General features: G+C 41.8%; 5 protein-coding genes and 1 long non-coding RNA gene across 13 annotated transcripts in view; 4 read left to right on the plus strand and 2 right to left on the minus strand.

The window, feature by feature from the left end:
* Positions 1-5,995, plus strand: part of CCNC (cyclin C) — a 17,504-nt gene extending 11,509 nt beyond the window's left edge. For both annotated transcript variants that reach the window (XM_051613950.1, XM_051613951.1), the window contains 5 exons: positions 308-399; positions 1,103-1,170; positions 1,440-1,519; positions 3,508-3,626; positions 4,270-5,995. In XM_051613950.1, coding sequence (XP_051469910.1) covers positions 308-399; positions 1,103-1,170; positions 1,440-1,519; positions 3,508-3,626; positions 4,270-4,324 — 414 coding nt within the window. In that variant the 3' untranslated portion in view covers positions 4,325-5,995. The remainder of the gene's footprint in view (positions 1-307; positions 400-1,102; positions 1,171-1,439; positions 1,520-3,507; positions 3,627-4,269) is intronic.
* A 2,843-nt stretch (positions 5,996-8,838) lies between these two features.
* TSTD3 (thiosulfate sulfurtransferase like domain containing 3) lies at positions 8,839-11,312 on the minus strand. The gene is made up of 4 exons (XM_051613952.1): positions 11,180-11,312; positions 10,893-11,063; positions 10,517-10,676; positions 8,839-9,226 (listed from the first exon to the last, which is right to left on the minus strand). Exons 1-4 carry the CDS (start codon positions 11,256-11,258, stop codon positions 9,163-9,165), a joined length of 474 nt encoding a protein of 157 aa, XP_051469912.1. The 5' UTR covers positions 11,259-11,312; the 3' UTR covers positions 8,839-9,162.
* An 867-nt stretch (positions 11,313-12,179) lies between these two features.
* On the plus strand, positions 12,180-72,272 carry USP45 (ubiquitin specific peptidase 45). 6 transcript variants are annotated; one of them, XM_051613947.1, is made up of 18 exons: positions 12,180-12,199; positions 24,025-24,134; positions 26,047-26,216; positions 27,868-27,971; positions 28,481-28,581; positions 39,997-40,142; positions 41,456-41,551; positions 43,570-43,700; positions 57,503-57,590; positions 60,300-60,381; positions 61,362-61,453; positions 63,512-63,580; positions 65,310-65,453; positions 66,653-67,310; positions 68,939-69,036; positions 69,398-69,484; positions 69,942-70,095; positions 71,099-72,272. In XM_051613947.1, exons 2-18 carry the CDS (start codon positions 24,035-24,037, stop codon positions 71,230-71,232), a joined length of 2,454 nt encoding a protein of 817 aa, XP_051469907.1. In that variant the 5' UTR covers positions 12,180-12,199; positions 24,025-24,034; the 3' UTR covers positions 71,233-72,272. The 6 variants fall into 6 exon arrangements, with proteins under 6 accessions (XP_051469907.1, XP_051469909.1, XP_051469905.1 ...); XM_051613949.1 differs by lacking the exon at positions 12,180-12,199 and adding an exon at positions 14,303-14,383 and having other exon boundaries at positions 63,512-63,568; XM_051613945.1 differs by lacking the exon at positions 12,180-12,199 and adding an exon at positions 14,313-14,383.
* On the minus strand, positions 65,949-73,735 carry LOC127382391 (uncharacterized). Of its 2 annotated transcripts, none has more exons than XR_007888940.1 (3): positions 73,377-73,735; positions 67,355-69,242; positions 65,949-67,263 (listed from the first exon to the last, which is right to left on the minus strand). It is a non-coding gene; the product is annotated as an uncharacterized LOC127382391 (long non-coding RNA). The 2 variants fall into 2 exon arrangements; XR_007888941.1 differs by having other exon boundaries at positions 67,355-69,583.
* A 91-nt stretch (positions 73,736-73,826) lies between these two features.
* On the plus strand, positions 73,827-102,112 carry PNISR (PNN interacting serine and arginine rich protein). Its single transcript, XM_051613942.1, has 12 exons — positions 73,827-73,978; positions 86,489-86,607; positions 87,804-87,992; positions 90,983-91,206; positions 93,038-93,224; positions 93,471-93,661; positions 94,248-94,385; positions 95,482-95,581; positions 96,294-96,347; positions 97,622-97,792; positions 100,397-101,498; positions 101,763-102,112. The coding sequence occupies exons 2-12, from the start codon at positions 86,520-86,522 to the stop codon at positions 101,791-101,793; spliced, it is 2,475 nt and encodes an 824-aa protein (XP_051469902.1). The 5' UTR covers positions 73,827-73,978; positions 86,489-86,519; the 3' UTR covers positions 101,794-102,112.
* Positions 102,113-106,215: 4,103 nt separating this feature from the next.
* On the plus strand, positions 106,216-113,936 carry COQ3 (coenzyme Q3, methyltransferase). Its single transcript, XM_051614781.1, has 7 exons — positions 106,216-106,326; positions 107,356-107,479; positions 107,874-108,026; positions 108,191-108,290; positions 109,826-110,068; positions 111,274-111,433; positions 112,857-113,936. The coding sequence occupies exons 1-7, from the start codon at positions 106,245-106,247 to the stop codon at positions 113,051-113,053; spliced, it is 1,059 nt and encodes a 352-aa protein (XP_051470741.1). The 5' UTR covers positions 106,216-106,244; the 3' UTR covers positions 113,054-113,936.
* The last annotated feature ends 4,852 nt before the right edge of the window (positions 113,937-118,788 follow it).

The raw sequence follows: 118,788 nt of genomic DNA on the forward strand, positions 1-118,788 counted from the left end.
GACTGTTTTCTGGCAGTGTTTTGTATTTCCAAGTGGGAATTATGGGTTTGTAAGCAAATGAGGTTTCAGTGTGCTGCAGATGTGGCTTTCTATGTCTCTTAGGAGAAGGACATTGACAGACTGGCAACCATGCAATGTAATGGTATTCTAGAGAGAGCACTGCCCTCATTAGAGCAGGGCTAGGTGTCAGAATGCTACTTAAAAAAAAATAATCAGTAATTGACTTGTAAACCAAATGCTTTTAACATGAAGTGACATGACATTCTGCATTTTAATCTAACTTTTGTCCTGCTGACATTTTTCCTAGGACTGCTGTTTGATAGTATATCATCCTTATAGACCTTTGCTTCAATATGTGCAAGATATGGGCCAAGAAGACATGCTGCTACCTCTTGCATGGTAATAAAGACAATGATTAACAGCAAGAAAGCCAGTGTTTAACAGTCATGCTTCAAAGTTGGTTAAGGCATGCTTAGCCATATTTGAATACAAAGGGTGCCCTAGCTAACCTGTCCCTGACTTAGCTTATTCTCAATTTAACCCTGTAATTATATTACTTTGCAGTGATGTATTTTTTATTTTTAGACTAGCTGTAATGGCACAGGTTTTACACTACTGGATGGTGACTATGAGTAGAAGTAATCTTTTTGTATTAATATCAGCTTTCTGTTGTATCTAGTGATAGGAGGTAGCTAAAAATCCCTATCTATTGCTTCTGTGTTAGCAGAGATCTTATTCTTTTAACTATTTCTCAAATACAAAAAGCCAATACAAATATTACCTTTCTGCTTGCCCTTACTTACCTGTGAAACAGGGACAATTATTTTATGGTATGTGTCAACACCCTCTGCAGAATGATATTTATGAGGCCATAATACAGTGCTTCCAAATCAACTTCTGCTATGACTACAAGGGAAAAAACTAAAGGCTTGAATAGAATTTTTACATGGGAAGAGATTTCTACCCTTGCTGTTTTGCCCTGCAGCCTCACTGTTTCTACCATCTGGAAGACTGACAAACTATTTATAAACTGACAGCAGTTTTTGAAGTCGTATAGTCTGAAGGCGAATAGGACGATACTCACAAGTTCTTTTTTGCACAGGAGGATAGTGAATGACACATATAGAACTGATCTTTGTCTGCTGTACCCTCCTTTCATGATAGCTCTAGGTAAGTAACACAAGTAATGCCACTTGTTTAAATTATTCTGTGTACTGTCCCAGCAACAAGCATTCCTTTGAGTGCCCTCTTAAGATGCTTCAGTACTTTCGTACAGCTGACAGTTGTAGCCTTGCAACTTAAAAAGTCTTGGAGAAAAATCAGATCATTAGGCCTGAGTTTTCTCTGTTGAACTGTGCAGTGCTGATAAAAACCAGAATGTTTCTAACTTTGTTCAGAATTGATCTTTATTCACTATCCATGTCACCTGGTCTTTGCAGCTTGCCTACACGTGGCCTGTGTTGTCCAGCAGAAGGATGCAAGGCAGTGGTTTGCTGAGCTCTCTGTTGATATGGAAAAGGTAACTAGTTTTTTTCCTCCTGCCACCTGTTATGGACAGACCAGAAGTGGTAGTCATGGTTATAAAACTACTGCCTTACCTGTCTGCAGTACTGGTTTGAACTTGATTCAGTGATCATGTTAGGCACTGTTGGAATTAGGTAGATTTCTCAGGGAGGGAGACAATATCAGGTCATTCAGTTGTAAAATCACAGTCATTTTGGTTGGAAAAGACCTTTTAAGATCATTGTGTCCAACCATTTTCACCCTACTCTGAAAGTCAAGACAGAACCATTGTATAACAGCAGAGTGTTGCTGGTGTTGCCATTTTTCAGGTGGAAATATAAAACCAATATCTTCTGCATTTTTTTCCAGAAAAAGAATTCTGAGTGTTCTTCCTCGTTCAAGATTGCCAGCATGAGTTTGACTTTTAAATTCTGCTTCATGTGATTCTCTGATTTGCCTTTCAGCATCATGCCTACATACTGCTCTCATTTTCTCCCTGTATGTAGTATAGCAGAGTGTAAAACATGCTTGACACTTTCAGGGTGATCAGAGACACCAAGGTCATTCACTTGAGCTCCCTGCTGTTGCAAATCCCATGCCAAATTATCTCCTTCATGAATTTATCAGGTTTCAGGGTGCAGTTGTTACCATTCATGTTCTTCATTCTCACTGGTTTATTTTACTTTTTTTTTTTTTTCCCTTTTTTTAGGTTGACTTCTTTCCCTTTTTTTAGCTTCAGCAAGCAAGCCAAGCCAAACTAGTACTCAGGATACTCCTTGTCACACAGTTTCACTCTGCTCATGTTTTTCAGCCTTATCTTTTTTGAAACTGAGTGTCCAGAATTGAACAGTGTGTTACAGAGGAGACCTGCCATAGCCCTCTGTGCCCTCCGTGTTGCCATTTATCCCACTGATGGTATCCTGCCATTGTATTTGTATTCCAAGATTCAACTTCACATTTAAGCACAGTGTGGGTGCTCTGCTTCATCAAGAGTTCTGGGACTTATGCTGTCATGCATGTAAAAGCAGGGGATAATAAATTTGCAACTGAGGAGAACCAACCTGTATTTGACAGATAAGCTTGATACCAAACGTGTTGGGATGTTGTCATGTCCTGGTTCTCATACCAGTGATATAATTTAAGCTTGATTTTTTTAACATAAGCACCATGGATCTCTTAGCCAACTATGACTTAAATTTCAAGTATATATGTTGGTCTAGCACTTAATCAAAATTCATATATTAAAAAGAAAAAAGAAGTCTACCTTTTGAATTTAGTGAATGGTGAAACAAATTACAAACCAAACACTATCCACATTTTATGCAGGATATTGCAATAGAAATTGAATAGGAGATGAAGGTAGCTGAGGTGCAGGAGATAGAAAACATCCAAACTGGTAGAGACTGCTTACGCTTCCAGAAGTGGAATATGAAACTTCAACAATTCTTATTATATTTATGTAATAAGAATATAATATATTATAATGTATTATATTTATATAGTAAGAAGAACAAGAATGATACAAAAAGTATTTAGACACTTAATGGTTATTTATTTCTTGGAGGAAAGGGATTCAGACCAGTGTTTTGTGGTTTGGGGCCTTTTTTTCTTACACTGTGCCTCTGATGTGTACAGAACACTGATAATCATCAGTTACTGTATTTCTAATCCATGGTGATCTAGCTGCAGTCGTGCTGGCAGGAGTTCATGCTTTCCCAGTAACATGGGTAGAAGCTAATAAAAAGCTACTGAGCTTACAGAGAAGTGGTACATACAGTTGAATGGGAAAGAAAGGCTTTCATTAGCAATTAAATAAAAAAACAAATTATAGATGTGGTTGATTGCCAGACCAGATAAAATGTGACACAGCTCTGTTTATGATACGAAAACTGCTGCTTAATTTTGGTTCAGGACATGTTTAATTAATTACACACTTAAACCGACTGTGACGAAGATAAAATCACGATTGTGTCTGACCTTGGGATCTCTTTTCTTTCTAACCAGATTTTAGAAATAATCAGGGTTATTCTGAAGCTGTATGAGCAGTGGAAGAATTTTGACGAGAGGAAAGAGATGGCTACCATTCTCAGTAAAATGCCTAAACCAAAACCACCTCCAAACAGGTACTGTACTTCTTTAATACACTTTTCATATGGAAAAACTGGACTACTATCTTAAGAAGGAGTCAGTGTTTAATTTGAGATACAGCCTGTTTTTTCAGTGCAGACTTTTCTATTACCAGTGACTAGTCTGCTAATTCAGGAGCCAGTGAGAAGCAGAATGTTAATTGCTTTATGGAGAGCAGGAATGTGATGAGAATGTCATCAATACAGCTTAGCAAATGTGAGGAGCCATGGTGTGAGGCTGGGCCAGACTGGAACTGGGTCTGCTGGGTGTCCCATGTCACTCCTGTGGTTAAATATCACTGTTGAGAATCTGCACGTGCAAATTCTTGTGCACACACATCTGTAATAGGAACTTCAGAGGTAGATTCAAGACGCCAGTGCATGGGGATATATTGACATTATTATACAAATAAACACACTGAAGTTAGTTGTACATCCTGGAAAAAAAAAGACCTTTGCATTTTTGTGCAGCTGAGCAGAGCATCTTAACCTATTTATGTATATATTGAAGTGTTTTCCTTCAAAAGGTTATTACTTTTAAAATACCATATTTTTTAATAATCAAAAAAAGATAAAACTGTAATATGATGCTTCGTTTTGAAGACACATGCTTTTGTTTTTGTTTTTTTCTTCCAAACAGTGAAGGAGAACAGGGTCCAAATGGTAGCCAGAACTCTAGTTATAGCCAATCTTAAGACATTCCAAAGAATTTCTTTATGGACCACTCTGACTCAAGACATCCTGGGATCTTTCCTGTGTTCATGAAGTGGACAGAAGGTTTTCATACCATCTTTGACAAAGAACTTGAAGAATAAATAGCTTGTTTGTATCAAGCGTATGGAAAGCTTTTTCTTTCAAACTGCATCATTTTCTCTGACGCTGGAGCCAATGTACTAAGATTTTTCAGTGTAAGGAATCAAACATTAAACCAAGTTGCAAAAGATTAACACTATCCACTCAAAACAAATAGCTCATTATTGGTTTTTTGTTTGCTTGGAGAAAATTGTAACTTGCCATTGAAGTGAACTGTTTTTAAAGCAACAGTAACCTGAAGCCTAAGTGTAACTGTATTAGTGTTGTCTTCATTTTGGTTGTGACTGAAGGGAAATTGTGCACTGTATGTTCAGTCTATTCATTACCTTGAGTTCTGTTGATTTTCTAAAAATAAATAAGGGTTCTGCAACAAGTAACACAGCAATCCTTCAGAAACAAAGCCTAGAAGAGCCTGCAAAGAATATTCTTAGTTTTAATGAAAGCTGCAGGAAAGAAAGTGAGTTCCTCTTTTGGATTAGAAACATGCTGTTTTACTCAGTAGATGTACCTGGATGTTTTTTCCATGAAGCACAGTAGCCCAGCTTACCAGAGAAGTGCAATATATGTAATGATTCTGCAGTTTTTTTCAGCATTTCAAGTGTTAGGAATTAAAACCACTCAACATACTATGATTTTTTTCCAAGTAAATGTACTGTTTAGTACAACCAGAATATTTCACAATCAAAATACAAATCTGGATATTATTGCTATTTTTTATGGTGAATTTTATTTGTACAAAAGATAGACACTATTAGTGTGGATTTTTGTGGTTCATCAGAGAGTTTATGTAAGAGGATCAAGCTTTTGGTGAGCTTCATACTGGCTAATTGTGATGTTAGAAGCAACTCTGTAGAATAACTGAAATGGGATTCCTTGGTGCTGGAGAAAATGAGATTCCTTCCAACAGAAGGGCCATATCCTCTGTTCCTTACTCAAGCAGAGATCCCACTGAAGTCAGGAATTGGCCTAAACTGAACTGCTTGTTTTTTAGATTACTTTGTGCTAATTAAGTCTGCACAGCCTCATTTTGAAAGATAATGCCAACTTGCCCAAGAACAGAAATTGAATGATAAAATAAATGACGGTAACATGGTTCTTTTTTTTTTCCCCCCCCCATGAAGAAACACATTTCACTAGTCTGAAATATTAGAGGGAAATTGTTGAAAACCCTTGCTCAGTGATGTGTCTTGCTTAAAAAAACTGGTCCCTTAAAAAAAACCCCAACATTTTTGCAAATGCCCATCTTTGTAATTGGCTGGTCATTCAGTGAAATCCAACTGAAGTGTGTTTGTATGTAGCCCATTAGGCTACAAGCATTTAATTTCTGTTCAGGTTATTTTTGTAAAACATTAGGTAAACAAGCCCAAGCCACTTTGGTGAGACAGAAAGATACATTCTGGGTGTTTGCTACTTTTGTTGCCATATGATCCTTACCTTTTATGGCCACTTGATTGATGAAGTGGAATTTGGCTATTTGCCTTTGTTTCTTGAAGTCTAAAGTGTTCTCTTTGTAATGTGGACTTGGGGAGTAGAAATAAACTGGTGCAACTTGACCACTGTGTGGACTTCTTGAACAGGAACTGTTCTTCAGGAGAACATCAGTCTTCTCACATATACCACATCATCTTCTGAGGCAGTTAACCCATTGAAATTAAGGATTTCACTCTACTAATGAAGAACTCTGGACAGAGTGACTAGAAGTTTTCTTGCTGCTTAAGAGCCTTTGCAGACTTTATTTCACATGTAAATGACCTGTGGCTAAACCTCAGGGCACTAAATATCAGGCACTTCTTGATGGTAAATAGAAGTATCTGAAGTCATTTCCCTGCTGGGGAGGTGAGGGTTTTACCAGCTCTGATTCCAGTGTGAACAGTGAAAGGCAGTAAAGTGCAGTGGAAGGAACTGGATTCAGTGATGACAGTTACAAAAAGAGAGATGTAAATTGGAACAAGAAATGGAACATAATGTGAATTCAACAGCTTTGCTACCAACCAAACAGAAAGAAAAACAAATTACTGTGCTTCATTTCAAAGGAGAGAAAGGTATACAAAGGAGGTATGTCATGAGGAGAGGTAGCTGAAAGTCTTCACAGATGATGTGATTACAGGTGACAGCAGAGTGTCAAAGCAAACATGGACTATTTTTGCCAAAAATACTTTATGAAAAATCTAAAAGGAAGCAAACGGAACTGGATCAGATGAGTTCTTTAACTCAAAAAAGATCATTTGAAAAGCAAGTTAAGTCCACATCAGGAAGATACAGAGGAAGACACTGAAAGGATCAACTTCAACAGGCTACAAGTAGTTGGAGAAACACCTTGCAAAAAACCTACCAAGACTGATAAAAACAAATTAAAAGAGGCAGACAGTGGCTTTCCTATTAAAAATAAGTGCACAGATCTTCAGCTTGGAAAAGATGTCAGAGGTCTAGAAAGATAATGTGTGAAGACTGATGAAGTGAGAACTGTTCATCAGTTCTGGCAGAAGAAGTGGGAGCATCCAATGAAAACAATAGGTGGCAAGTTGAGAAGCAGCCAAGGGAAAGACTTCTTTCCACGACATGTTTTTGAACAGCAGCCTCCTGTGACTGCCAGTTTGTGTTGAAAATTTACAAATACCCAAATACACTGACATGATCTGGGGATTGTATCGCTTACTCTGTTTTATGCTCTTCCTCAGGTGTTTATTTGTGTCTGCTGCCAAACACAAAACAATGGGTTAGACAGATCTTGGTGTGACTCAATATAGCTGTTGTTTGTTTTTCCTGGCTATGTAGTTGTGATGTTCCCAACACACTTTACACTAGCTACAAAAGGCAGCATTGGCCACTTGTGACTAAGTTGATTCGATCTCCTTGCTTTGTTCACCTGTATACTGAAATTTGGTATCTTGGTTAATACAACTAGGCATGATTTATTACACATTTAGTGAAATATTTTCAGTGTTTCTCCAATTTTTCTATCCAATCTGACCATAATAATCTAGATCAAAAGGCATCATTAGTCCTGGAGAGGCCTGGCACAAGGCAGCGAACAGTGGGCCTCAGTTGCCCCTTTGACCATGTGCCCACAGTGCTATGAAACTGGTAGTCTAGGTCATGTTAAACTGGCAAAATTAATAGATCCCAGGATTTGGCTAAATCCAGCAGAAGTGTTGGTGTCTGTTACTCTTCCTGATCCAGTCTGAAAAAAACCTTTTAGGAGTAAGATACAACAAGGTAACACCCAGACTCACCCTGCCATTTTAATTTCATCTTAATCCCATTGATTCAGTTAAATGAAACCAGTAATTCAGAAATCAGTCTAAATTATGGTTGCTTGGGGTTTTTAAATGGATTGGAAATGAAGTATAGCAGTAGGAGCACTAAGAAGTCAGTGATATTTTGAAGAAAAGTGCACTCATTAGTCATTATTATGACAGTTACACTACAGGGTCTCTAACTGTTAGTGAAGACAGGAGAACAGAAATCCCCGTAAGACACACCACCAGGGCAGCTGTGCCAGCTAGGGGAGTTCTCCTCTGGAAACAAATGGCTGCAGAGAGACTGCAGAACTTTATTAGAAAGAAAATGGCAGTAAAATCAGTTACTTTTTCTTCTCTAAACTTGACAAGGCATATTTTTAGGTCCTTACCATGCAGACTGCACTGTTGGAATGGAAGAGCTGCAGGGTGAGTGCACCTTGCCTGTAACACTGATAAAAGCAAACCAGAAATTTTAACTGCTTTTTCATCCTGCAGAGTCCTGAACTTCTGTGCTAGGACTGAAATCTTTTGGAGGCCATAAAGCAATTAACCTTTTTTGTGTCCTAGAACTGCTAACAGCATTAAAAAGCAAACAAAAAAATCCTTAAAATCATGACTATGCAAATACATAGGTGGGGATGGGTGGGGTTGTTTTTTAAAATTTAAGACATGCAAATTAATGTACATAAAAGAAGGAAGGGAGTTTATAGTCATTTCCTTGGACACCTCAAATTTTCCAGCCTAAAATAATTACATCCCCATAATAGTAACTTCAAATACAGGCAAGTTCTCACTTGATACTGAGCTGCTCAGGGAACAGAAGTTGTTGACTGAATGTTACAGCATTTTGTGCTCAGAAACAGATCTGTGTATAAAAATGGATATACTTCTAAAATAAAGAACTGCACATCATTTTGCACAGTGAGTATTCTAGCATCAGGTCAGTTCCCTTTTGTATTTTCTGATCTGTAGCAGTTTTGGCCTTAAAATCAATTAATACAAACCTAAAAATGTGTACTCTGCTTGTACTCTTTGATAACACAGCAAGTGTTTTAAAACTCTAGGATAATAAATCTGTTCTCAGGGCAGTTACCCCAATTCCATTAGAGTATCTGCAGCTTAAATATTCTAAACAAACTACCCAACACAGCTACTTGAGAAAGAATAATTTTATTTGTCCTATCACCATTAATTTGAACAGTCATAAACTACATCATACAAAAATCTTAGTCAACATGAGCACTTAGGTTCCCTTCACATACTTTCACATAAAAACACAGACCAAAGTAAACGTTGAACAAATTTAATATCATCTGCTCACGTCATAGTCTTTAGATGTAATTTAAAACAAGCAGTTGATGTGCAGGGCAAAAGAGGAGCAGGCTGTGTTCAGGAAGTGGAATGCATGGGGTTTGAATGCTAAAAACCTACAAACCATCCTGAAGCCCTGATGAGGCAGGTGTTAGGGCAGTCATCTTTCATTTTTTCTCTGGAGGTTCATGTTTTACCCAATCCTCAAAGCCACCAGCATATTGCTGAACTCTGAAAATATGCAAAAGATACAATGTTAGGAAGGACTTTTCCTGAAAAAAGTATCTAAGAGGACTTGGGGAAAAAAAAACACAACCAACCACAAAAATCAGAGGGGAAAAAAAACATAAAGAATTTCTCTGCAAATACTCCTGTACCTAACTTAAATAAGCCAGGTCAACATGCCTTGGATTCTAACACTGCTTCCGTGCAGTGTGTTCTGTAACTCTTTTCTTCCAAATGACACAATGCTGGAGATCAAACACCAAGCAAGTAGCAGCAGCTGAAGCAATGGAACAGTGCTGCTGCTTTGTTTAAAAAGAGAAGGCCTCATTGCAGTCCGAGATTTAGATGTTATGTCTGACACTTCAGATGTCATCAAATAAATGCAGCACACTGATCCTTGCTTCCTTGCAAACCTACATGCTCCTAAGCCTACACAAAACTAAACTCTGGAACAAAAACCCACCATGCAAAACAATACTCACTCTTTCAATTAGCAGCATGAAAAACGGGTGATGGAGGATGTTTTGCACTTACTAAACCAATATATTTATAAACCAAAATTGTGGTTCCAAACTTTTGACTAGAATTAGCAAGGATAATCCAGTTCATCAACTGCAGCACAGCAAAAACATAAGTAAACAGCCAATTTAAAAAATTCTATCTGCAGTCCTCAAGCTTGCGAGGCACCTTCTGGCACGGGTGTAACAAAACTGCCAACCAAACACTGCTTTCACTTTCACTCTATCAATTTAAGGGTCTTTTTAGCTATTGCCTTCACTGCTTTACCCCTGGCAAACAATGTAACACTACTGAAAGCAAAGGCATACTTTGGGAACAGTGAACTGTACAGGGGGAACTGCAATTTAACAAAGGATTTGATTTCATCATTGAATCCAATGTAAGATTGTATTTCTACCAGAGCGAGCTGTTCTCCACTTCTCCAATCATCCTGCTCCTCAGGACTAGTGCTTATGAAGCTGTGTAAGGAAGCAGCATCTTGGAGAGGGAGCCCTCAGAGGCAGAAGCACCTTTCATAGCAGTGTGGTCTTGCAGCAGATTGTGTCACCTGCAGCACACGAGCAGAGCTGCCCAGGGTTTGTTTCACAGGGCAATACACCTCACTGCTGGAACACCCAGTGGCATCTTTCCAGGTTCACTGGATGTAACAAGAGGAGGTGTCTAACTCAAGTAGCAGTTGCTTTGTTCATGTTCCACATTTAAATTTTTACCCTTGCCAACAGAAGCTGTGAAGTTCTGCTTCCCAGGGGGAGGCCATTCCTACACACAGAAGCTTACCTGCTGAAACCCAAGGACGTGGCAAAACCCAGTGCTTGTTTACTTCTTGTTCCTGCCAAGCAGGAGAAAACCACAGGGTCTGACTTGGCTGGCATCTTTTGATTGTACTGCTCCTTGAACTCCGCTGGGTCCATTTGTAGAGCTTCCACCAGCTCACCCACTGGGAGATACACACACACACACACACAAAAAGGAAGTCTCATTTACTCTCCATCCACAGACAGACTTACACTGCAAGGCTTCCAGTTCCTCTGGAGGAAAAGCTGAGGTGCACAGCAGCAGCAGCTGTCCAGCACGGGTCCTCATGGCTCAGCTGCTGCCACTCCTGCAGGCCTGACCGCCCAAGCGAGAGGGAACAACCCAAGGTCGGACTTACAGGGGATGTTGATGGATGCCGGAATCTTCCCAAACCTCTCGATCTCCCACCTCTCCCGCACGTCTATGTGGAGGACGTTGGTCGACTTCAAGTCTTTGAGCTCCTGGTAGGAAAGGCCGGGCACCCCGCGGGAGCAGAGGCTGCGGCCGCCGGCACCCGCCGCCCCGGGGCCTGCCGGAGAGGCGCGGCCCGTCAGCCCCGCCGCGGCCCCTCGGGGAAGAACATCCCCCCCCCCTTAATAACAACATTCAACCCATTCACACGGGGCTGCCCCCGGCAAACCTCACCCCTCGCCTCCCCGGCTGCCGCCGCCCGCCTCCAGCCGCCGCTCGCCGCCCGCCACCAGCGCCGCGCCCCGGGGCCCATCGCCCGCCGCCCAAGATGGCGGCGCGGCCCGGCCCGGCCCGGCCCGGCCCTGCGCGGGAGGAGGCGGGTCCCGGGCGGCTCCGCCTTCGCCTCAGGGCCCTGCGGACTCCGCTTCGGCTTCTGCGCAGCCCGGGAGCTCGGGAAGCGTGGCCAGCCTGGGTTAAAAACAAGGAGTTTTGGGTGATATTACCCCCTCGCCCTGTGAATCCTTCCGATTTCTATTTCTGACACGATATCGATAAAACTCGTTCCCGCCCGGGCGCTGCGTGTACAGCCCGGGAGGGCATTGCCCTGGTTCAGGGAAGGCCTGGATCTCAGCAGAGCTGCGAGCGGCCTGGCGGGACAAGCAGCAGGAGATCTGCCCGCTGAGGCGGGGTCACGGAAGGGACCTTAAGGATCTCGTTTCTAACCCCCCCGTGGGACCCTTCGCACTGGGCCAGGCAGCTCAAAGCTCCGTTGTGACACGGTTCAGGCGGCAGCCGCTGCCTTCGGTTTCGGCACATCCAGCAAGTGCCGCTTTGCTGGGTCGGGGCAATTTCCACAGCTGAGACAAGGCCTGTTGCGAGGCCTTCAAGTACCAAAGGCTGGGAGACCGAACTGGGCAGAGACATTTTGATGCCAAATTAACTTTAAAGCCATTCTAGAACAACGCCTGTTTTAGATCTGAGGAGAAAAGGCCATTTTAGCATCGGCCTGCACTGCTTCCGTCCTTGCTGCTGTCCCTCTACAGCCACAGCAGCTGTGGTCCAAGGGCAACAACCACATCCCTAAGTGTCAACGCACTCTGGCTTTTAAAGCTGTTAGTCTTCCAACCCCAAGGACTGGTGGGCCAAAACATGTTGTGAGTGGAGAAATGAGGGTCCCTTTAAACCAGTACCCTGTGTTTACTGCGTACCATTGCAGATACACTGCGTACCAGCAGCTCCAGTCCTTAAAGGCAGGTATGCTGGATCTTTTCTTAGAAGATGCATTTTGAGGACTATGTTGTTGAACCTTTAAATACTGAGAGTTTCCCTTCTCAAAACGAGAACAAAATATTTCTCAGTACTGTAATGTGTGACAAATTGAACCTGGCACATATAACTGGTTCACTAGCTGCCCTTCTGCCAGCCTCTCCATATGGCTGCCTTAACAGGCATTTGCAAATTGTCTCTTTGAAGCAGCGTATCTGTATATGTTGAAGTTTTATGCATTTTCCATTTTCAACAAGGTGTGGGTAGAATCCACTACTTGAAATTCTCTCCAGTTATATTATATATTGCTATAAGTACGACGAAGTGTGAGAAATGGACTTGCAGCTGCATGTTCTTCATCTTCTCATGTGACTGAAGCTTTCATTGATCAGAGAAATGGTTCACAGACCTAGGTTTCCATCAAGTCTTACTGCCTTCCTGATTTCTTTGTACCTGCATCTTATTCTTCTCACTAACATCTGGGTTTTTTTCCCCCAAAATTTTTGGCCTTCCCATAATATTTTTTCACCATGCTTTACTATTTGCTTTTGGCCTTTCCTTTCTGCTTTCTCTTTGCTTTCTTTCATGCCTCTGATTGCTGATGCTCTTTCTGTTTCTTTCCTCTTTGCCCTTGACTCTCCATTTTCTCTCATTAACAAACCCCAGACATGATTCAAACTCAACATTTGCTTTCTTTGCCTCCAGTCTTGTGCTGTGGAATGCTTCTAGAGGAAAGCTGGAGACCTGGTTGAATCCTGTGACAAATGTGTTTTCCTAACATGCAACTCTAATCTATATCCCATTTTTCCCAACGAAACAGGAACCTATGCATAAAGCCTGATGTCATCACTCCCTGCACTGAATACACACCATTCCCTTTGGGAAACATTTTCTCACCTCATCTTTTCCACCTTATTTGCTTGCTTTCCCCATTTGCCCTGATGTTCTACCTCTTCCAGACATTTCTGTTCTCTCCTGTGCTAAAGGAATATATTGCCCTTCACATCACACTGCCCTCCTTTCACACATGTTCAGTTTTCCTTCTCTTTAACCCTTTTAGTGCAGTTACTGCTCTTGCAGTGCAAGAATTCTCTAATCTCTCCTTTACAGAGGAGGAAGAACCCACTTCTCAAATTTGTTTCAGATTATTGCCCCATATTCTTTCTCCCCATCACATACAGACTCCACGAACACAGCATTCCCAACCAGTTACATGGTCTGCAGTCTCCCTGCAAAACTTTGTGCTCAGTTGTCACCACTGCCACTGAAGTGCCTAAACAACTCCTCCTACCTACAACAAATCTTGCTTAATCTGTCAACCTCTTTCAACAATACTCTTCCTTGCTTCGTCCAATGACTTACACATACCTCTCACCACTCTTCCAGCTTGTTTCTCAGCAGATCCACCAGGGGCTCTCCCCAGTTGTTTTCTGAGGGGTTCCACAGCAACTTCACCCTTCTCCCCTTCCTTTCTCTAATGCTGTATTTCTGCACAATGGCGTTCCCATGAAACTAGTCTCTCAGTCCTTAACTCGGGTTTGCCTCCTGGCCAAATAAAGCCCCCCTTGCTGCCTAGGCACGTTGGATTTCACCTCAATCCCCAGCTTCTCCCTCGTGCCTGTCCCTCAGGTGGGATATGCACCTTTCATCCGTAACTCCCTCCAGTCCCTTCCGCCCCATCCCGCCAGGGTGGCTACCTTGAAAGCCTCTCTAGGTCCCAGACCCTTCTGCATCACGTCTGTGTATGTCCATCCAGACACAAACCTGCCCGCTTGCTCCCCACACGCACCAATCCAAGGCAGCATCTCCCGGCCTTGCAGCAGGACGTGAAGGTGACCCCTTTGCACCCTTCCCTTTGCACCCACCCCCTTCCCCTTGACTTCCTCAGCTTCCCGCAGCCAGACCTGCCGCTACCTGTTGCCTCTCAGCCGGCAGCCCCGCTTCCCCGCAGCGCTGCCTACCCCGGCAGACACACGCTGCCCTCGAACCGCCCTCCCCGCCCCAGGCCGCGCTCCCCTCGCCGAGCTCGCCCGGCCCCGGAGCCGCCCGGGATGGGGCGGGGAGCGCCGGGCCGGGGGCGGGCCGCGCCGGGCGGAGCGGAGCGGCTCTGGCTGCGGCCCAGCTTCCTCCGCCGCTTCCTGCCGCCGGCCCTGCCTGCCCGCCCGCCGCTCCGTGAGTGCGGGGGGAGCCCGCCGGCCCAGCTCGGGGGGCGGGGGGGGGCGGCGGGTCGCGGCGGGTTCTCCTGCCGAGCCGGGGGCCGCCGAGGCGCGGCGACAGCAGCTGGAGGGCCGGGCCGAGCCGAGCCGAGCCGAGCCAGGCCGGGCCCATCGGGCACGCCGGGCCCAGGCCTTGCGGTGCGCGTCCCGCGGGACCCCGCGCAGGTGCAGCCGGGCGGGGCGCGGGGAGGGGGCCGGGCTGGGGGCGGCGAAAGGGGGTTCTGCCCCGCGGCGGCTCCCGGGCGGGCCGGCAGCCCTGCCTTGCTGCCCGCGGGGCTTCTCCCGCCGTGTGCCGGGCAGGTGGCCGTGCTGCGCGGCCGGCCACGAGCGGCTGGTGCCGGCCTGGGAGAGGAGAAGGGCAGCTCCGGGCTGCCGAGACCCGCGGGCCGCCTCGCGGCGCAGTTAGCGGGCCGGGAGCGTCGCCTTCGGTCGGGTTGAAACGGGAGCGCCGCTCGCTCGGCGTTGAGCGCCTTGCCGAGCGGGCGCGGTTCCGGGCTGGCCGTGCGGGCTCCGCGCCCCGGGGCTGCCGCGGCCCCGCGCAGGCCGCAGGCTCCCGCCGCGGGTGTCGGGGCGGGCGGTGCGGGAGGCAGCGGCTCGGGGGCTGCGCTGCCCGACCTCCGGTTCTCGGCGAGGGCCGCCTCGGCCGTGCCCGGTGGAGGTGACAGCCCTCTCGAGGTGGTGTTTGAGACCCAGGGCTGCAACTTCGGCACGGTGTACTGGAGCTCGTGTTTTGATTCACTGGTTCCTGGAGTGTTTTTAGAGCTTCGTTTGGTCTTTTGCTGTTGATGTCCTTTGCTTTAGGACTTCATCGTGCTCTTGCTGTAGAGGCGTTGCTGCTCTCACGGTTAAACAGGGTACACATAGCATCATATTAAAGGAACTGGAGAAGAAGAATGACATCAAGAATGCAGAAGCAGGTTGCATTGACTTCATAGCACAGTGTTCTTGTTGCGTGTCATCTTTAGCCTCAAGTATTTCCCAATTCCATTAAATAATCCTCTCATACAAGCGATATAAATATGAAGCACAGTTGTGATTTAAACATTCTTTCTGCTCTCATTTTCTAGCTTTTTAAATGGAAGCATAGTAGTGGCCCAAGCACGTGCCAGATGGACAGCAGAACATGCCTTTGTGAAATTGCTCTGCAGTTTGCTATGGTTGTAAATATTTTCTCGGATTTCTTCACGAAATAGTGAAGAACTGGCGCTCTGTAGTTTTGTTTCTGTGAGGCTTGCAGAGGTGCAGCTGGTGTCTCATGGGTTCTGCTGCGATCATCAGTCAGGGACCAAGGACAAGTTGTTCCACTTTAACCGTGTTCAAAACTGGGGCAGTTTGTGTGGAGGAAGAAAATGGAATGAATTTTTTTGCTCTGGTTGGCAAGACTTTGACTTTCAAAGAACTCAAGCTAGTTTTCCGCAGTCCTTTCTGTTTTCTTATCTGGTTTATCCCTATTAATTAGCTAAACTCCCACAGTAGATGGGAAGTTATGCACCGCCATTGTCTTCCTTCATCTGCTCCTACTCAGTCCCTTAGGTAGGAGTACAGTGTGAGTTTCAGATTAATGTATTATCTTGTATGGGCTTCAGCCTGCTATCTCACACCCCTATGTGAGGCTGCAACCATAGTTTCATTTTTGTTTTAGACTTGACAGAATTAGCATTTCTCTGAAGTTCATCCTTGGCTCATACTGTCTTTCAAGTTCTCGTGTGACATCTTGAACTACTTTTTTCCCTGTTTTTTGTCCACATGGTTATCCTACCAAGATAATGTGAGTTTACTGGTTATTCTCCAGCTGTTTCTGTTGTTAGGCCCTCAGATACTCTGTGGTGATGGCATTGTTACATCAGTGGTCATATCACGTAAGTGCATAGCCTGTCAGCTCAGCCCTTGTGCCTTTTCACATACAAAGGTTTCACTTGCAGGCCAGCATCATTAATTATAAGCTGTGGCTCTTTTTATGGCACTTTGGTGTTTTGTTTTTTAAAGGGTGAATATGTAGGAAAATCTGTGATAGACCACAAATGTATCTACCCAGATGTTCTTCCCTCTTGGTGTATTCATATTTTTTTTCTTAAATACATTTAAGGTGGGATAGAGAGCATAAGTAAAAGTTGCAGTTTGTTTTATGAGGTTGGATATTGACAGGAATCCCTGAAATTTTCTGTAAGATCTTTGCCATAAGATACCAGCAAAAATATGTCTTCAAAATACTGCTCCTAATTGCCTGAAGTTGCAGCAGAGGAGGTTTAGATTGGATGTTAGGAAGAATTTCTGTACTGAAAGAGTGGTCAGGCACTGGAACAGCCTTGGAGGTATTAAAGAAACGTGTAGATGTGGTTGGCACTTCAGGGCATGCTCATGGCCGAGGTTGTGGGGATTTTTTGTGGGTATTTTTGGTGGAGTGTGTGTGGTTGTTTGTGTTCATATGGTTTGGTTTTTTTGTGTTGATGGTTGGACCCGGTGGTCTCAGGGGTCCTTTGCAACCATGATGATTCTGTGTGTGATTCCGTGTGTGATTCCTTTTACCCACTCAATCCTTTAGTTTACTTTAGTCATAGACACAGTTACAGGGTCTTTTCATTCTTTCTTTCTGAACACGTCTGGTTTCTGTTCATCCTTAGAAGTAATTTTTCTGTGGCAAGTGGGTTTCAATAGAAAATCTGAGAGGGACTGTGCAGAACACAGACATGAATGGTGGCAGACCATGTTTAGCATGGGTGGCTGGATAGCAAGGATGAATAAAAGTAAGAAAAGCTATGGGATTTTTACTGTCACTTGGGAAGTTGTATCTAGTGGTCTGAGGACTCCATCTCACTCCTTACAGAAAAAGTACATCAGTGTCTCACCCTTTCAGGACTGTAATATAATGTCGGGATTGGCATTGGAGCTCCAGTGATGGTGTAGGATGTGTGATGTGCCTTTGGGCTAGGAGATCTTGGAGATGACACTTTCAGAATTTCAGATGACATTTTCCAGGGGAAGAAGTGTTGCTGCCACTACCAGTCAGCAGTTCTGGTCCTTTTACTGCTATAGCAGGCAGCGGGGACTTGTTTGTCGCAAAGGTTTCGGTGGCTGTCAGAGCGCTGAGCCTCCTGGCCTGCTGATGGGTGACACTTCCCAGTTGCTCACTGTGATGGATACGGTTCTTGCCCTGATTGGGTGACATTTGATCTAGCAGCACGCAAGCCAAAATGCCACAGGTAACACTTGGAACAGATGTCCAAAATATATCAACTTGCAGCTTGCATCAAAACAGGCAGCAATTCTGCAGAGGATCTGGTATTACTGACCCTTGGGAGGCTCTTCTTTTCTGTCCTCTGGCAGTTACCTGGAAGCTCATAATAACCCTTCATGGATGTGCTGCAGAGCATCTTGGCCTTTGGACTTAACCTGCACATCTGTGCAATTCCTCAGCCCCTTATTTTTGTGCTAGGTTGCTGTTAGCAGTTCTGTTAAGTTAGATGAAAGTGCTGATTTTTCACTGTATCCAGTGCCTGCTGTGCCTTTTCAGTGTGGTGCAGGGTGGTGGTTTGGTTGGTTGGTTTGGTTTTTTTCTGCATTAGCAACACAAAATATTATCATTTTAACTTGAAAGTTTAACTACAAGTGGTGAGACAGCTGGAATTTAGGATACCTCCGATGAATTGCAAGACTGTGGTAAATGTATTTGCCTCAGTTTCTTTGAATTCAGGGCCTCACTGATGAAATAATTAACTGTACTGGTTTCCCAGTAATGACAGACCTACTGTGAGAGCCTTCCCCATATCCAAAACAGTACCAGGAGACTATCTGTAGACTCACTTTGCTGTGTTTCATAGGGTATGTATGCTTAGGTGACCTGGTGGCTGTTAGACCATTTTAATCTTGTTTGCATTCTAGTAATGCGAGTGTAATCGTCCTAGTTCATCAAGAATCAGGAAAAATGTTGTGATAGGTATTACACCAATAAGAACAAAAATGAGGCTTCTTCCCTGAGGAAAGGAAGAGTTGGACCTTTGCAGCTGGAAGCAGTGATATGGTAGCAGCATGGCAGGTTATTTCTCTAACGTACTGATGATCTGGTGTGGGTTTTTTAAAGCCTCATAGTGAAGGTACAGCATGGGAAAACTCAATAAAGTGGCACATTTCAAAATTTAGCAAGTGAGCTGTAGACATTGTAGGAGGAGGGTCTCTAAGTCAGGGCTGCAAGATGATAAAACGGGAATAGAGTTTGAGGAATCTAGATAAGGAAGATGTTGGTTTCTCTACCTCTCACATAAACTTTCTGTGAAGAGGAACAACCTGTTTGATTTTGTTTCAGCATTTTGTTTGTTGATTTTGATTTTGTTGTTGTTTTTTTCTTGTTATGTTTCATTATTGTTATTGTAACCCCCAAAAAAGAGAGGTTAATTCTAGTTAACACTAGCCTTTCTATTATATTGGTCTTAGTGCTACTGAATTCTGGTAAAATAGAAAATTTTAAAAAATAAAAATTACTTATTTTAGGAACTACATCCAGCCCTTTTTTGGTTTCTAAATATATACCTTATGAAGAAATGTTAATCCTGTTAAATACAGACTGTTTCAGGCATACATTTAAAATAATCTAGGCATCTCTTAGATTTAACTTAACAAATTTAACATGTTGATTTTTGGCACTTAGTCAAATGTTGAGCTTTTAAAATTATGTAGGGAGATCATTCTGTTGCTTTGAAGTGGTTTCATCTTTCTAGAAAGGTGGAAATGAGCAGTTGTAATGAGGAGCTTTTGATCTTAAGCAGCTTTTTGTAGGCAGTCTGGCATTAGGAGTCTTTTAAGAAGTAAAAAGTAAACCAAGAATAACAAGTGATGATTACATTTCAGATTCCTGTATGCTGAGCTCAAAGAATCTGAACATGTTTGACAAGGACTAGTTCTTAGTTTTGTATGAAATTATTGCTTAAAATGAAGAGATTTAGTGCTTTCTATTTTTATTTTTTCCCCATGAAACTGCATAATTTCCACTTAAAATTTTTGCTATGTGCCAAATGGAAATCAGAAGAGAACTAACATAGCCTCTGAAGTCAGTTTTTCTTACCACAAAGATCAGAGGTTTTTTATTTATCATCATTTGCACCATGACTTGGCTCTGTCTATGCAAAATGAAAAGTGTACCATATTTGTTTTTCCATCACAAAAAAGAAACTTCCAAGCAAGGTTTTATGGAGACTTCTATCTGAATGCAGAAACGGAGATGCATCTTTTAGGACGCTCCACATTTGATACCTGTGGCCAAAAAATTACTCACTGAACATATTAAAAAAAATAGGAGAATGGGTTGGAAAGAGGCAAATCATGGGTGTGTTGCCACAGTTTTTAATCTTCACTGTATCGAGTTCTTTTTGTGTAAATTGTTAATTTCTCCTATGTCTGCTTGACCTGAATGGCTTGTGCCTTTCAACAGAAACCTAGAGCATTTCTCTCTTGCTTTTTGCTTACCTCTATTTTATGCTTTCTTGGGTCCATGCTTGTTCAGGGTTTTCATTCCAACAAAATCCCAATCTTTTATTTCCCTTAAACTGAAATATTTCTGAGAAGTAGGTTCTGAAGCGCCTTAGGTTTCTTCCTTCTTTATCTCAATTAAATACAATAAGCAACTTCTTGGCATTTTGGCTTTTAAATGTTGATCATGTTTTTAATTGTTAAATGTGGTCTTGTCATGTTTTCTGTCCCCAGGTATGCTGGAGAAGGGCAGATAATACTGCATATAGACTGTGCTGCTTGCATCGTAGATGCATGCTGAGTAGCTAGTTGATTTTACCCTTTCATCCCACTTATATGCTTTTCAAAATCCGGCACAAACCCTGGCTGGCTAGTTCTTTAATATACTGTGGCTTTTCTGAGAGCTCACAGGTCAGTAAACATTGTCTGATGGATGCCTGCCTATCTGTGTGTTCACAAAAACTGATTAATCTAATGGTCCGTCTCACCTTTTGTTCTGCCTGCTCTTACTGAAAGAAGACTGAGAAGTCTCTGTGTTGCTTGGTGGGTTCCTAAACCTGCAGTATGAACACTGGCTTCTAATGTCAGTATTAGCTTCTAATGCCACATTGATTGTGTTGGGCTAGAAATGCCACATTTTCAGTTGCTGAGGATACCAGCTGACGCTGTCTTTTCCACGTGTCCTGAAGGACCCTAGAGAGTGGGTTCAGTGGTGGGCTGTGCCTGCCCTGATTCAGATTGCATCACCTGGCCTGTGGGACACAGGATTTCACAGGGGGTAAAGAAAGACTTGTTTGTATTTCAGCTGGTTGGGCCCATACTTGTTCCTTCATAAAGTTGTCTGAGCTCTCAAAATATACTGATATGAACCTGACTTTCATTTGGGTGAAATATGTGGTTTGGACAGTCTTACATAATCTGTCCAAAGAGATAAAAATTATTATGCTGAAATGAGCTCATAGACCTAAACACAACGATGTTCCTTTAGGGAGGACATTTTTGCTGTCTTTGCTATTGACTCTTTACATAATTTAGTGTAAAATCATGGGTTTTCTAGCAGCAACTTGTATCATCCTGACTGATGAATGTCTCAATGAATCTTGTGCTCAGTTAAGCAGCAGTAGGACAAGTGTTGATGGGTAGTTTCACATGAAGTTTGGGTATATATATGATAAGGTGCCAAGGCAGAAATACGCAGCTGAAGTTCTTTGGGTCTGAGTTGAATATACTATTTTACTTGAAATCGTCAAGAGCTGGACTATTCAGATCTCTTTTAGTGTATGAACATGGATGGTGAATCTACAAAACCAGCAAAGCTCATTTCAGTGGCATTGTTTACTTGCATGTCTAAGCATTTGGAGCTTTATACCCTCAAGTACAGGGAATGTTGAGATCTTAAGTTTAAGAACATCATGGTGTTTAATATGCTATAAATACATACATAGTATGATTGCTATGTAGCTGTAGAATTCTGCAAAAAATTCTGAAGAGCTGAGGAGACTTGAAGCTGTGGATGCAAAGAAGCAGAGGGTAGGGTTTCTTCCATACTTGACAGAAATTTGAGTTGTCCAAAATTAATCTCTAACTGATATGTGCATGCAGAAAACCTCCAGTCCTAACAGTATGTGTGGCAGATGCAAAGATGTCTGTCCAGATATATAGGAACCTGGAACATGAGCTCCAAGGTACGGATTCCCTGCTTTACTTCAGTGAAGGCTGTTCAGATACCAGTGATGGTGAAGCTCTAGTGTCAATCTCAGTGGATGTAGACCAGTGGATGTAGTCTACCTTGACCTAAGCAAGGCTTTTGACACTGTCTCCCATACCATCCTTGTGAGGAAGCTCAGGAAGTGTGAGATAGAAGAGTGGACAGTAAGATGGATTGAGAACTGGCTGAACAATATAGCTCAGAGGGTGGTGGTCAGTGGTGCTGGAGGCCCGTAACTAGCGGAGTCCCCAGGGATCATTGCTGGGTCCAGTCCTTTTCAACATCTTCATCAACGACCTGGGTGAGGGGACAGAGTGTGTCCTCAGCAAGTCTACTGGTGATACAAAACTGGGAGGATTGGCTGATGCACCAGAAGGCTGTGCAGCCATTCAGTGAGATCTGGACAGACTGGAGAGCTGGACAAAGAGGAACCTAATGAGGTTCAGCAAGAGTAAGTGTGGAGTCCTGCACCTGGGGAGGAATAACAACATGCACCAGTACAGAATAGGAGCTGACCTGCTAGAAAGCAGCTCTGTAGAGAAGGACCTTGGAGTCTTGCTGGGCAACAGGTTATCCGTGGGAAAGCAATGGGCCCTGGTGGCCAAAATGGCCAATGGTATCTTGGGGTGCATTAAGAAGAGTTTGTCCAGCAGGTCAAGGGAGGTTCTCCTCCCCCTCTACTCTGTCCTGGTGAGACCACATCTGGAGTATTGTGTCCAGTTTTGGGCTCCCCAGTTCAAGAGGGACAGGGATTTACTTGAGAGAGTCCAACAGAGGGCTGTGGGAATGATTAAGGAAATGGAACACCTGATTCATGAGGAAGGGCTGAGAGACCAGGGGCTGTTTACCCTGGAGGAGACTGAGAGGGGATCTTATTAGTGTATATTTATATCTGAAGGGTGGGTATCAAGGAGGGGCCAATCTCTTTTTAGTTGTGCCCTGTGATAGGACAAGGGGCAATGGTGGATGCAAACTGGAACACAGGAAATTCCATCTCCACATGAGGAAAAATTCCTTTACTGCAAGGGTTATGGAGCACTGGGGCAGGCTACCCAGAGAGGTTGTGGAGTCTCCTCTGGAGACTTTCAAGACCCATCTGAACACATTCCTGGGTGACCTGCCCTAGATTCAGTGGTGGTCCTACTCTGGCAGTGGGGTTGAATTTCATCATCTCCAGAGGTCCCTTCCAGGCTCTAACAGTCTGTGATCCTGTCATATCGGTGGCTGTTCTGCTGCGTGGCTTGGTGGATAAGAAAGGAGAAGGAATACTGAGATCATTATACAGGTCAATTCCTGTGTGTCTCAGACAAAAGTCTAAATGTGTATACAGAGAAGATTTGAAAACTTTGCTAGGCAAACGTTTTAAACTTTGGCAAATGTACGTACCTCATCTTTAGCAAGAATGTGTCTCTTGCTGTTCCCAAATGTAGGACATTTTAGAGGCTTCCTATAAAAAATGAGGGAGCATAGTTGAAAATGTTTGGTACTGGTGGCTCAGGTCACATTATTAACCTGTTTGTGTTACACAACAAGACCTCATTTTTTTTCTAAACAGAAGGGCTCGCAGGTCTGCAGTGTATTTGACTGTCTTACATTCATATGCTTTGTACATGAAAACATTTTTTATTTACGAAGCACATTGTTAAGAGACAACCTGTAAACTAAGTCTCAGACTTAGTTGTGTGTGAAGCACAGCTACACTTCTTCAGTGAATTCACATTTGGATTTTGACCAGTGTGCTGAAATTTCCGAGGTTTGGGTTTTTTTAAGTTTAATGGCAAATATTTATCCTTTAATTCTGTTTCTCATAGGACTCTTGATTAATGACCCAAAGTTCCTATGAGAGACTTCATCTTTATGGGTTCTCTGTTGTTTAATAGAGAGGTCAGCTTGCACTCCAGTCTGTCCTCACTTGTAGGAAAGGACACTTTTGTGAGATTTGGAAGACTTTTGCATTTTATTGAAGTGTCTGAAATTGCTCAAAAGCTTTTAGGGAATGTGCAAGAGTAAATGATGATTTGAAACCATGATGACTGAGGTATGCTAAGGAAGAGAAATTTTTATTTTGATCAAGTTTTTCTGATAAGGCAAGGCTGGAGCTCTCTATTAGTCTATTTTACAGTAATAAAAATAAAGAAAATCTTGGTATCTCAAATACATAACACTGCTGCCTGGAAGTGTGTGTCCCCTGTGGTTGGCAGATCCAATTCATTATGACATGTAGTGCAGCTAACTGATCTTGCGGCATTCCTAAGATTTCACTCGTGACACATTTGTGCTCCTTGTAACACAATAATAGCTGACATTAGGCAAGGCCTAAAACTGTTTGTGGGGTCTGAATGTGTGATCTGATCTCATGCTTTTAAAGTTCAAATTCCCTACATCTGATGAAGCGTTTAGCCAATAAAGCAACCTCTTCTCTTTTGTAGTAAGTAACAGATGCGGGTGAAAGATCCATCAAGAGCCAACCCTGAGAAAACAAAGAGAAGCAAAAGGCCTAACAGGCCACAGGATGAGGACTCTTCAGATGATATTTCAGGTAAATACAGGCTAATAACTTCTGTATTGGCTGATGGAAACCACAAATCAATGGTACCATGAAATACTTTTCTTTTTTGGATTTATGATGGAGATATCCCCAGTCAAGTGTTTATGACATGATTGGTTGTTACACTACGTGACTGCCCTGAAGGGCTGGAGAGTTGGTTGATCTTTGATGACAACCTCTTCAGAGCATGAGAATGGTCTTTTCCTGTGTGTGGAAGGTCAAGGATGTGTGGCAGGAGTCTGCTCGGTTGAATGGGGAGGTTCCAGCTGAGCTCAGAGGCAAAAAGGAAGGGCTGAGAGGGTTCAGGCAGGTTTGGGCTAGCCATTCAGGGGCCCTGAGTGAGATGGGATTAGGTAAATCAGCCTCAGTTAGAGTTGAATCTGATGGAACGGTGTGAAGAGTAAGATGCTGTGACAGTAAAATAAAGGCTAACTCAAGTGCAAACCTGCTGCTTAAGGGGGCAGGGGACCTACAGACATGGGTCATAGTAAAAGCCTGAGAAACTCAGTCCTTCCTGTGTCTGTCTTCACATGGAAACTCTGCACTTGCTTCTCTCTGGTCCCTGAACCTAGTGGCAGACTCTGGAATTTAAGCATTGTCCAGAGTAGAAGATTGAGAGCTGTGAAGCAAACTGGACGTGCCCAGGTCCGTGGAATCACATGGAATGTGTCTGAAGGTGCTGAGAGAGCAAGCTGATGTCATTGTGAGGTGATGCTCTGTCATCTTCATGACAACATGTTTGTGAGAGCATTTGATATGCTAGAGGGTAGGTCTGCCATTCAGAGTCACCTAGACCAGGTGGAGCAATGGGCTGGCAGAAACTTCCCAGAATTCAACAAAGGCAAGTGGAGAGTCTGGGTCTTGGCCAAAATGACCACATGCAATTACAGGGTGGGAATCAATGGCTTGAAAGCAGCTTTGCAGAAAAAGTCCTAGGGATCCTGGTGCACATGCTGAATAAAAGCAAGCTCTGTGGCTCATGCCTGCTGTGGGTCACCCCCTCTGTGTGGTCAAGGAGATGGACAACATGATGCATGAATAGGGGCTGAAGGGAATGGTTTTGTTTAGCCGCAGGAATGAAAGTATATCTTCTTTGCCTGATAGGTGGTTATAGAGAAGGTGGAGGCAGACTCTGCTAGGATATCCACCATGAAAGGACTAAAGACAAAACTTCAGGCAAGGAAAATTTGGATGGGTAGGAAGAAATGAGGATGGTCGAACAATGAACTGATTTTCTAGTGAGGTGTTGAAATCTCTGTCTTCGAAGACACAGCTGAACAAAGTTTCCAGCAATCAGATCTAAATTTGTATTTCACCCTGCTATGAATGAGGGTCTGTACAGGATGGCCTTCAGAGGTCCCTTCAAACTTAGGTTGTTCTGCCGTGTCATTGTGGAAGTTGTGCAAAAAATATGGCAGGGAAGAACAGTGGTTGTTGATCATGTTTGGAACAGGCAGTTGTAGTACAGACACATGGGTATTTGGAAATCTTTTTGATAGGAAAGGAGGAATGTGCCTGTGTTTTTAAGCAAAAATAGATTTATGTAGCATTTTACTATTGACATTTTAATGTTAACAAAAAAAAAACCCAACCAAGCAGCAAAAAAAACAGGGAAATGAATTTTGTACAGAAGTAGTCCTTGTACTTCTGTACAAAGGAGCTTGTATCTTTTTAAGAGGTGGCATTTCTTGAATTAAAAGGGATTTTCATTATAGAAAGACCAAAATAGATAATAACATTCAGTGCATGGGGAGCAGCTGGCTGATTTTTCCTATTTTAGTCCTTGGCTATTTTTTTCCTAACACTGAACTTGTTGAAGATTCTTCTCTCTTAATGTACGTGTGCTCCCTCTCATACTTTCAGTCATTAAAAATTATAGTTGAGCATGTGTCATTTTCTCCAGGCTTAACCTGCCAGCACGTGAGCCAGGCAGTGGACGTGCATCATGTGAAGAGAGCAGTAGCTCAGAGCATTTGGTCAATATGTGCAGAATGTCTGAAGGAGAGGAGGATGAGTGATGGGGAGCCTGTGGCACCTTCTGACATATGGCTGTGTCTCAAGTGTGGCTTTCAGGTGAGTATCCCTTGGGAATGTACCGAGGGGGATGGGTGCTGCTTTTCTAAAGCATCTAACTGGCATAGAGCCGTATTTGTTTGGTGATTCATTTCCTTCAGGGTGTGGGGAACGGTCTGTCTTCTCTCCCCCCACATAAAACACAGAGAAACAGTGTTAACAGTAGTACATAGTGGTCAGAGTCCCTGCTTGAGCTTCTTCTTCAGATGAGTGGGATGTGGCCTTTCCTTCTAGTCTGGTTTTTACTGGTGTTTTGGGTTTGCTTGGTGCGTTACAGTCCAGTTCCACCTCACAGGTAGTAGTGATGGTCCTGCCTTCTCTCTTCTTCAGCTGCATGCTCTTGCCACTGTAAGAACTGGCTCCAGGAATTGTGTGGTTGCAAAATGCATCTGTTCTGCTGGCTCATCTGGCAGAAGATCCCATGAATACAAATGAATGAAAAAATGGATATGTGTATTGCTGAATCAGCTTAGACTATAGACACTCAGTTGCTATATTTGATTGAAACCAGGGAGAAAAGACTGTGCTGGAGTGAGAATACTGCTTTTTGTGGCAGCTAGCCATTAGATTGGATCAGTTATAATGTCAAATAGTGGCCTTAGAGTCTAAAATGGCAGGTCCTAACCTCAAGGGCTTGCATGAGTTTCTCTCCTGTGAGTGGAGTGAAGCCTGATACAGAAAATTCAGTCTGCAGGCAGTGTCAATGCTTGGGTCACCTAATAGTTGCCTGGACACAACATTTCACAATTTTCTTAAGACTTTCAGTAGGTCTTGCTATAGTAAGGACAGAAGCCAGCTCCTACCAGTATTAGCAGAACAGATGTAATTTTGCAAAGAAAGATGCCATTAGCAGGCTTCAGAAGATAGCCAGCTAGATCTGGGGAAGACTCATATAGCTTGTCTATGAAATTTTGTTATTAAAGAAGGCTTTTAAAAGAAGTAAAATGGGTGTTCTTTTTTCATGTCTATGCTGTTAACAGCCTCCGAAACTCATACTTCATTCAGAGTGTAATCCTGAATCCTTTAAGTCCCACTCTGAAGATACTTGAAAAACTGCAGATGGTTTCTCTCCAAGTTGCTGCATATGAATAGTGTGTTCTGAGTAGCTTTTTATTACAAAACCAATTTATGTACCTTTTGCTTTCTGGAATGCATTTGGCATTCTTGAGCAGTGAGGTTACCTATGCAGTCCTCTCCTTGATATTCTGCAGACCAAATATGCTACACAGTAATTTAATTCAATTTTTTAGAGAATTCTTAATTTTATGAATGGTGTAGTTTGCTGTCTAGTGATATTGGTGCAAAAGCTACTAATTATTTCTATTAAGTTAGAAGAAATTGAGTCATTTTCTATACTTCTAAGTGATTTTTCCAACCATAAACGATGATATTTTGGTTTTGTGTTGCCATTTATTTTAATTTATTAGTAAAAAGAAAACATGTTTAAAAAAATAATAAATTGTTACCTTTATAATATCAGATTATAAAGAATCTTAAACTCCCTCGATCCTTGAGAGTATTTAATGAGTATTTAGGGCACTATAGCTTTCTGTCTTAATTTTTAAAAAGTTTTTGCAGTTTATTTACTAATAACATAGTATTTTCCTACTTCCCTTTTTTCCCCTCACTGTGTTGATGCTTCTGTTTTTAGGGATGTAGTAAGAACTCTGAAGGCCAACATTCCCTGAAACACTTCCAGACAGCACGTACAGAACCTCATTGCATTGTTATCAACCTCAGCACATGGATCATATGGTAAGAATGAGTGTGCAAGTGTTTGTGTATGCTTGTGTGTAAGGACTGCTTGTAACTTAAAGTGGTGTTTTCTCATGATAAAGAAAGATACTGACAGATAAAATGAATTCTTTATATAGAGGAAAGGCAGGCTTTCTAGAAAGGAAATTAGTTTGTGCTTAGTAATCTTAGAGGGGTCACAAATCAATACTAAGACAGAAATTTGAGGCTGTTGTGTTTTGTAGAGAGCTGGCTGGTTATAGGAGTTTGTCCTTCCTGCTTGTTTCTAGATGATTATTTGCTGGGCTACAAATGGAGATTATTTAAATCTCTTAAGTATTGCAGTGAATTTGGGCTGATCTACAGAAGAGCGTATGTGGGATGGGAGAATTCAATCCTGTTCCTCTTTTCAGTGTGAAAAAATGAAAGCTAGAGCTGAAGTAATTTGCAAAAGTTGTTTGAGATTTTTGTTAGAGCTGGGAGGTGCATCTAGACATCCTGAATTCCAATTAATTTATTCTTTTTTTTAGGTGTTATGAATGTGAGGAAGAGCTGTCAACACATTGCAACAAAAAGGTTTTGGCTCAGATTGTTGACTTTCTTCAAAAACATGGTTCCAGGGCTGAACCAAGTAAGTTTTCACAAATAGTTTTATCTGGAGGCATCTGTAAGGTACTGTCTCTAAAACTGAGCATTTCAGATTTTGAGTCATGTAAAATATGCAATTGAAAAATTATCTGTGATGTGAGCATAATGCAATTTGTAGTTGCCCAATTAGTTGGGCAAGTAATCTGTTGTGTGTAAGGCTTTCTGCTCATTTATGTTACTAGGTTTTAATTTCTAGAACACTCACTTCATAGAATCATAGAATGGTAAATTATTTTCTTATGTTAGGAGCCTACTGTATCTTCTTAATATATGTAATAGTAGACAGAACTTTGTGTGGCCCTCGGGTCTCTACTCTTGAAAATGTTGATGTTCTTCACCCCTACCATAGCACACTAATCAGTGTTTCTGGCTTCTGACTTAAGAGAGTGTCATATTCCAAATGTTATTCACCAAAACTAGCTGAAATTAACTTTTAAAGCAACTGGTTGCAGTTTTTAGCAAAGATAATCAAGTGGTTAGAAGTAAGAATGGAAAAGGCTTGCCTTACTGAATTAGACTAGGTATTTTTCTAGCTGCATGTGCAGAAATCCTACTGCTTTTAAGAGGTGTTAAATCGATTTTGAGGGCGAAAATGAAGGGCCACTCAGAAATACATATTTTGTACTTTGATCTAGTCACAAATTCTGTTAAATTATTACGTGGTAATAAATTGATTGATAAATTGCTACTTTTTGCATCTTTTCACTTGGAGTCATGAAAATTCAGTGTGTGATTTCAGTTTTGTTTCAACAGCTTGAGTTTCAAGTTACATGTAATAAATGGCTGTTGCAGCTTCCTTACAAATGAAAATGCTGTAGTGTTTGTTTCAGTTAATTTAATGGAAACATTTTCATTGTGGATTTGTACTGCTGGGTAAGACTTTCAGAGTGATACTACTGTGTTTTTCATGGTTTAGATTCTGAATTTGTGAAACTTTAAAATATCTGCTCTGTACTGGGCACTGGTGAGGCTGCACCTTCAGTTACTGTGTGCAGTTCTGGGCCACTCACCATAGGAAGGACACTGAGGTGCTGAAGCACCAGAGGAGAGCTACCAAGCTGGTGAAGGGTCTAGAGAACAAGTAATGAGGTAACTGGGGTTGTTTAGTGTGAAGAAAAGGAGGTTGAGGGGAGACCTCGTTGTCCTCAACAACTACCTGAAAGAAGCTTATAGGGAGGTGATGTTGGCCTCTTCTCCCAAGACAATAACAGTGGAACCAGAGGAAAGGGCTTGAAGTTGCAGCAGGGGAGGCTCAGATTGGATATTAGAAAGAATTTCTATACTGAGATTGGTCAGGCACTGGAACAGCCTGCCCAAGGAGGTGGTTGATTCACTGTCCCTGAAGATGTTAAAAATTTGCATAGATTTGGTACTTCAGGGCATGCTCTAGTGGCCGAGGTTGTGGGTGTTTTTTGTGTTGATGGTTGGACTCGGTGATCTTTGAGGTCCTTTCCAACCATGACCATTCTGTGATTCTGTGAGTTGGCCCTGCTTGCTTTGCTGCCTTGGAAAAAGAGGTCCATGGCAGTGATGTAAAGGTTAGAGTTGGGTACCAGTGGTGATGTTGGGTGAGCGGTGTGTTGGTGAGCAGGACGAGGGTCCTCCCACAAGGCGGTGGGAGATGCAGGGTAGTTTTAAATTGGTGACAGACTGAGGAGTTTGCTTTCCCAGTCATCTCAGGCTGTGTGTTACTGCAGGATTACACTTCATCCTTCAAATCCCCACATGTGCCTGGTTTTGAGTGAGCGGAGGGACACTCCAGCATCCTTCAAAGCTAAGGAGGTCCTGCGCAAGCCTTGTGGGTGGCCTCTGCAAGAACTAGAGGTCTTGGCATGGAGATTCCTCCTGCAGGGCAGTTGTTTATCCTGCTCCATGCTGGGAAGGGTCTAAGTCTCATGTGCAAGCCTGTTTACATGCGAAAAGCAAGCACGTGTGTACTTCCAGTAGTGTTTTAAAGCTGGAAATCAGCAACCCGTTCTGCTTGGCAGAGAGTATAGCTGTGTGGAGCAGTTTGGGAGCTCTGGGAATGTTGGCCCCAAAGGTCATAGAATCATAGGGTGGTTTGGGGTTGAAAGGGACCTTAAAGATCATCTAGTTTCAACCTCCCTGCATGGGCAGGGACACCTCTCACTAGATTAGGTTGCTCAGAGCCCCATCCAACCTGCCCTTGAACACTTCCAGGGAGAGGGCATCCACAGCCTCCCTGGGCAACCTGTCCTGGTGTCTCACCACTCTCACACTAAAGAATTTATTCCTCATGTCCAACCTAAATCTCCTCTCTTCCACTTTAAATCCATTACCCCTTGTCCTCTCACTAAAACCCCCTCCCTAACTTTCCTGTAGCCCCTTCAGGTACTGAGAGGTGCTATGAAGCTTCCCCCAAGCATTCTCTTCTCCAGGCTGAACAACCCCAACTCTCTCAGCCTGTCTTCATGGGAGAGGTGCTCCAGCCCTTGGATCATCTTCGTGCCCCTCCTTCAGGAGATCCATGTCCTTCTTATGTTGGGGGCTCCAGAATTAGACACAGTACTCATGATGGTTTTTTTTCAAGGTGTTTTGTTGGATTTTCCTAAGTAGCAAGGAAAAGAGGAAAAAGCACTTTCCCTGGCATGCTTTGTTGCTTTGGGCCAGGCTCCCTGCTGGAAGAGGCTGGGAAACAGCTATGTATTGATAAGTGATGGTTCCCTTTCTGCATGAGAGGGAATTCCCAGGCAGAGTTGGCCTTCTTGTTTCACTCTGATGAGTGTGAAACTGCTGTAAACAGGAATACCTTTTCTGTTTTATGTCAAGTACTTGGGCCGACACACTTGGTACTTGTAATTTAAGTAAGATTTTTTTATTACTATTTAAATCAGACTGCCTGTAATGATTTAAAAAAAAGAATCTGAAGTTGAAATGTAATTCCTGTAATTTACTGTTGACAACTTATCTTTTAGTTGTTTTAAGTGTAGCATTTTATTTTGTGTTACAGTGGTATTTTCAATGTAACTATAACCCTTTAAATTATTAGTTGGCTTTGATTTTTTTAAAATTAATATTGTATGTCAATGTGTCAGTTTATAAAAATAAGCTACTCTTAATTTTAGATGAAAAATAACTTGTGAGAAACAGGTGGTGTAAAACTGACAATTGGGAATTTGTATTTCCCACTTAAAAATAAATCTGCTTTTTTCCCCAGTGCTTTTCTGTTTCCTCCTAAAAAAGCAGTAGAAAAGACTTAATTTTCATATCAGAATGTGGCACTAGAACAACAATTCATCTTATGGCTGCCTTTCTTTCTGTTGTAACAACTGGTTGGCATGGTGCATCATTAAAATTCAGATAGCGTTGTGGAGAAATTTCTGCATAAATGCAAAATGTACATGGATATAAGTAACAGTGAGGGCTGCTGGGTTTGGTTTTGTGGTTCTCAAAAGTGCAGGAGTCATTTAGAGATAAAATAATCAGCTTAAACATGTAAGGCAGGGTTATATAGATTTCCCAATTAATGCATCTTGGAAAAGAAACAAAAGCAAAATGCTTGTCATTTGGTACTAATGTGGTGGAATAGAGTGGCAGCAGGATCCCTGCTTTTCACTCGGCCTCTCACAAAGATTCAACTTCACTTCAGCTGTAAAAATGTGCAAATTACATTACTACTACATGACTGACTTTTGTAATTACATTAAGCGATTGAGATAAATCCCAGTGCTGGGTTCCCAAAAGAATGCTTGCAGCTGTGTGATTTTCACATCTGATCCTATGGTTTGTTGTACCCAGAAATGCCTGCCTTTTTTTTTTTCTTTCCCCCCAAAGGAGTCTGTTTGGTTAAGAGGTCATGTTGGGCACAAGATGGAAGAATAAAGCAAGATTACTTGCTAGGGTGTACCACCCAGAACTGGGTTTTGTAGAAAAGGTTAGCGGGCCATGATGGTTTTCACAGGAAGGCAGGTGCAGTATTGTCTGTGTGGCACACTTGTGAGCTTCACATGGACATAATGCACATGTAGTACACAGAAACCATGCTGAGACATTGCAATCTGTGTGTCTGCTCATTTGCTGGAGAAAATAAATTGTTTTGCAGTCTTAAAAGTGAATATTATGCGTATTTTCCTTTACAAAAGCCAAATTGGGCGTTGGTGGAAACAGAGGCAATATAGGCCCACTGCTGAATGAGGTGGGTGCCCTGGTGACAGAGGATATGAAGAAGGCAGAGGTGCTGAATGCCTTCTTTGCCTCTGTCTTTACTCCTGCAGGCTTTTCCCATGAGCCCCAGATTCATATAACCCCAGAAGTAGTCAAGATAGGTGAGGACATAGTAGATGAGGATTGGGTTAGGGATCAGTTGCATAATCTGGACATCCATAAATCGATGGGTCCGGATGAAATGCATCCAAGGGTGCTGAGGGAGCTGGCGGAGGTCATTGCTAGTCCACTCTCCATCATCTTCGGTAAGTCATGGGTAACTGGAGAGGTGCCTGAGGACTGGAGGATAGCAAATGTCACTCCAGTCTACAAGAAGGGCAAGAAGGAGGACCCGGGTAACTATAGACCGGTCAGCCTCACCTCCATCCCTGGAAAGGTGATGGAACAACTTGTCCTTGGCACTATCTCTAGGCATATCAAGGAGATGGGGGTCATCAAGAGCAGTCAACATGGTTTTACCAAGGGTAAATCATGTTTGACTAACCTCATAGCCTTCTATGAGGAAATTACTAGGTGGATAGATGATGGTAGAGCGGTAGATGTGGTCTATCTTGATTTCAGTAAAGCATTTGACACCGTCTCCCACAGCATCCTTGTAGATAAGTTGATCAAGTATGGGTTTGATGATCAGGCAGTGAGGTGGATCAAGAACTGGTTGAAAGGAAGAAGTCAGAGAGTTGTAGTCAATGGGGCAGAATCTAGTTGGAGGCCTGTGACTAGTGGAGTCCCTCAGGGGTCGGTACTGGGACCGGTGTTGTTCAATATCTTCATCAACGACCTGGATGAGGGCACAGAATGTACCCTCAGCAAGTTTGCTGATGACACCAAGCTGGGAGGAGTGGCTGACACACCAGAAGGCTGTGCTGCCATTCAGAGAGACTTAGACAGGCTGGAGACTTGGGCGGGGAAAAACCTGATGAAGTTTAACAAGAGCAAGTGTAGAGTTTTGCATTTGGGGAAGAAAAATGCCATGCACCAGTACAGGTTGGGGGCTGACCTGCTGGAGAGCAGTGTAGGTGAAAGGGACCTGGGGGTCATGGTAGACAGGAGGATGACCATGAGTCAGCAGTGTGCCCTTGTGGCTAAGAAGGCCAATGGCATCCTGGGGTGTATTAGAAAGGGTGTGGTTAGTAGGTCAAGAGAGGTTCTCCTCCCCCTCTATTCTGCCTTGGTGAGGCCACATCTGGAATATTGTGTCCAGTTCTGGGCCCCTCAGTTCAAGAAGGACAGGGAAGTGCTTGAAAGAGTCCAGCGCAGAGCCACAAGGATGATTAAGGGAGTGGAACATCTCCCTTATGAGGAAAGGCTGAGGGAGCTGGGTCTCTTTAGTTTGGAGAAAAGGAGACTGAGGGGGGACCTCATCAATGTTTACAAATATGTAAAGGGTGAGTGTCAAGACGATGGAGTTAAGCTTTTTTCAGTGAAGACGAGTGATAGGACAAGGAGTAATGGATACAAGTTGGAGCATAGGAGGTTTAAGATGAATATCAGGAAAAATTTTTTTACTGTAAGAGTGACAGAGCACTGGAACAGGCTGCCCAGAAAGGTTGTGGAGTCTCCTTCGCTGGAGACATTCAAAACCCGCCTGGACGGCTTCCTGTGTGATGTACTCTAGGTGACCCTGCTCTGGCAGGGGGGTTGGACTAGAAGATCTTTCGAGGTCCCTTCCAACCCCTATGATTCTATGATTCTATGATTCTATGAGATTGCATACTCTGTTTTTTTAGACAGCAGTTAATGAAATTGGTTTGTGTGGCAATAGAATGTGAAGGAAGACATTTTATTCTCAGGTTTTGTGGTTCAATTTATTGTTGGGAAGGTCAAGCAGAGGAATGAGATTTTTGTGAGTAAGTTCAGCTGCCCATATTTGCCAATAGGTGAAAGTTAGAAACTTGAACTCTATTTTAATGGATATAACTGATGTAAAACAAACATTAAAAGGTAGGTAACTTTACAGTGCAGGTAATAGGAGTTGGAAAAATATATGGAAATAAAATAATTTGGAAAAACAAATAGCAGGAGGAATAGCTTTTCAGATTTGCATTCATCTGTGCATATTAGCAGCATACAAAGAATCACACTGAAAAAATTGTTATATTATTTCATATCTGATTTTCACTATGTGTAGTTTGGAGCTTGCAGTCATATAAGTCCATTTTATCTACTTAAAAAGAAAACTAGCAAAATAAACCAGAATAATTTGATTTTCCAAATCTGAGATATGCTTCAGCAAAAAGATATGTCAAGAGATATTTCAAGCTTACTTGTTAGGGGCTGCTGTTAATTATACACATTGCAAATAAATGAAATTGAATCATTGGCAAAATTTTTTTAGGCATTCTGTAATTTTTTTCCATCCATTCTTCCCTTTCCTGTCCATGTGCTTATTTTACTCGTGAGGTGCAGCACGAGTCATCTGAGCATAGAGGATCAAAACTGGTGCTTGGATAGCTTGCTCTTTCACACTGTGCAGATATGTTTTAAAGTTTATAACATTCTGGCAGAACCAGAGAAGTAAAATTGTAGTTTTAATATTTAATTTGGTAGGATTGTAGCACTGCAAGAGAAAATGGGGTTTAAAACATAAGGCTAGTGACCATTTCAGGAGAACTGTGCTGTTTTCCTAAGGTTAGATTCTCATTGTTGTCCAGTGTTGGGAAAAAAATCAGTATTTTTTTAAAATAAAAAAGGAGCATCAGACAATTTAGTAACATTTCATATGACAATATGATGAGAACTTGGTAAAAAAAAGGCAGTCTATTAACCTTGCCTTTAGTGTGAAGACCTTCAGCTGGAGTACCAGAGCTGTATTCAATAGAAGATTCTTGACCTTGGAATAAAGATGCATGTTCCCGGAACCCTCATTTTTAATTAAACAAAGGAAAATAAATGTTGCCCTGAAAAGTTGAGCAAAAATGCTTGCTCCCCTGGCTGAAAGAAAAATTGGATGTCATTTATCTTTTTGCTTGCACACCATCTGCACCCCCAGGTACAGCTCAGTTTCAGGAAGGGCGGTCGGTACAGAAATCCATGTGTGCTACAAATGTTTCAAACACTGGCAAAGGAAAAGCAACTTGATAGGGAGCCTGGGATTAGTTTCCTGAGCGTCTTTTGCAGAGTGTGTGTCAGCACCATGTGTGTTTGTGCACACAGTGACTTGCTCTGGTTCACAGGCTGAGTCATTGTCCATGTTAACGTTGGGAATCTCAGTCTCATGCCCGTGAGGCTGGGGGACAAAATGGTGTTCCCCGCCTCCAGGGAGCTTAGGAGATGCAACTACAGGTGACCAGGAGTAGGTTAGAAGTAGCTGAAGAAAAAAGTGGCAAGACAAGAGTGCGTTGCAAGCAGGAGCTGCTGCAGAGGAGCAGTCCCCGCTTGCTGTCTGCTTTCCTCTGGGGTCTGGTGGGAGAGGAGTTGCTGGCACTGGGGAGAGCAGGGTGACACTGGGAAGCTCTGCTGAACATGAAGGCTGTGCCTAAGCCCAAATGCAGCTGTGAGAGCCAAAGAAGTGAGTGCTGGAGGTGGATGTCATGGTGAGACCAGATGCAGGCACTGACCTGGTGCCAGGGAAGAGGTGGTCACTGGGGTGTCATGAGTTGGATGGGGAGCTGGGCAACAGGTCTTCACTCTGGTAGGACGTCTCTGCAGCCAGATACGCTTTGTTGAGGTTGTGGTGATCAAGGCAGAACGAGAGTTTTCCCTGTGTAACTTGAATTAGAAAGGCCACTTCTACAATAAAACTGCAGAAGTCTGACAGAGGGATGTAGCCTGAATGTGTGAGCCCCAAAACAGTCACAGCCAGATACACTGTCCCCCACTATGGAAGTACAGGCCTGCCTGAGGCTGGTGTCCACAGTGCTTGAGGAGAGCAGCTCTCTTAGAGATGTAGTAGTGAGCTAAAGACAGCAATCAATGTATTAATTATTTTTGTACTTTTGCTTGCCTTGCTCTTGTTAACATTATTGAGATCCTTTATAACAGGTATTACTGTGCACAGCTGGGATGGCTTAGGATACATTTTTTCAAAAAACACTACTTGGCCAGGAGCTGAAGGCTCTTGTGGGCAGCAGCAGCAGAGAGCCATTTCAGCTGAATCCTTCTGCTGGGGTCCTTGTGTCTATACTGGCATGTAAGTCACTTTTCATATCCAAAAGCATGCCTGTTAAAACATTACAGGATTGCAGGATTGTGTCAGCAAGAATCTGTGGAACAGTTCAGTGCAAGTTCACTTTAAAAAATTACATATTACTCTTCTGATTAATTACATGCTTGTAACCTTAGGTCAATCTTGCAGAAGGACCCTCCAGCCCCAATCTGTAGAAGTATTAACTATCACAGTCATTACCAGCATCTTCTATTAAGACTGACCAACTCTTCACATGTCAACTAAACATTCAGCTTCAGGCCTGTCTGTCATTTGTTGCTGAGCTGGGGACACTGAGCAGAGTTAAATTAAAAACTGCTGTCCCTCCTCTGGCGCTGTATATCCTTAAAAATATCTGCACGGAATAAGCAAGGCAGCAGATAATGTTTGTAATGGCAAAGCAACACTTTTCTGTGAAGTCTTCTTCACAGATACAAAAAGCTAGTAAAATACCACGTGGGTTGTGTTTCTAAAATCTATTAAAAAACAAGAGGCAGTCATTAAAACCATTGGAATTAAAGCAGGTTCCTAGACTTCAGTAACAACATACAGGCCTTTTCTTAATTTCCTCCTACTTCTCCTTATGCCAATACTAATTATCCAGCTTTGTGGCAATTGGATGTCTGGTTCTCATTTATTGTGTTTTATAATTGCGTATTCATCCAGCTCTTATCGCAAAGCTGGATGCTTCAGCTTTGTTTTCCTCCTTAAATAATTCATATGTAAGGTTCAGCAAATGGAACCTTGCTACTTGTGTGAAGCTGCCATTTAACCATGAAGTGAAATGCTTTTATTGAGTTTGCCCTGCAGATATGGTCCGCTGTGGCAGTGCTGTCCATATTTGGTGGCTGTGCAAGGAGAGCCAGGTGGTGCTGCAAAGCGTAGCACAGTGAAGCGTGGACAGATCTAGGTTTGACATTTGTCATCCTGTACTGCTAAAGGGAAGAGAAAAATCTGCTTTTCCATATGCTTATGCTTTAATTTTTGCCTGCAGTTTTGTCCAGATGGCCTTGTGAACATTGTTTACTTTAAGATGCTGTCCCAGATGTTTTTGAATGCCGATGGATAAATGCAACAACTGTGGTATACTAATACACAAATTATTTACACAATTTTGGCTTTTTTTTTTTCTTTTTTAACTGTCTCTTCTCCCCAGCATTTCTCTATATGGCACACTTTTCTGAGGGCAAGAAGTTTTCCCTTATATTATTAAATTTCTGAGAGCGAGCAATGCCCTTTGAGTTGCAGACACTTGGAGCTCCCATTTTCCTGCTAAGGTTCTTCTGGAGCTCTGTGTGGGTGGACAAGTCTCAGACACTGTAACATGCCCCTTGTAAGCATGTCAATTAAAAGGTGTCGTTGCACGTAGCCCATAAAACAGGGACTGTTTCAGGGTATGAGCAGCTCCCAGGTTGTTTGTCATTCATTGTGTTCCAGAACATGCTGTCTGCTTTTGCAAGGAGAACTTGATCTCTTACTTTGCCCTTGTACTGTCTTTAATTTTCCACACCAGTGGAAAGGAGAATATTTTAAAGCTGTGTAAGCAGTATGAGCTAGAACATTTAAACATGTTTTTAAACAGGAGAGCACCCCTTAACTGCATTTTGATAAACTCAGATACAATTTGGAAAAACAATTATGCCTTGATGGCACTACAGGGTGCTGACAAACTGCATCAGCAGCTCGTTGCCAGATACAATAGGTATTTTAATGACTTCTTTTTTATTTAATAATATTTTTTCAAGAAACTCCCTAGGAGTGTACATAAAGGAACCTTTTGGCATGAGCATTTCATTAACGTAAATAGGTCTGTTAGTTATTTCTTAAGAACACTTTAATGAGACTTCAATGTGAAACTCATTAGAACAAATATAGGAATTCATATGTCAAGACAGAGATTGCAGCATCACAGTCTTGGCATCTATTAAGTCCATAACTCGTTTACATTGACATGCATTGTTAATCAATATTTAAGACACTGCAGATGTCAGTAATGTTCATATTTAGTCCTGCAACCATGACAATATGAAAGTTGCTAGTAGAATTCGAGGCTAAATATTGTTATCTCAAATCTTTTCATTACCTCTAGGCTACAAGTTAATGACTGTCTAACTTTGCTGTCGCTCATCTATTTAAATAATAAGGGAAATAAGGAAGAACTCTGGTAGCATATTCCGTTGCAGTTTTATCAAAATTTAGTTGTATAAAATTAAAGCAGTGGCATTGTGTGCATTTGGGTTGTGTTAGCAGTTCCTCAGGCTGTGACAAAGAGGGGTGGATGGAGGAGGAAATGCAGTGTTTGGGGAAAGGGATGACAACTGCAAGTCAGCCCTAGGCTGTGTTGTATGGGGCAATGCAAACAGAGCCTGATCATTGATAAAGACTGGCAGCATTCAGGTGGTCACTTTTGGTTACCTCCAAATGCACCAAGAACAGCTTTTTTGGTGGTGTTTCTGGTATGTCTAATGAACTTACCTCTTAACTGTCAGTTAAACTAACGGAGTCCATTTTACTTTATTGCTTGGGTAACTGTAGAAGTTACAGTCTAATGGCATATTGGGATTATTGTGGAAGGTTTTGTTGGGTATATGTAGTTGTTGGGGGGGATTTTTTTTCTCAGGGGCTTCACTGCTGATGTATCTTTTTTTTTTTTAAAGATTATGTTAAGGAGCTTAGTACCGTTTTGGAGAGGGACTTTTTACTGGGGTGTGTAGTGACAGGATGAAGGGTAATGGTTTTAAACTGGGGGAGGGGAGATTTAGGTTAAATGTTAGGAAGAATTCTTTACTGTTAGGCTGGTAGTGAGACACTGGCACAGGTTGTCCAGGGAGGTTTGTGGAAGTGTTCAAGGCCAGGATGGACAGGGCTTTGTGCAACCTGGTCTAGTGGAAGGTGTCCCTGCCCATGGCAGAAGGATTTGAACTAGATGATCTTTAAGGTCCCTTCCAACCCAAACCATTCTATGATTCTATGATCAAGGTATGTTAAAAATTATGAGAGTAATCCACAGGACTGATTTGATTAAACTATGAAATGATGTAGTAATGCTAATCTATAGTTTAATTATAGGTTCATCGAAAATCATACGACTCCGTGAAGAAAACAGTGAAACCAGTGAAATACTGAAAGGAAAAAGTTCTGGTAATGGTGCATCTGTTCCAGTCAAAGGAATAAATAATTTAGGAAATACGTGCTTTTTTAATGCTGTCATGCAGGTAAGATGGAAATATCATACAGCTTTCTCTTCCTAGATTTTGGAAATAATTAATCTGTACAAACTGTGGACTTCAGAAAAGGTTCTGACTGTTGCCAGTCTTTGTTCTGCTTTTGAAAGTCCTTTTCAAATTATTTTGGGTCCTTGCTATTCAAGCAATATTTCCAGTTATAACAAAAAAGAATTCCTGGATCAGTAGATTTTTTCACAGTAATGAGACAAATAAAAATATCAAGTGTTTCACACACTGCATATGTGTGTGGGTTGTACTCTAGCATATGGTTTTACTTGTAGTTCAGCATTAGGCAGTTATGAGTAATGCAGAGTATTTGCCATCCTGGTGGGTGTGAGAAGTGGTACTTGGTGCATCATGTAAATGTCTGCACTGTGTGCTGGGATGATTTTTAAGCCCTTACAATGCATGCAGTTACAAAAGTACTTTTATTGATTATGAGTTTTTTTCTTCTGACCAGAATAAAAGGAATGAGCTATACCAATAGTCTTCTGTTGATGTTGAGTGTAAAACTAATCCAACATCCTAAAAAAAGCAGCAACCTTTGTGGGTTTTGTATTGGAGCATCTTATTGCTTGTAGGTTGAGCAGGGACATCTGTCTGTCTGCAAAGAGGAATGAGCAAATGAGAGAAAACTTCTGTGAAAGTTTTCTGAACTGGCACTTGTTACCTGGTGTTTATGGTGCTGATTACAAAACTCAGCCAACCAATAATGATTTTGTAAAGAGTAGAATTACTGCAGCTTGTTCTCTGTTGATACTTAGGGCCTTGTAGAAACCTAAGTGATCTTCAGTCAAAGTTAACCAAAAATAAAGAAACAAAGCTTAAGATGTGTTGAGTTTGTTTCTCTCTCAAACTCAGAGAGGTAATGCTTTTCACTCTGCCAAATCCCTTGTGTTTCTTGGGCTATGATGAGGGAGGCTGCAGAGTTTAAATAAGTGTTTTCTGATACTAATGTCCTCACTGTAAAAAAACAACCAACCAACCAAACCGAACAAAAAAAACACAACAAACAAAAACCCAAAGATCCAAACCAACAAAAAATCCAAAACAAAACCCAATCTTGTTGTTTAACCAAAATAACAGGAAATTATTTTGGATTTACAGGAAGAGAAGTATATATTATAAGAGTGATACCTCCTTTTTCTAGTGGTCTAAGTTAAACCTCAGCTGTACATTATGAATTAGATCTAGTTTTGTCTGTCTCTGAAGTTAGAATTTATAACAGAAGAAAAATGTACAGTTGAAAGATCAAAAGATCAGCACGTGTTTCTTTGGGTTTGTTTTTTTTTTTCTTTAAGAACTTGGCACAGACTCACATACTAAATGAACTGATGTATGATATGAAGGAGAAAGGAACCAAGTTAAAAATCTGTCATACTTCAGATGCCCAATTGGTAAGTATACAATGAGAAATACAAATTTGGGGAAATCTGGGAAGAAGCTGGAGAATGGGAAAGTGCATCTCCCTTAAATACACACTCTTACTCTCCCGTTTATTTTTGCTTTTTAACTGTTTAGCCAGTTTATGATATCTGTGAACTCACTCCTTTTACAACACTAATTATTCAGCCCTGGAGGAGGAGGAATAATCACTTCCTTTCACATTTTATGACTTTCAAGTAGCAAATAATGCCTGACATTAAGAAAGAGCGGCTGGTTTATTTTTGTATCCCATTTCATTTCTTCAAAATGAATGTATGATACAGGAAATAGTATATTTGGCTCTATAAGGCTTTTTATTATGTGTTTCACAGGCCAGAGGATTAAACTGAGAGAAGCAAAATTTCAGTGAGGACCAAATTTCTTGTCCTCGTGCTCATTGCACATACATAGAAAAGGCTCCTGTGGTTATTATCAAAAGAATATGCTGCTTTTCCTGGTCATGTGTTAGAGAGACTTAGGTTGGCAATAAAGATAATACCCCTTTCCCTCTGCTAGATAAAGAAAGCAGTTAACAGAGGATTTTTTATTATTATTATTATTTTCCCTTTTCTGCTGTTTGCTGCAAGGTTTCTGGTGGCAGGGAGGGTTTGAGGGGTAGGATTCTGTTTCAGAAACCTCTGAGAAGATGAAGATTTCTCTGTCTTACTGTCGGTGATGTTCAGAGCTTCTCCAGGCAAGAACAGTGTGAAATTCACTGCACTGATATCTCTATTACCTCCAGTGGCAGTTCCGAGGAGCAACATGTTTCACCAAGTTATCCTGAGCCACAACTGAGGTCTGGAGTTTGTTTGTGCCTGGAGGCTTAGAAAGCCAGTGAACGTTGGTTCATGCTTGATGTGAAACTTGCACAGCCATAAGGTTGAAATCTTTTTTATTGTTGTTGTTTAATGACAGTGCTTAAAATGTAAGATCTTTGGAGCAAAGACTGTGTTTTCTGGTTTTTGTATGTTAATGCAGGATTTGAGGGCTGCAGTAGTGTCACAAATAATGATGTGGAAACTCCCAGCTTCCTACTTGGTAAAGGGAATTTTTCCACTTTTTGTTGGTGTGTATAAAGCAAATAAATTTGTGTGTATCCATAGTGCTTACGGTTTGTGTGGATCCACTTTCTGGATGAGGCAGCCCCTTGAATTGTTTGTCTGGCATTTGTTACCTGGTTTTGTGGGAGTCAGGTCAGCTAGTAGGAAGCACTGTGGTCATGTAGGAACCTGGAAGTGTGTTAGGGGGAGAGCTGGTCATCTGTGGCTGTTGAGACACCTGTGGCATGTAAGCAGTACAGGAGTGTCTGCTGTTCAAAGGCTGGCTCGGGTGGCTGCTTGACCAGCTCATCCAGCCCAGGGACCTGCTGGCTGGGGCAAATATCACAGCAGGAGGGGCTGTGCAGGAGGCACCCTGTGCCTGTCCCCACCTGCCATGGCAGGGGGTCTGCTTGTTGCTTCTGATGTGAACCACTTCCTGGCACCTTGTTCCTGGAGGAACAGGGTATGTGGCTGCCAGCTGTGTGGAAACTCTGGTAGGCAGGTCACGTGTCAGACAAATTGGCCACCACTTCCCTAAGGCTGAGCAGACAGTGCCACTGAGCTCTGTGTTGTGCTGGCCCGTGGAGGAGGTTGTCCTCATTGTCTCTCCAGCTGAATTTCAGTGCACATGGGAATAAGAGTAAAGCAGGAAATACAGGAGATAGTCCAGTTTTATGAGAACCAGACTGGCTCATTGACATCACAGTTTCCAAAGTTATTCATTACCAGCAATTCGCTGGCTGAGATTTGTTAGGTTTTGCAACTATTGCTGCTTCAATAATAAGCTTTCTCTTCAACTGTTTCAGTCATCAACATTTAGGAACCACAAAACCCAAACATCCCTAAACTAGAAAGTTACATTATTCTTTGCCATAAATGCACTAATGTGAAATAAATTTCATGTGTCTTTAACTTTGAAATCTGATGTGCAGTTTGCCTTTGCTTTGAAGGACCCTTTGGTGGTAAACCTCTCCAGCCCGGGACCCTTGACTTCAGCAATGTTCTTGTTCCTTCACAGCATGAGGGAGGCTGGAAAAGGGCCTCTTTCTCCCAAAGTGCTGTTCAGCCAGCTTTGTCAAAAGTAGGTATTGTCAGTATTTTTTTTACTTATTTATTTATTTTTAATTTCCAGTTCTATGTTTGGAAATGTGCCTTGTCTGTTGTCCTTTCTAAGGTGCCATTAGATTTTTACCGGGCAGTCCAGAAAATATCTTCTTCATGTTTTAAAGTTGCAGAGTAACTTACTGTGCTCCAGGGTTGTACCTGCTCTTCATGAAATCTGTGACCCAATCCATAACCACTAACTTTCAAGGGCCTTTGAACTGAGCGTGAGGGGGGCAGAAGGTGTCATGGTAAAACTGAAGAGAATAGAATTACCTTTCAGGTTTTGTTGCATAAAGCTGGGCTAATACTGCAAAGTGTATGGAGGTATTCTGGAAAAAAAGGATAGGCTTTTAAATGGGAAACCTCTGCTGTGATGTCTGACCTTGGCATCAATTCAAAATTAAAAAGGCTCTAACAAGTAAAGACTTGAAGCAGTAATACTGAAATGGCATATGGCTTCAGATTGCAAAGAGTTTATAAGCCCTAAAGAAACTCTTGTTTCTTGGGGTGGAAAATGTTTACAGTGGTGCTTTGTAGGTACCTTCAATTATAATGTAAACAATCCTGCTTTTTAAAACACCTGTGGAGGACCTATTTGAAAGTTGATAGAAATGTTTAAATATTGAACTTAGAAGTAAAAAAAAAGCTGTAGAAGCAGAGTAATTGGAAGTTGATATAACTGAATCTCACATTAAAAAAATATTAACAACATTAACAACATGTTAATTTATTTGCTAAAGTATTATTTTATGGAATTTTAAGCATTCTGCAGTAAGAGTTAGGAGAAAAGTGGCAGCCTCCTACCATGGTATTCCAGGGCAACCTCACTGTGTAAACATGGGTTTAAAATATGGTATAAAGAAACAAAAGCTTTTAAACTAGAGCAGGGACAATTTAATTGTGATAAAGAAATCAGTTATTACTTCATCCTCAAAATTCAACTTCAGAAAATTAATATTCTGTTTTTTATATTCTCCTTGACTTCTTTTTGATTCTTTTGAGCTGCAAAAGGAAATGTGTGTAACGTGTTTTTAGAGTGATTTTGAGTCAAATTGCACTGTTCTCTGTTAAGCATTATTTACCTTGGATAAAAATGTATAGGGAAGAAAATCAGGTTGTTTCCTCCTGTTTTGGGGCTGACTCAAAAATGTAGTTCTAAGGACAAAATTTGGTTGAGAAATGGAAGGGAAGTGATTCAATAGGAATAGTTTTTTCTCTGAGTGTTAAGGGTAGAAGGAAAAATATGATGAAGAAACGATGATGCATTGAAACCCACCTTAGCAAACTCACTGTAAAATAGTCGTGATGCAGTGGACTTCAGATGGCATTGTATTTGTGAAGCTATTTTGTATTTGCTCTGTATGTTTTTATTTGTATAGTCAAGTGATGGATACACAATATATCAGTATTAAATCTCAGGTATCTAGTTGTTGTTCTTTTTCTGTTTGTTTGGGGTTTTTTGGTCTTTAAGATGAGCGTATACTTTTAACTACCAGCTGAAAACGAAGTATATTTTAGTATGGGCAGCAAACTTGCTGTTCAGACAAGTATCTGTCAGCTTCTGGCATCTCTTGCCTTCATCCCTACTTCTTACTTTGTCAGCCTTGCAGGACACAACTCAGATTCTTTACTAGCTCTAGTATTGTTAACAAAAATGTCAGTCACATCCTGTTAGCAAGAAGTTAGGTGTTCTGGGGCAGTAACTGGTTGCACGGGTATGACAGAAGGTTTTGGTCTTTTGATCATTTTGTTACTGGTAGTGACACAAGCAAGGAAGAAGAAAGGGAGGATTTCAGCAAATTCAGCAGTCTGAGGTGGTGGAAGTAGGAGAATGGGGAATCTTTACCTTTGCAAAGTGAATACATTTCTTATATATGAACTTAAACAGTATGAATCCAGTGTTCTGTCATGCCATTTCTACAAAGCCTTTTTTAATCTTTTATAGTTGCCTTTCTACTCTTTAGCAAAGCTGAAATGAAAGAGCATGGCAAGACTGCAGGAGTCCCAGCTAGGAAGAATTCTGTTGCTGCAACATTCTCTCTAAACTGCTTTTTGAATCCTGCCAAGAAGTTGGAATGATAAAGTAATCTGAAAGTCATGCACTACTTGGGGCCTTCACATACATGAGCACAAACTTTTTTTAACAAGTGAAGTACAAACAGCATCTTTCCTAAAGAGATGACAGGATAAATGTAAAAGGAAAAACTACACTGAAAAAAACAAAAGGTTGTTTTCAAAGAGATATGCCAGAGAAAGACAAGTCAGTGAACTACTGGGGCGAAGGGCATGAGGAAGGAATTCTAATAATAATGTTTTGGTTTTCTGTGTTTTAATTAGAAGTTTGCTGACTCCAGTTGCAAGCTCATTTTTGGTTTTTTTAATTTATTCTCTCCCCATCAAAGATCTTGCTGTCCCAGTTTACAGTATATGACCATACCTTTCCTCATTAAATAATTGATGAAGCAGGTTGTAGTATAGGATGTACTTGTCTGTAGTATCAAGAGCTGAAATCAATGACCCAGGAATTGTCTTCCCAGTCCCAGTTTTTACCACAGCATTATTCTGAGTTGTTGCTTGTAGCTTTCAAAACACTGAGTGGCCATGCAGAATATAGATGTTCTACTTAATATCTAGTGTAATCACTTTCAAATCTTACCAGCTTTCTTACAAACATGGGTGTTGGCAATGCCAAAGCTGTCAGTGGGGGATGATGTGCTGCTGTTCTGTATATACTTTGATCTGTCTGCTTGTCAGGACTGTTACAGTGAGCTATTGAGCCAAAAAGTAAAACAGCCATTTCCTAATAACATATTTCTCATATGTAGCTGATCCTTTAAAAATGGTTACTTGTCCCTGATGACACATTTGGATTATATTTATATATTTATATATTTATATATTTACATATTTACATATTTATATATTTATACATATAAAAATAAATATATAAATATATAACAAATTGAAAAATATATTTATATATAAACATATATATTTATCTATATTTATCTATTCATTTTTTAAAAATTAAATTGGTATTTATGAGTTCGGGTGTTGTTGTGGTTTTTTTAATCTCCTGGCTGAATGGTGATGTATTTTCATGTTGGATCAGCTGACACAAGATACAGTAAAGGTCGCTGTATAATTTAATGCCTGAGACTTGTCCTCATTTCCACTTCAGTGCCAGAGTAGCACTTCCAAATTAGATGCCCAGAGTTGCTTTTTTTTGATGCCCTTGTAGGACTTGAGGATTTTACCTCCTTCAGATGTTGCAGTATGAGTGTGAATGCTCACCTTTGAATTGGGCATCCTTGCTCAAAAATTTACAGGAAAGCTCTCGGTGAAAGAAGACCTAGGCAGGCAGGCAGGCAGGAAGGCAGGAAGGAAGGAAGGAAGGAAGGGAAGAAAGGGAGGGAGAGGGAAGGAAGGAAGCAAGGAAGGAGGGAAGAGAGGGCAGGAAGGAAGGAAGGAAGGGAAGGAAGGAAGGCAGGCAGGAAGGCAGGAAGGCAGGAAGGAAGGAAGAGAGGGAGGGGAGAAAAGGGAAGGAAGGAAGGAAGGAAGGAAGGAAGGAAGGAAGGAAGGAAGGAAGGAAGGAAGGAAGGAAGGAAGGAAGGAAGGAAGGAAGGAAGGAAGGAAGGAAGGAAGGAAGGGGAAGGAAGGAAGGAAGGAAGGAAGGAAGGAAGGAAGGGAAAGGAAGGAAGGGAAAGGAAGGAAGGAAGGGGAAGGAAGGAAGGAAGGAAGGGAAAGGAAGGAAGGAAGGAAGGAAGGAAGGAAGGAAGGAAGGAAGGAAGGAAGGAAGGAAGGAAGGAAGGAAGGAAGGAAGGAAGGAAGGAAGGAAGGAAGGAAGGAAGGAAGGAAGGGGAAGGAAGGAAGGAAGGAAGGAAGGAAGGAAGGAAGGAAGGAAGGGAGGGAGGAAGGGAGGGAAAGGAAGGGAGGGAGGAAGGGAGGGAAAGGAAGGAAGGAAGGGAAAGGAAGGAAGGAAGGGAAAGGAAGGAAGGAAGGGAAAGGAGAAGGGAAAGGAAAAAGAAGAGGAAAAGAGAAAGGAAGGGAGAGGGCAAGGGCCTGTAGAAGTACAGATAGGTACAGGCAGAGAGCCTGTAAAGAAAGGGAACAGGGGCTGCCATGTTCAGGTGGGATCCCAAAACCTGTGAATGAGAAACTGCACATTTGCTGCTCAAAAGTGGTGAGAGAACTGAGACGCTGTCCTTTCAACTGCAAGCTGTGTCTTTAAGAATCTAGGGAGATCATGGCATGAAGTTCATCATCTTGTGTATGAAGGGTATTTGTGGTGCTTTTTATTAAATAACAAAAGAAAAAAAAAAGATACCAAGTGTTAATTTTATCAAGTGGTGGAGTAGCCAGGTTGGAGAAGGGGAGAAGAAGGAAAGAAATGGATGAGTCTTTCTGTAGCAACTGTTTAGCGTCTGGTACTAATTCATCCACTGTTAATTTTGTTAGTGTTGCAGCTGTCAGATGTTTTGTGAGGACAGATTGTGAGCATAGCTACGGGGCCCTTCTGTTGGTTTTCCACTATGCTGAATATCAGGACTGCAGACTTCTGACTTATCTGGAGACTTGGTGACTAACACGACACTGATGGATTAAGAGGGCATACATTTAATTTCCTTTATTTGCTATGATTTCATAATTTTATTGGTGGAAGAAAGCTTAGATTTCTATAGCAAGTAAAAGTTGCAGTGTGTAAATGGTGAGTCCAGAAACAAGTTACAGGTTTTAGCTGCTTCAGACCTCCACCAATTAATTAATTATAGGGGTATTATATTGCTACATTAACATGCAGGAAAGAATACTTGCCTAACGAAGGTTTTATTGGTGGTCACAAAATATACACAGGTCTTCCCTCCCCAAAGAGCATTAATTCATTCATCCTTCCTTCTCAGGTGCAGAAGGTAGATAGAACTCAAGACTGGCAGAACAGAGGTCATGTCCAGTTAGGACTATTTGATTAGTTTTGGAAGGTAACCTAAACAATTATTGGAGCATTCAGCATTTATCACTTCTGAGAGGAAATGCTAAGGGAAACTAACATAATGTTGTACAAGATTTAAAGGGTGAAGGAAACAGGGTTTTTCCTCATTAATTAGGAGTATTTTTGAGCCTTTTATTTTAAAATAATACTGCTGTAGAGAAAAATCTCTTTTTAGAGAAGATTTCCAGCATAGTTGTTTTTCCCATTTCCCATTTTAGTTTTGCCATTTAAAGGTAATAGCAGCAGGACACGTGGCTGATGTTTCCTTGACCAGTTGTGAAGAACCGAGTCCCTGACTTCCTGCGTCATATTCAGGAGCTTTCTGACAGCAGGAGATTGTATCTTCTCTCTGTACAGCAGCAGTTGAGAGATTGCATGTCTTTATTTCAGTTAAGAATTTTAGGAGCAAGTTAACAAAGCTGGATGGATGCTGTTTATGAGTGCAAAGTAGATTCATTGCATATGTAGGTTGTGTGCATTGGCAGGAATCATCTGCACTTGTTCCTGAGTTTTGTGTTCACTTCTTCCACTCGGGAGGAAGATCTGTGCAGCATTTTGGAAAACTCAGGTGTCTGTTATGTTTGTAGACACAATGACGAAGAAAACCAATAATTAGGTATATTGGATCTGTATCCTCAGTTGCAATGGTCAAGTTAACCAGAATAGAATGTTACAATATAAAACCAGTTTGGAGCTTCAGGGAGAGGTAGCAAAAATGGGAAGCCTTCACATCAAGAGGGACTTCAAGCAGGAGGGGACATGAAAAGGAGACATGACAGCAAGAGAAGACAATAAATTATAAAAGATAAATTAGCTGTGCTTATTTAACTGCCCTCATAAGAGTTCAGGGAGCTGTCTGTGAAACTGAAAGGCAACAGATTTAGAGCCAGGGGAAAAAAAAAACAATTTTAAAAGACATTTGGTAGAGCTAGCTTGTGGAGTGTGATGTCACAGGGCACTGTTGAAAATCTTAGCAGGACCTAAAGGAAGAAAGAAGAATTATAGAGAAAACTTTTTTATAGGAGTGCAAGATGGTCATGAATGACTATCAACTAGTAGGAAGACATTTCCCCAGGCAAGTATTTCCATTACTTAATAAAAAGAGTCATTCCCTCTGATGGCCAAGTGGGAAATGGCTCTGTTGTAGCATCTCACCTATTATGTCCATACAGGGCTACATCTAACAAGTGTATTTTCCTCAGGTACCAGAGATCTGGGACATGGTAAGAAAATGATGCTGCCTCCTTGTCTCTTTTGGGAGAAGGTTAGATAGGAAAAGATGAAAGAAATCAGCCAGCACGTTCAAAGGAGAGCTGAGTGCTGTCTGTCCATGCCATCAAGACAGGACTGGCATGTCTGGTGTTATTTGTCAGTTACATGTGGGAACATGCCCATGTTCCCTTGTTTTTTTCCTGCCAAGTGTAGTAGCAGAACTCTTATGTCTGTGGGGCAGGTTTGAGATAAGATTAATCATGAGGATTAATCATGCTGTAGGTTGTTGTTCTCTTTTGTAACTTGGGATCATAGTGCAAATTATTGTGTTATGAAGAGCGAAACTTTTGGTTCTAACTATTCTATAGTGACAGTGAACAGGTATTTGATAGTGCCACTGGGAAAGCTAAGTCACTGTTGTGCTCACTTCTATAAACTGGGCCTTTGCATGCTTAATTTTAACTTCCATTGGTAACTGCTCAGTCTTGAGACATGAACATCTTCATCTGCAAATAAGCAAAATTTCTTCTCTCAGGCAAAACAGTAGGTGAACGTTTTACTTTGCTTCTCTGTAATGTACTGCAGTATTAAATGGGTTCCTCTACGTTTTGCACTACTGGAAAAAAAATCAAATAACTGTGTTCTCTTTTCTTTTACCAAGCACTTACTGTTGCTAAAGTTTCCCAGGTATTAGGCTCACTTCTGCTCAAAGATGGTAACCATTGATGGGATGATTTTGGAGAGGCGTTTCATTAGACATAATAAAAGTGTGGCAGTTTTGTGCAATATTATTGAATGACTGTATTTGTATCCCAGTTTTGCTTTTGAAGGATAGCTTAATTTCCCTCAGATGGATATATGATAGGAATTGAAGTGTTAATGCTTAAAGGACTGTTGTTGTTTTGGTTTGTTTTTATCCTATTAAAAATTACATTGTTATGAAGTTTTTGTTACGAGAACGTTCTAGGAAGTAGCTAATAATAACAAGTATTTCTTTCACTGACAGCCAAGCAATTATAGCTGGTCTCCAGATGAGAGCCTAGCTAAGTAGTGCACATGTAGATGTCACAGTTGTCCTTCACCACGTATGGCCATTAGCAGGAGTTCAACCTGTTCTGTCATTATCCTGCTGACACTGTACAACAGGTGGTAGCGCATTGGCACTGGCTTCCATATGTCAGCACATCTGTGAGCGGTCAACCCAACCAACCATCTTCAAGTCCCCCACTTTTGCCAAGGATCTTGCTTGAAGCAGATTTTCAAGGAGACGAGAGTGCACATCTTTTAGTTGTCAGATTTCTGTGTATCACCATGGTTTAATTCCTTCCCCCCCTCCCTGCACAATACTGGTTGATAAGTGTAGGAGGTTTCCAGCAGATGCATTGTGTGGGTGTGAAATTCCCTCCCTCATCTTTACTGATTGTTATTTTTTGGTTTTCTTTTGTTGCTTCCCCCCAAGAACAAATCTCAAGTGTCTCCAGACATTTAGAATTATATGCAACATTCCCTAATGTGCTGTGTACGTGAATGACAGATTAGCTATATATTAAGCAGTGTTAATGACGTGATTTGTCAGTCAAAGTAAATGACTCAAACCTTACATAGCATCTTTACAAGTCACTTTCCCTGCCACTTCACTTTTAAAGTGGTAGGTGGTGTATTCCCACCATCCTTGTTGCCATTAAAATTCAAGCAATTTATGTGAGGTTGGACAAGGACTTAGTACAAGCACGGAGAAGCCTAAATAATCTTGTCCTTGTAGATGCACTATATGCCAGTAAAATGAAAGCCTAAGAGAAACAGAAAAATGCTGTGATTGAGTGAACTTTTTCCTCCTTACATTTAAGCTCATAGAATGGTGTAGAACATTTAGAAAATTAATTTTAATCTGAAATTATTATTATTATTATTATTATTATTATTATTATTAGTTCATCAGTGAGAGGTCACACTGCAAACCACAAGCAGTAATGAATGGTGTGGGTGGGGCTTTTTTCTGTGTTTGCATCAAAGATCTAGCTCTGTGAGGTGTCCTTACTATGAAAAGTACCTCCTGTAACAGTGATGGAGTTCTTGCTTGCTTGTCAAGTCATTATTCCTTTTCTGTCCTTTTTAGTATAATGTTTCTTGCAGTGGCCCTGCTTCTGTGACCAAAAGAATAGTAATACCTCTTAGTACCAGGCACCAGGTTGTGTAAATGCAAAGAGCTATTAATATGCATATATTGAAGGAGACAGGCTGCATATACTCATTGATTCTCACTGTCTCAGCAAAACAAGAAATCTCTTGTAAATAATCATAATACTGTGACTAAATTGGAATTGAATTGATTTAAACTGGTTTAAATGAAAACAAAAGATTATTTCAGATTCCTGGTCATTCAGTGAAAGAAGCAATGAGAAACTGACTTAGGAAATAGAAAAGTGAAAATGTTTGTTCACATTCCTGTGGGTAAATATGTGTTGGGTTTTTTTTAATGTATTTTGAGTATTTTATTTGGTCCAAAACAAGGGCCTAGTGCTTTTCAGAGTGCATTTGGGTTTAATAATAAAATTAATTTGAAAGAAAGAATTTTATATTAATAGAAGCAAACCCCTGCATTTTTATAATACTAAACAATATTTTTAAGAGGCATAGTTCAAGTTTGAGTTTATTGCTCTTTTAAAAAAAAAAAAGAAATTATTTTTTAGGTTGACCTGCACATGCAGAGGAAAAAACCCAACCAAAGACCAAACAAACAAAATTTGCTTTAGATTGCTAAAGAAACTCTCCCACTCTGCTGATTCCAGATTTTATAGTGAGCCTCAACATTGAGCAGCATCATTAAATGGTTTTTAATTAGGGATTTTGCCAACTTTGTCTCAGAAAGTAGATACAAAGTATGAACGTGAAAGTATCACACTTGTAAATGTGAACATGTTCCTGTGCATATGCACGTCCAGATTTAGTCCACTTAATTTTAGGCACTGACCCTAGATGCCTCGTCACCTTAGATCCTTCTCCAGTTACATCCCAAAGTGCCTCCAGTGAGCAGTTCAAAACAGAGCCCCATGTGCCACTGTCCTGCATGTAGCCCAGGGCTGCTGTCCCCTAACTTGGCCTCTCGACGTCTTGCCCAACATCACCTTTTACTGTTGCAGGCACCTGGCACATCTCGTGCATTTTCTGTTGGCCTTTCACTTCTCCTATCCATGAGCACAAGCGTCCAAGGCAAACCTGAGCAGCCTAAGTGTATAGGTGGGAAAGAAACCTGACCTTTAGGAGCTCTAGAACAGCAGAAGAACATGGCTGGGCAAGATCATTGTGCCTGGAGAAAATACTGAACCATGTTTTCAGCTCAATGCACAGGTTGGCCAGAGCACACAGTCTGAGGCTGGGAATGAAAACTGGCTCAACACATGTTTAATACAATTGAGTAAACCAGTGAGTGGTTGGTTTTTCTGGTCACTCTGCCAGTGTGATAAAATTCCTGTTGGAGTTCTGCTCAGCCAGTTGTCTCCTGTGCTGGATTTTGGAAGAGGCATGTGTGGTTACGCCTGCGTGAGCTCTTCTCTGCAGCAAAGAGTCACCACAGCTGCAATTTAGTGGCTTTACTGGAAAAGCAAAGAGATGCTCTTTCAAATCCCATTTTAGATTAATCGATCCAAGACTGTAATTAAAAATCTAAAGGGTAACTTGCCTGGAAACACAGGTATGGTTTGGCCAGTAAATTCATAGAATCATCAGAGTTGGAAAAGACCTTCAAGATCATCAAGTCCAACCATCCACTCTAAAATCCCTGATCACTGAACCATCTCCTGAAACACCACGTCCACCCATTTTTTGAACACCTCCAGGGATGGTGCCTCTACCACCTCCCTAGACAGCCTGTTCGAAGGCCTCACCTCTTTTTCTGTGAATAAATTTTTCCTAATATCCAATCTGAACCTCCCCTGGCACAACTTGACCCCGTAAGTTATAGGTAATGTGAGTAGAGAGATGTTAAAAGTGAGTATTTACACAGTCTCATTTGGAGTTGCAAGAAGCTGGAGATCCAAATTGTTCATGAGAAGCCTTCTAGCTGTGGTTATCTTAATAAGGATAACACCTGAAGCATCTATCCATGTATTCGTAAGCACATTTTGTAATGTCCATGTAATCTGGGCCTGCAAAATATGGTATCTGGATTATGTTTAGATGCATTAAATAGTAAAAAAAGGAAGCTACAGGTTTTCAGTAGCAATGATCGAGACTAGTGGGTGGCTGTCTTAGGAACAGATGCAGTTACCCCCTGCAGTTGGCTAAAACATCTCTGGTGGGGATGGTGACATAGTCTGAAACACGTTTTTCCTCTTTGGCTTGTGAGGTCCATGTGGCTGCTGCTGCTGGTCTAAGAAGGCTAAAAAAGAATTGCCTTCCCAGTGCAGCCTTTGCTTTTTGTTTGTCCTGGGTAGTAAGGCACGAGGGTACAAACTCAGCCAGTGCCAGGGTCCCTCCTGCATCCTTGGGCTGCCTCACAGGCTGGCTGGTCTCTGCTGGTGCTATGGCCAGACACCACGGAGGGACAGCTTGAAGGAGACCATAGTCTGAGGCAACATCAGATGTGTATTTTCTAAGGCACATAGACCTTTTCCTTTGAGACTGTGAATTTCCAGAGATTAAAAGTTTGGAGGTACACTGATATTATTATTATTATTATTATTATTATTATTATTATTATTATTATTATTATTATTATTATTATTATTATTATTATTATTATTATTATTATTATTGCTTTTTTTATTCTCCAAAAATAAGCTGTTGCAATTGGAGATTTAGATCTTTGTTTACCCTGGGTAGCCAGTATATATTATTCTAGGAGGTGGGCTTGTAGTCCTTCAGTATCACCTCAAAATAATGACATTATTATTTATGCAGAAGCAGCACCTTTTTAGTTACAACTGTAATGCTTTTTAGCTTGTGTGGATCTGAAAAACAGAACAAAGCCTCCTTCCTTCAGCCTGATGGTAAAAAGGAGAGCTGTGATATGTGGTTTTGCAAGAAGTTCTCATCACTCACCTCACAACAAAATCACAGCTGGAGAGCTGCAGACTGGTGGCTTTTTCCTGCAGGCCGTGTCACACCCTTAGCCCAAAATGCAGTTTTGGGGATGGCCAGGGAAGTCCCCATGGGAACTGCCATGCAGGAACCAATTCTGGTGGGGCTGGAGCAGGTCTGTCTGCCACCTGTGCCTATGGATGCAGCAGGGGAATGAAACTTGAAAAGATTTTTACCAAACAGTATACGTTTTGGGTGGGATGGACCACAATATCCCCTGTCTACAAACCTGATCAGTGTGAGAAAAGAACACTGTATCAGGATTTCCTTTTTCATGCTGGCTCTTCAGATTAGTAAATGAATGGTGATAAAGTAGTAATATTAAATCACAGTAATCACAAACAGATTGTTTGTGATCTTCCATGGCTTGTCCAGATAATTTGGTTTTGGGGCACTCAAGAATTACAAAAAAGCTAAAATTTGTTATGTTGTTGTATTCAGTGGGAGCAAAATACTTGATACACTTCGTTGTTTTGATGGGTAAGTAAGGAGGGGTCCTTTGAATTAGTGCAGAAAACTTGTGAAATTTGAACCTCTGTCATATCAGGCTTTTTTTGCAGTTGGGTATAAAGTTCCCATAAGCAGCGTGGGTGGGAATCAGATAATATGTAGCAAATTTATTACCTGCCTTTGCAAACCTGATAGTTTTTTGAATCTGGATTCAAAAGTATTGTCTAAATCAAAACGACTGTGAGGAGATTTTGTCATGGGTTTTGGGCTCTTTCCATGTTAGGTATGAAGCTGTGTTTTGTTTGCTTCTGGTTTTGGTGTGAATTTGAGATGTGTGAAGTAATAAAGATTTTAGGGCATTGGGATGACTGGTCAAGGGCTCGGGTGCACAAGCTGTGTTCTCCTCTGTTCCTGCAGGCTTGGGGAATGATGAGTGGGTTAAGAAGAACTAAGAGATCAATGCCTGGCTCCAAAACTGGTGCTGCCAGCAGGACTTCAGGTTTTTGGAAGGGTTGGAAGGGGGTGGAGGATAGAGCTAGGCTTCCTACAGATGAGCCAAGGGATGGTGTGGTGGTCAGGTCAGCTAGTCAGGCAACCTTACTGGAGGCCCAGCTTAAATGCCTTTATACAAATGCAGGCAGCATGGGGAATAAACAGGAGGCATGAGAGACAAGGGTGAACCTGCAGGGCTGTGATCTCATTGGCATCACTGAGACCTGGTGGGATGGCTCCTGTGACTGGAGCATCAGAACGGAGGGTTAAAACTCTTCAGGAAGGACAGACAGGGAGAATGGGGTGGGGGTGTTGCTCTCTATGTCAAAGAGCAGCTGCAGTGCATGGAGCTCTCCCTGGGGATGGATGAGGAGCCAACAGAGAGCTTATGGGTTAAAATTAAGGGGAAGAAAGGCCAAGGTGATATCATGGTGGGGGTTTGCTACAGGTCGCCTGAGCAGGAGGATAATATAGATGAGGCACTATATAGACAGATAAGAGCAGCTTAACGTTCACAAGCCATGGTCCTCATGGGAGACTTCAACCACCCTGACATCTGCTGGAAGAACAACTCTGCTAAACGCAAACAACCCGGGAGGTTCCTAGAGTGCAAGGATGATAACTTCCTTTTCCAAGTAATTGAGGAACCAACAAGGAGAGGTGCTGTGCTGGGTCTTGTCCTCACCAACGAGGAAGGGCTGGTGAGGGATGTAAAGCTCAAGGGCAGCCTAGGTTGTAGTGACCACGAAATGGTGGAGTTCAAGATCCTTAGGGCAGCAAGGAGGGCTCACAGCAAGCTTACTTCCCTTGACTTCAGAAGGGCAGATTTCAGCCTCTTCAGGGATTTGCTCAAGAGAGTGTCTTGGGATAACATCCTGGAGGGCAGAGGGGCCCATGAAAGCTGGCTGATATTTAAGGATCACCTTCTCCAGGCCCAAGAGCATTGCATCCCAACTAAGAGGAAGTCAAGTAGAAACTCCAAGAGGCCGGCATGGATGAGTAAGCAGCTCCTAGAAAAGCTCAGGCTGAAGAAGGAAGCAAACAGGGGGTGGAAGCTGGGGCAGGTATCCTGGGAGCATTACAGACAGGTTGTCCAAGCAGCTAGGGGTCAGGTTGGCAGAGCCAAATCCCTGCTAGAATTAAATCTTGCCAGGGATGTTAGGAACAATAAGAAAAGCTTCTTTAGGTATGTTGGGGAGAAAAGGACATCCAAGGAGAGTGTAGGCCCCCTCCTGAAGGAAAAGGGTGAGGTAGCAACACAGGATACTGGGAAGGCTGAGGTCCTCAATGACTTCTTTGCTTCAGTCTTCTCTGGCAAGTGCTCCAACTTCAACACAAAGGCCACAGAAGGTGAAAGCAGGGACTGGGAGAATGAATTACCCCCCACCGTAGGTGTAGAGCAGGTTTGTGACCATCTAAAGAACCTGAGGGTGCCTCATCAGGTCCAGCAGGGATTGCACCCCTTCAGAATTCTGGCATCCAGCATGAGTCTCATGGAGACTCTCTCGTTAAGAACCTCCCAATGTAAACAAATTTCCTTACTGCTTCTTTCCTAGGGCTCCTCGATTTAAGGGGTTCCAGCAGCAGGACAGCCAGGAGCTTCTGCACTATCTGTTGGATGCAATGAGGATTGAAGAAACAAAGGTAATGACTTTGTCATGCTTACAAAATTAGGTGTTGCACAGGGCATGCAACAGGAGCAGCTTACCTAACAACAGTTGCTGTGGTTTTGCAGTAGAGGAAGACTTTATTTTGTTGCTTGTTGATATTCATATAATAAAACATGGAAACTCTGTTTGCTTCACAAATGAGGATTCAGCAAACACAGGAAGGACTATTGCAACAACTCAGCAGCTTCTCCAGTGAGCGATTGTGCTTTCTCCTCAAGTCAATCTCTTGTTTCACCAGTGAAGGTGCTGACATTATAACCTGCATTTGTATTTGCCTATTGAGTCATTTATGATTAAGAGTGGTGACAGCTACAGTAGCTACCACAAAAGAGTCCTAGAACATGGTGAGAATGTGAAGTGACCTCTTGGACAGTATGTTTGCTGCCCCCATCACAAGGCAGGGAGGTTGATCCCACCCCGCCCTGCAGTGACTCCCTCTGTTGCCGTCATGGTGCATTACTGCAAATACATTTCTATTACCTCAGGCTCTTTCTTTTTAATATATTTTTCTTTTTTTTTATTTGCTTATCCTGTGTTTAGGGTGTGTGGGTGGTGTGACAAGCAGCGAACGTCAGGCCCCATGGCCTCCCCACCCCGCGGGCTGTGGCTGGGGACAGCCTGCCTGCAGCAACGTGTCTGCCACCAGAATCCTGTAGCAGGGCTTACAGCACTGACCTTTCTCTTCCACACTGCTTTTAAACTTCACTCTGGGAAGAGGGAGCAGCCCTGCTGAAAGGGCTGCTGGCTGCTTTGTCATCCACCTGCAAGAGAGCTGGATCTGGCTGTCCCCACTTCCCTGTCCCTGCTGGGATTAATCGTTTTTAAAACCTAAGAGCTTTGCTGAGAAATACTTATGAGATGTAAAAAAGGAGCTAACAGAAAATGACATTACACTTCTGTCTCTGTGGTTTTGTATCTTGTGTCCAACATCAGCATTGAACTTCTTCCTAATCCTGTTAAAAAAAATTAGGAAGTGAGTATTTATGCCAGTGGATTTTTAAGATAAAAGCTTGTCAATACTACAATAAAGATGACATAGTGTCTGCCATTTCCAGCAATGTGGGCTGGAGATGGTTTCACACCCAGGCCTGAAGTGGCTGAACCCTGCTGCTAATTGATTAATGTCTGCTGCCATTGTCCACAGCACCCTGCCCATTCAAAGACTGTGTCTTTCTTTGACCTAAATAGATGGTTCAACGCACTAATCTCAACAAAAGGGTTGCTTATGGCCCTAAACCCATTTATGGTGCTCAACTTCATGAATTACCTATTGATTAGGCCTTTTAGTATATTGTTGGCATTAAGATGAACAAAGCTGAGCTCGGGGCAGCGGGAGTTAATTCACAAGCCAGGTCACATACTCATAAGGTAGGAGTGTGACTTCGTCTGATGGGTGCCTGAACTGGAAACCCAAACTCCAATGCTCTCTGTCATTATAACACTTCTGTAATCTGGGGCTTGAAAGTGTTATTTGCTGCCTGCAAACAAGAGTTGTTTATTGTTCTGTTCATAGAATCATAGAATTGTGAAGGTTGGAAGGGACTTTAAAGATCATCAGGTTCCAACCTCCCTGCTATGAGCAGGGGCACCTCCCACCAGACCAGGCTGCACAAGCCTCATCCAACCTGGTCTTAAACACCTTAAACAGGGAGGTTGTGGATGTCCCCTCCCTGGACAACCTATTCCAGTGTCTTGGTACCCTCGTGGTGAATAATTTCTTCCTGATGTCTACTTGCAGAAGACTTGGTATCACTTGTCTTTAGAATGGAACTTTGCTCTATGTGAGACTTCGGTGACACATGTCATTTTAAATGTCATTTGCACACTGACCTGAGAGTCTCATACATGGAACTAGAGCTTTTGGACATCTGCCAGGAAAAAGGGGGAACACAGGTCATGCAGGCTATATTGTTCTGTGGCCCCCTGCGGCCTCCAGCTTCCCTCTCCACAGCATGACAGAGGTTGGGCTGAGCCACGTTTTGTACCAGCCTGGGCAGTTCCCCTGCCAGGATGTGTCTCTTGGGAATACAACATCTTATCCCAGGACAGCTGAGAAATGGAAGGGAAGGACCCCCATTTTGAGATGCATCTACAGCTCAACTCTGTCCATGTCCTTTCTGATTCTTCTTTCAATAATGTAGTCTTTAGGATTTTTTGAGCACATGTTGATAATGTTTGTAGGGATTCATAGAAACTTTTGTATCCCTCCTGAGGTTTTCTATTGTAACTTCCAAATGTGCAGTGTTAGAAAGTAAACAGAAGTAATAATGCCACCCAAACACAGTCACTGAAGTCTAGCTGTTGAAAGATACTTGGCTGCCTTTAACTATTTTGTATCCTGGTCAGTCAGTAATTATCAGTTTTGCTTCAGCATTTCTCCTCCCCCAACAGTGGAAGAAACAGGAAGGTATTTGTTCCCTGAAAATCTTATGGTTTCATGATAAACTCCAGCTCTCTACGTTGGCTTCCTCTTTAAGGGGAGGAAGTTTATGTATGGTTACCTCCTCAAGTTAAGTTCATGTAGCTTTGCCACTGTTAGTGACCAACAACAGTTTAAAAATATTAAATTATGCTTATTTTATGGAAATAAGAGTAGATAAAATCGAATATGTTACTAGTTTTTAGAATGTTTTCACTTAAAATACTTGTTAAATGTCTCATTTGTTTTTTCTTTCAATTCTAGCGTATACAAACTGGTATCTTAAAAGCATTTAATAATCCAACTACTAAGACAGCAGATGAAGAAACCAGAAGAAAAGTCAAAGGTATGCAGCTCCTTATTGAATACTTTCAAAAATGCACAAGTTTTTAAATACCACTTGCTTCAAAACTGACTATTGCAAGCAGCAATCCCCAAGTACTGTTGTAACAAGACTTTTATCATGTATTATTCTGGTGCCACCTAGTGCGTGTCAAGGGGATACAGAGCTTAGCATGTGCTGACATGCCTCTTTGTAGCCAGGATTAAGTATTTATAATGCCTCTTGTAATCATGGGTAGAAAGTAATTTTGTTTTCTAAAATAGTGTGTTGCATCTTCAAGGTTTGTTTTCTAGCCACAGTTATTGTAACACTCAGAGAGGCCACTTCCCAGAAATAAAACTGGTTTCTGTCTGCTCACTGGTACTATGAGCACTCCAAATATCATTACAGAGCCAAGATAGGAAGCTGTTTGAAAAGGCATGTTTGTTCAGAACAAGATTTTTAAAATTAATTTGTGTGTGTGTGTTTCTGCAAAAGTTCTAATTTTGTTTTAATTAAAGTCTTAATAATTATGAAGCTGTTTTGAAGGTTACCCTTCCCAAATCTGCAACAGTTACTGCAAAGAGACAAATTAGAACAGGCATTTGTCTCATCTTTCACAGTTTTGTAGTTTCAAATGCCATTTAGAAAGGGTGACAACTTGTCTGCTACTCTAGTGCCTATATCAAGGCAGCCCAATATTATGTATTCAAAAGAGAGATTTTGTTTGGAAAGTTTCTTCTTGAGAGATGCAGTATTATTTATTATTATTCTTTACAGTAGGTGGGAAAGGGAAAGATAAAAGAGATTTGTATCACTAAAATATTTTTAAATATTGAGATAATACAGTGTATGATGTATTAGTTACTGTATTGTGTTCAAAATGTTTTGAATATGTTTTAAATTGTGCTTTTGCAATAAATCTTGGAAAGAATTTTGTTGTGCTTATAGTGTGGCATTGGATCTGTTATTTTTCACATTTAAAAAAGGCAATGTTTTTTCAGCATATGGAAGAGAGGGTGTGAAGATGAACTTCATAGATAGGATCTTTGTTGGTGAATTGACTAGCACTGTCATGTGTGAGGAATGTGAAAATGTAGGTATTCTGGAATTTGGTTTGATGTGGAATAGATCACATACTGGTTTGATTACGTTGTCTTGAAAGTATAAAATTGTATTGCCAATTTTATACTTGTTTGTTTGTTTGTTTGTAAAAAAAAGAGTTTATTGAAAATTTCTCATTTAAAATTATTTATTCCTTTTTTAAAGCATTATCCTCCCAAACCTAAGAAGAGGGGGTCTTTGGAATTCAAAAAGAATTCAAGTACTGGGCTTGATTTTACATCTGACTTAAGGCTGGAGGTTCCAAATTCTGTAATCAGCCATGTTACACTCCAATCTTATTTGATATTTTTAAAACACCTGCCTATCTTCAATCCTCCTGCCTACTCTTCTGGGATATACTTGAAAATTGGGAATTACTTATTTTGAATTAGTATGAGTGGGGAAATGCTAAAAAATACCTTTTCTTTTCCTTGGAATATTTTTGATAATTAATGTAATAACTCTAATAAACAGCATAATGCTTTCATAATTAATATTATTGACATTTCATCATAAATGCTTTCCATGATCCTTACAATTTTCTTTAACTTTGGACGAGAAAAATCTTTCTTGCATGACTTTTCTAGTTGAATGTTACATTCGTGTCTCGTTTAAAACATTGCATTTCATGTTATAGAGATGAAGTAAATCAATCAGTCTGAATAATTAAGCACAGCCCTGCAGTGCCAGGTGAACTTCCCCATGTGTGATGTGCACTTTAAAATGCTATTGGTACCAATGAAGAACTTTGTCTATATACAAAACAGAGGTTGTATGTATTTTGTGTGGCTAATTTATTTTTTTACTGGATTCTTCTCTTCTGCCTGCAGAGGAGTCAGGAATTTACCACCTGTAGCTCTCTGAGGAAGAGTTCAGTGTGTGCTTTCCTTTGCCTGCATCAGCAAAGATATTTTGGGCTCACGTTTGTTCATGCAGACTCACTCTTTAGAGGACCCTCTGTTTGAACATGGCTTGTCGGGCAGTCAGTCATGATAGTTACAATAGTTGTGATCTCTTTGATTGCATTACTGGAACTTAAACCATGCTGAGTCCCTTGCACAGCAGGTAAAAATAAGCCAGTAAATCCATATCAAATGTCAGGGGTGGAAGACAGAGTCACAAATACAAGAGAAGGGCAATGAGTAATTGAGGCCATGGCTCTCTTCAGTAACTTAAATGTACAACATAATTATTTTTTTTTCATTATTATTTTTTTAAGGCCTTGTTTTTCACAGTCATTCCAGAGATGAAGTCAGTTCTGGAAAGGATTTTATAACACCAAGGGAGACAGCTTAAGGAGCAGGCTTGGATAAGGTGTTCTAGTCATAAAGGCAGGGAAAGTGCTGAGAGAGAATGTCCTTAGATATGATTTGTCAGATATGTCCAGTTTCAGCTCAGCCATTTTATGTGGCTTATAGATGGCGAAATAACACTTCAGTACAGAAAAGAAGGTTGGGGTTTTTTTTTCAGTTCCCTGTTCCCCAGTAATTGGATTTATTTTAATAATAACTACTGTATATTATGGTGTGAAAATTTTTAATAAAGCTTTTGGCTGTAACCAGTAAGCCTGACTTAACCTTTTCTGAGAAATCAGGTTGAGAACCTGTCATGTAACTCTCATTAACCAGTCCTTGCTGCTTAACAGTCTTACAAGGTCAAATGCCTGTGCAGAAGTGTCAAGGGTCAGGAAACTCTACAAATTACCTCTCTGCAGAATTGTACCATCTAGAAAGCCCACATGACTTGAAAATCTGGAGCTCAGAGAAACTGAGCACCACACTTGCTTCTAGGTCCATTTTGTGCCCAGATGAATGGCCTGGCCTTTTAGGTCTGTCAGCTGAAATTTTGTGCAGGTTGAGAAAGAATATCAGAGCTACCTTAAAAAAATAAATCAATCTGTGGGAAGTTCTTCATTGTAGTTTGATACGTCTTGTAACTAAACAGCTTTTTGTGTAGTTTCTGAGAATAATTTGATTTTAAAAAGGGAGCTATGTGCTAATCCCATATATTGTTCTTTACGTTTAATTGGCATTTTCTCTTTTTCTTCAAGATTTCAACAGTAAAAGAACCTTTCATTGATCTTTCACTTCCTATAATAGAGGAGAGGGTAAGAAACAGAGTATGTAATAAATAACTGCTTCCAGTGAATTCTTTTAACCTACCTTTATGAAGGTGTTTATGGATATACAGTTTTGATTTTAAGCCTTAAAATCTCTGCTCCTCCATAAATACATGGACTGCCATGTAAGTTTGTTATATGTAGATACACATACAATGTCATAAATGCATAGAGTTTTTAATTAGTTCACATTTGGAACATTGTAGTTGTGTATGTCTGAGATCACTTAAATTCAGTACTATTTTTAGTAGATACTTCCATGAATAGAATGATTATAAACTTTTCTTAAGGTCCAGAAAGTTACATTCTAGTCTATTGGGTTTGCATCTAGAGACCCTGGGTCCTTGGGCTGAAGTGGACCTCTGGGATGAGACAGTGTAAACACTGGTAGATTTTTAAAATACATTTATACTGGTGTTTTCAGCATTTCATAGAATGCCTCCATCAGCTGCAGAGGAATTGTGTTCCTATGAAGGCATCTGCTCTGGTTTTGCAGGACTTGGGGTTTTCATTTGAGAAGAGCAGGGGTGGGTTGGGGGTGGTTCTTCCCCCATCCTGTGTATTTTCATATATATGTAAGGGAGAATATTTAATAGAATCATAGCATGGTTTGGGTTGGAAGGGACCTTAAAGATCATCTAGTTCCAACCCCCCTTCATGGGCAGGGACACCTCCCACCAGACCAGGTTGCTCAGAGCCCCATCCAACCCGTCCTTGAACACTTCCAGGGATGGGGATTCCACAGCTTCCCTGGGCAACCTGTGCCAGTGTCTCACCACCCTCACAGGAAAGAATTTCTTCCTGATGTCTCACCTAAATCTCCCCTCTTCCAGTTTAAAACCATTACCCCTTGTCCTGTCACTCCCTGCCCTTGTCAAAAGCCCCTCCCCAGCTTTCCTGGAGCCCCTTCAGGCACTGGAAGGTGCTCTAAGGTCTCTCTGGAGCCTTCTCTCCAGGCTGAACACCCCAACTCTCCCAGCCTGTCTCCAGAGCAGAGCTGCTCCAGCCCTTGGATCATCTTTGTGGCCCTTCTCTGGATTTGCTCCAGACATTTAATCCTGTATAAAATGTACTTGTCTCCAAACACCAGTTTTGCTCATAATAAATTCTTCATCTTTGTCACTGCATGGAGTCCAGACAGCTGGGGGAATTTAAGAACATTTGGATTATTTAGGCCCCTGTGCTATCTGAGTCAGATGTGTAACATGGGAACTTCATGGCTTCTGTTTGAGAGAACTGGCTTTTAGCAATTGCTGCACTTGAGGATGTGCATGACTTTGTGGTTGTCTCTTTCTTTTATAGTCCAGACACACTGCTGCTGTTAACGTGATGGGGCACGTGCAGCAGCTCATTCAGCACGTCATAAGGTGGTAGGCTGCACCAGAGGCTGACTTGTGGGCACCTGTGTCCCCTCTGATCAATTCACATCTCATACATGTCCTCCTACAGTACTAGAATAGGTTATTTGGTATGTTTTCTGTACAGGAATTTTGTATCATTCCTATTTCTTGTGGCTCTCGGTGGATCCTTCAAAGATGTTGATGGTGTGTTTATGATAAATAAAAAGAGAAAGTAGTCTTAGACCCAATTCAGGGGGCAGTTCATTGGATTTCTGTAGGTTACTATTTTGAAAAATAAAGGGAAAAATCCCACCTCCATTCATCTTTTCTGTAGGTTGCAAAGGAATACAAAATTGGCGTGTTTCCTAATTTCTTGTCTAATTTTGTAGGTTGCAAAACCTGTGCCTTTGGGAAGAACAGGCAAAGGCAAAAGTGTACAAGAGGCAGATCTTGGTCAGTATAGCTGTTCTTCTATCACTGCACTGAATAATCAACCTAAAATTGTCAAGAAACACACTTTAACAAAAGATAAGGTAAGAAGTTATGCTAGCCCTAACCAGTCATCTTGACTTTCTAGACTTACAGGGGTGGAAATTTTGACCCCTACCAGTGGGGTTTTTTGTATAGACATAGCTGACATAGACTTGGTGAAAATAATTAGGTCATTATTCTTTAGTCTTTAAAAAAATTTAATTTAAAAAATTTCAGTGTAATCCATCTGCAATAAAACAACTAATCCAGAACAACTATTGAATTCAGTCAGTGTTTGCTGATGTTCTGTGACTTCATCAGTTTGTAAGTTTGCTTGTTTAAAAATGGGGGGCTGTCCCAGGGGTGGTTTTGTAGGCAACTCCTGGTTAGGCTTTTCTCCTGAAATGGAAGCTTCACAATTTTAATCATTTTTTGCCTGCTGTTTGCATAATACTCCTGGACATGAGCAGTAATTTCAGACAAGTTGCTCTCCCTCATCTCTGTTTATAAAGCAAGGAAGCTTAACTGAGACAAGAAATTATCCACGTGGAAAACAGTTTTTGAGGTTTCTAGTGATTCTTATTGGTATTTTATTATTTATTTTCCAAACTGTTGACTTGCTTGTAAGTTTAAGGCCTGGAAGGAAAAGAATACTTACATATCACTTTAAATCATGGCAGCTTCAAGTTGTGGGGTTTTTTTTTAAATCTGTAGTAGTAGTTTTCTGTGGCATCGATTTTTTTTTTCTTGCAATCTTGATAAAATAAAAGATATCAACTTCAGATAATTCACAAATTAGCAAGCATAGGACTAGGGATGCTTTAATTAGTTTGAAGACAAATGCCTACAAGGCGAGTTGAATTTTCTTCCAGGGCTGCTCAACAGCTGCTCCCTCTGATGGAAGGCAAGGGGACTAGATTAAGTTTGAGATCCTTTTAGAAGCTTAAGTTAGATTAAGTGAAAACCCCTTGAAATGTGCCATCCACAGCTGTCACGAAGTGAGTGTAACTACTTGTGGGAAGTATTGATCTCGCAGTAAGTGTAATGCTCTTAGATGGTTGCAGTGTAGGTTTCTAATCCCAAATTGGTTTAAAAAGATCTTAAGGAGCTCAAGTAGCTTTAAACATGTGAGAGATGGCGAATAGAAAAGAATAGGTTTAATTTGGATTGAATGTGTCATGTTTCAAAAGCTGTGTTAGATCACAGATGGTTTTCTGTTTCTACCCTCTGTGACTGAAACAATAATGCTCCAATCACACAGAACCAACTGAACCAGGAGAGGCGCCTTGCCAGAAAAGCTTCCTCGAACGAAGAAGAAAGAAGTCCTGTTATCATGCAGGAAAAAACCAAAAAGCTTGAGGTGGAAGGTAGCTCTGGTGTCCTGTACTCCAGAGACCCAACTGCAGATCCTGCTGTCACGGGCAGTCAGACTGAGGGCAGTGAGAAGGAAGCCAGTCGCTCCGAGAGCAGCTTTGATGCGGACAGTGAAGCCTCGGAAAGCGAAAGCGCTTCTAAGCAGACAGATTTTAGCCCCTCCAGCAAGGTGTCTGGTGTCAGCACCAACCACATCACCATTAGAAAGCCCAGTGACAGCAACGATGAGGTGATCTCCACTGCCATGTCCAAACTCAGCTTCTGTGATACCAAAAATGAAGAGAAAAAGTCGAGCCGTGGGGATCCCGCAGTAGGTTTATCAAATAATTCCACGTTCTCCGTCGACAAATCCTCACTCTCCCAGAATCCTCAAAATGCTTTTCAGACACTTTCCCAAAGCTACATAACTAGCTCGAAGGAATGTTCTGTTCAGTCCTGCCTTTATCAGTTCACCTCTGTAGAGCTCCTCATGGGGAACAACAAGCTTCTGTGTGAGAGCTGCACAGAAAGGAAACAGAAGTATCAGAAGAAAACCAACTCCACAGGTAAAGTGCTTTTATATGAGTACTACAAAATTGCCTCTCAAAACCTGTGCACTCGCTGCTGTTTTCATTGCTCCAGCGTGGGCCTTCCCCTCGTGGCTAAAGAGAAAATGTCTCCCCAGGCAGAATTTGCTTGTAACAACTTTAAACTTCATCCTGTGAAGGCAACAATATTACGGGTCGTATTAGAACACAATGGGAGGTGTCCCTTAGAATTTCTTTTGCATCTTTTATCTGACAGGTAATTCAAAGATGACTGTAAACTGAATAGGCTCATCATCTCATACTAGTCTTTGCTGCTGTTTCTGTTCTTTACAATTCTAGAAGCTTTGATGTAATTGCTGCATTATTCAGCTCTACCAACTTACATGCTCGGGGAAGTAATGTAATCAGGTATTTAAGGGGGGCAAACAAAGACACTTGTCATGAAAAGGGAAAAAAAACCTGACAAAGCTTTGTAAGAATGGGGATGAGAGAGCTATCTTCTTCTGACAGTGTTTTCCTCAATGTTTGTATAGCCCAAGCGTACCATTAGGGTTCACTGAGTAAGAAAATCAGTTTAAATATAATGAAAAATAACCTTCTAAAACAGACTGGAGGATTTTTTTTGTCAAGTATAGTAACTCAGGAGGATAAAAAATTATGCTTTTCTGATTGTTTGTAGAGAAAATATAAAGGGATGTCTTACAGTAACAAAAATACCCATTTGCTGTGTATTTATAGATACCTGCAGAGATACAAGTTAAGCATGAGTAAATTCAGAAAAACTAATCTAAAAATAGTATTTTATACTCATTCATTTATCATTATTGGACTGTGCTACGTAAATAGCATGTTCTGTGGGCACAGTGAAAAATGGAAAACCTTTTCACAACTAATCATGATTTTTCCTTCTAAAACAAAAGATCTAAGAAGTCACCAACTTGTACATGAAATGCTTCACTCTACCTCAAAAGAAATATTTCCTTTGGATGTGTAAAATCAGTAAATTACTTATTCAGCCAAAAAAAAAAAAATACTGGTAGTATGGTCCCTTTTACTGTACAGCTAACCACTGAGCTGCTTTTGTTAGGAGCCCTGGGTTCAGCCCCCTCTGCACCATAGCAGGGTTGGTCCACATTTTCCAATCCCATGTGCTCAAGCCAGCAGGTTATGAGGCAATCTGAAATAAGTAGTCATTCAGAAAGAACAGATGAATGGAAAATTAATCTCTGTCATAGAGTTCAGCATGTTAGCATAGATAAAGAGACCTCTGCCTTCCATTTCTTGTCCCAGTGATCATCCATTTCTTTCAGGTGAAATGGTTTTCACAGGAAAGTTGGGTGCTTTAGTAACAGGCAATGTAGGAATCTCAGTGAGCAGGCTGACCTAGATAGTGTAGATGCTTCCAACTTTTGATCTTGATTTGCACAGAACAGGCTAAAATGATGCTCAGAGTTGGCAGATTATATTTATTAGAAACTAGAGAAATGAGAGAATGTTTTTGTTACTCCACAAAATTTTCCTTCCATTTTATGTAACATGTACGAAATCACTGCTACCCAGATCTGCTCTGTCAGATGTTTAAAAAATACTGAAATTCTGTGTGACTGCCTTCACTTCACCATTTATTTTGATATTCAAAAATGCAGACAAAAAAATGGAAGGTGTCTACACAAATGCTCGGAAACAGCTGCTGATTTCTTCTGTTCCTGCTGTTCTTATTCTCCACCTGAAAAGATTCCACCAGGTAAATCCCCAAACCTTCTTGTATATTCCTCCTCCTCACTAGCAGAGGCAGTTCTTCCAGTTCATTGTGCATACCAGTACTTGGGTTTTATAGGGAGAACTGGTAGAACCACTATTTGAAACATGCTTATGGTTTCTTGACTAATCCCTTCAGCCAGTGTCCAGGGAATCCTTACAGGTGTCCATCATGCTCATGTGCAGCAGGCACTGTATTGAAAACATGACAAAGAATGGTTAAATCAGTTACAATATTATTCTTGGTTTTGGTTTATTTTAATAATATAGTAATACACCCTAGCTTTGGAAAGCTTCCTAGTAAGAATATTTATCTTACAGTCTTTTTTTCCCCTTCTCTTTTGAAGGCTGGTTTGAGTCTACGGAAAGTCAACAGGCATGTGGATTTCCCACTGATTTTAGACTTAGCACCATTTTGTTCTGCATCTTGTAAGGTACACATTTCAAACCTTTTATTTTGATTGTACTTCAGCAGTTGTTGTCCTCAGCAGCAGTTACACCGGTGAGGAGGATTATTACTGTTCCTTCCTTTCCTAAAGAAATTAGAGAGTGAATGTTTCCAAATAGTATCCCAAGATCAGAGTCATAACTAACTGAAATCCCATTCAGATCAAGGATATCACTGATGTTAATTAGCAGTAGCTAAGCTGTGGTGCCCTGATGGTATCTTAACAGCATTAAGGAGAAATACTGCTGCTCCCATGGTAACTAAATTCAATTAATAGACTCTTTAGTATTTTTAATAGATGCATTTCACCATTGGAATTGCCGGAGATGTCTGTTTGCTTCTTTTGAAGTAATAGAGTTGAAAGCTAGTTATCTGTAAAATATGAATGTAAAATATAAATGTAACATGATTTATGTTTGTTTTCTGTGTTTCTGGGAATGCAGAATGTTACAGATGGTGCAAGAGTGTTGTACAGCCTCTATGGAATAGTGGAGCACAGTGGGTCCATGAGAGGTGGTCATTATGCAGCGTATGTGAAAGTCAGGACACCTTCCAAGAAATTACTAGAGCATATTTCTACCACTAAAAATGTTCTAGGTATGTACAAACAGATCCCCCTTCCTCTGTGAGTAAAACCAAAAGCAACCACTGGCTACAGCTCCTTATGCTTAAGGGGATTTATAACAAATAATTATTTAAGCTCAGAACATTCTGTTATTTTTAGGGCCACATAAATATTTTTTTTTTTTTTCCTGTTACACCCAGTACATTTAACCCCACATAGAGCTGAGTGAATAATGGAACATTGGTTCAGTTTTTCAACAGAGAGTCAATGGAAAACTTTTCTCTATTTCCTAGTAAAAAATACTATGTCCAGATGAATAGTTGTGCCCTGTAAAATGTAATTGTTTAGCATTTTTGGTATTTGAAAATGTTCTAGAGCAAGAGCCAAATCCATGACAATTTAAATAAAATTTTCCATCCGTTTGAGCATTTTACCTTTCCTAGGATTGGTAATTTTTTCATGCATAAAAATCTGGAATACTGTGGTTTAATGTGAAAAGCAATAAACATTTTAGTGAAGGATACAAGGTTTCTGCTGGTAGTTTGAGAACAGCATTCTGGTTCTTATTCACTATGCAGAATGGAATAAGATTCTGGCATAGAATCTGCTAGTGAATGAATGATTTGTGGAGGCAAGAAAGATGAGCTGTCAGAGTAAGGTAGACATGTTCACTGTTCCCTTTCATGGGGGGAGTGAGAACCAAGCTCTATCCTGTGTATTTTTTGCACTTGAAGCTCATTTCCCAGTAGGACAATTTTTATTGAAACAGAAGTCTCCCTCAGTTTTATGCTTTTCCTTGCAATGATTGTTAGAATGGAGGGGATCTTGTTGTGGTCTTCATTTCACACTAGTCAACTGCTGAAATACTTCTTTTCTTTATGTCAGAACATACCTGACTGTTAGAACTCAGCTGTGCCTGAAATGTCTTAGGCTTTTTGAAGAAATATGGGAAAGGTGATGGCAGTGTATATTTGTAAGTCTTGTCTTCCACCAGTTTTTCTTGAAGAAACATCTTCTTTTCCTTTTGCATTTCAGGTTTAAAAGAAGCCATGGGAGCATCAGGAGGACAGTGGGTATATGTCAGTGATGCCCACGTTCAGATGGTTCCAGAATCAAGAGTACTCAATGCACAAGCATATCTACTTTTTTATGAAAGATTATTCCTATAAATCTCAACAGTTTAATTTAAAAGATGGTAGTGGCTATTTAGTTTATCTTATATAAAGCTGCAGTGGTAAGAGTACCTGTAAATATTGTGCCTTTATCTTGTAGAGAATTTATCATATGTTGACTCTGAAGTTCAGTCAAGCTATTAGAAATACCTGAATGGTTCTCTTTAAAGTATGCACTTTGCCAAACATTTAAAATTCCTGGATTCATTAAAATACAGTACCATTAGAATGTAAGATGGTGTAAGGTCTCTGGAAAGTTAGTTCTTTATTTTAATGAAGAAAAGCTTTCACCCATAGCTCTAGAGCAGTTGAGAATAAAAATGCTGGTAGCGTTAAGTGCCTGGATTTGCTGGTGTACAGTAACAATAGCAAGTATTTCAACTGCTTGTGATCTAGTCCAGAGCCTTCCCACCACTGGCTTGGATCTCAGCTGTGAAGATTTCTGCAAACCAGAACCTGTCCAATTGTGTTGCCTCTCTGTGTAGTAGTTGGAAAGCACAGTGTTTCCAGAATGGAATAACCCAGCAGCTGTCTCTGGGTCATGCTGCAGTGCACTTTCCTGATAGAGCTGGGAATAGACTGGGAAAACGTGGCTTCTACAAAGTGGCAGTGACTCCTCAGCTCCCCAGTACCCTTTCAGCTGTCTCCAGCTGGCTCTGGTGTAGCAATGTACTCCTGTTTATATAGGTATAAATGTACACTTGGTGTGAAGATGTATGCACACGTGTGTGCATATACACATGCACACCATACATCCATCAATATATCTTGTCATTTTACCCACTAGGAAAGAGATTTGCAAATACCTCTGTATTTAGTCAATTTTCAACTTCATAATTATGACAATGTACAGCATATAGCTTATGTATGAATATGTATGGGGGTTAAGCCTAACTGGGTAATTCTGTTACTTTTGGTTCTAAACATGAATTTGTTTATCTGTTGCTGAATACTTTTCTCACAGGAGTAATAAACTACACATTATTTTTGCATTGTGTGTGTGAGTTGGACAGTAAATGATGACTTTTGCCCTCTGGTATGTGTCTGGACTTCCCTTTGTCATTGGTGGAGGGCAGCAGGTGCCCTCCTGGCAGAACTTGTTTCTGTATCCTGTTTGACTGCCCTGTTTTGAGTTGTTACTTCCTTTGGTTATGTCTCATTTCCAACCCAGAGAGTAATTAGATGTATTTTAGGGTCAAACTCTGATGACTGCTTTGAAGCTGTGTCGCAAATGAAATGATTTAATAAGCAATTACTGAAATACAAATGACTTCTGAAACAGTTACATCCTGCCCCAGCTTGCCCTTTGGTTAAGGCTATGTTTATTTCTGCTTACTATTAGCATTTATGGAAACGTTTTTGGTGAAAAAAAACATGCCTTCCCTATGACTGTCTCTGCCATGTGTTGTCATACCTACTTTAGCACATCTTTCCTATTCTCTAGCTCTGTTTCAGAGCTTCATCCCACCTGCATCCACTCTTTTCCATAATAAAACAGCAAAACCTGCCCTACTTGCATTTGCTCAAGCAGCTGAGGTTTAGTTTAGATGTATTTTAGATCCATTGATCATCGTAACAGAGTGAGCCCCTGGTAACACAGGATTTTATTTTCCAAAGTAAAACTCCCCTGTTTAGGTCAAAATGAGGCTGTGCACTCACATCCCCAGCTTCGATGGTGTCTTAAAGCTTGCCCACCCAGAAGTACCACTCCAGGGTTCCAGCTGTGCATCAGCTGGTGCTGGACAGACTTCCACCTTCCAGAACACTTCTGTCTCTGGAAAGCACTCTGGGTCCAGCCGCTGCAACACCAAAAAGAAGTCTAGCACACTTCAGCTCACAGTCACACGAGTGGCACCAGCATCTTCCCATCAAACCACTCCCTGAAGTAAAGCCCAAGTTTCTTTAAGCTTCCCACTTCCTGCAGATTGATAGCAAAGTGTTATTCCCTGTGGGTTTTTATGAGGGTTTATCCGACGATCAGCTGATGGATGCCTCGGGCGGTTACAGCAGATGACTCCGCAGGCAGGAAAGGCAGCGATCAGCGGGGTAAGCCCGGCGCTGGCTCACAAACCCTGCTCCTCCAGCAGCAGCACAACCCCAGCTCACCCCTGCCCTCACACCCACGGAGAAGAGCTACTTACCGCGGATTTGTGCTTTAATTTTGTTGTTGTTGTGGTGGTTATTTTACCTTCACAGATCGAAACGCAATTGTCACGTCCAGGTAACGTGGATGTTCCGAGTCAGCGAAGGTCCCGCTGCACGAAGGCTGCGGGTGCTCAGGGCCCGTCCCGCCCCGGAACGGCCGCACCTGAGCGGGGCGGGCCCGCCTCACGCATCTCGCGGCAGCCGCAGCCACCGAGCGCAGCCTCACCCGCTCCCGGGCTGCCCGCACCGTCTGACCGGCGCCCACCTGCGGGGCACCCGGATCCCTGCGGGGCCGGGATCCCGAAGCCCCGCTCCCCGTCCCGCAGGGCGGCGGCGAGGTGCGGGGCTGCCCTCAGTAAAGATGGCGGCGGCGCTGCCTGCCGGGGGAGGCCCCGCCCTCCCCCCCCCGCCCTTAGCAAAGATGGCGGCGAGGGGCGCTGGCGCGGGGCAGGCGCGGGTCAGCACCGTGACGGGTTTTACTTCCGGGTGAGCGCAAGCAGGCGCCATATTGTCTTGTTGGTGAAGACGGGGAGCGAAAGAGGAGCGGAGCGGAGCGGGGCGGCGGCGGCGGCGCCTGCGGTGCGAGGCGGGGGAGAGCGTAAGTAGCGGGGCAGGCTGCGCTCGCCAGCGCTCCCGGGGGGGGCCGGCGGGTGTCGAGCATGACCCGCTCTTTCCCCTCGCTCCTCCTCCTCCTCTCCCAGCCCGGCCGAGCCGGGAGGCGTTGGAGCTGCCCCGCGCCTTGGCCGCGGCCCCTCGGCGGGGCGTGAGGAGCGGGCGGGGCGGGGCGGGACGGGCGGCCCGCACCCGAGCGGGAGGCTCCTTCTGCCCCGCAGCCCGGCGGGCCCGCGGCGCATGCGCGGGGCGGGGGGCGCCGGGCAGCCCTCGGGACCCCGTCCGGCCCAGCGCGCATGCGCAGCGCCCCCTCCCCTGCCCCGCCCCCCCACCCCGGGGGGGTCCCCGGGGCCGGCGCCGTTACCCGGCACTGCGCATGCGCGCGGCCTCCCGGGGCTCGGGGAGCGGGGCAGGCCCCGGGCCGGCCCGGGAGCGCGGCTCGGGGCTGTGAGGGCAGCGGCCCTGGGTGCTGAGGGGAGAGGGCCCGGCTTGTGTCGGCGGGGGGCTGGCTAGGAGGCAAGGCGTGCCGCCGGGACCGGCTCCGCGCGGGGAAAGCGGGCTGGGTGGAAGGTTTCGTGCCGTGCCGTGTGGTTTAAGGGGCGATTCTCAGGAGTGCGTTCCGCTGGAGGGCTCCAGAGAACTGAAGCTGACAATATCCTCACAGGCGGCGGCATTTGGGAGATACCTCCACCTGGCTGGGTGGCTTGTTGTTCCAGTCCTCACAGAGGCCAACAGGTTTGCCAGCCTTTCTGTATGAAGCCCTTACCCACGCAGGTTCTCCCTGCTTTTTCAGGCGATCCCACAACATTCAGCGTTGAACTAAACTTGGGGGGTATGTGCTAGGCCTTTCAGTTAAGCGTAGGGCCACAAAGGTGGGCATAGTGCTGGAACACCTGTGAGGAAAGGCTGAGAGAGTGGGGGTTATTCAGTGCGGAGAAGTAAGTCATCAGGGAGACTTTTATGTGGCCTTTCAATACACAGAGTGGGCCTGTAAGATGGAGGGAGACTTGTTAGCAGGGACTGCAGTAACAGAACAAGGGTTTTCAACTGCAAGGGGGTGGCTTTAGATTGGACCTAAGGAAGGAATTTTTTATTATAAGGGTAATAAGACATTGGGACAGGTTTTCCAGAGAAGCTGTGGATGCCCCATCATTGGATGTGTTTCAGGGTCAGGTTGGATGAGGCTTTGAGCACCCTGGTCTAGTGCAGGATGTCCCTGCCCATGGCAGGGGTGTTTGACCAGATGGTCTTTGAAGGACCCTTTCAACCCAGACAGCTGGATGATTCTATGGTGTGTTAGCCCAGCTAAAGTATATCAAGTTTCTGGAATAAATTGCTGTACAGACTATTCAGCCACCTTGGTTGTTTTTTTTTTCTTTTACAGTCATACCTGTAAGTGTTTGTGAACAAACAGTCTTTACTGAAAGCCATGGGAGAGAGGGAGCAGGGGATGCTCTAAAGGATTTCTTTTAAGGCAAAGGGTCAAGCCACCTTTTAAAGAAGAGGAATGTAGTCTTCAAAGCATAAGGCATGTCTACCAACAGACAATATTCCAGCATCGTTTTACAGAGACAGGGTTACAAGTAACACTCCAGTCCAGCTAAATTACCATGTCTAGGTAATTGCCATCTTTCAAATTCTGAAGTCAGGCCATGCTGGGCAATGTGCCCCTCGTGGAGGTGACAGATGCTCTGGCTCGCCCTGATGGCAGAACACCAGGAACTATGAGCCCTGCCTTTGCTGCTAGCATTGCTGACAGTTCAGTGACAAGTCAGAAGACAAGCTACTGTTTTTTTTATTTGGGGCAGCAGCAAACCTTGTGTCATCTCCGCATTATTAGACTTCTTGTATTGTGGCTTTCACAGGTGACATGCAACTCCTGCTCTGAAAGAATGGTTTCCCCACTTTTGAGTTCAGAGGTATTGCAGGGCTTAAAGAGTCCACAAATTTAGCACAGTTCCACAGCTTTTTAGTGGACAACTCGCCGTGCAACCTGTAGAGGTAGAGAGGAGCCTTAACCATGTTTATTTTTCAGTTAGGTGCAGGATTATGCAAAGTTATTACAGAGACAGGAGTGTCCAGTCTCCCTTCTTTTCATGACTAAGGTATACGATGATAGTAAGTCTTCTTTGGCAACAAATAATAATGTGGGTAGGTTTCATTAAACATTCTTCCCTTCATCACTAGTTGATCTCTCTTCCTTAACTGGCAACTGTATTTTTGATTGAGGGCAATATCTGCTCATGACCATCAAGGAATAGTTGTTTGTTTACTTATTTATTTGTACAATACATTTTTTATGCAGAGCATGTTCATCAAGGGAGAAGTTGCAGATGGACAGTTGAGAAAGGAAAGAATGCTGTGTTACATGGCTAAGTGAAAATCTAGCATCAAGGCTTCTAGTGGAATGACATGTTCAAAAAATAATCAGACCAGACTTCTTTTTTTCCTCCAACCCAATAGAGTTTTGACTTAAACTACTTGAGTTACTGTGACATTTGTGTGATACTAAATGTTTTAGCAGTGGTTTTGGTGCTTTATGATAAAGCACATGTTTGTCCTTATGTCCTGAAAATAAAAAATGATGCCTGAGTTGCTAATATCTGGTCCTTTTATTCTTTTAAGATTTGCCTCAGCTCAGTGGATATGTGGATTGAAGTTTAAAATAATAGACTTTGGAAGCTCCACTGCTTGAATGACTCACTGAAGAAGTTTTCATAGTACTTTTTTTTTAAATTTGGCCTTTGTTCAGCCTACTTCATCTTGGTAGCACTGTAAATATTAGTCAGACATGCTGATGTGTGAGCCAGGTTCTGGAGAACTTTGTAGAAACCGAACAAGCTGTTTTTTACAGTTCTTTTTCTGGTTTTGTATTTTGGATCTTGGTTGTGTATTTGGAAAGCCTCTGTTCTTCCATGTGAGAAGGAATAGTTCTGATGTTAAAAAATGCAGTGGAGTAACTGAAAGTTGCCTTCCAGCATTCTAGTGATGCAGAGCTGTCTGAGCGCTGGAAGAATTTTATACATTTTTTCACTGGACACCTTGCTAACACAACCCAGCAGGCACATTGGTGTTGCTTCTGGTTCTCAGGAAGAAAAAAGAAGCACACTATCTGGGCATTAAATACTTGCAACAACTTAGGTGCTGCACAGAAGTCTTTGGCCAGCTAAAAGGGCGATGGGTGAAACCAGAGTAGCAGTCAGGATAGTTATTTTAACTCTCTCTGATTCATTGCAAACTTGACTTGCCCCATAAATGCTTCATTTTCTAATCAGCAGCTGAGTATAATATAGTAGTAAATATTTGTTTTCCCAAATAAAAAGGAAGCTGGTGTGGTTTTGTCTGAGCAGTGGTATGCATTTTTTGCAACTCTGAGTGAACGTGTGTCTGCAGCCCTTGTGGAGAAATTCCTAGAGTTTGTTCTTACATGCATGCATAGGGTACAGCACTTTTCCATGCTCCTAGATCTTTTCAGCTGCAGAGGTGTTCACTGTGGAGTCTCTTGTGGTCCCTTTCTGCATTAAATTTTTCTTCTTGCATCCCTCTTTTCAGTCACACTCATTGTGTACAGATTCTTACAGTAAAATATTCTTTATTCCAGCTCCACAGTCATGGAAGAAGTGCTCAGCTTCCATTTCCTTCCTGTTGGAGCACATTTCTACAGTTTGTGTCCTTTATTGAATTTGGACTCCAGCTTGATTGGATGTAATACCATGTCAATAATACCATGGATGAGCTGCTCTAAATAATTCCTTGGGAGAAGCATGTGAACTGTTGGGGTTGTATCCCTAGAGTATTTATCCAATAGTCCTTCCAGCCTCATCAGTGATGTCTATGGTATCATGACCCTTATGAAGCGACAGCATAGTAGAAGGAAGGAAGGTGGAACAGCTCTCAAGCAGCACTATTCAGCTTGCATGAGTTTAGTTCCTGTCTTTCTACGAACTGCTTTGCTCCAGGTATTAGGAATGTATGGTTAGATTTATCCTGTTTGCAATGGAACAGTTCCACAAAATTCATCGTGGAAATTCACTGTAAACCTTCAGTCACTATGCTAGAGCTTCACAGAGCCAATGAAAGGAAAAGACATTGCATTAGAACAAGGAGCTTGCACAAAAGGTGAAGAGATCAGGCTGTTGATGGCAAGGGCCTCTGCTTCTGAGATGTCTCCGTTTTCCTTTGGGTCCGTCTTCAGAGCCTAAGTCTGTATGGGACAGAAAAGCTCTGCCCACAGAATACTTGCAGTTTTTTATAAAGTGGGACCCCTTCCTCTCGGGGTCTTTTCCCTTCAGCTCTTCTATAGACCTGAGGATAGTCAAAAAGTCACAGCTGGAGTGGCAGGTTATCTTAGAGGAGATGGAATATCTGCTTTTTTTACCTTGATATGTCACTGATGAATGGAGTATCAAAAAGAGTGTGTTGTCTTTAAACCCTGGGGTTCAGAGAATGGCTGTGTAGGGGTTCTCAAAGTATTCATGATGGCCTGGAGTTTCAGCTTGTTTATTTAGATAATGGATATTTCTGTGCTTTTTTGAGAGGCCTGCAAGACAAGATCTTTAGTCACCAAAAGAACTTCTGCAGCTATGTTGTTAGAGTGCAAACTGCAAGTAAAACTTGTCAGGCCATCTCATGTTGCATGTAGACCTGCCATTCAGGGATGATGAGTAATGGTATCAGAAAGGTGATGGAACAGCCTCTTTTTTGCATCAGAACACAATTATTTGCTCTGGTTCTGTAGGCTCCACAGTCGCCTGTCTCCTGATTCTTTTGGGTTAAAGTAATTTTGCTTCTAAGAAATATCCTATTTAATTTCATCTTCCAAAGAATACTTGACAAGATATAAATTTCCATGAGTTTCATGGGACAAGCCATTTGGAATCCTTGGATCTCCTCTTCTGCAGAAGATGTTAATGTGTAAGGTGGTCTGTGCAATTTGGATTCTGTGTAGTATTCATATTGGAGAAGAGCATGTTGCAATGACAGGAGGTTCTCAGAAGGAGCAAGAAAGAGTCTGACAGATCATCTGGCCAACTAGATATGGTTAGTTATCTTCCTGATGCTCTTCTGGGGCAGAGCTAACTTCCTAAGTCTCTGTGCTTCTGGTCTTGGACTATCTCCGTGAATTGGAGCAATTCAGATTATCCATTAACTCTATTAAATTTTATTTAAGGGTAGGTCTTGCTTATCCTTCCAGAGGAAATTTCTTGATATTTTTATCTTCTGTTGCTGGCAGTGTAAGAAAGAGAGGTCTGCAGGTGACAAGTGGGCTTTGTCTTTTGACATCTGCAGGACTGAGCCTCAGTCCTTAAGATTGTTCCTCTCCATTGTTGTCTGAGCACAGCTACCTCTGCACAAATGCTGTTAAACTGGATAATGGATTTTATGGGCTAACACTATGAAACTCCTGAGGTAGAGTTGTCCAAGGAATCTGAGCACATCTGTTCAAGCTCAAGTTCTGTTGGTGGCCTAGTCTGAAAAACAGTGGGCAACTAACCATGGGAGCCTTCACCAAGCTCTGTGACACTGGGAAATCATAAGGAAAACCATTCTATACTTGGTGGGGTGGCTTTTCCATTGGTGTGAAAGTCTGTCATTTGCTTCAAGATAACTGTTTTGTGGGGAGTGCTGGAGGCAGTCTCTCAGAGTTAAAGTTGAGCATATGAATTTCCACTCAAGACTTGTTACTGCTAAGTAGCTTCTAATTGCATAGTTTTCAGTGTGTGTGGTGTGTCTGGACACATCATACAATCATATCAGAAAATACCTGTTTTGCAGAAAAATAAGCAAGTTGAAGGAGATGCTTTTTTTCCTAAAAGAAAGCTTAACACTGAGGAGTAATCTGTAGCTGAGATGCACATCACAATCAAGGGGAGGAGTGGAAAGGTGCCTTTAAAAATATCTGGTCTTTCTCTGTCTTCACCTAGCCTTTTGTTGGGCAAAATACTAAAATATGGTACAGAGTCTGACATCCACTTGAAATTTTTCTGGGAGCTGTTGGCTCTCAGAGGTTGCTACTTGCTGGGGATCAAGGTAAGTCCCTTTATGCCACTGTGTCTGCTTTTATCACCAGCAAGGTGGCATGTTTTAGTAACAGCAGTATAATATTGCTATAATAAAACTTCAGTAGATCTGCCCTTGAATTAAGTTGCAGTAGGTCCAACCTTTGAAAAGGAATATGTTTAAAATATACAATACAACATATTTCAGAACATGTCTGCCCTTAAAAGCTCTAGCAGAATTTTGAGACATCACAATAACTTTTCAAAACCTGTTAAATACGTGTAACTGAAATGAAATGTGAACTGATGGGGTGTTTTTCCCATGTGATTGTGTTTCTGTAAAAAACAAAAAGGACCCTGAATTGGCTTCTGTTTTTTTATTGGTAAACAGATTTTTAATAGATTCAGGTTCCTGTTCTGTGATCTGACATCAGGGAACAGCTCTTGAAGCATCAATAAGTGTTCTTTTGTTTATTTGTGTTTGCTGGAGATAGAGAAAGCAGAAAGGCTACATCCAGTCGAATTGGAGAATAGAGCAGCTAAGTAAAAGAACCCATCATCATAAGGGAGGGTAGCGTCTGTGTTTTCCTGTGCAAGTAGGTCCTAGTGAGATGAATCCATTCTTACAGCCTGTTTGCTTTTCAAAACCTGTTGTAGGCACTGGTGACATTGCAAACAGAGTGTCTAAATGACTTCTCAGCGTAACCCTCTGTTAGTAAGTTAGAGTCTTGCAAATGCTTGAATGTAGTAGATGAAGTAGATTTTAGCCGGTATTCATCTGCCCTGCCTTTCAGTGGAAAATAAAGCTTATTTAATTGCAGCTTGGATGCTCTCCTGTGTGTTTGTCCTTGTTTCACTAGTGGGAAGGAGGCTCAGAGCTGTCTGTTGTGTTAGGTGAAGCCTCTTTTTTTTTTGAGGTGATGCTGATTTGGGACCTTTTAAGAAGTGAAAACTTGTTTATAATTCACATGGCAGCATCCCAAGTTAGTTTTGGCAATGCACATTTTAACTAGGTGGGAGAGGACTTTGATTCTTTTTTCTCCAGTATTACTACTTGACGTGTCTCAATACAATGATGTTTGCTTCTTGTCACAAACATTATTACAAGAGATTTCAGCTGTTTCAAGCCTCAAGTTACTGATTTGGTGGGAGAGAGGCACTGTTGGTTTTGGGTTTGCTTCCCCACTCCCCCTCAGTATTGGAGGTGAATCAATCTCTTGCACTAAATATAAAATTATTGAGAACAGGTTACATTTTTTTTACTATTTTGTGAGTTATTTTAGAAGTAGTTTCTGTGCTTTCCAGTTTATGGCACTGAGGTTCAAAAGTATTCTTTTGGTAACTCTTGTAGCTGGTTTGTTTGTTATCATAAGACTTGCCTCATTCTGCTTTTACTTATGATATCTTTAAAATAGTGTCATTAATAAATTAAAATGTCTGTGATGTCTGATGGGACAATATCAAGATTCTGTTGAAAGGTTCTTATACTCAGTAAAGTTTCACAAGCTGTATGCAATGTTACATTACTTTTATGTAAAAAAAGATTAACATCAAATAGCTTGTGTGCGAAGAATTTAATAGATTTGTCTCTATATAAGATTTATGTAGTTATCTTTTAGAATATGATAACTTAAAATGAAGAGCTGAAGCCAGTTAGTTTGCCTCTGACACTTAAAAGCAGATGAATCCATTAAACACTTAAGTTCTTAGCAAAACAATTTGGAAAAAGGGCAGGAAACTTTTAAGTGGAGAGCAAAAAGCAGGACAGGCTGTTTCTCAGCAATTGATGTTTCAGGTCACCATATAGATGGAGGCCTTAGAACAAATACCTTCTGTTCACTGGCTCTGAATAGTACATGCTGAAGTAAATCATTTAGCTTTCGATACTAAAATAATTTCAATACATGTGGTCTTCTCTTTCAGCCAGTCTATGTTAAGGTTAGTTTTATAAACATCTTAAGGTGCTGATTTTATTCCTCTGTATGCAATTCCTATTTCTGTCCAAAAAAACAGCACAACAGTGATGAAGAGTTGAAATAAATAGAAAATGAGAAATAGTTTTGGCCAGTTTTCACATTATATTTGAAAAAGGGCTTTTGCATGTACAGTTGCATGAAAAGAAAGTGATGTAATTGCTTAAGTATTTGTGTAGTATGTATTTATGACTAGTAAAGAATTTTTTTACACCAAATTTGCTAATAAATCTGTACTTCAAAGCCAGCATGTTTTATAGTTGCCAACCTATGAAAATCAAGATTTCTTGAGGTAAACAGTGAAAGTACAAATGCAATGCAGAATTAAAAGCTTTCAAATGCAGTTCACAAACTAAAAGTAGCAGTTTCAAACAGCAGTGATTTTTATATTGGTCTGCTCTGGATGGGATGAATGGGATTAACCAAATATTGAAGATCTTCAAGGATTTACACAGTTGTTACTGTCTTGTCATACTGCTGTGCATCAAAATAGAAATCAGCTCCATGTCTTGACCTCTTCCTTTGCCCTTCTCCACCTGATTTCTCTCCCCAGAATAGCAATAATAAGATCAAATAATCTCTCTGGGGAAAGTTGAAGACTCTGGGCCATATTATATTGCAGAGTGATGGAGAAGCAGCTATGTATGCTAGCAGCTAAAACCTGACTGGGTTTTTCACTCTGGCCCTGAGGCCAGCTGGCACTGCATGAAAGTCTCTGACCTTCCAAACCAGTACAGACACATCCTGACTGCCCACTGGGTCCCAGGTCCATGCTGACACATGAAATGCAGCTGGGAGCAGCCTAGAGGAGTGCTAGGTGACCTGGGTCAGTGCTGCTCTCTAATGGGGAGATGGTGGAGTCTTTTGGCACCACTTCCCTCAGGAGCAGCTTAGGGCATGATAACTTGAGGAGAGGAAAGCCAGGAGGGGAACAAACACTGCTGCTGCCACCTAAAATCACTGTCTCCTGTGTCTCTTGGTCACCTTTCAGATGCCAGTTGATATAGCTGCAGAATGATTTATCTCCCCCACACAAAAAAATAAACAACAGTTGAACTAATTTCTTTGAACACCTTGTAAAATAGTTGCTATCTTGGGTGTGGGTTATAGAGGGGAGATCTGGAGATGTTTGTTACCTTAGACCACCTTATGCTCCAGACTGGTGCTTCAGTTTGTCCATGGTGAGGATCAGCAGGCTGAGAGTGAAGAAAAAAGGCTAGAATACTGAACATCCTTCTATTGCAGAATCCATGAGGAACAGGTAATTGATAAGCATTTTAACAGGTACAAAAGTTTATTACTAGCTAATTTTATTGGCTGGAGCATGTAAAAAAAAATAAATCCAGAATGTCCAAGATTTTAAGACAAAAATTTAGCCAGTCCAGTAAAAATAAATCTCATCTGATCCTGTTAGGTAAAAAGTGTGTGTAGGGGGTTCTACTTCAGTTGAATTTGTAGAGCTGTCTTTATATTGCTACACTTCCATAAAGGAAACTTAGATTCCTTTGACTGTAGGAAAACTTTGTTTGCATTCACTTACATGCAAACCTTGCCCCTTACATTATTGGAGGAACAATTTAATTTTCTAAATCTTTTGCTGAGTTTATTTTAGAGGAATTTTGCAAACTTTTTCCAAGGTATCATGCATTTAGTTTAAAAAGTGCTACCAGAATTTCTGAAATTCATTTTTCTTTTATTAATTTATTATTCATTATAGTCGTCTATTCATTTATTTTCTTTTTTATTAATACACTTTTCAAATTGTATGAAATACGTATGAACGAGTACTTGGAGAGCTTAGTATGGCAGAGCCAGCAGAAACATGGCATCAAGTGTGTTATTAGCCACTCGTACACTCAACTGGTGTAAGTTGAGTTGCTATGAAGACAGGCTGAGAGAGTTGGAGCTGCTCATCCTGGAGAAGAGAAGGCTCCAGGGAAACCTCATAACACCTTCCAGTGCCTGAAGGGGCTACAGGAAAGCTGGGGAGGACAAGGGCTTTTGACAAGGGCTTGTAGTGAGAGGACGAGGGGTGTGATGGTATTAAACTGAAAGAGGGGACATTTAGGTTAGACATCAGGAAGAAATTCTTCCCCATGAGGGCAGTAAGGTGCTGGAACAGGTTGCCCAGAGAAGCTGTGGCTGCCCCCTCCCTGGAGGTGTTCAAGGGCAGGTTGGATGATGCTTGTGCAGCCTTGTCTGGTGGGAGGTGTCCCTGCTCATAGCAGAGAGGTTGGAACCTGATGATCTTTAGGGTCCCTTCCAACCTTAACCATTCTGTGATTCTAAGTTAGTTTCCTGGGTACAGATAAAAATGTAAAAAAAGCCTACCCAAAAGACAAAAAAAAGAACAGTGTCTTCAGCTACTAAAGTTTGAATAGCATAAAGAGTTCATTGGAATAGAAAAAATGTATATATAATTTGGCACAAAAAGAGTGAAAATACTAAAGTAGGTTTATTCTTCCCTGCTCCAAAGTTGATCTGGTCTTGCTTAAAGCTCCCCCAAAAGGCATGTTGATTCAGCTTGGAGAAGAGGAGGCTGAGGGGTGACCTCATTGCAGTCTATGGCTTTCTCACCAGGGGAGGAGATGGGGCAGGTACTGGTCTCTTCCCTCCTGTGACCAATGACAGGACTCAGGGAAATGGCAGGAAGCTGAATCAGAGGAGGTTTAGGTTGGATATCAGTGAAAGGTTTTTCACCCAGAGGGTGGTTGAGCACTGGAACAAGCTCCCCAGGGAAGTGGTCACAGCACCAAGCCTGCCTGAGCTCAAGAAGCGTTTGGATGATGCTCTCAGGCACATGGTGTGATTCTTGGGGGTGTCCTACACAGGGACAGGAGTTGGACTCGATCCTGGTGGGTCCCTTCCAACTCAGCGTATTCTAAGATTCTATGAACTGTTTTTTTTCTGAGCCATACTTGTGTGGTTTTTGTACTGGTTTGAATGTAAGTGGCCTCAAAACAAGGCGATCTACAGTTTTTCAGATTAAAAATCAAACTTTGACAGAAGTATGCAGATATGAGCTTGCATTCCTCTTCACATGACCCAGCACCCCACGATGTTATGTACAGCTTTTTCACTGTGCATTTTTGTAGTGTGATGCTCTCTTCCTATGCAGTCATGTCATTAATTGTGTGAATGTGGAGGCACTAAGCACGAGATCCCTCTGCAAGCAGGATCTGCTCTAATTGCTCCTCTTCTGCCTGCTGAGCACCGGCTCTGTCTGTGGGGCTGTTTGTGTCCTGCTCATCCCAATGGCTGGGGTTATGTTCCTAGCTGGCCACCCGGGTGGTACTGGCTGCTTTGAGCTGGTTTCCTCTGAAGCAGACATGCTGTATTCATCTGTTCTGTGTTGCACTTGGCTGGGAGCCACAACTGGGGCTTGTGTACTGCTCCTCTGACCTCAGGGAATGAATTTTTCTGTTTCTTTTAAGTTTGGAGTGTTTGAAACAGCCTATATGGGTGCTGTTTTTACAGCATGAAATCAAGGGTTGTGTGTTGAGTGGCGTGAGGGTATATTCATTGGGGTGGAAAGCCTGTTGAGAAGTTCTTGAAGTACTAGGGTAGGTCAGAGGGAGTCACACTCGGTGTAGTCTTACCTGTACTGGTGTTGGGAACAGTTCTTGGAGTTCATTGTTCCCAACGCTGTGCCCAGGCTTTTCCTTCAGAAAAGCTCCTTGCAGCAGTGTAGGTGGCCAGCCTCTGTAGCAGGTTAGGTGGGCACAGGAAGTACAAGTGACTGGGAGGAACTGGTATGCCATTACATGGCAGATTGCTGAGCCTTGTCACATTCTTGCAAAGCTGGTCTTGGGGCTTCCCTTAGAGTGGGTTGTGGAGCTTCCATGCTGTCAGATCCTAAGTCTGCTGCTGTCTGCTCAACGGGGAAATACAGCACTGCACCAAAAAAGTTTCTCAGGATTTGGAGGGACCACATAGGAAATGTGCAGTTATGCAGTGACATTTTTTTTTCATCCTCAGATTTGAAGGCAATGTATTATTTAGAAATTATGAGCCTGTACAATGCATAAAATGAATGTAGACACCATCTTCTACCTGTGCAGTTCTCCAGTGCAGTTGTTAACTGTGTGTTTTACCATTCAGTGACTTTCCTTTGTCTCACTTAACAGCATTGCATGACACTTGCCTAGAAAAATACCCACCTTTTCCCTGAGAAATAAGCAAGGATATAATTTAAGTAATTTCTTTTATACTTTGACTTACTGTAAACTGCATTTATTGTTAAGTGACTTTTTGTCTTAAGAACTTGTCCTATCTCTCCTTGAATGTGATTTTGTAGTTAATTTCTTTGCAAAAATACAGAGAAAGCATACTAATCTTCTCAAATCTTACTGTAGTATTTTCAGATATTACTCTAAAGGATGAATTGTTTCCTCCAGCTTAAAATATTAAGCCAGCATTGCTTCAGGTTGATTAGCAAGGCTTAACTGTATCTGCAGTTGTCTTAAGTTTCAGTTATGTGATATATCATGGGCATCTATTTAAACATACAACTATTATTTTTAGTTGAAATATAGACTATATAAAGACTTAAAAGATGTGGGATCAAGGTGGACAACCTTGGCAGCAATGGCCTTTGAACCAACAGCAGTGGATGCAGTCATTTCAGCACCAGCAAGACCCAAGTAAGTATGGAGAAAGCTTTGTGGATTCATTATTATTAATCTATTTTCATTTGAATTTTTGAACCTTTGTTACAGAGCATAACTGATAGTTGTTTTTTTGTAACGCTCTCAAGGTAATATGTGTATCATTCTTTTCTGAACAAGTAGAAAAACCAGAAAACACACATTGATTCCAAATGCCTTGACATAGTTAATATGCAAAATACAGGCAAGCAGCCTAAGTTACCCTGGGCAAATTATCAACATTCTACCAGTTATAGAGATCAACATTTAGACCTCATGTACTTTTTACAGAATCTGTATCCGTGTCAGCTTTTTAGCCAAGGTGAATAATTTATTTGAGAAAATCTGCTTTTTTTTCAGTGCCTGTGTGGCAGAAGTACTAATGCAGGTGATCACAGCAGTGATGGTAATGCTCTGTTACATGGAATTTTTCCCAACCAAAAAAAACCCAAAACCCCTGTAATTTATCTTAAATTGAGAGTGAGGTGACAACAATTCAAAGTATCAAGAGAAATACAGAAATGGATAAAGAGAGAGGAGGAGTGTATTTAATACCTGAGCAGAGTGATCAGGCACACTGGTTTCATATGGCTTTCTGTACTCCAATTTCTGTAACTTCACTGGAGAGATTTCCTAACTTCATAAGGAGCAGAAGACGTACTAGTGTCCTCATCTGAGAGTGCGGTTTGTTTACCTACTGATAGGAAAGGTAGTGAAGAAATAGAGGGGGAGAGAATTGTAACATAAAATAGCATTCCAGAAATCAGGGGTCATACAAAGCGTATACCTTGCAGAATGTACATTTATAACTCTGTATCTTTCTTAGACTTGACTGTTCATACATTCAGAATGTAATGCTATATAGATTTCTTTCTGATACCAGAATCAGCTTACTTACAAAAAAAAATTGTAGTACTACCACCTGTTCAGTGCTAAGGTAAACCTAAAATAATCTACCTTGTGATATTTTGAACTTATTCAGAGCAACTCTCCTTCAGCAAGTATGTACACTTTGATACTTGCTTTTAGGTTGTTTAATTGTACACTGTGAATAAGTTATAATGGTTCCCGGGGTACTTGCTGAAGGTAAACATTGCCTGTTTCTCTTGAGCAGCAAGACATGTAATTGAGAAACAGTGTTAAACTTCAGACATGGGAATACTAACCTTTGAAATTTCTTCTGTTTATTTTAGGCCAGATTGATTGGGCTGCATTAGCTCAAGCATGGATAGCTCAGCGAGAAGCCTCAGGGCAACAAAGTGTAGTGGAACAACAACAAGGAATGATGCCAAACGGACAGGATATTTCAGGAATAGAGTCTGGTCCAAACAACCACAATAATTTTCAGGGGGATCCCAACTTCAACAGAATGTGGCAGCCAGGTTTGTTTTCCTTCCTGTTAGTTCCTTTTTTTTTTTTTTTTTCCCATCTAATGAAATTACATTTTTGTCAGACATTTTTGGGTGTGAATATGCCCTGTCCTTCTGCTTTCAAGATGCAAAACTACCAGTAGCATCAATTGAATGTCACAGCTGTCGCTTTCCAATCAAGTGTTCCACAAAATGGGTAATAGTGAAGACACACAGGTCTGACAACACAACTTGGTAATCTATCTATATAATAAATAAATTGGTTTTATCATATACACGTGCAAAAAATTTCTTCTATCCCTGAATATTGTAGAAAGTTGAAGTATGAATTGCAGTTATAATTATTTCCTCAGATCTTATTCTTCCATCTTACATGTTTTGTTGCTGATACCACTGCACTAGGAGCAGCAGCACTGAAGGCAACAGGATGCCTCAGAGTTAAAAGAGTATCTGTTGCCCTCTTCTGTAGTGAAATACCTGCTTCTGGCATGATCTTGACATGTAGAGTGAATTCAAAATATAATTAGCAGATGCTGGCTTCAGGTGTCTTAAAATCTTGAAAAAGGACATGAGCAAAATTATGGGTGTAAAATATATTTTTATTACATGTTTCCTATGTTTAATATTTCCCCTTTTTGACTTACATATCTGATTGTCATATGTGTAATTTTTTCAGTTATTGTAAGTTAAAGTTGATTGAATGCTTCAGTTAGCATCAACTCTTTTCAGTTCTTTATAATTTCCTCAAAATTTTTGTTTTGGCCCAAAATTCGTTTTCTTTTAAAACTTCATCAAATAATACTGACAAGAAGCATGGAGTGGAGATGGGATATTTTCTGCTAATAATTTTGCTGAAGTTTTGTTCTGAAAGTCATCTGAAAAGTTTGTCACTGCACTATAATGCAATTTGAAGTGTGTTGAGCAAGGTAGTGTGCATGCCTTCTGTTGTCTCTGAAAACTACATTTCATGCTTGATTCTGTTAATGACTGAAAGAATAATACCTCCAGTTTGCAGTGTGACTATTCAGGTTTGTCTAAGTGCAATCCTTAATAGGCTTAAAATGTCATTGGTGGTTGTTACACCTGCATAACAAAAGGGAGGCAGGCATCAGGTTTCACTTCAGTTTAACCTACCTGCCCTGGCCTATGGGTTGTTGTAGCCACATCTAAGAATTTTAGCTTTACTACATGGCAGTACATAGAGTGTATTCTAGCCATATTTCTGTATAGTAGTAGAAGTTTTTAAAGAAATGCTGTGTCATTTTTGGACAACTTTGTTTTTCATATGGTGCTCTGGTTGTGAGATCTTCCTTGTCATCTGTAAGATGAAAGAAGTGATATGTTCAGTGTAGTTTTTGGAGATAGTCACAGCATGGTAAAAGTGTGGAAGACATTTTGACATTTTGCTGATAATTACAAATGCCAGGTGGCCAGGCTCACCCACAAAATGCAGGACAGGAAAACATCATGGATCTAGGAGTGGGAATAATGTGCCACCTTTTGTTCACAGGAATCAATGTGTCAGTGTGTTTTGTTATCATTTGGTATATCATTCAGAGAATATGTTGTTTTCCCATTTTTTGGGGGGACACTGGTATAGACCATGCTGATGCAGATATGACTCAGCTTCTCTGAATTTAGGCAGTGTCACTCTTAATGTGTAAAAGTAATCATAGCAGACAGACTAAATCATAGCATGCATGGTTAGCTGAAGTCCTCTTCACCTGCTTTGTTTCTACAAAGCTTCATCTTTCTCCTTTCTAAGTTGGTTTGTTGGGGATTTTTTTGATCCGAAAGTGCACTACTAATAAAAAAAGCAAAATGGCAATCTGGAAACCAACTGTTTCAATGAATTTTGAAGGCATCCATGTCCCATAAGGATAAACAGGATGTGTTGCATGCAACTTGTCAGCTATCAAGTCAGTAAACTGGGCATTGAAATAATGTCAAGTGTTAACACATTTATGAGCAGGAACTCATGTAAGATGTTCTTAAAGGATAAAGGATTCAGCCCCTTAGAATGCTTCAGGAGTATTGACTCTGGGGAAAAAAAAAAAAAAAGATTAATCTGCTGAACATAACCAACCAGGGTGACAGTGAGAGTGAAAGGAGTGTGCATGTCTTTGAAGAGACAAAAAAACAACAAACAACCAAGCAGAAAAGCTGTGTTAATCCTTGTTAGTTGCTACAGAAATGGATCCAATTATGATGCAGTTGGCAAGGACAGTAAAAAATAGAATAACAGAAAGCATTCTTCAAGGACTGGATGGAAGGTGGGAGTTCACCTGAGAGGCTAGGTATTAATTCTGTTACTGGTGAAAATTACTAGGTACCTCTGTCATGTTCTAAATATCTGTGTAGTGGACATAATTTTTAGACTCATTTCCCAAGAAGACAAAGCTTATGGCTGCAGGAGATACTAATTCATTCCTTAAACCCTTTTCGCTCTTGTTATCCAATTGTAACTTAGGTTTGAGGGCTTATGACTGTAGCTTCTGCTGGGACCTCTGCTAGATTTTGATGAATCCAGGGAATCATCCATTATCAAGACAGAAGACATTGGAAAGCAGGTTTCAGTAGTTCTGCTGCTCACAAAACCATTTGCTTTCCATAATAGGTCTTTTAGCCTATTGTCCAAAGGAATTAAATAGCTTTGAAAGTTGCAACAACGTAGAAATAGAGAAGCAGAAACAGTTCTTTAACAGCTTACACAATTTATGCTGTGTAAAGTGCTCTGGCAGACTCAATGTCATTGGGAATTTATAAAAACAAATGTAGTGTGTCTGTCCTGTTCTGCCTCCCCTGATGTTTTGGTTCAGCTACAGCTTTTTGTCTTTCCTTCATTTAGTTGAAGAAATCATTAAAACAGTGTATTACTGTCTGTAGATTGATGATTCGTCATAACTATCATCTGTGAGGAACCTTGTGATAAACAGAAGAATGTTGAGTGATTGCTGACTTGTACTAACCTTCTATTGAATTGTATTCTAAATCCTGAACAGAATGGGGAATGCCTCACCAGCCCCCCCACCCCCCTCCAGATCAACAGTGGATGGCTCCAACCCCAGGTCAAATGGAAATTGTTCCTCCATCTGAAGACAGCAACAGTCAGGACAGTGGGGAATTTGCTCCTGACAACAGGCATATATTTAACCAGAACAATCACAACTTTGGGGCACCTCCTGATAACTTTGCAATGGGGCCAGTGAACCAGTTTGACTATCAGGTGAAACATATTTGTTGCTTTCATATTGTAGACGTGCAGAGTCCCTCCCATGGATGTGTTCCTCTAATGTCATCTAGCGGCGACTTTCATTCTTCAGTTCTACAAACATCTACAGAGTCTGTTATCTGCTAAGATACATTTTTTACCAAATACTTTACAGAAGAGACTTTAGAGTTTTCAGTTCTGTTCTGAGGCCAAAGGGTGTTTTGTTTTGTTTTTTCTATACTAGTAATGAGAAATGGCTGTTATCTGCAATATTAAAATAAATCACTGTGTTCCAGTATATAAATTAACATTATGTAGTTTTGTGTTAACAAAAAAAAAAAGGGGAAGAGGAGGAAAAAAAAATAAAGTTCATAAATATATACTGAAATACACTACATAATGTACCATAGGGAACAGACCTGTGTTTGCAGGGAGATAGACTGGATGATCCATTGATCTTTTCCATATCTATCTACTGTCATTCTTTGAATAAACAATGGTATTTCTAAAAAATCCACATCCAATTTTTTGCTTCGTTCTGGCATGTAAGTTGTACAGCATAATAAATCTGTAGGAGATATTAGCACTAATAATAGCAGAGAGCATTGCACAGATCTTTAAAAACAGAAGTATTAGATCTTTCTCCTATTTTATGGAATCATAGAATGGTTTGGATTGGCAGGGACCTTAAAGGTCATCTAGTTCCAGCCCCTCTGCCTGGGCAAGGACACCTCCCACTAGGCCAGGTTGCTCAGAGCCTCATCCAACCTGCCCTTGAACACTTCCGTGGTGGGGGTTGTATTTTTCTTTCAAAATTCTAGATATAAATGGCAATCTGTACCTTTAAAAACATCTACCTCCCTAAAACACCTACCTTCATAAACAAACCCATAGGAAGACAGGCAGAAGTGTGTTTCTATCTTCTGGCCTGCTTTTTTCTATTATTAAATTCACTTGTTCAGCAGTATTGTTAGGGAGTGAGCCAATCATTTTAAAATACAGTTTATTAGAATTTCCTTTGTTTGCTATTGCAGAACTAACTCTTAAAATTAATTTCTCTAAATACTACAGAAAACTTGTTTTGTGGTGAATAAGAGAGGGATACTTGACTTGAAATTGTAGTGGAAGAGTGCTCCTAGCACTAGTGACTTGATAGTCAATAGAATATAATTTAAAAAAAAAAAATGATGTAACTTTCTTCCTAAACATTCTCCTCTTAAATAGTTTCATTAGGCATTTCTGGGCAGCAAATATTAAAACAAAAAACCCCTCATGTATGCCTCATGACTTGTGACTTTTGGATTGTATACAGCTTGCTTAGCACCCAGGGTCTGTACTAAACTTACATATTTGTGCTTTTAATATTTTTATCAGACATGCTAATAACGTCTGTTAATTATTACTGGAAAGTGCACAGTGCAAAATTCTTTTGTAATAAAAATGGGAACTTTTGGTTTTGTCCTCATGTTGTAGTTACAAGGAAAGACTGCCAGCATAGCTGGGCTTTTAAACCTTAATTATGTATGCTCCTCAATTAGCTGCATGCTCTGATGATAAGCGGGCAAGGAATTGCTGGAGATAGGTGGTGATGATAGGGCTTACTGTTTAGCACAGTATGAAAGGAGATTGGTTGAAGCCCTTTCAGCTTCTTCGCTTAAATCTAAGTTTATTCATTAAGTAATGAAGGAAAACTTTTTTCTTGGGGACCAGAGAAAAAGAGGTTGAGTTATCTTGGTAGCCTAGAAATCGTGGATGCCTCCTTGCATGGATTTCTGTAGACCGACTTGCACACATGCTGTATGTAGTGTTACCACGTGAAGAAAAATAAACTGCATTACTCTTTCAGCATGGGGCTGCCTTTGGTCCACCTCAAGGTGGATTTCATCCACCTTATTGGCAGCCAGGACCACCAGGGCCGCCAGGTCCACCAGCACCTCCTGCACCTCCTCAAAATCGAAGGGAAAGACCCTCATTCAGAGACCGACAGCGTTCACCTATTGCGATGCCTGTGAAGCAGGAGCCTCCTCAGATTGGTACATGTTAACCACTCCTTAATGAAAAAAACCCACACCCAAACATAAAAGCTATGTTTTTAAAAGAATTTAAAAATTTGAACCCTTTTTTTTTTTTGTGAAATAAAAAAGAAGGGAAATTAAGCCAGACAGTCAGATGTGTGGCTGGTTTGGATGGGGTGGAGGATATTCTTCTTTGTTTTTGTTTTCTCTTTGGAGGTTGAAGGATTTGGTGGTGGTACAAACTTGTAAACTTTGCTTCTGTAGATGCTGTGAAGCGTAGAACCCTGCCTGCCTGGATTCGGGAGGGCCTCGAAAAGATGGAGAGGGAAAAACAGAAAAAACTGGAAAAAGAGAGGATGGAGCAGCAACGTTCCCAGATGTCTAAAAAAGAAAAAAAGGAAAACGAGGAGGCTGAAGAAGGGGATGGCCCACGGTTGCCTCAAAAAAGTAAATTTGTAAGTGAAAGGGTTTACCTTTTGCTCAGGTTTGTATTTCCTGAAAGGTCTCAACATTTTGGTGTCTTCCAGACACTGTGTATGCCTGGTTATCTCTTTGTTTCTGTTGCTTAAAGTTAAGCTGCTGCTTTGTTGATAGTTGGTGTTTTGAAGTTGTTAGTGTTTAAAAGGTAAAAATTTATGACTTGATCTGTAGTAGCAAAGAAACAACAATGAAATTTGCCTTTTTTTTTTTTTCTTTTCTGTATTTTGGCGATATACATAGTTTGAATTCTAAATCAGTGGCTTGACAAATTGAGATACACTGAAGCTATTTAGGAAGCCTTGTGTTGCTTTCACTTTAGCAGCTACCTCACTTGTTTGCAGTTCTGAGTCCCTGGCTTCAGTGAACTGACAAGTATGTTTGCTTATCTCACGTGGTAAGAGAGGTACCTGCATGTTTATCGGGAGGGGAGAAAAGAAAGAGTTTTATGATAGCAGTAATAGAGATTTCAGTAAAAAGTAAATAAAGCTGACTGTCATAAATAGAAAGTAATGAGCTTGACATCTGAGTTGTTTCCTGAAATGTGTGGTGCTGTTCTTGTAGGACAGTGATGAGGAAGATGAAGATGCTGAAAACACAGAAGCTGTAAGCGTTGGGAAAATGAGCAGGAGTCCATCCCCAGCTCCTCATGAGGAGCAAAGTGAACCAGAAATGACAGAAGAAGAAAAGGAGTATCAAATGGTAGTAATAATATAGTTCTCACTAAGTATTTCTGTCTGTTTGCTCATATTTTTGGGGTGTAGCAAAGTAAAATACTTTTTCTCTGTCTGAGACTGTCAACAGAGGGATATCAGACATCATACACTAAAGCAGGGTTCTAGCTGCATGCTCTTTGTAATTTTGTGTATGAGGAACATATACACAAGTATATAGGTTACATAACTCAAATTTTGCACAATAGTGAAGGTATGTAATGGCTGTAATCTTTGCATTGATTGTTACTAATTCTCTGGGTTTGCTTTTAACTTGTCAAATTCTTGGAAACTTGTAATGATTATATGCACCCATCTGAAATCTATGCTTCAACCTCAGTCCCCGGTGAAAGGGAATTTAAATGCATCCTTGCCATAAAGTGCTAGATACCTAGGTCCTAGACCAGCAACAATTTCACTTTTGTCTGCAGAAACATGGTACTTTGAAATTGTAGTTGTATCCTATTTTACAGCTGAAACCTTGTTAAAGGAAGCCCTGAATTCTAAAAAGTTTGATGAATTTATTTTTGTAAAGCACATGGCTACACCGAACAGCTTGAAGAACTAGCTACCAACATGTCAGGCTTTGTAGTAAATATTTAATAATCAATTCCTATAGAAGTAACCTCTGATGATTTTTCCAGGACTGGGGTATTGAGGCAGCATGCCAGACAGAAATGTGCTCTTTATTCTCTGAAAGAAAAAATGGGATCAGTCAAAAGTACATTTCTGATTTACCTACTAATTTGTTGTATCGTCTTGAAGATTAGGAATCAGTGCCCTGGATAACTGTGTGTATTACATGTGGACACAGTTCACAGATAAAATATAAACTGTTCTGAAAGTTCTGAAATCAGAACTTCGAAATTTAAACCAATCCGGTTTTAAATTTAAACAAATGTAATCAAATTTAAACAACTTCAGATGTAAGTTTTAATTTAAGTCATGCCTGTTGAGAGACACAATTAAAGTAAGGGAAGGTACTTTTGTACTCATCAAAAGAAGTGAAGCTCTGTGGATATAATTTGAATGCAGCACTTACTCAAGAGATTTTGGCCTTCAGTTGCATATACACTTTTCTTCAGATGATGCTGACAAAAATGCTGCTGACAGAGATTCTTTTAGATGTCACAAATGAAGAAATTTATTACGTGGCCAAAGATGTTCACCGTAAAGCAACTAAAGGTATGCCAGTTCTTTTGTTTGGTTTTTAGTTTCCTCTGTGAATATTCTATTTTTGCATGTCTCTAGAACATTTAACCTCCATAGTTATCCCCCAAGAACAATTCCAGTTTAATGCATCCAACTTGGTAGAGTTCAAATCCAGTAATCATGTACTGTTGTCCTGTGCAGTGTATTGTGAGTTACTTCAGTTATTCCATTTCTTTCATACAATTCATTTATTTAGTTAAAATGGTATCTGTTTGTCAAAAGGCTCTTGAGCTATAGCTGTTTCTTAATGCTATCATCTTAATCTCAAGTTCTTAGCTGCCCAGAAGTGAAAAGAGACGAACTTTGAGTCCTCAATTAGTAATTCATCTGCTTTCACTATTAACATGTATTGTACTTACATAAGAGATCTTTTTAACGTAACTGAGTTAATCTAAACATGTAACTACTGAAACTTGAAAATTATGTGCAGCTGCTGTAACTTGGAAAGTGATTTTTGAGTATAATTTGTTCTTTTCTGTTCACTATTAATTTGCAGTTAAAGTCTGTATCTTCGTGGTCAGAAAATCTAGAATTGGTTTGAAATGGATGATGCGTTTTTTAATGTTTCTTCTCTCCCTCCAAAGAACAGCAATAGTAGTAGATTTAACAATACCATAGACTCATGACTATGAAATCGTGGCTATTTGTGTTAACATGTTGTTCCTGTTGTTGATGTGATACAAAGCTCCTGCAAAACAGCTGGCACAGTCCAGTGCACTGGCTTCCCTCACTGGACTCGGTAAGTATGTTCCTTATTTTTGAGAGGGCTTAAAGGGGGAGTTTCACTCTTGCCTTGCATTTCTAGAAATTGCATTTTGAAACCAGATTTTAATTGCCCAGGAGTGTGGGTCACTTTCCAATAACTTTATCATTATCAGCACCTTTGTTTGTTCCACAGGTAATCCTACTGGTGTAAGTGGGATGGTTTTTGGAGTAAAGGACTAGTCAGTGTGAGTTAGTGTATGTGAATCTAATTTTGAAAATCCATAAAAGCTTTAGATAAATTTACTTTTCAAAGGATGATTGTTTCTGAAGCACATGCAGTCTTCAGAGAAAGAAATACTGGTTTATATTTTTCTCCTGTTTTGATCCATCCAAACAAGAAGGGAAAGTCGAGAGAAGAGTAGTGTGAAAATCCATTCATAAAAATATAATCTTTATAATTATGATTTGACTGAAAAGCTGCATAAGCACAGAGCCTCCCATATCATTATTAACAGAAACAACACAGGAAAAAGAGATTGAAATTCCAGCTTTGAGACACAACAGCAAAAGACCTTTCCCAGCCTGCTTTTTATCATCCAAACCATACTTCAACAGTGTCAGTCACCAGTTATGTGCTTGTTACGTGGAATTCCGATTAATTAGATTGAATGTTTTCATCACGAGTGTTTTAAAACTAACTCAATAAAGAACCTCAGACTGAAAGAAAATAAAATATCTCCATGTCAGATGTTTAAATTGACTTTATCTTTCTTACCAGTCCAGTAGTTAATAATATCTCTAGGGGAGAAGAAAGTAAATTTCTGTTCCATTTCTGTACCGGTCAAAGTGCAGTGTTCTCTAAATCACTGTCTAGAAATTGACATGGCATTCAGAATTTCTGTAGCCTTGGACTATGGAGGCGGCTGAAGTCATTTCAGAGATGTCTTCTGGGAAAGGTCCCAGGCATTTTCTCCCTGGTTGCCATACAGAGGCAGGCACTGTCACGATCTCTGCAGGGAGCTTTTTTGCCCTTCCATACAATGGAAGAAGTACCGTGATCGCAGCTGTTGCTTGCCGAAAATAAACGAGCTGTTCCAGAAGGAGTAGAACCCAGACAGTGAGCATCAATGCTTATATGGGGGCCTTGTTCACACCAGCCAAGCAACATTGGCACTTACCAGAATAAAGTGGCTTCTTCAGAGAAGAGGAAGTGAAGGAAGGGCAATGTTACTCTCCTCTTTGCCCCGCAGAAATATTAAGAACAAAGCTTAACCTTTCCTCGTGATAGACTGGACTTTATGCACGCAGGTGGACTGGGTGGTTATGGATCAGGAGACAGTGAAGATGAGAGGAGTGACAGAGGCTCTGAATCATCTGATACTGATGATGAGGAATTACGACACAGAATCAGGCAAAAACAGGAAGCATTTTGGAGAAAAGAGAGAGAACAGCAACTACTACTAGAAAAACAGCTAGAAGGTAAACCATGTTATCTCCTTCCTATGCTGCTGTATGTGGAGTTTACTACTTAGTATATGTAAATTGGTGAGAGAGAAAACACATTTTAAGCCAAACTTCAAACATTTTAACAAAAATTATGTTTGATGAAAGTGGGGTTTACTTCTAATAGAAAAAAAAAGAACACAACAAACAACCATGTAGTGCTTTTCATAAACTATTCTATTTTAGTATTAAAAGAGCAGGCACGGTCCATATACATCTACATACTATATCTATTGTACTATGCAAATAAGACTATCTCTTTATAAAAATGCATCTGTGTTTATAATATATATATTTTAAAATCTCAGTCGTGATTGGGGGATACATTTTACCTTTCTGCACCAGGCTGCAGTCTAGATGAACTTGATTCCTCAAAGTTGTATACTTGAAGTATATGAAGCACATTTCACATCATCTGAAAGACTTGCTTTTCTGTTACATGATGTTGAGCAATGAACCTTTCAGAATGTACAGTGGGAGTCTGCAGCTTCTTTGAACTTACTGTTCTCAGCTGTAGTTGAGGTTTGTGTCCATATGCTGCAGCTTCATAACTGTGTCCTTGTACCTAATACTGGGGAAGGAGGATTGAAGCCAGTCAGTTGACATAGCCTCTGAGCTGGCAGGCCTGATTTAAAAAAAAAAAAAAATTAATCTGTTAGTTACTTCTGTTTCTCCATACAAGGTAAGGTTTATCTGTTTGTACCAAAAATGTAGGTCAAAATGGTATCAGAGTCACCTTACACTGTTGAAGAGCAGTCTGGATCAACAGATGAACACAATGGTAACAGGTTGTTATCTAAGTACATAAGCTGGAAGAGAAAGAAAGTGCTGTTACAACATCATACTTTCATCTTACTTTAAGATGGATGGTTTCCTCCTTTTTCTTTTAAAAGTCTAGAAATACAACTTATGGATCCCTTAAGAAAAGGCCAGACTCGTGAAACTCCTGGTTTCCTTAACATTCCTGTCTCCCTCTGAGTGTTTTAAGACTTCTACATAAAAGAACAGCTGTATGAAGAGTTTCTGAGTGGTGGCCTAAGAGCTCTGTCTTCCTAGTGCAGGAGACCAGATGCCAGTTTGGGGACATCCCCATGGGGCTGTTGGCAGAAATTAAGAGTATACAGGCTGATCTTAGACATCCAAAGAATCTGAAGATTCTGTACATCTGAAGAATACTAAAATGCAGGGACTCATTTGTAGTAGTATTTAGGAAAGGCAGAAGATTCCAAATACACAGGTCAGCATATTCCAACATACACTGACTTCTGCTTGTATTACCTAATAACTTGGGCACAAGCTGGAATTGTTCTCTGGGTTAGATTTAACCATCTGTTGCCATTTGGATCACCCTGGGTTTCTGTGTGCAGTTTTTATTCCCTTAGTTAATTCAGGACCTGAGGGGCCACATCAAAAGGCCACTTTCCAGCTAAAAAAGTTGTGTGACAGGTTTTTTTTTTTCTGGGTTCAATTTAAAATGGGAAGGAGAGATACACTTGGCCAATGATGCAAAGAATCCTAGGTTGAATAGAAACAAGTGAAGCTCTTTTTAGTGTTGAAAATCTCTGGAAAATGTTCCAAGGGTCTGAATATCTATTTTGCTATATGAAGATTTTGGCCCGATACTCATTAATTTACTTTCAATGAATGTATTTTTAATTCTTCTGTTGTTTTCTTACCATGTTTGTAGTATTTGTTGACTACCCAGCTTAGATACAATCTCAACTGACATTAACTTTTTGTTTTGTAAGAGCTTCACCACCTATCTCTATTAAATGCCGTGGTCTTCACTTTTGAGCTGAGCAAAGAATTTCCTACAAGTCTCCTTTTTATCCTCTTTCTCCCTTTGTTGGTATTCCTTTGCTATAAAGCCTGTTAAAAACGGGGACAAGTGTCAGTCGCTTGTCCTGGTTATCTTTTACGACTAAATTAAGTTATCCTTGGAAAATGCCATAAACTGGTATTTTTAAAAAACCAAATGTGCATCACTACAGCAGAAGGCACTTCTGTAAGACTTTTGGGTCATGAGGCCTACAAAACATACAGGGTCAGCCAACATTGTTCTGAGGTGTAGAGGCCACCCCACACACTGTGTGGGAAATACAGGTTCTTCAGACCAGCCAGTGATCCCTCAAACCTGGATTAACAGGGCTGGAAAGGAGGCAGGAACCTTAGGCACAGCTGCAGGTGTAGGAAGGAGAAGGGGAAAATTAGGTTTGTAGCAAGGTTGCAGGAGGACAAAGTGTGTGTGTGTGTGTCTGTGTGTGTGTGTAGATGAATGTGGAAGTTCTGGTGCTCCAGGATATTCATTTGAGAACTTCATCTCAAACCACTGAAACATGAAAAGAGATCAGGGACTGGGTTGTGCACTGTTTCTAAACCAAGAGGACAGCTTTTCTAGAATCATGGAATGTAACAAGTTGTTTGATAGGGAGTTGGCATGATGGCAGACAGTGCATTAATTCTCAAGTATTATGAAAGGTGCTTGGAAATTTGGGTTTGCCAGAAGTAACTGTATGGCATTTATTGACCTGTTGCACATTGCAGTAATTGCCATTTTCTTTCGTACACTTCCTTTTCCAGAAGAAAAGCTACAACACGAGAAAGTTTCAAAAGAGATGAATGAATTTATCAACAAAGAACAAAACAGTAACTCAGCATCACAGGAGGCAAAAGAAATCGAAGCAGATACGGTTCATGAAAAGAAAAGATCTCCAAATGCAGTCGCACCTGATCTAGAACTTAAAAAAGAGGGTAAAGAGAGGGCAGGAAGGAGTGGGTCAAGAAGCTCTAGCAGTGGTAGCACGAGCAGCAACAGCAGAAGCAGTAGCAGTAGCAGCAGCGTATCTAGTTCATCCTACAGCACCAGCTCAGGTAGCAGTCGCAGCTCTTCGCCTTCTTCCTCTCCTAAAAGGAAGAAGAGACAAAGCCGCAGTAGGACACCTTCCCATAAGGTGAGGCGCAGTCGAAGCAGGAGTTACACCCACAGGAACAGGAGGGAGAGGAGTAGGAGCAGGGAGAAACTAAGGGAAAGGAGAAGACCTAGTAGAAATCGCAGTGCTGAAAGAGGGGAGAGGCGAAGAAACCGGAGTCCTTCCCGAGAGAGGAGCTGGGACAGGCGCAGAAGTAGCAGCCGCTCGCGAGACAGGCGAGCGAACCGCGCGAGCCGCAGCAGGAGCAGGGACAGGCGTAAGGCTGACGAGCAGCGTAGAAGCCCCACTGGAAACAGGCACAAACACAAAAGCGAGGGTAAAGATCAAGAAAGGAAGAAAGAGCAGGGTGGAGGTGTAGATAAAGACAGGAAAAAGAACAGAGAAAGGGAGAGGGATCAGGAGAAAAGGAAAGATAAGCCCAAAAAAGAGGAGAAAGAAAGTAAGGCTGGCAATCATGACGACAGTAGGTTAAAGAGGAAAAGAGACAGCGAAAGAACTTTCTCTCGCGGTGATTCCATCTGTGTGAAAATCATAAGGCAGGATTCCAGACAAGAAAGCAAAAAAATTTCTACCAAAGATAGCAAAAAACGGTCAGGCTCTGAATCTAGTGCGAGGAGTAGCTCGGAATCACCAGGAAGCAGTAAAGAAAAGAAGGCTAAGAAATCGAAGCATATTCGGTCATGCTCCGTGGAGAAATCCCAAAGGTCTGGTAAGAAGGCAAGCCGCAAACACAAGTCTAAGTCACGATCAAGGTAGTATACTTTTTAAGTATTTTGTCTGACTTTTCTTTTTTATTTTTTGCTATTCGTCTTCATGTGTACGGCATAGGAACTTTTTTTCTTTTTAAATCAAGTATGGTATTGATTTAAGTTTGTCTTAGGCAAAAGTAACTTGGGAAAAAAAAAGAAAATCTGTTAAAACTATTAATGACTAAGCCTAACGTGTGTGTGGGTTTGGGGTTTTAAGGTTTTCTTCCCGTTAACTTTTTTTTTCCCCCCTTTTCCTTTATTTTTCAGATCGACGACTCCTCTTCGTCGTAAACGCTGAGGAATTTTATGGCACCAGTGCTATGATGTTTAAAAATTCCATGAGTTATAAAAGGCTTGTCTCATTATAGAGGCACATTGTGGCTATGTAGGTGAAACCAGAATCCTTTTTTTATCTGTAAATAGGTGTATTTTTTTCCAAATGCTGCTCAGAATTAAATACCTAATAGGATTTCTTTGTATTACATTTTTTCAAGAACAGTAGTGCTTATTAAGAATATAAAACATGCCATTCTCTTTCAGCTGTAATGTTCTTAAAATTACTATTGAATGTACTGTGATGTCAATAAAGCTCTTTAGTTCATTTTTTTTGTTTAAAATTCTTGCACCTGAATTTTGTGTTAAATTGTACAAAGTACTTTAAAAAGAAAAAAAGAAAGAAAGAGGCAGGTTTTTTTTGGTATAACAAAATTTTAAGGTACTTGAAAGAGTTTTTAACATAGAACACTTGTCAAAGTATGTAATCCATGGACTTGATGGGCTGGGGGGTGTGGAGGAACAAGGAAAAGTAATATTTTTTTCTTCAGATGTGTGTAATAGATTTTGAAAATCCTTTCTATTTGGACTAGCAAGTGATATATGCTGTGTGTGTAAAGTATGGGTCACTGTAATGCAAGTTATACTTAAAAGTGACTGAACCCCATTAGGAATGTGTGTGACTAACTGATCTTGTGTGACAGTGTTAAGCTCTGGAACTCTATTCCTCACCAAGTTTTCAGACAGAACTTCCTGGGTGTTCAGGGATATTACAGGAACAAGACTGAGTATTTTAGATGTTTTTATGGCATATATTTATAAATGGCACTCAGTACACATCAGGAAATTGGTAACAGGTTAACTTAACATTTTGCCAGATGCATTAAATGTATAGTAAACATTAAAGCTGGTTATTTTTGTTAGTGTTATGAGAATTGTGATTGCTGTGAAGATAATACATTGATTAGACAGCATCATAACTTAAACTTTTGTTTTTAATATCACCATAAAGTGAAAGAGGTCACCGATTACCTCCTTCTCCAGGAAGTGGACTATTGCTGTCAGTAACAAGAGTGTGAAATAATACTAGGTTAAAAAAACACAAGAAAAAACCAATACACAACCCTAGGCCAGTGACTTTTAAAGAAGAACATGAATTCAGGAAGATTGGAGATCTCTGCCTGGAAGGGTCTGGTATGATACCAATTGTGAGAAAGATAAAAGGCTTAATTAACATCAAAGTAAGATCTTTGATGGCTGTGTCTTCTAAGAAAAAAATACCCTGGTATAGGCAACTTGCAGAGCATGACTTCATGAGCAGATTAGTCCACTTAACTAAAATTAGAGTTCAGCTATGTAGAATTTTTGCCAATGTAATTTTTTTTATAAATTAGATGCAGAAGTAAAGTAAGTAAGCAGCTTCAGTGCAAAGAATCACATTTTATCTGTACATTTATTAAGCAAGTGAATGGCTGGCGAATCCATGCATGTTTATCAAACACTGTTACAGAGAAATAATTAGTTAATCAGTCATAAATAACATAACCCCCAAGTCTTTAACACAGATTAAGCAGTCATACTTATTAGCAAAATAAAGCCTAATTTGCAACGCACTAATTTGACTTGCATTGGTATGGATATAAATAACAGTGTATTGATCCAGTCTCAATACACTATTTGGTCTTGGTAAAAGAGGATTTTTTGATGAATAGCACAACACTTCAGATGTCTTAGAAGCATGTCATAAGAAAGAAACTAGAGTTAAGTTTAAGAAAAGCTATTGAGGAATACAGTTTCCATGATGCATTGAATTTTCTTTTCAGTTCAGATTTTATATTCTCTGTCTAATAATAAAAAAGATGGTGTATGAAAAGCTTTCTATACTCTGCCAACAACTGGAATTCTGTCACTTCCTGTAAAGATGAAAATTATTTTTGACACAAATGCACTTCTATGGGTAGTGACTGTATGCCAATAAAAAGAGCATACAATCTCTGTTTTTAACTGTTTCAGAAATCTTACTAAACAGCATACTCAGCACACCAATAATTAAAAATACATTGGTTCTGTGTCAGCTTTACATACATTAAACTTGTGTTTTAGTCACTCCCTTATGAATGTTTTGCAGTGGTAAAGGCTAAAATAACATCCAGTCTTAATTCCAAACATCTGAAGTGTTCTTAAAATATGTGCAAATATATACATATATATATAAAAATGGGAGTGTGTCATTTTGGAGAAGTCTAAATTGAGTTGTTGCTCTATCCTTTTACATTTTTAAATAAACAGTTGAAAATATTTCAATACTTGTGCACTGTAGGAGAGCAAGACATACAGTTGTGAATGTCATGTAGCCACTCTGAGACAGTTCCTTTGGAAAAAAAAAATTTATAAGGGATGGAATCAAGTGAAGAGTGGTTTCCATGCAAATAGGGCTTTCAAGGCAAATGCAGCCAAACCAATGTTTCTTTGGTAGCTCTGAGGTGCTTCCATGACTTGTAAGCCCAGTGCACCATGAGCTCTGCTGGATGGAAAGCAGGTGGTTGAGAAGTGGTACATGTACACACTAAGCAGGTTTGCCATATATTGCTGCCAAGAAAGGTTTGTTTGAGAAATTTCAGTAGTCCTTATTTAGGTTTTTTTTAAAAAAATAATCCAAACTAACTACTAGGTGAATCACACACCATCTACAGGAGACCTGTAAAGGGGCAGATTTAAAGCAGTGAGCGCCATAGCTTCGAGCAAGGTCAGTTCAGAGAACAGGCTGCTGTTAGAAGTGAGTGAAACCATCACTAGTTCTACAACTTCAAACCTGCTGCCCGGAGGGTGCTCCTTCCCCCGGCTTTGTGCTTCCCACCTGTGGATGTCAGTATCCACAGGGAACCCCACCACTGAGGTCACCCACCCGGGAAGTGCTGCTGGTGCTGTGGCTGCCTCCTGCCTCCCTCTGCTCTGCTGCTCTCCAGCCACGTGTGGCTCATGTGGCTCATGCAGCTGAATAAAAGTGTCAGAAAACTGTTCTTGTTTAAATTCTTTACCATTTGTGTTAAACTCTCTCCCCGTGGGGATCTGGAAATGCCAAAGCACACCAGGAGGAAGGAGGAGGGAAGGAGAGCTCCGTGTCTGTCAGCTCTCAAAACACCAGAGCTTCTCACAGCAGCACGTGAATTTGAGCCCCCAGCTGAGTCACAGGGCCCTGGACAACAGTCCCCGGGCAAGGGAACGGGGACAACAGCCTTGTCCCTCCTGGGATACAGCCAGGACTTCACCTGTGCACTGTGACACGGCAGCCTCTGCAGCAGACAGCAGCAAACCTGCTCGGATGGTTCCCAGGAGGAAGAGCTCAGGAGTTTTGCCTCCAGCCTGGCCCTCTTGGGGGCCCAGAGCTGCTTGTGCCACAGCTGCTGGGCACCAGTTCCCCCCTGCTCCTCCCCTCCCCCAGCAGCCAGGAGTCTTGTAGTTTGGGCCCTTCCCTGCAAGTCCGGTGTTACCTGGTGATAAAAAGACACCGAATGACGTTATTTTCTGCAGAGTTTCCAGGTGAAGCCACGGCAGCAGATGCCATGTGGGACGGCTCGGGCTGGCACTTGCACAGGCGGGATGGATCCCGCAGGCAGCGGGCACAGCCGCCCCGTCCCGGCACAGCGGGACGCTGCTCGCCGCGGGAAGGGTAAACACGCGGGGCTCCTGCCTCTTGTGCATCGCCCTAAGGTGGTTTTTTTAAAACAAACAAACAGACAAACAAGCTTGAATTAGTGCTCCTCGTGGTCCGTCCCCTTCGTTTTCTAAAGCAAAGATTCGTCAGATATTATTACTAAATATTATCAATACACGTCAACAAATGAGATGTTCTCACTTGCCCTCGGCCCCGGGGGGCGCGGGCCCCTCGCCCCAGCCGCTGCTGCCCTCCGGGGCTGCCCCTGCGGCCGCTGTGTGCGGGAGGCCGCTGTGTGCGGGAGGTGGGTGCGGGAGGCCAGTGTGTGCGGGAGGCCAGTGGGTGCGGGAGGCCGGTGTGTGCGGGAGGCCGATGTATGCGGGAGGCCAGTGTGTGCGGGAGGCCAGTGGGTGCGGGAGGCCGGTGTGTGCGGGAGGTGTGTGCGGGAGGCCGGTGTGTGCGGGAGGTGGGTGCGGGAGGCCAGTGTGTGCGGGAGGTGGGTGCGGGAGGCCAGTGTGTGCGGGAGGCCAGTGTGTGCGGGAGGCCAGTGGGTGCGGGAGGCCGGTGTGTGCGGGCGGTGTGTGCGGGAGGCCGGTGTGTGCGGGAGGTGTGCGGGAGGCCAGTGTGTGCGGGAGGCCGCTGTGTGCGGGAGGCCAGTGGGTGCGGGCGGTGTGTGCGGGAGGCCGGTGTGTGCGGGAGGCCGGTGTGTGCGGGAGGCCGGGCGCGGCCCCGCGGCCGGCGGGAGCCCAGGGCCGGGCGGAACCGCCTTTCCCGGCACCGCGTCACCGCGGCGCGCCCGGCGCTGGCGGCGGAGCGGGGCGATGTGGGGCGGCGGGGCGGCCCGGAGCCTCAGCCGCGCCTGCGGGCGGCGGGCGGCGGCCGCGCTGCCGGGGGCGGCGGGCGGTGAGAAGGAAGGCGGGCGGGAGGGAGGGGATTGCCCGCTGGGGCCCGATCGGGCCTCGTCGTGCCCTTTGGGGGACGGGGTGTGACCGCACCGGCTCCCGCACAGCGGGTCCCCAGCAAAGCTCCCAGCGCCTTCGGCCTGGCGGCTGCTGCTGGCGCCGTCCCGGTCGCGGCCTCCTTCCCTCCGTGCCTCGGCGGCCGCGGCCTGGCGCGCCGGGGCAGGGCCCGGAGCGGTGCGGCAGCTGGGCCCGGTGCCAGCCCCCGCAGCCCGTCCGAGGGGCCAGGGCGGGCTCTGCCCTCCGACCCAGCTCCCCTCCCCCCCACCCCCCCCAGCTCTTTCTCCCCTCCGCCTCCTTTGGCCTCCACGGAGACCTCGGGCCCAGAGACGCGTCTGCAGATCTCGCTGCCGCCCGGGATCGTCTCCCCGGGCCCGCTGCTCTGGGCGCAGGGAGGGGCTGCCGCGGTCGGGGGGGGTTGTTGGTCAGCAGGTGGGAGCTGGATGGCGGGGGCAGGGTGTGTTGGGCCCGGCTGGGCCTTGGCGCAGCCGGCGTGGAGGGCGGTTTTCCAGCTGGTGCCCTTGGCCTGTCTCTGCCCCGTCCCCCAGGCCTGCTGACTGATTGCCTTCCCGCTCCGGACGGAGCGAAAGGAGCGTGCAGCCTGTGCCTCTGATGCCTTGTGCAGTGAAGGAGGAGTCAGAATAGCTCCGTGTGTGTGTCTGTGCAGGCACAGCCTGTGGCCACGGTGCCCGTCGTGCCGAAATTCTGGCTAGCGGAATCGTTTCACCTACATCAAAACTGCCTTTTTGTTCAGACTCTGAAAAACGTCATCGGACGTGTAGCTTGAGGACAGGAGTTGTGGACTGCGTGTGCGGGTTTAGTTAAGCCCTGTGCACTCCCTAAGTGTGATAATAAGCCAAGATTTGCACGGTCAGTGGTGGTGTAAAGCAGCATTGTTGAACCAGGGTTTTTTTTTTCCCTGTGAGCTCTCAGGCAGCTGATGTTTTCCATTTGGATGCCTTTATTTATGCAGGTGGCCATGCTGATCTGCCCGTGCAGGCAGACCTGAGAGGTACCCTTCAGAACTGCAGCAGCAAAGTACAGCTGACACCCAGCAGTGCTTGGCCTGTCTCTCTGGCTAACAGAAAAAGCAGTGTGTAAGTACTGGATCTGAAATACTCCTTTGTGATGAGGACTTTAATTTTCTCTTAACAATTTAATTTTACTTGGTGACAGCGTCACATGAAGTTGTTTTTCAGTCTCACAAATGCTTACATGTCTGATGTGGCCTATTTTTGTTTTACTAATTAATAACTTAAAAATTACAGATGTGCAACTGTCTGTTTTGGAAGGTACATTATGCATACAGTACAAAAAAATCTGTTTGTTTTTAACCAAGTATAACACGACTCCCTAAAGGAACATGAGGTTTATCTTTTCCTTTTTTTTTTTAATTTTATTTTCTGATGTTGCAGAATTTGTTTTTTCCCATATTTAAGCTAACATGAAATATCAGTATCAGTTTCCTGACATTCAGCTTTCATCCTTTAGGGTCACCATGAAGAGACTTTTCAGCACTTCACACTCATCAGTGGATTCAAAGGAGCTGAAAAAATTCCAGCTCCTCGCACATAAGTGGTGGGATGAAGAAGGAGAATATTCAGCCCTTCATTCTATGAATGATATTAGAGTGCCATTTATTAGGTATGGTTCTGAAGATAGTTTTTTTTTTAATATATGTAATAATTCTGCAAAGCCTCAGAAAACACTGTGAAAGAAACCCAGTTACCCGTACTTCAGATAACTGCATATTTCATCTACTAAACCCCCTTGTGTGTTTGCCCTGAATCACCTCCTTTTTCTTTCAGAGATACTCTGTTGAACATGAGTAGTAATTATCATCTGGGAAACCCACTTTCTGGAGTAAAGATTCTTGATGTTGGCTGTGGTGGTGGGCTGCTAAGTGAGGTAAGAAATGGTGTGCCCTGGCTTCTCTTGTTAAAAAGCATACAAGGTTTTGGAAATATTTCACTGTTACACTGATTTCATTTCTCATCCTCTGAGGAGGGGTTTTCTCTTCTGTGATATATTGGTTACAGTATGTTTTGGGATCCAGTGCATTCTACAAGCCTCAAAGAATATTTGTTTCCATAGTGATGGTGGTTTACAGATAGAGGAGAGGATTGCTAATGAGAAGTTGTAAAATCTTGGTGTTCAGAAGAATAAGATTTCAAACACTAAGGAAAAGGAGAGAGGAATGATATGAAAGCCCTAGTATTTCTCTGGGCAGTCACAGTTTGACAACTACAACTTTTTTTCCTTCTTCTTTTTAGAGCCTGGGCAGGAATACTCTAATCATGACAGCCCTTGTTAGCAAAGAAGTATTTTCCATAATAAACTTGTTCTTACACGTTAATTTCTTTGAATTGCTTATCTTTGGTTTTCTGTGTTGGGGCGGGGATTCCTGCCTTTGCTTTGATCCCATGGGAAAAGCATGGGATAGCCTGGAACACCCGGGACATACCCTCTTTGTCAGGCAAGACTCTGCTGGTACAGGGGCTGATGTTACAGCTGCTTCCTGAGGAGCCTGCACAATCCTGGGCCTGAGAAGCAGCTCTTTGTGGTGGAACCCTTTGGCCACACAGGCTGTGAGCAGTGCTACATCCTATCAATTGACTAGGGATGGTTTGGGAATTTAGGGTTGCAGATCTGGCTGAGTTACTCTATGAACTTCATCAGCATCTGAAACGAGGTGTTACAAAAGGAATTGCATCTCTCACCATGTTTTGTTTGTTTGTTTGTTTTTTTCTTTCTTTAGTTTTTAGCAAAATCCTGTAGTCTTGCTCTCCTGCTCTCCAGCAAGGCTGGCAGAACTAGTGTGCTGCCTCAACAGCCAGTGAATTTCAGGTTGGAATAACATACCTGTGGTCATGTTCTGCAGCCTGTTTCAGAAGAGGTGATGGCTTGAGGTGTTAACCCATGAGTAAGAAGACACTGAAGAAACTTGAGTGACAGTCAAGCCTGATGCTATCCTAGTAGACATCAGTGTTTAGTTCTCAGCAGTGAAAGTCCCAGAGATAATAATATATTAAGTAACCATTAAAAAGATATGAGGATTTACCATTACAGGTGGATGTTGAAGAAAGTAATGGCAGTAATTAAACATGGTGTTGTTTTCTTCCCTATAAGTACTGTGTTGAATTCCCCCTTTGTTTTTCCTCTATTGGAGGGTAACTGTGGAGGAAATCTTGATGTGGTGTAACGAAATGGTTCAGAAAAATATATTCTAAAAGACAATTTAAATGTGTCTATTCCAGCATATAATTTTCTTGGCTTTAAAGAAAATTTCACAGAAAACTGCTGGATTAGAGCTCATGATTTACTGTTGTTTGCCTTGTTCTCTGATAGATACTTCCTGCATCGTGTATGTACATTGCAAAGTTGCAGACACCTTTAAGTCCATTATTTTCATGCAGAGAATAAATTCTACTCTGTATTATTAGCCTCTAGGTAGGCTGGGAGCTTCGGTTACTGGAATCGATCCTCTGGAGGACAACATTAGAACAGCAGATCAACACAAGTCATTTGATCCAGTCCTGGCCAAGAGAATACAGTACAAGTCCAGTTCACTGGAGGAGATTGTGGAAGAGTGTCTGGAAACCTTTGATGTAATTGTAGCTTCTGAAGTAGTGGAGCATGTTGCTGACCTTGAAATGTTTATCAAGTGTTGCTCTCAGGTGTTAAAGGTAAGAGTTTTTGCTTTCATTATTTGGAATATTTATTCTATTATTAAGGCTTCCATTTGAAGGAATGTGAAAACACATCTGCGTTAATTTCTCCACCTTGAAGTCTGAACCAATCTCCAGAGGTGCCTTCCATTCTCCTCCATGATGCAAATAAATGTCTTCCCAACTGCAGTAAATAAAGTTAGAGGAAATTTATTTCCCCAGAGCCGCCTTAGAAAAGTGTTCACGGCATCACCTAGATTTGCAGTGTTGCTTTTCATCAAGACCTTGAGAAATCTGGTTGAATCTCATTTCACTGAGGTGAGACAAAATGTGGCAGTGCTGCTGTTGATGGACAGCTATCATGGAATCATAGAATGTGTGGGGTTGGAAGAGACCTTTAAAGGTCATCTAGTCCAGCCCCCCTGCAGTCAGGGATGGGGCCTCCACCACCTCTCTGGGCAACCTGTGCTTCACCACCCTCATGGTAAAAAAACTTCTTCCTAATATCTAACATAAATCTGCCCTGCTGTAGTTTAAGAGCACTGCCCCTCATCCTATTGCTGCACATCCTTGTAAACAGCCCCTCCCCAGCTTTCCTGTATCCCCTTCAGGTACTGGAAGGCCATTAGAAGGTCTTCCTGGAGCCTTCTCCTTTCCAGGCTGAACAGCCCCAACTCTCTCAGCCTGTCTTCATAGCAGAGCTGCTCCAGCCCTCTGGTCATTTTTGTGGCCCTTCTCTGGACCTGTTCCAACAGGTCCATGTCCTTCTTGTGTTGAGGCCTCCAGGGCTGGACACAATGCAATGGGAGCCTGTGGCTCACACTGCACTGCAGCTGGCTGTAATTATGTGTCTGACTCACAAAACTGTTCCAGCTCTAGCATCACAGCAGATGTGCTCCTGGATTGCTTTTAAAGGGTCATAGTTATATGTAGATATAATCAGTCTTTATCTTACGTATTGGATATACTGTAATACCTTTTATTTATCCATTTTCTGGGCAATATTATGTTGTAAGTGACTTTGTCAGATGTTTTTTGGGCAAGGAAATGTTTATCAGACCATCCAAGATTGGATCCTGTTGACTGTTTTGATTATATTACAATGAACATGTAGACTTGTAGATAGACAAATTATGTGTTTTAATATGATTCGATTTACAGTTTCTTTGTTTTTTTTTTAAATTAAATATTCTTCTAATGGAGCATTTCAATATTTTAATTAGCCTGGAGGTTCTTTATTCATTACTACAATCAATAAAACGCAGTTGTCCTATGTCCTGGGAATCGTGGTTGCAGAAAAAATAATAGGCATTGTGCCAGAAGGAACACATGAGTGGGAGAAGTTTGTTCCCCCTGAAGAGTTGGAGAGCCTCCTGGAATCAAGTAAGTTCCAGGCTGGGTGATGGGAATGTAGAGATATACTCAAATGCTCCCTGTAGAAGTGGCACAGGGATGAGATAGGTGGGATGAGCACTGACAGTAGTACACACTGCCTTTCCTGTGTGGGTTAATGTGTATATTATGAGTGTCATTTCTGGTTTAAAGACCATACTGCTTACTGGATTTTGCATAAAGTAAATAAGCAAGGTGGAATCCTAAGAATGCAGAAACAAAATCACCATTACAGGTGCCCCACTGTTTAATAGCCTAACAGAAAAAGCCAAGGTTTTCCATCCCATTCTGGTGGCAGGCTCTGTGCTCTGAAGTGCTTCCAATCCTCTAGGTCAGGTTTGAGGAAATAACTGTGTTGACAATCCAGAGCTGCAGTGCTGCCACTGCACTGTTTGTCATCTTTCCTGGGTGAAGGCATTTTTATTTTTGGTTGCTGCTCCATGTTCTGTATTTGTGTTATGTTGCTAAAATATTTTCCAAAAATGTGAAGATGAAACCTACCACAGATTAATTACTCAGTGTGATACTGCCTTGAAGAAATAATTCAATGGCCCTGATTTGATTGCTTTTAAAGTAGAGAAGGTGCTGAGTTGGGAAGAGTTCTGCCCATTGCCCTCCTTCCCTGCAGATGTTTTAAAACACTCTCACCATATATTTCATTTTGCATTAGTTCACTGTAAAGAAGCTGAAGTATGAGTTGAGCTGTTCTCGTGGCAAGGTCTTCTCCTGGCACTTTGCGTCAATGCAGCAGGGAACATGACTAATAACTGTTCACATGGTGGTGGGTCTTTCTGTTCTCCCTTCAAAAGGGGGAGCAGGTGGAGTGGAGTGATTGGTTTTGAGAGGGTGTTTGTTTTCTGCCTTCCCTCAGGTATCCTGCTGGGACACAGCAAAGCCATGTGAACAGAGATTGCTGCTCAGCAGGGAGGGCTGAATCACTCATGACTGGTGCTGAGGCCTTGATGGCATTCTTCTGACTCTTTCTTACATTTCCTCTTCCTAAGGGGGATCTGCAGAATCCTTCCTAAGATATACTTAGGTTTTCATTTTGAGGTGTGTGATGTCAGCCTGAAGGATGTCTCCACCTCCAGCAGCCCTTCCCAGTCACCAGATGAGGGGGTGTGGAGTCTGGGGTTTCTTAGCCTACCTCCTTTGCAGTGGCTCTTTGCGTGCTCATGGGAGGTGGCCTGGCACAGAGCTGGTGCTGCTCCTGCCAGCAGCAGGACCTGCTGTCAACAGCACTGCCCGTGGGCACTGCTCATGGTGCTGGCTGAGAAGGGGCAGCCTGTGCAGCACTGCTCCCCAGCTGGGAGGAAGAACCATGTTTCTGACTCGCTGTTCTAAAGGGACTGAGGTTGCAGTGTCTCACAGTATTGAAGAACATCAGTTGCTTTATGCCTTCTTTCTTTTCTAGATGGCTTCTCAGTCAAGACTGTGAATGGGATGTTGTATAATCCCCTCTCGGGGTCGTGGAGCTGGATGGAAAGCACAAGCATTAACTATGCAATGCACGCTGTGAAGTTGGGAGTGCAGGGACAGTCAGGGCCACCAGATGCCCTGTCAGAGATGGAAAGTGAGCAGCCCTCAGCCACAGCTGGCACTGCCCTCTGACTCTCCTAGATGTGTGGGGATGGACTGCCACCAGCAACAGAAAACAAGGTTTCACCCAGATGGGCATAATAAAACCCTTTTTTAACAACAAGCTTGCTGTTTGCATTAATAGTGATTATGCTATTTTTGGCACAGTATTTTAGGGCAGTCTCAGTGAAAAAAACAAGTGCCCATTATCTTAGGAATAATTTAAGACTAAAATGAGCAAAGCTTTTAAAGAGCAAGTATTTGTATAAGAAAGTAGTTTTAAATTGTTGGACAGGGAAATGCAAATTATTCTGTCAGCAGCTTGGATGAAGCTCTTTATGTGATGGCATTTTCAGTCCTACTAGAAAACTAGATCTCCACAGAATAATAGTTCAAATGTAGAAAGTTTAAAAACACAATAGTGTATGACAAATTAAATGCCTTAGATATTTAAATTACTGAACAGAGTCAATTAAAATACATGAAACACTTAAAAAACACTTGCTTCTGTATTATGCCTTTTCCCTGAGGAAAAAAAAAACACCAAAACCAAACAAAAACCCCAAAAAGCAGCAAGCCTGCTCTGTTAGGTCATGGTGTTTCTACAGTTGATATGAACTAACTGCAGTGGTGGAAGAAGAGTCTGGACCAGACTGCTTCAGCTGGCAGAAGCCTCTTCACAATAAAGGTATTTTTATCTGTGCCTGTTATTTCATCCAAATAAACACCCAAGTAAAGGGAAGTTGCAGGTAAATATTTGCTAAACAAGCAGAGCTTTATGCTAAAAAAAAAATATACATTAGAAGTCTGCCCTGGAATTGAAGTGCTATATCTTCTGGTACCAGGTTAAGGAAAAGTGTTGATCTACAATGAAACAGGACTTTGTAAATAAAATGTCTTGTGTCTGTTCATGGTATCTTTGCTTCTCTCTCTGCCACTTTTTTCTCTCTGCTTGTGTACAGGTAGAAAGGTGGGCTGGCTGTGTTTTTCTAACTTTTATTTTGCATGGTTTAAAATTAACTTGTTCTTTTTTTTGGGGGGGGGTTGTTTATGGGTGGAGGCTTTTTTTTTGCTATTACTGCATTCCTCCTGATGCAGGAAGTTTGGTGGGCTGACATTATATTACACATTTGCATCCGTCTGCTCTTCTGGATCTGGATGATGCCTTGGGATTCAAGTTCCACGATTGATCTGATCATAGATGGAAGAATGTATTTAATTTAAAATGGAAGTAATAATAATTCAAAGGTATTAAGACTGAAAAGGGTTATCTGGTGTGATATGACAGTAAATCCTGCTTTATCATTTTGTTTGGGCTGTAGATTGGCTTTGAGAAGGAGATTCATCTTCACATAAAGAGTTCTGTGATGGAGAAGCAACTATATCAATAAGCAGATTATTCAAAACTTCATCAGTTGAAGTGATTGAACCTCAGATCCCAGCCAGTGATGTCTTACCTTCTTTTTTGTGGTGAAGGACCTCTCTGATACCATCTGTCTCTGTCTAGTAGTTGTAGTTGGTGCAGTTTTGCATTGTCACCCCTTAATTTTCTCTTAGATAAATGGACTGAGATTATCTCTAAAGGTGTTTACTGCTACAGTGCAAGCCACGTGGTGAAGGAACTGTTTGTTGGGGGGTTTTTTACTGCTATTTATTTGAATCTAGCACAAAAAACCTTTCATGCTTCTTGGGTTCTCCCTGTCCAGGCTCACAAAGGGGCTCCCATACCAATGTCTGGCATTTAGGCAACAAGCACATGGACCTGGCTGTCCACAGATACCCCTATTTTTGACAAAAACATTATTGCAAGCCCCTGACCTTCTGCTCCTAGATGCATAGAGGAGCCCTGTCAACCTGGCAGTGTTTAATGGGTGGTGGGGGCAAAGGAGTATGGACTGCTTGAACAGGTCCTTGTACTCATGGTGTGTCTCCAGAGGTCCTGATGTGCTCCAGCTTCAGTCTCTAGCCCTCTGTTTTCTTCTAGTAGGGTATCCTAACCTTTCTGGCTGTATTTAATTCCTCTGGTTAAAACACCCGGTTTTTTAAGCTAGAAACTAAATGATGGCACTAGAGATCACATTAGTGAGACACTGAATTCCATACTGTGCACAGAAGACATACTACATATCCATGCTGCAGAAACTTCTTCAAATCTGTGCTTAGGAAACGAATAGATATTTCATGCTTCTCTTAGCCCAGGTGCTGTGGAGATTTGATAGGTGCTGTTGAAATGGGCAGAACTGAAGTCAAATCAATTTGCAGATCTTTTGGCTTTCCTGTTGCAAGTTTTTCCTAAGTGTAGAGCCAGAGGTGTGATGCTTGCAGGAATAGTGGTGTTTGGAGGCAAAGGAAGGAATGTTAAAGCACCAGGTATGCAGCTGGGGTGAGGGCTGAGGCAAGAGGTGATTCTTGCCTTGAGATGGAGAGAAGGTCATATTTGAGGCTTACTTATTTTCAGCCTCTTTTATTTCTGGTTGTAGACTCTTGACTCTGCCATTCCCAGCCATTTGCTTCTGCAACACAACAAAGCAGAGCAAGGACCTAATCTGGAAAAAAAACAACTGAAAAATCCAGCTGAGCAAACCATGTTGTTCTAGGCAGTCTCAGCTATTCAGCTCTGATGTGGCTCATCATGTTGTCTCATCTGGTTGCAGTCAATGATCTCAAAGCTCTTTTCCAACAAGAACAATTCACTGATTCTGTGATCTCTCCCCCATCCATCCTCGCTGCCCTAGTCCCAGCCCTCTGCTGAGACTGATGCTTGTCTAAATTGTTATTTTTTTAATTGTTTTTTTTTTTTTTTTCTCTTGGGGTGCTGGTGGTTCAGTTCAGGGAGCTGAATTTTACCACCTTTGAGGACCAATGCCAGCCAGGAGGTGGCCAGTGGGAGCACACGGCCAGGGAGAGAGTAGGGGCCAAATGGCCCCTTGAGGGACAGTAAACTTCTAGGTTGTCTCCCCCTGCCCTGTGGAACAACACCTTCAGATGGTGACTGAAATGTTAATTGCACTCAGGCCCGATTTGAGTAGTTTGAGAGCCTTGGAGGACATTTTATTTCCTTTTTAAGTAAAAGCAGAACTTGATGTCCCATTATGCTATCTCACGGCCCGTTGGTCCTTGGTGGTCAGTGATATTTCATGGCCATTTTTGCAGAACTTTACAATTTCTTTACATACATTTCCACAAACACCCTCTGTCTGGTTCCTAGGGAATGGAAAAAAGGAGGGAAAATGAGTGGGAAAGGAAATGTTTAGTGGCTGAGTAGACATAAAGGCTGTCTTTGTAGAAAGTTTTTCTGAAAATAGCTTCTCAAGTTCTTTTCTTACGTTCAAAACTCAGCTTTAATTAAAAAAAAAAAAAGAAAAAAAAAAGAAAAGAATGCTTATTTTCAACACTTCTAAGAAATGCTTGAAAGGAATAATCACATGCAGTCCAGATGTTCAGAAGTCAAAAGGCTCAGCCTCTCCAATTAGCCAGTCTGATGAAGCAGGCTGGAGGAGAAAAAGTGAGACAGAACATGAATCATCACATCAGTTCTGATTCTGTAGTTGCAGGGATTTGGGAGGTACCCAGGAGTACCTGGAATGGGGGACAGCATTGAGAAGCCAGAAGTTGCAGAAGGAAGAAGAGTGATACCTGGAAGATAAAGATCAGAGAATGTGGGGGGTTGGAAGGGACCTTTAAAGGTCATCTAGTCCAGCCCCATCATCAAGCTCACCAAGCCTGAGCCTGAATGTCTCCAGGGACGGGGCCTCCACCACATCTCTGGGCAACCTGTTCCAGTGCATCTCCACCCTCATAGTGAAGAACTTCTTCCTGATATCCAATCTGAGTCTACCCTGCTCTAGTTTAAGAGCACTGCTCCTTGTCGTTTCACTACAAGCCTTTGCCAAAAGCCCCTCCCCAGCTTTCCTGTAGCCCCTTCAGGCACTGGAAGGCGCTATGAGGTCTTCCTGGAGCCTTCCCCTCTCCAGGCTGAACAGCCTCAACTCTCTCAGCCTGTCTTCATAGCAGAGCTGCTCCAGCCCTCAGATCATTTTTGTGGCCCTTCTCTGGACTCGTTCCAAGCTGCATGTCCCTCTGGTGTTGAGGGCTCCAGAGCTGGACACAAAGATAAGTGGATGGACACATCATAAAGATGATTCCAATGGAGACAAGAAATGGGAAGCGAAGGTAGACAGGGCAGTCAATTTTGAGTGTGCCTTCAAGCAGGAGCTACTGGTGGTTGGCAGGCAGCCCCAGGGTCAGACTGAAGCACACCAGTTTGGGTATCTGCAGCCTCCCACTTGCTATTGCACGTTCACCTCCAGTGCCTCGTTCTAAATGCCTGCGCCCACAGATGTTTGTGCAGAGGATCTCTTGCCCTGCCACATGCAGGTGTATTCCCACTCTACTACTTTGTATTTAATTCCCTTTTATCAGGCTCACTCATAAGCTATAGTAAAACTTCACTATCCATCCCAAGATGCCCACAGGTACAAACAACTTGTATCCTAAAACAACAACGCTGTTGACTTCAGTTGATGTTCATTTCATAAAATTACTAATGTTAACTTGTTAAAGGGGGAAAATGCATACACCTGAACTTATAATTTCTCTACCTCCTTCAGCTCCCCTTTGAAGTTCTCAAACTGCTTGACAGCACTTTTCTGCCTTGCTGCTTCTGCTGGGCTTTGCTGGGCCTGTGAGGGAGCAGTCACACCTGGTGTGCAACCATCCTTCAGTACCTCTCAAGCAGACTTTGTGGTTTATTTGGTTCTGTGCTGTCTCAGAATAACTTTCTGCTTTTCCAGCTGAGGGTGGATATTGTTGCATTGTCTCCTGCTTCATGATGAGTCACCAAAAATTAGTTGTCTTTACGTGATGCAATGTCTTGCCATCATAAGCACATATTTTCCCCCATCCCCTTCTCCAATGGAAAAATGCTTCTTTTACAACCCTTTCAAAATCATTTGAATCTGCTTAGGCTGAACAGTGCTATAAATTTGAATAAAAATCATGTTATTTTCAGATGATGTTTTCATTGTAAAAACAAAATTGTATTTCTTCTGGTTCACCCAGGTTATGGGACAACATTCTAATAATCTAAACTTTGTGCTAACTGTGGACTTTATTTGTATTGACATATGTCCCGTTTTCTTGAAGCAATGTAAAATGATGTCATGTTTTATTCCAGCCAGACAGGCTGGAATTTCACCTGGGATGTAAAATCACCTGACCTGTCTTGACTTACACATGCATTAATTGCACAGCCATTAGGAATTCAGGATGTATACTTTGATCTGCATTTTATTGTGCATTTATTCCTACGTGGAGTCACTCCAGACATATAATCAATATTCACTTTTTCTAAAAAATAAAATTGTTTTCTGCTTAAAAGGATTGTGAAGACCATTACTGTTCCATTAATAAATCTGAAACCTCTGTTGTGTCCTCATGAGATGAAGTTAACTTAAAAAAAAAAACAAAACCCTGAAACAACTTGGAGATTAAACTGCTAGTATTGCCTGGTACAGTAGTTGTGTTATAAAACTTGAAATAATAGAAGATACAGAAAGAGGCCTAGTGTTTATTTTCCTGAATTTGAATAAGCACACAAAACCTGAAGGCATACAAAAATGAAAGTAAAAAATACAATGAGAAGGAGACCTCAGAAGAATGTGTCCAGCTCACATAAATAGCTGTCAAAGTTAGCAGATGGACCTGAACACCCTCTGATGAAGCCCGGCCCCAGCAGTGAACCTTGGGGTTTAACTCCCAGCTTTGCC

The sequence above is a fragment of the Apus apus genome, chromosome 3 (assembly GCF_020740795.1).
Source record: "Apus apus isolate bApuApu2 chromosome 3, bApuApu2.pri.cur, whole genome shotgun sequence".
NCBI lineage: Eukaryota > Metazoa > Chordata > Aves > Apodiformes > Apodidae > Apus > Apus apus.

What these genes read in the sequence shown, in the direction of transcription:
- TSTD3 (XM_051613952.1), bottom strand. Translation starts at nt 11,258, where the DNA reads ATGGGCCCCGGGGCGCGGCGCTGGTGGCGGGCGGCGAGCGGCGGCTGG. An exon ending in GGCATCCATCAACATCCCCT is followed by an intron (nt 10,677 to 10,892) that starts GTAAGTCCGACC and finishes TGTATCTCCCAG; the next exon opens with TGGGTGAGCTGGTGGAAGCT. An exon ending in ACGTCCTTGGGTTTCAGCAG is followed by an intron (nt 9,227 to 10,516) that starts GTAAGCTTCTGT and finishes GCATATTTTCAG; the next exon opens with AGTTCAGCAATATGCTGGTG.
- USP45 (XM_051613947.1), top strand. Translation starts at nt 24,035, where the DNA reads ATGCGGGTGAAAGATCCATCAAGAGCCAACCCTGAGAAAACAAAGAGA. An exon ending in TTTTTAATGCTGTCATGCAG is followed by an intron (nt 40,143 to 41,455) that starts GTAAGATGGAAA and finishes TTTTTCTTTAAG; the next exon opens with AACTTGGCACAGACTCACAT. An exon ending in ACCTGAAAAGATTCCACCAG is followed by an intron (nt 69,037 to 69,397) that starts GTAAATCCCCAA and finishes TCTCTTTTGAAG; the next exon opens with GCTGGTTTGAGTCTACGGAA.
- PNISR (XM_051613942.1), top strand. Translation starts at nt 86,520, where the DNA reads ATGTGGGATCAAGGTGGACAACCTTGGCAGCAATGGCCTTTGAACCAA. An exon ending in TCACCGTAAAGCAACTAAAG is followed by an intron (nt 95,582 to 96,293) that starts GTATGCCAGTTC and finishes TGTGATACAAAG; the next exon opens with CTCCTGCAAAACAGCTGGCA. An exon ending in GGCTTCCCTCACTGGACTCG is followed by an intron (nt 96,348 to 97,621) that starts GTAAGTATGTTC and finishes TTATGCACGCAG; the next exon opens with GTGGACTGGGTGGTTATGGA.
- COQ3 (XM_051614781.1), top strand. Translation starts at nt 106,245, where the DNA reads ATGTGGGGCGGCGGGGCGGCCCGGAGCCTCAGCCGCGCCTGCGGGCGG. An exon ending in ATTAGAGTGCCATTTATTAG is followed by an intron (nt 108,027 to 108,190) that starts GTATGGTTCTGA and finishes TTTTTCTTTCAG; the next exon opens with AGATACTCTGTTGAACATGA. An exon ending in GGAGAGCCTCCTGGAATCAA is followed by an intron (nt 111,434 to 112,856) that starts GTAAGTTCCAGG and finishes TTTCTTTTCTAG; the next exon opens with ATGGCTTCTCAGTCAAGACT.